This window comes from Gymnogyps californianus, chromosome Z, assembly GCF_018139145.2.
Source record: "Gymnogyps californianus isolate 813 chromosome Z, ASM1813914v2, whole genome shotgun sequence".
Taxonomy (NCBI): domain Eukaryota; kingdom Metazoa; phylum Chordata; class Aves; order Accipitriformes; family Cathartidae; genus Gymnogyps; species Gymnogyps californianus.
Window position 1 is genome coordinate 20,050,021 of NC_059500.1, and position 144,179 is coordinate 20,194,199.

The 144,179-nt window shown below is 38.0% G+C and overlaps 1 protein-coding gene across 6 annotated transcripts; it reads left to right on the forward strand.

Moving 5' to 3' along the window:
- The first annotated feature begins 25,749 nt into the window (after positions 1–25,749).
- On the forward strand, positions 25,750–91,607 carry CSNK1G3 (casein kinase 1 gamma 3). Of its 6 annotated transcripts, none has more exons than XM_050912768.1 (13): positions 25,750–25,921; positions 29,776–29,816; positions 36,553–36,622; positions 52,620–52,768; positions 54,080–54,314; positions 66,747–66,832; positions 66,964–67,048; positions 72,005–72,153; positions 73,206–73,301; positions 73,991–74,086; positions 82,983–83,089; positions 83,454–83,477; positions 89,243–89,366. In XM_050912768.1, exons 1-13 carry the CDS (start codon positions 25,750–25,752, stop codon positions 89,295–89,297), a joined length of 1,365 nt encoding a protein of 454 aa, XP_050768725.1. In that variant the 3' UTR covers positions 89,298–89,366. The 6 variants fall into 6 exon arrangements, with proteins under 6 accessions (XP_050768725.1, XP_050768726.1, XP_050768727.1 ...); XM_050912769.1 differs by lacking the exon at positions 89,243–89,366 and adding an exon at positions 87,861–87,918; XM_050912770.1 differs by lacking the exon at positions 83,454–83,477.
- Positions 91,608–144,179: the final 52,572 nt, after the last annotated feature.

Genomic DNA, 144,179 nt, shown 5'->3' on the forward strand with positions numbered 1-144,179 from the left:
TTGGTTGAAGCAGGTCTATGATTAAATGCTTAAAACAAACAAAATCCTCTCTGTACATGAAGCAGCCTTAGATCAACAATCAGATCACTTATCACTATCTCCAACTTGAGAATTCTAGCATTTTGCCAAAGTGCCTGTGTTTCTGTACCTCATCACGTGGTTCTCATGCATGTGGCTTTTTCAGTCCTTTCACTTGACATGACTCATAATGTTTTCATTATACAATTTAACGGGCTAATTCCCAAGCTGTACTGAAATAGATTTTCATGCAGTTGAGGCAGGGCACCAGTGAAGATCCCATGTTCTCTTTGTGCTTTTTTTGTGCAACTCTGATTTCCACCAGCTTTTAAAAGCTCATTGTTGTCCATTAATATGGAAGGTATCAGCCTGAGCACAGCACTTTTTCACATCTCTCCCTCATGTAAGAGTACTCCCCCCAGGTTATAGGGAGCTCTTCTGAAGAAAAATTGAGAACAGCAAACTGCTGAGAAGTCAGCTAAACCAACAACTTCAGGATTATGGAGAAAAAGTAGTGTAACATTTGTACGTGGGTCAGATGACAGAAATAGCTGAAGCCTGGTTTTGCTTTTTTATTTAAAGTAATGACATTCTGTCAACTGCTTAATGTTGTATGATGTACGAGGATAATGTGTTACAGGGATTCTCAAACTGGGCATGCTTTTTGCCACCATCATTAGCAATGACAGCACTTGTCCTGGTTTTGGCTAGGACAGAGTTAATTTTCTTCCTAGTAGCTGGTATAGTGCTGTGTTTTGGATTTAGTAGGAAAATAATGTTGATAACACACTGATGTTTTTAGTTGTTGCTAAGTAGTGTTTATACTAAGTCAAGGATTTTTCAGCTTCTCATGGCCAGCCAGCAAGAAGGCTGGAGGGGCACAAGAAGTTGGGAGGGGACACAGCCAGGGCAGCTGACCCAAACTGGCCAAAGAGCTACTCCATACCATGTGACACCATGCCCAGTATATAAACTGGGGGAGTTGGCTTGGAGGGGTGTGGATTGTGGCTTGGGAACTAACTGGGCATCGGTTGGTGAGTGGTGAGCAATTGCATTGTACATCACTTGTTTTGTATAGTCTAATTCTTTTAGTATTATTGTTTTCATATTATTATTATTCTATCATCATTATCATTATTTTTCATTCCTTTCTGTCCTATTAAACTGTCTTTATCTCAACCCATGAGGGTTTTTTTTTCTGATTCTCTCCCCCATCCCACTGGGTGGGGGGGAGTGAGTGGCTGTGTGGTGCTTAGTTGCCAGCTGGGGTTAAACCATAACAGCACTACATCAGTAATCGCATGAGTTCCTGCTTCTTTGCTGGACCCCAGTCATGCACAGCAGAAGGCAAGCCCCACCTTTCTCTCACATGGTGTTATCAAGTCTAGGTTCCTTGCTGTGCTCTCTACATTCAGAAGAGGACTATAAAAGGCTCCGTGTGGTCCTGAAATTTTGGAACCTACAAGTGTACCTCAACCCCAATCTGCAATGCATACTACTAAGTGCAGCCAGGTAAGGCGCTCTCCTTCACAAACAATGCGTGCTGCCAAACTGCATGAACTTTAGAACAAATGAAAGTACCCAGTATTGTTTGTTTTCTCTGTTTGTAGGCACAGATCTACAGCAGCCAGGAACAGATTCCCTCCACTGCCTCTCCACAGGGCTAAAAGTTGGCTAAGTGCTGGCTCATGACTGTAGTTTACTATGTTGCACTGATTTTTGTATCACACACTGGGAACTCTTGTCTAGAACAAAAAACCTTAAGATAAAGGTTAGTCAAACAGAACTTGGATGATCCATAAGAAAGAACTAATTTGCTGCAGCAGCTTATATTACTGCCTGTTTAGCTCTGGTTTTAGGTGTTGAGATCTTCTTAGGTACATGGATTAAGTTACAGGATCCTGAATGGCATAAATTTGAAAGGACTGTGGTCGAGATACCACAGTGAGAGCAATCATTCTAAATGAGCTTGACTGGCTCAAGTCATGTGACAGTGGAAAAAAGACCAATATTTAGAACAGAATATGAGTTTAAAACATTGGATGGAAGGAGGAATCATACCATTATTTCTTCCACATGTGTGAAAAAAACTAAGATTTTAACAAACTGGAAGAGCTGTTAAGTTGTTAAGGGAAATCTGAACTGTAATACTTAAAACCCAGAAGTTATGCTTGTGGGTTTTAGTGCAAGTTCTTAATGTACTAGTATCTAGTAATTAAATATTTTAACATAGCACAGAGGAGTAAGTTCATCAGAAAAACACTGCATAAATGAAATTGTGTAGGCTTCTGGAAACAGCTGTTGAAATCTCAGTGCAAAATGATGAATATTAAAATGAAAGCTGAAATTTTACAGGGAATGAAGTATCTTGTCAACTTTATGATAAAGTACTTTTTAAAAATAAAAAGCTTTGGAAAGTTAAGAAGCATGGTATCTGGCAAGCTCTGTTATTTTGCTGTGTGTGCAGGAATTTTCAAAGGATTCCATGAAGGCAATAATACTCAGTCTAGGATTAAACACTGGAAGTACTTTTTCCTTCATTTGGAACAGCATTCATGCATGTATGTTGCAAAGTACATCATATTATAAAGTTGAAGCCACAGCATTCCTTTCCTATTTTATATGCTTGACATACGGCATGGTATGTCTGTGTTGTTCCGAATGATCAAGAGTAGAAACACATTTTACATGTAGCAATTACCCACTTTCTTCACCACTGCAGCCTAACTGACTGTAATTCTAACCACCCCAAACAGATGCACTTTCTGTTTAAAATTCTGAGATGTGGAAGACATCTTTCCCTTTTGCCTTATGTTCTTCACCTAAATGCTAGAATTACAGGTTATTAAGTAGTCATCTGTTGAGTTGAACTAAAAGCCAATGAATTGCACTTTTTTAAAAGTCAGAAATCATAACTGGAAAAATACCCTACAGCTTTTACATAAAAAAATAAGTCATGATTTGTTAGGTTACGACAGCCTGTTTAGAAAAACTTGGGAAAGACAGTATTAGTGAGAATGTGTCCATTTCTGATTCAAGTTGATAGAAAATTTGAGGACAGATTCTACAAAACAAATCTGGAATCGCAGTAATGCAAGACTTGTTTTTGTCTCTGCTTAGTTGCTTGTAAGAGTGGAATGCTTAACTGTCTGACAGGATCCTGCAATGCTAATTGGAACTAAGTATATGCTCACTCCTCTTTGATGAAACCACCTTTTACAAAGGGGAAATTGTTAATGCAAAACAGCACAAACCTCTCTGCATTGTCCCAAGACTGCATCCCGTAAGATGCTAGAGAAGACTAGGTGAATTGCTGAAGTTAGATGTTCTGAATGTGAATCTGCACTCCATGTGGTAAGCGAGGAGTTGCACATTTCTGCGAATGAATGACAATGACGTTACTGAGGTCTGGCTTATATACCAGCACACTGCAAAACACTTAGCATAAATATAGGACAATTATCAATGGGCTGAAGTTGCAAGATCACAGTTAAACATCAGCAAAATCTTTCTTAATGGGAGTGTGTTGGGTTTGTGTAGCAAGGGAGGGGCTACAGGGGTGGCTCCTGTGAGAAGCTGCTAGAAGCTTCCCTGGCTCCAACCCGGACCCAACTCTGGCCAAGGCCGAGCCCATCAGCAATGGTGGTAGCGCCTCTGGGATAACGTATTTAAGAAGGGGAAAAAAATCCTGAGGCAGTGTGAGGGTAAGATGGAGGACAAAGAAGAGGGATAAGAAGAGCTACAGTAAAAAAAGAGGAAGAAGATGGGAGAAGAAGAGCTACAGTGAGGAGTGGGATGTGAAAGAACCAACCATGCAGACACTGAGGTCAGTGAAGAAGGAGAGGGAGGACATGCGGGGGAGCAGAGATTCCCCTGCAGCCCGTGGTGAGAGGGCAGGCTGTCCCCCTGCAGCCCATGGAGGTTAACGGTGGAGCAGAGATTCCCCTGCAGCCCCTGGAGGACCCCACGCCGGAGCAGGTGGCTGGGCCCAGAAAACTCCGTGACTCTGTGGGAGAGCCCACGCTGGGGCAGTTCGTGGAGGACTGCAGTGCGTGGAAAGGACTTGTGTTGGAGAAGTTCGTGGAGGACTGTCTCCCGTGAGAGGGACCCCACGCTGGAGCAGGGGAAGAGTGTGAGGAGTCCTCCCCCTGAGGAGGAAGGAGCAGCAGAAACAACGTGTGATGAACTGACCACTACCACCATTCCCGCCCCCTGCGCCGCTGCAGAGGAGGAGGGAGAGGAATCAGGAGCAAAGCTGAGCCCGGGAAGAAGGGAGGGGTGGGGGGAAGGTGTGTCTCTAAGATATGGTTCTACTTCTCATCATCCTACTCTGATTTGGTTGTTAACAAATTAAATTGGTTTGTTTTTCCCCAAAATTGAGTCTGTTTTCCCTGTGACCATAATCGGTGAGTGATCCCTCCCTGTCCTTGTCTCGACCCACGAGCTTTTTGTTGTTTTTTCTCCTCCCCATCCTACGGGGGGGGGCGGAGTGAGCGAGCAGCTGCGTGGTGCTTTGTGGCCGGCTGGGCTTAAACCACGACAGGGAGTAACAGCACATACTGCCTATGGAGGTTTTTTGGCAGAAGTAATTAAATGTCTACTGAGACTAGGAAATGTACAGTTGGGGAAAAAAAGACTGAGCGAATGACTTCTTAAAGTCTCTTGCACCCATATTGTTTTTAATTCTTTGTTCTGCAAGGATTTCTAGAAGGTTCTGGAAAGATGCAGACTCTCCCTAAAAAATGATTTGGGCAAGCAATACTCAAGATCTGTCAGAAGCTCCAATTGTTATCCTTTGCATCCTCTCTCCTCCATATTTATGACAACTGCCAAAGAAGCTGTTAATAAACTTTTAAAGCTATTTTTAAGTTTTCAAATGGAAAAAAAAAATTCCTTAAAACCTTAGGCCCTCAGTGGCCTAAATGCTACTCCCTTGAACAGAGAACAAGAAAAGGCTCTAGAGAGCTTTTCTTTTGCACAAGTGTTGGCACAAAGTCTATTATATAGCATTTATAAGTCTATTTTTTAACACTTACATGGTAGTTCTCACAGCCATCAAGCAAGAGCATTCCTGCACAGATACACAGGGAATGCATGAGGCCTGAGTGAAGCGAGCAGTGTGTAAGCTCACCCACCTGTTACTACAGTGCCAAACAAGTGCTGTTATCCCTATCAAATGCAGGGACTACAAGACAGGCAATACCATTTTTGAGAAACCACCAAATGTGAGCAGTCCAACGTCGAAGGATATTGGCATTTTCGGGACTCGTGCCCAGCAGAGGATCCAGGAGAGCTGCATTTCCAGCCGCACCGCGGCTGTTGTCCGCAACTGACTCAGCCGCGCCTGGGCACAGGGCAATCTCTGGAAGCCAGCCTTTCCCACTTTAAGCAGCTACCTTTGCCCTCCTGAGGAGAGCGGGAAAGCCCATCAGCTCACCGAGGCTTAAGGCGAAGGAGGCGAGCAGCTGAGGCGGAGGGGCTTACCGCGCGCCAGGCACAGCCCGCCGCCGCCTCCTTTGAACTGGATCTCTAAGTTTTGAGGGAAAGAAGCGCGGCTGGCGCGGCCGGGGATCGGCACTCAGGCGCCTGCCGGTGCCCCAGGCGCACGCAAGCGCCGTCCGCCAGCCAGAGCCCTTCGGGCGCTGCCGCCCGCCCCGCCCGGCGCGGGGTGACCGTTACCCGCCCCTCAGCGCTGAAGAGGCACCGAGCGGGAACGGGACCCACCTTCCGTGTCGCGGCTCAGCCCCGCCCCCTCGCGCTGCCACGCCCAGCCCCTCCCTCATTGGCTACCTCCTCTGCCCACCAGCGAGCCCCGCCCCCTCCCGAGGCTCGGCGTTCGCTTCGCGTCTTCTGAGTGGCCGGCGGGCTCTGTCAATCTCTCGCGGGAAGGGCGAGAGGCGGCGATCGCCCTTGGGCGAACGTTCCGCCTCTCCCCTCTCCGAGAGGCCCCGCCCTCCCGCGCGCGCCCCCTCCGCATGCGGGCGGAGGCGCGGCCCGCCCGCCCGGGGCTCCTGCCGCGGTGGGAAGGGGCGGGCGCTCCCTGCCGCCGCCGCTTCCCTTCTGACTCGGAACACCTCTCCGGCTGCGCCCTCCCCGGCTGGCCCCGTCTCGGAGCTACCGCCGGCAGGGCAGGGCAGGGTCACGGAGCAGTGCCCAGAGGTGAAGGGCGAGCCGCCGACTCTGCCGGCCGGACACCGAGCGCCGAGCCTCTTCTCCGTCGCGGGCGCAGCCGGCTCCCCTCAGCCGCGCCGCAGCGGTTCCTGCTGCTCCGCGGAGCCGGTAGGTAAGTGTCCCTGGCCGCCTTCCGGAGGGGCGTCGATCGTCGCGGCCGCAGCACTCCCTTCGGCCGAGGCTTTTAACCGGCTCCCTCCCCCTTCCTCCGGTAGCCCCAGGGGAGGGGGGCAGAGCCCCCTATGCGTGGGCGCGCACGGCGGCGATTGCAGGTGGCGGTTGGAGGGGCTCGCGCCGCCGGCCAGCGGGCGGGGTTGCCTGGGGTGGGAGGAGAGACGCCGTCTGTCCTGGAGCCGTTGCGGGCCCGCGCTGCGCTCCTTCCTCCAGGCGGGGGGCGGCGGGGGGCTGCGCGCCCCTCCGCGGGGTGAGCCGGGCGGGACTTCACGCCTCGTAGCGCGGCCGTGGCCGTGCTGGCAGCGCGGAGCGAGGGGACACGGCCCGCGGCTGGCGGTGGAAGGGCCCCTCGCTTTCCTGCCGCTTCCCTCCTGGCTGGCAAAAGCTGTGAGAGCTCTGACTGCCCTCTCCTGAAGAAGTGTTGCTCGCGGCTTGTTTGGTTTCCTGACTAATCGCCGATTTCGGTGCTGCTGGCGGTGGTTAGTCCGACCGAGCATTGAGCTGTTTTTGTAGGAACCAGTGAGTAAGTTCGTTTTCCTGTTCTGTAGAAGCAGGTTGCTGGAGTGCATTTGTACTGGCTTGGTTAACAGATTTTTTTTTTTCTTTAAAGTTACTTACAAACACACTCTGAATATAGTGGGTTTAAGTTTGTTTCATTAAAACCTCTTAAGAGTGATGTTTCAGGTGACTTGCTGTGAAACTTCTACAGAGCCTGTTTTCAGGCTTCCCTGTTGACTTTGCTGGCAAACCCTTAACGGGTGTTAAAGTGACATGCTATGTGTAAAAGGAATATAATCGAAAATTTTTTTCTTAATGCATTTTGCATGTAAGATCTTTTGTAAGTATATACGTAGTTATATACTGTGTGAAATTATCCTTTACTTTGCATGTTCTTAAGCATGATCATGAGGCACACCGTGAAGTGTGTTAAGTGTTGCTACTTGGGTTATGACTACTTGTAGGGATAAACAACTTACCAACACTGTAGACTCACACCTTTTCTGAACATTAATAGATGTCTAGCAGATGCATTTTATCCTGAGCTGCGTTGGGATGTTAAAATCCAAGATGGGAGTAATGAAATTTTCCTTTTAGAGGGAAAAGATGAGACAGAGGTTTCTTTGTTAACTGTATTTTAGGAGATGTCTTCTACTGACCTCAGGATCCTTTTGTCAGTTTCTTTTGAATGGATAAGTTTCAACAAGTGAAACAGTATTTGCAATGGAAATAAGTGGTATTTTATTGTGCTGGCCTGAAATAGAAAAATTACCTGGCAGATAGCAGACTAGTTCATCAGCTGAGAATGACTTTCAGCTAGTGAAATGAATCTTTTTGTCTTGCTACTGTCCTGTTGAATTAAATAGGTATATTTGCTTGTAAAATGTAAATGAATTTCAGAATCTAGAATACCATTTCTGATACAGTGATACACCGCATTTTCTGTAGGGTTTTTTTTTTTTTCAGCGTGATCAGGATAAAGATATTTGGGTTTAGTTAGGAGATTCAACCTGCTCATTTGGAAGACATGCAGGCCCTGTCCTAATAACGTTTCTGAAGTTCTTCCCTTAAAAAAAAAAAAGTCACTGAACCTGCAAAAGAGTTTTTCCTCATTCCGTTTACTTATGTGCAATTAACAAGACTGAGTTTACTTCCTGTGGTAATTTTTCACTTTTTAACAGTCTCATAACTAGATTAAATACATTTTTAAAGCTGATGCAGTGTACCAAAACATAGTGTCCCAACTGCATCCGCGAAGTGTGTTCTATGAAAATAGGATTGCTTATGCTTCAGTAGTGACTGTGCTAGGTTGTTCTGTGATTAGAAGTATCAAACTTACATGTAGTTGTAACATCTTTACTTTTGTCTTAAAATTGTGTTTGAATAAAATATTAGGAAGTCTCCTGGTGTTTAAGATGAATTTAGTTTAGGTATGACTTTGAGACAACAATAGATGAAATTTGAGGAATAGGAAAGTGGCAGTGGTTACTTTTCTCCAGTATCTTGTCAGTACAAAAACCAGCTTTCTAAAGCACAGGGTACTGATCAGCTGTATTAAGTATCTCTATCTAATGTTTCTTAATAAGTCATACCAGGTAAGCAGTTTTTTTCAGTCTGTTGTAAACAAAACATATAGCTACTTCTTGTTCCTTAGGTTTTTCTTTTTACTTTTAACTGATTGTTTTGGAACGGCATACACAAAAGTAACACAATTAAAGGCACACACAAACCACAGGAAGAACAAAGTTGTAAAGGAGTTTGGGGTGCTGCTTCTTCACAGTTTAAGCTCACTGATTCAGCTGGAAACTAATTGCAAGAGTTTTCAGTCAATCCTACGTACCCTACCTGCAGTTGTAGGAGCAGAAGAGCTGACACAGTGCTTAGGGGAAGAGTGGGACAATGCTTTTCAGCAGCGGACTGTGGTTAGATGATCTTAAACTCATCATGATACCTGGGGGTTATTTAGCAATGAAGATGGGATGGTATATTCCCAAGGAGCAACTAATGTACCTGGAAGAGTTAATGTTATAACATGTTGTTTGCTTTGCTTCAGGGCCTTTAACATTCTTTCAAAAGTGTTTTGAGACTTCTACATAATTGTTTTCCCTGATTTATTAAAAGGTAAAAAAGTAACTTTTATCTAATTGTCGTATACTTTCTGGCAATCCTTAATTTGAAATTTTCTTTTTTTTTTTTTTTTTGCTATGCAGGCATTTTAATGCTTCCTCATGCTGCTGCAGAACCAATGCAGTGAATCAAGCCTGCTGCTGCTGAGCTTGTTTTTCTGAGCGTAGTTCTGACTAGCCTCATAGACGTTGTCACTGGGGTTCTGGGGGTTTGTGGGCCACAGCTGAAGTAGTTCAGTGAAGAAAAATGTGTGTGTTTAAGCTAAACAGTTGCATAAATAAAAGCAGACTAGTAAGAAAGTAGTTAAAAGCTAGACTAATGATCACAGATAAAGAGAGTGGCTGGAACACCTGTCCCTCCCTGTGACCTTAGGTAAGCCACTTATAATTTAATATCTCCTCTTTGGCGTAGGGAGAATGTAGAAGAGGAGACATTACACACCACTCTATGCTGTAGAATTGGTTTGGATTTTGGTTACTTAGCTTTCTGAAAGCAGTACTTTCAAAGGAAGTTCTGAAACTCTTAGTAAGTAGTAAAGTACTCAGCTATGTTAAAAAAAAATATAGATGAATTTATTTTGATCAGATTTAGTTCACCTGTTACATTTGGTTCTAGTGTTCAATAGATGATATGTTCATTACCTTAAATGAATGAGTAGGAGGATTCTTTCTAAGAAAAGGTGCGGAGAATATTTGTAAGTATTAAATATGCAACACTTTCAGTATTACAAATGTGTTTACCAGTGCATTCTCCTAGGATGTTTAGTGAACTGCACTGTCCTTCATCTATTGCATAGAGTATTTTTGTTTGAACACATTTCACTGTACTTACCTCTCATCCACTCTTCTCTCTCGTTTATACCTTTATCTGGTGTTTTTGAGTATATCTACATGTAAAAGCTCAGCATACATTTTAGGAAAGCTTTTTAATACAAGATAGATAATATCCACTTTTGGCTGTTCAAAGAGGGGTACTTTATACAAAATAGGTGTACCCTGTAGGTATGGAAAGATGACACATTCTTTTGCTATTTGTGTGTCTAGTATCCTATTGCTGCCTTAGGCACTGGAGTTAGGAATGGAGGAGACATTGATCAGTCAGAACTATCTTTGCAAAAACATTTACTCGGGTAACTGTAGGTCGCAGAAGTCTATGACAGACACACAGGTAAGATTTGCATACGTCAGGTAGGTTTATTACTTAATCTGACTTGTGTAGAACGTCACTAATGTAGTTACAACAGTGTTTTCCTATGCTTTATGATCTTCCCTGTAAGCTTACTAGCCTGTTTAACTTTTAACATACCAAGACTTTTTTAATAACTGTTATACTTAACTAAAATCTGTTAGTAATTTAATGTCATTTTCCTAGAAAGGATTTTTTTCCAGATTACATGGATGTAATTGCCTGTGTGGGAATTTATACTCTTCATCAACCACATGTTTAAATTACGTTATTTCTGATTAAGACAGGATGTGGACTATAACAATGGAGGATAATGTCCTCTTCAGTAGTACAAAAATACAGAGACGTTTTATGACAAGCAGGGCCTACATTCCAGTTTAAAGTCAGTGGTTTGTCACACTTTCTTGTAGTCTCTGTGTTTATTCATTGAGTAATTCTTGAGGTGCCATGCTCTTTATTCAGTAAACCATGTACAATAACAGAAAGTAGATGGAACAGTTTCAAACAGAAGCATAGTTAATGGTGGTGTTGGGGTGGCAGTTAGCCTATGGAGGTCATTGAGAACAAGTGTGCTGTCTTTTAAGACGTGCACTAAACCTACTGTGAAGCAGCAATCATTGAAATTACATCGCAGGCTGTTGGGAAGGTTGTCCTCTCTACTACCAGGTATTTCTTCCCCTGCCCCGTTCCTGGCTCTGCAGTTTGTACCTCTGCTCTTGCTCTGCATCTGTCTCTTGTATGCTCCACTGAGTTGATTCAGCTTCTGTTCAGTAGCAAGTTACTGTGGAGTATGTGACCTTTCTACTAGGTTAGTGAGTCTAATGGCTTTATAGAAGTGTTTGAGCGCTGAGGCTGGTCTAAAGTAAGCAACAGGAGCAGCAGGTACCCGTGGCCAGATGCAGCAGGAAAAAAGAGCCATCATGCTGACCCATTATATTGTCTAATTGCATTTTTCAGAACAAAATTTTGGACTTAGATTGTATTGTAGCCTTAAAACTGTTCTTTTTGATACAGTTTGCCTTTAGGCTTGAGGTGCTAATTACCTAGTAAATGTTCATCTGTTATGTTCAGAAGGCTGCATGGGCTGTATTTTTGTACAAAAATACTGTTGTGCTTGAGAAGTACAGGCTTCTTGGCAGATTACCTTTGTGATGCTGGAACTTGTGATTTAGTCCAGGGTAGGACACACCTTTGCAGCCTAGAAGAAAGTACTGTTTAAAATTGTATTGTTATGTATAGAAAAATCTCTTGAGTACCTTTCTGTATTTAAGGCACTAAACATTTTCCATTTTAGGTTTTTATATTTGGATTTAAATGAAGCAGCTTTCATTTCTGTATGTAAAGACATGAAAGACTTTTCATGTTTCAACAGCTCTTTAACGTAATGATATAAAGCAATCTTATAAAGGTATTCAGTGTTGCTTTAGAGGAGTTCCACTAGCTTAAAATGAAGTACATAATTAATTACAGGTATTACTGATATTGTTGATGTCAGTTTAAATGTAGATAATGTCCATATAAATACAGATATCTTAAATTCTGCAGTCATCTTGGGAAGATGAAATAATATTGTAGAGATTGCAGTCAGGGACATGATTGCTTTAATGGTCATGGGAGACATGTTTCACTCTAACCTCGACCACTAGTATTTTCTTACTTGTGCCTTGCAAACACTGGCTTCTGAAAACAAAGAAGTTCAGTATAAAACGTTCTTCCTTTCTCTTTCTGTGGAAGATTGCCTCAAACAATTGCTACTCATTCATTTCTTACAGTATTCCAGGAGCAGGTTGCTCAATGTATCAGGTTATGAAAGTGTTTACTTCTGTTTAACATATGCTGCTACTAGGCTGAGGCATCTCTAAATCTGGAGAGATAACAAACGATGAAACTTGAATTTATGGGTAACAGTAAACAGGCAGAGAAGAATTTTGCCAACAGGAAGACAGAATGGCTGTATTTACTCTTAAGCTTTTGCCAGACTGAGAGATAAATGTCTTTGCCTTCCAGAAATGCTCTTTTAATGTTTGTTGTTAATTTTCTGACTTTGAGCTCTAAGTAAAATCTGTTGATTGTACTTGGAATTTTCTTCTGGGGGGGAAAAAAAAAGTTGTTTTTTAAGGAAATAAGGTATTTTTGATCTGCCGTTCTCTCATCTGCTGCCTATACAAATGTGGAACTTGTTGGGCAGTTTTAACCAAGCTTAAATTTTTAAGCCTCTGAAGATATGTTCCTATAAGCTTCATAAAAAACAATTTAGAGTAGATATTTGTTAACTATCCACAGTGAAGGAAGGACATTATCTGTTCCGTGTGGTAGTAGCTTGAGAGCTGTTCAGCTTGCAACTTGTAGTACTGGGCAAGCAACAGTACATCTCTCTCCTTCGCTGAGTGAGAAGTAAAGGTAAGAGTTTTATTGTGGCGAGAAACTAGGGGTTTTGCAAAAAAAGAGAACTCGGAATGTAACAGAGGGAGGCCTAGGAATACTGTGGAAAGATGGAAGATATCCAGCAAGCTGAAGTTACTGAAATGAGGCTGTGTGGGCGTTGAACACTAATCTGTAGAGAGTTAAGCTTGGCTAACGTTGCTTTTGAGGAAAAATTTACTTGGTCTGAATCTATCTTAGTCTCCCTAAGTAGTAAATTGAGTTTACTACACAGTGCCTACATCAAGATACTGACATTTTCTCATTTTAGTGCATGATAATTTTGTTTTAAATTAAAATTGGTGTAGTTAATTGCCATCAGACCTTGGCAAAACTGATGTCAGTAGCATACAGGTTATTTTGTTCTCAAAACTTTTCATTGATACCAGATGATTTCATATTCAGTATTTTTTGGTTTTGTATAAAACTTTGGGAGACTTGTTTTTTCCACTGAGTTTCATAGGAAGTCATTGGTGTAAGTATGTTTTATATTAGATGACTAATGATGAATTTAAGGTCTTAACTGTGGCTAATTTTTTTTCTTCAAATTCATGTCACTGCATCTTATGTGTTTAATACGACGGTGGCAAGCATAATTCTAATTGGTGTGGTGTCTGATGCTTTTTTATCTATAACATTTTATTCCATATTAAACTTATAAAGCAAGAAGAAAACTTTATAGAAGTCTTTTTGAGAATATAATGCTGTAGTTTTGTTTTAATAAAGCCATTTTAGGTAGACATTGCAGTGAAAGATATGAACGTGAGGGGAGAGTTGCAAGTATATCTGATAGTAAAGTACTTGGAATTCATTGCTATAGAAGATACCCATCTAATTTAGGGAGACTGTTAAAACAGCAGAATCATTTGATTGCCATGTAGTTTGTGATTGTCAGAAAACCTTGACAGATTCATAGCTGCAAAACTTATTCTGGAGACATTTTCCTGTACTGCGGGTTATCCCTTTCCTTATGTGCAGAGTTGGCAGGAACGTCTGTGGTTAACATCTGTTGTAAGGTTGTGTGTTTTCAGTGGCAAAAACAATGTCAAATTAAGTCTGAAGTCTTTCATACTAGTTTCTGCTTCAAACAGAAATAGGAGTCGTTTGGATTAAACCACTTGGCTGATTTGGAAACTAAACATAGGGAAAGACCTACCAATATGGGGGGAGAAAAAAACCCCAAAACATAAATAAAGAAAAACTCTTACCCAACTAACCAACTTGCTGATATGTTCTGGTACTGTTAAGTTAAAGTGTGTACTAGAGTTTTGATAGGGTGATTTATCAGTTTCTTCAGTGTTACTTAGTCAAGTTTTGCTGAGGTCTAAGGCTTTTGGAAACACCATTTATAACTGCCAGTCCAACAGACCTGACAGTTTGGAAGAAATTCTACAAAAATTAGGTCCTGACCACGTTCAAGTCTGAGCCACGTGAATGGAACAAAACTTTTCTGGAACCTGCTCTGTCATGTTGATGGGATATTGCTGTGCTGCTGGGCACTGGAATTAAACACAAAGTGACTTTCCAGCTTGTGATTTCTGTGTTTTCTTTGCTCCTACCCAGGAAAAGGAGGAAACACACAACTTCAACAGTGAGTGGGTGACTAGGGCTGTGACTTGGGCTTTGTCTGAGCTGGGAGACAAAGGAGTATTTCCCACCTCTCAGATCATGGTGCATGTATCCATACTGGACATGTATGGAAGAGTACTCTTTGAGCTGCAGTTCACTATAGTTGTAGTTTGACTAAAGTAGGAAAGCTATAGGGGGGGAAAACCCCAAGTGATTCAGGAACAGTTGAGAGGGCAAATGAATTTTGATAAGGTCAAAATGAGGAAAGGCAGAGGTACTAAAACATATTCTCAGTAGTTCTGTGGTGTCAAAGTCTGTGAAACTTAAGTACGTGCCTCTGGAGGTCTTGTCTCATAAAAAGGAGTAACGTTCAATACTACTGGTCATAGGTGACTGTCTTATGGGATCAAATCATGATCTATCAGGCATGGGCATGTGATGTCTTATTTTCTAGGCTTGTTTTTCAGGAGTGTAGCACAATAGTTAATGTCTGATGTGACTGCAGTTGCAAGTTGAAAAATTCCAGAGTTAAAATCATTTAACTTGAATTTGGCTCCCCTCTAAGTTCTTACAGTAGAATATGACCGTGTAATTAAAGATAAGGGCGAGGAGGAATTGATCTCAGTGAATTAAATAGACTTTTCATTTTGAAAACTGTTCTTCACAGTCACTGTGGAATGCTAGAGCACACTATGTACTTTATCCTATCCAAATTCTAACCTGAAAATAGAATTAGTGTCTTTTGGACTCTTGGAAAATTTTTTTTTTCCACATAGCACTGGAGTGCTTCACCGTGGTGCATAATTTTGTCTTCAGACATAGTTATGGTGTTAGATAAAATGTAATGGTATCTGTGCTTTGTTTTCAAACTTTTAGATGTGTTCAACTTTATAGTTTCTTTAGTGCAGCTTTAAGCTAATCTGTACCTTTCACTTGTCTGCTATAACAGTTGAGTCCTGATGGTACAATGCTTGATGTAGAAAATTGAAGCATCCATTATGTGGCATTAGCTAGCTCAGCATTAGCTTTCTGTCAGCTGTGGACAATATAGCCCATTTAAGCGTGTGTGTGGGCTGGTGTTGGAAAAGTGAAAAAACAAATTACTGGAATGCTGCTTAACCATCAGTTACTTCCTTTCTCTGCTCTTTAGTAAATAAGCTTTAGTACTGTCATTATTAGATTTTTTTAATTATTCCATGTGTTATACCATGCCTTTCTGAAAATTGACTTTCAACTGTTACTCTAAAATGATGATTATGTGATCCTGCAAGGAGGAGGCATGCACAAAAATTTTAACCAAGTAAATGTATTCACTTGCATGGAATCCTAAAGTGAAGTTGGTGGGATTTTGTGGTGAAAGCCTATAATGAAGTGTGATTTGTGGATTAGGGCCAAACTTTTCTTCTAGGTCAGTGAGAAAATATAAATGTTTATGCACTGAATAGAAAATAGCAGTCTTCAGTTGGTGTTCATTTTAAGTTTACAGAGATGAAGAGATTGCTCGGGCATCTTAATTGTTATGTAGTTAGTCCAGTCTGTCATTTAGGGAAAAATTGTATTGAGTTAGGGTGACCCTGAATACCGTACATGTCTTCTGATGTGACAGTATTTTGACCAGAACTGGCAATTGGGTGGTGGAGAAGGCTGTGTTATTGTTGGTTAGGTAGTAGTCTTTCACGTGACAAAATTAAATGTACAGATCAGATACTAAAGTTTGGATATTGATAGCCCTCAGATTTCTTCATGCGACTTTACCTTGGTACAAGAAAAATTACAGTTGCTTAACTAGCATGGACTTTTTAAACAAGCTTCAATAAAGATAAGGCATATTTTCTGTTAGTTTTTGTACGAGGAAGATTTAATTAAGTGTGTTAATAAAGCTGTTTTTCTGTTAGATTTTGCATATTAAAGAAAGATTATATGTGGCCATATGCGGTTTGCTGATGAACTTTCCCTAGGGAAATAGCTATATACATGCAAATTTAAAAGCTCATTCTAGAATTTTGAACTAATTACGTTCGTTGAAAATAATGTGTGGCAATTGATACTGCAAGAGGGAAATGTAGTCTTTGATTTTTTTTTTTTTAATATATGCAACTGGACAGGAAAACCTGACTTTTTCAAAGGCTTGGCTGTGTAAATTTTTATTCATGAGAAAGCCACTTGGACTTACCTTGACATTTTCAATTAGGCTGCTTATTTGAGTGAATCTCACTCGTATGTGTTTGCAGACTGAGACTGCATATGTGGACTTGCATTCAATTACATAAAACTTAATGTTGTATGGAGAAAATCTTACAAATCTGTAAAAGTAAACAGATTTTTAAAAAATTAATCATTTTCAGGAATGCTGATAATCTTATTTGCATGCCCAAATTCATAAATTCTGTTCTTGTTTTGCTTTGCAAAACTGTTCTGTTAATGTAGAATGGGTTGATATTGCAGAAGGTAGAAGCAGAAAAAGACTGGATGCTGCCTGAACAGTACAGTTGTCTGAGGTAGTCATAGAAAGTGAACAGAAGAATCTCTGGAAAACATAGACTTTTACGTAAAAAAGGCAGAAGTGGTAATGTTGAAGGTACTTGAGATAAAAACACTGCATTGTTGGAAGTGCTGGTGATGCAAACAAAATTTAAGTGAACTTGTGATCTCTTAGTTGTCTTGGGGTGCTGAAGAGCACAAATCAAACTAAAAATGTTTTGAGGCCATGTATACTGAGTAACAAATTGCACAGCTGAGCTCCTGCATGATCTGTTGTAAGGAGATTTCATTTGTCTTTGAAATTAGGGTATTATGTTTGCTTTCTTAAATAAACACTTGTATATTCTGAAGTGCGAAGAGTTTGATCTGCATGTGATCAAGAAGTAGTAGTTGCTTTGCTCGTTTTTCTTTTTTGCTGCTGAAACTCTAGGAAGGATTTCCCACTCATTAATGTATTGCATACTTCATGGAATAGATGTAGTAAATATGGGATCTGGTCTTCAGTATTTTGAAAGGCAAGCTGGCTGGGAAAGAATGTGAACAGTGTTTTTTTGATGGCCCGAATGTGGATGCTGCCAAAGATCTGATTCAGGTGCATCTTCACTTCTTGTGTGTTCTGCATGTTTCTCATCTTATTCATGTAGAGACACCAGTCCTCTTATGCGAAACTGAAAAAGTTCATTCTTGTTTCTTGGATTAGTTCGCATCTGCAAAGTATTGGGTTTTTGGGGGAAGAATGGTATTGCTTCAGAGGATTTGGATGTTCCTTTTACAGTGGTTCCAAGGTAGTTGTTTACCTGACTGAAATCAGAATAAGTACCTAAGAAATGGGAGAATAAAACATTCTTAGATGAATCAACTAACATCTGAAAGTATGATGAATCTTGAGGTGCACTAGAAGTGGTAGAAAGGAAAGAGCAGATAATACCAGGCTGTATTTTGTTTTTTATGTTAAAAGTTTTAAAAAACTAGAAAATTAGGCTGCATTAGACTTGCAAAAGTTAGACTGAAATTCCTCGTGTATATCAAGTGGATTACATTGTTGTATGAGTTACTGATGAGTAAGTTTTCATTATGTTGAGGTTACGTTTAGAGAACACCTTCTAAGAAATGTAAAATAATACAGCAATGAGCAATTTCGACACTGGTTATTGATAGCTGGAGAGAGAAATTGTCAGGAGAAATTTGTTTGGAAATGTTTTTTTGGTTTTCAAAGCTCATGTCATGAGTATGTAGCATCTGTGGAAGTTCTACGTACTGAATTTCAGCATTCATTTTGTTTTTAGTTTTGACACATGCTAATGACTTTGCCTTTTTTCCTGCTTCTGAAATCTGGAAAAATGATGAAATAATATTCTTAAGTCAAAATAAGATTGGTTACATTTGAGTTATGCAATGAACTTTTTAACATCTATTTTGGAGTTTGTATATGAAAGTATTTTTCTTTTCAGGCTCAAATTAGCAATAAAAGGAAACAACCATCAAAGTGGTGTGATACCAATATTACAAGCATCTATTTGTACGAAAAATAAAGCTATGGACAAATTTATTTGTAATATAAATTGTTGGAATAGCAACTCTAATTTTTTGGGTCACATGAAGATCATGTGAAGGTTTGAATTTCTCTCATTGGATTAAATTGAAAATAATTAAATATTTAATCGTTAAAGAGCGGATTTATTTTTTCATTTTAAGTAAACAATGAATCTTACTAAATCGTATATAAATTTAGAGATATTTTCCAATTCAGATTCTATCACAAGAGTTTTTTGAGGTTAGAAACTGCTGTTCTAAACTTTCAAGGGCTCTTGATCTGTGAATCTTTTTGCTGTGGACTTGAAATTTAACAGGTGTCCTCTGTTGCATGGAGACAAGTATATAAAAATGAATTAAAATGATGCAGTCATCTTAGAGCTAGGCTGGAAAGAAAAGCTCAGTCTTTTCATGAGGCATACAAACAATACCAGAAATAGTTGATTAGATATTTGAGTTGTGTATTGATTGCCTCACAACAAAGCTCTCATTCTGAGCTTGATTTCAGATTTGTAGTATGAATTGCAGTTTTTCTACTGTTAAACACTTCTAAAAGAGTTTTGCTGAATAAAATTCCATGTTACTCTATCTGTGGTGGAGATGTATTTGTAACATTCAAATTAATATTGGAAATTGAAAGTGACTATTCTCTGTCTGGAATAGGGGCTACTTAGTAGGTGAATTATTCCCTAGAAACTATGTGTAATGTTAGAGCAACATCCATGATGGGATTAGAAGTATGTGAACAAAGAAGCTTGAGGGGTGAGAAAAACTGAAGATGTATGAAAATGGTAGGAGCCTGGGTGAATTTTTGAATACCTTGTGCTTAAACCAGAGATGTTTCTTTACCGTCTTTCCTTTTGTTTCATGGAATCTTTTCTCTTCCTCCCTAGCTCTTGTGCTACCCTATGCTTTTTCTAAAACTGGAGGAAAATGTTAGTATACTGATATTAGCCGTGATACAGGATCTTGTAATGACATTCTGAAAGGTAATGCATATGATACCCAAGAGAGCAGTTACGATTGCATGTTTCATTTTACTTTGTTGCTTCTGGACAGTGAAATGTTTTATTTAGCAGCTTTAATGTTCTCTTAATAGGTTTATTTAAGAGTAAATCTGGAACATGAAAAATGAATGAAGTAGCTAGTAAGTCTTTATTTTAAAGGTGACTTGCACATTTGAATGTGAACATTGTTATGACATAGACCTTGGAATATGTAAACTTGCATGTAATTACAGTGGTGCTGCTGCTGCAGGCTCAGCCATTTGAGAGATGTATAAGTAAAGAAGGTGCTTAAATGAGTTAGTCTTTTATCCTGCCTTATATAGAGTCCTAGAAAGTGTATTGCTGCAGAGTAGGGTTCTTGTTATGTGACATAATGTCTTTGGTAGTGTTAATTGGGACATTTTCAACTGAGATTAGAGACATGTGTAGATATATATCTCTGTAATCTAGGGATGTCTAAAATGTTTTCTAGGTGTCTCTTCTTTCTGCGTGCCAATCTCTGTATTAGAATTTGAATTTTAGCAGCCTGCCACTTTCTGGCAATAATATGACTTTGACCCTAAAGCAAACTTTGAATACGATTTTTTTTTGTGAGTGTGGCTGTGCAAGAAATTAGAAATACTTGTGTGATAATAAAACTCAGTAGTGCTTTAAAATTGCCAGCCCAACTGGGGCTTTGGGATGTTTTTCACCAGTAGATGTGAAAGAAGTTGTGTTTGAGTGGGTGTGTGTGATCTTTGGTAGTGGTGCAACCTAAAGAACTGGGAGTTGTTTCCAGGGCACTTGAAAAAGGAGAACTTTAATACGAATATGATTAGAAGATTTGATCAAATTTTTGTGGCCTTGTGTAATTATCCTTTTTTCTTTTAGCTGGTGTTGCACTGCTCTACTAGGCTTTGAATACTGAATCAAGGAGGAAAAGGTTAAGAGGATTAAAGGAAAATTTCTCCAATGTAGGTTTAGGTAAAGATTGTTGCGCTTCACAGATTTTTCTGTAGCAGCATATGTTTGCTTTAATATATAATGTGTTCTTTTGGGTGATGTGTGAACTTGGAACAATAGCAGTGAAGCTGTTGAATATACTGAGTGTATAACGGAACAGAAGACAGAATAGAGCCTGAATATGTTTTTCTAACTCACCCATTTATTCACCATATATATAATATTACAGTATTTTTCTTCAGTGCCTTTAAACAGTTGTCTTCAGATTTTCTTTAAGTTTGTTTAGGCAAATACTCTAAGTATAAATTGTTCAGAGATCATAATCTATTTGTTAAAGGAAAAGATACTGAAGTTTTCCCACAGTGAATTCATTTGGAAGTGAGATATTTGCTTAATTTTAATTTCTATATGTCCAGTTCTGTACATATATATATTGGGTTTGCGTGGCAAGGTTTTGGTAGCGGCGGGGCTACGGGGTGGCTTCTGTGAGAAGCTGCTAGAAGCTTCCCCTGTGTCCAATGGAGCCAATGCCAGCCAGCTCCAAGATGGACCCACCACTGGCCAAGGCGAGCCCATCAGCGATGGTGGTAGAGCCTCTGGGACAACGTATTTAAGAAGGGGAAAAAAACCTGTGCAATGGCAACTGCATCTTGGAGAGAGGAATGAGAATATGTGAGAGAAACAATTCTGCAGACACCAAGATCAGTGAAGAAGGAGGCGGAGGAGGTGCTCCAGGCGCCGGAGCAGAGATTCCCCTGCAGCCCATGATGAAGACAATGGTGAGGCAGGCTGTCCCCCTGCAGCCCATGGAGGTCCACGGTGGAGCAGATATCCACCTGCAGCCCATGGAGGACCTCACACCGGAGCAGGTAGATGCCCGAAGGAGGTTGTGACCCTGTGGGAAGCCCGCACTGGAGCAGGCTCCTGGCAGGACCTGTGGCCCCATGGAGAGAGGAGCCCAGGCTGGAGCAGGTTTGCTGGCAGGACTTGTGACCCCGTGGGGGACCCACGCTGGAGCAGTCTGTTCCTGAAGGACTGCACCCCATGGAAGGGCCCCACGCTGGAGCAGTTCGTGAAGGACTGTCTCCTGTGGGAGGGCCCCCATGCTGGAGCAGGGGAACAGCATGAGGAGGAAGGAGCAGCAGAGAGGAGCTGTTACAGACTGACCACAACCCCCATTCCCTGTCCCCCTGCACCACTTGGGGGAGGGGAGGAGGTAGAGGAGTAGGAAGTGAAGGAGTGAAGTTGAGCCTGGGAAGAAGGGGGATGGGGGAAAAGTGTTTTTGTTTGTTTTTGTGTTTGTCTTTGTTTCTCACCATCTTACCCTACTTTAATGGGTGATAAATTAATTTTATCTTGCCCCAGTCAAGTCTGTTTTGCCAGTGACTGTAACTGGTGAGTGATTGCCTTGTCTTGATCTTGACCCATGAGCTTTTTCAACTTATTTTCTTCCCACTGTCCTTTTGAGGAGGGGGAGTGAGAGAGCGGCTGGGTGGGCACATCACAAAAGATTTAAAAAAAAAAGGGCAAAAAGATTTCTCATAATGTCCTGGTTTCAGCTGGGATAGAGTTAATTTTCTTCTTAGTAGCTGGTACAGTGCTGTGTTTTGGATTTAGTCTGAGAATAATGTTGATAACACACTGATGTTTTAGTTGTTGCTAGGTAGTGCTTATGGTAAAGATTTTTCAGTTTCCCATGCTCTGCCAGCAAGCAGATGTACAAGAAGCTGGGAGGGAGCATAGCCAGGACAGCTGACTCGAACTAGCCAAAGGGGTATTCCATACCATGGAATGTCATGCCCAGTATATAAACAGGGGGGAGTTGGCCGGGAGGGGCGGATCGCTGCTCAGGCATCGGTCAGCAGGTGGTCAGCAATTGCGTTGTGCATCACTGTTTTTTTCTCTTTTTTCCCCTCTTCTTTTTTTTTTGTTATATTCCTTTTCATTACTACTATTATCATTATATTTCATTATTATTCTTAGTATTATATTTTACTTTAGTTATTAAACTGTTCTTATCTCAACCCACAAGTCTTACCTTCTTTCTTGATTCTCCTCCCCATTCCGGGGAGGGGCGGGAAGAGGGAGGGAGCAGCTGCGTGGTGCTTAGCTGCTGGCTGGAGTTAAACCATGACACATAAATTAGCTCAGTTTTTGAAACTAATTAAAACTTAACTGCTGTAACTTCAGTTTCAGAGTGAAGACTGGAATTAAAAAAATACTGGCAATAGTTTCTTTGACAGGATTCTGTTCCAAATTGGCTGTTTCAATTAATACATTAACTTATAAATTGCTTAAAAGAGCATATGATTTGATATTTGTTTGTGTGCAGTGTTATATAATAACACATTTTTCAGTGTCTGAGCCTGTGTATGTATTGAGTAATAAGGAAAAAGTTCTCTTGATGAAGACTGTAGTATTAGTATAAACTGACTCAAGAAAGTCATTATTAGTGCCTAATAAACTGGTATCTAAAGTATTAGACTGTTAAATTGTGGAAAAAGGTATTTGGGTGTGCAGATAGGATATTTTTAAAATGATTCTAAACATATTGCAAGTCTTAATCTCCGGTAACTTAATACTATTAAGGGGTGGGCTTGGTTATGATTTGGACTTTCCAAATTAAAGGTCTTCCTGTGATTATAGATGGGTTAAAAAAAGTATTGTGCAAATTAATTTCTTACTGGCAAAGCTTCAGGGTCTTGTTAACTACTAGGCTTCATCTGGAAAAGCATGCACACGGAGCAGGTAATATGCTTTGCATAAATACTAAATAATCTGCCCTTGAGCTCCCAGCTTGGCTTCTCTGGTACTGTTTTATTGCTACATGAACTGAAACTGTGAGATTGGAAGCTTTCCAGTGATGATGGACTTTCTTTGGCTTACAACTGCTTTCTTAGAGATCACCATTGCCGTAGTGCTGCTGCTAAATTTCTGGTGCCCTCTGTCCTCATGTTGCCTGCTTGTTATTCCGTGTTCCTGATGCATCACGACTTACTTCTCAGCACCCTCAGAACCCAGCCTGTTATAGCTAAGTTTTCTGCTCAGTTAGCAAGGCTACGTGCTGTGCTCAGGCGACAGTTAAATACAAAGACAAAATGGGGAAATCTGAAATAAATGACAAAACTAGAACTGTTTTATCCTTCTAAAATGAAGTTGTGATTCATTAGAAGAATACAATTTTAAACTCATTTGACATGTGATTAGATAATGTATATGTGTCAACAAGTAAGCTATGGAAAACTTGTAAGCTAAGAATCCTATTAACTCTGAAATCAGATTTGGATTTCTTCAGGTTTGCCTGCATACCCAGTCCGTTCTGTAGTCCTGGTGCTCTGTTGTGGAGCCCATTGGTGTCATTGGTATGAACTATTAGTGCCTTTCACTGTTCCAAGATATGTTTTTCAGCACTTGGTAGTATGAAGATTTTGGTATGTGGAAAATAGTGCCAGGAAGTTTGGCCTTCCACTGCTACTGAGATTACCAAAGCATTGTGTTAGTAACTGTCTGTGCTTTTTTACTCTGGTGATGGCAGTAATATGCTGTGCTTAGGTGCATTGCTTCTATTTGTCATGAAGCCTGTGTGTTAGCACTAAAAAAAAATCTAGGATTGTTTGCCTTGTTATTTCTGACTGGAGAACCAGTAAGATACGGAACAGAAGTCTTTTTTCTGTGGTACTTAAAATATTTATGCATTCTGCTATGTCAGATGTACTGACCTACTTTCTAGGTACTAAATGGTGCCATTGAAGTCCTACCTCAACACACTCCATTTCTAGTTTTCTTATTTCTTCCCTAGCTTTTGTTGCACAGCGGGTGAGGAAAAATTACCTATTGCTTCCTGTTGAGTCTATTCCTCTGAGATCTGTGGTTTGGAAAGTGACCTTAGGGTATCTAGTAGTGGTGCTTGAACCTGCAAGATTATGTTGTAGCCAAATGTGCTTGTATTTTTGTCTTAAATGCCTTTGTTTATACCATACCACACCACTGCATTCATGAGTCACTGCTGAAGTCCTTTTGCCTTGCATTAAGCAAGTCAATTGGACTGGAACCTGCATTTGCGTGTTTTGATTGTTCTCAGAACAAGTCTTTCATTCCCCCTTTCATAGTAAAGTGATCGTGTTTCTTCACCAAACAAATTTCCATGTGCTTCATTGTTCAGGTGATAGGTTAGTCAGCTGTTGATAGTGATTTTTGAATATCGTCTAGTTATGACCATGCTATGAATATCCATGGTTCAGCAGATGCAGTTATTCGGGTGGCTGTTCATATTCTTTGGTATGTATTCTCTACTGGCTTTTTGATTTTTGAAATGTTGTAATAAGCTATGATGTGAGTAATAATTTTACTTTGTGAGAAACAAGTTTAAGAAATGAAAGTGTCTTCAGTTCTAAGTGTTTAAAATAAGCTCCTGATGACTATCTTTAAAATGGCCTGTAGTACACAAAATACACTATATGTTCAGAGGATGTTTTCTTTTACTGCACTGTGTTCCCAACATTGAAGCAAATGTAGCAAAAAAAATTTTGAACAGATATTTAACTCACACTGAAATTTTGCCTATGTAGTAGCCAACTATCTTCTGAATTTTGGGGTTTTAAACCACTGTTGTCAAGTAGAAAAAAATATCCACTATTCTTATGGGCAAGATAAAAATGAAAGCTTTCTTGGGATTTGTTATTGCAGTAGTAGCTAACATCATGTTTTTGCTGAAATCCATGTTGGAATTAGTGTCTAGACAATGATGCTAAGTGGTGGAGAAGGGGAGTGGGGAAGCAAATTTATGACATAATTGAATGAGGCAGGGGAGAATAAGTAAATATATTTTATTTTCAGACTCTAGGAGTTACTGAAAGAACTGAAGTGTCCTTGCCATGAGTTTATAAATTGTGCATCTCAGAAATTCTAATTCAGAAAAAGTAATGAAATCATTCTAAGTTTGAATATCTTGCTATAACTTCAATAACTGTGCAGCTTAAGCATTTCCTTAGATCAACAGATACTACTTGGAGAAAAAAACCCAGAAATAAAATTTTCTTTTGCAGAGCTGGCATAAGATGCAATGAGTGTCTAAATATCGATTTTAAGTGTGTTTACCTACTCAGGAAGTAGTTTTGTAGGGTTTGGTTTTTTGTGTTTTTTTTTTTTTTTTAAATATCTGTTGCATTAAGCCTTGAGATTTTTTTTAGCTTACTGCAGTCACACCAATATCTCTTGCCATTACGTGCTAGAATCAGAGGCTTTAACCTTACAGTAGTTCTTCTCACAGAGGATCTGTAAAGCAAATATAATTAGTTATAGCTTAATCATATGACTGGTTGAAGGGAGAGGTAATTTTGTTCAAGAATCTTACTGTATTGAATAACTTTGTTTTTCTTTAACAGAATTCCTGTAAATACTAGTAAATATTGCTGGTGTTGTGCATTCTGGAGATATATTTTTACTACAGATACTACCAAGGCTTTGTGAATGGGATGAACACGCTGCTGTTGACTGCTTACTGACAGTAACCTGCTGGGCACTTCACTGGTGATGTTTTCATTCTCACATTGTCCAATTGGAGTTTGTTTATACTGTTTTTTAAAAAGAGGAAGACATCAAAGTGGAGTACCATAAACTTGACATGGATAATAAAAAGAAGGACAAGCCAGATGAAAGAATGGCACGGCCTAGTGGGAGGTCAGGCCATAATCCACGTGGAACTGGTTCCTCAAATTCTGGAGTGTTAATGGTTGGCCCTAACTTCAGAGTTGGCAAAAAAATCGGATGCGGTAATTTTGGAGAACTACGGTTAGGTAAGATCCTTGTTTCTTTATTTCAGTTTACATTATTCAAGGCCATTGTATGCGGTCTAGGCATGAAAATATCTACATAAACACACCATACAGCTCTTCAAACTACTTTCAGGCTTCAAGTAGGTTAAATTTGCCTTGCCCATCTTTTGTGGCTTGATCCTAGCCAGCGCAGGCTCTGTCACATATTAAGAATCTCTGTGGCAGGAGACTTTCTGGGACTAAAAACATTTTGTAACAGTGTGCAGTGCTATCCTAAATTCAGTCAGTTGTCTCTTCCAAGATGCTGGAAATTACTTCATGATTATTGTATTTTTGCTAGCTTTCCTTGCTTCCTGAAGCAGTTTATTCAGGCGTATTTGGGGCTAAGTGTATGTGAAACACATCCTCCTCCTGTAGGTTCAGCTTATAGTACTGTGGTCTTGGAGATCTCTTGGAGACGGTGTAGCAGGCACTACAATGTTTTTAATAGCAACAAGCTCTTGGATTCCTTGTTTTCCTTTCATCAGCAGCAGTGTAGGGAGGCTAAACAGTGAGCTGCTGTTAGACAGGGACAGTGAGAATCCATCTGTAGTGAGGATCTGGGAGATGGGTAATTCAGTCAGTTCGCTGCTGAACAGATGGATGAAAATCAAGTGGTGAAGAAGGGACAGACTGAGAAGGACCTGTGGAATTTTGAAGAATTTGGGCAGCAAAGCTGGAAATTTTACCATTTATTAAACTAGACAGTAAAAGATGGATGTTGCTTTTGGAAGAGTATGTGTTTAGTTTTGGGGACTTAAATTTCCATGATGACAGCATGATTAACCAGGGTTTTCAAGATCTGGGAATTCTGTATGTGTTAACAAATGAAACTTGACACTAGATGGCAAGAATTTATTCCAGTATTCCTGGAAGGTTTGAGTTAATGCACTGCTTCAAGGTTTAAAGAGAGATGAGATCAAAAGTGGGGTATTTGAGAGTAGGCTGGGCTATGTAGGTGTTGTATTTCTGTTGATCTTCTGCCTCTGGTAGAACTGCTACTTGTTGTCCCTCAGACAATGTTTTTAATACAGTGCTTGCATAAAATATAACATGTTTATATATGCATGTTTATAACGTGCGTAAAATATAACATGTTATTAATATAGTGCTTTCTGGGGGGCCTTATATCTAGTCTGAGTCAGAATGTAAACAAGCTTAGCATATTAATACTGTAGAGGGATGAAAGATAACATTGCTGGAGTGCTGTCTGAGGATACTGAATTTAACACAGTCTCAGTAAGAGGTACTCTTGTTATTCCTATTAATAGTTAAACAAGATTGATTTATTTTGACCTTTAAAGTGTTATATATGTGCCTCTGCAGCTCACAAGTCAAGCTGAAACTGTCTTCAGCTTTTCCTAAACTTTTCTAAACTGGCTTTAAATGATAGCTTTTCTTTTTAAACCTCTCCATGAACTAAATCAAACCAGTCTAATTAATGTCACATTTACTACTGAAGGCAACTGTAAACTAATAAAGCTAATTTTTTTTCCTGTCTGTTATCTTGGAGTGGTCACAATGTACAGAGCTGATTATCTATTTCAGATCAATATCAGATTAACTCATTTGCTTGCAGCAGATAGAGTGAAATAATCTATTTCATTCTAAATACAATATTAAAGTAGTTAAGACTTAAAGTCTGATAGTACTGAAATAAAATAGGACAAACAAGTAAAAGAAATAGGAGAAAGATGATAGTGTAGTGTACTGTCCTGCAACAGCCACCAGGACAAGTGCAAGCTTTCTCTTTAACGTCTGCTTTTTTTGCATGTGTAGTAGAACTTTCAGATCCTCATTTACTGTTATTTGTGGGGTAAGATGTTTTAACCGTAAGTTACTGAAAGCAGGAATTAAGATTGGTATTACAGATTCTTATATAAATTTGTTATTTTCACATTTACATTACTACAGTAGCAAGTAACTTAAAGTGGGCATCCTTCCTACAAAGACATACACAAGCACTTAATTTGTTTTATGTACTTAGGCAAACTGGAATGTATTTTGAGCATGTGTCTTAGGGTCGAATCTTAAAAACTTAAAGGAGGAATAAAGTTGCTAAAGAGCGGTGAAGTTGCATTTCAGGAGATAAAAATTCAGTTACAAATCAGTAGCCGTTGTAGTTCTTCCAGCTCAGAAGAAAGGAATGGCCAGACTTCTGTAGCGGCTTGTGGATCAAATGGTAAATTGGCTGTATGTAGCAAATGTCGTGTGTGATGTGCAACCATTAACTTGCAAAGGACTAAATTGTTTTGAATATTGAGCTGTTAATCTTAAGGCTCTTCTGAGCTATAGTTAAGATAAACTGATGGGGTAGTAAAAGAAAGCTTGTTGCTGCTACATGTGATGCATTGCGTGATACCTGTTCTGTGTTTGGAGATAGATCAGCAGTCCTGTCAAATCTGCTGTCTTCCATATTTTAAAGAGACAATTGTCTTGAGTCACGACATGGAAAGTTACAATCTCCCTTCTGATGTTTCTTCAGAATAAGCCTGTCGTTACTGTATTTGGCTACTGAAACCCAATATCCCATCACTTAACTGTAACTGGATTTGTTAGCTACTCCAGTAGGTGATTATCTATCTAATAGACTGAATGAGCAGGGCCCCTGCAAGAGTTCCTTTTAATGTCTTCTAGATTGTAATAATATGCAAAGACACAGAAGCAACTTCAAACAAAGTACACTTTTTGTCAAAAATGTAAGTCAAATGATCATAAGATAAGAAATAACTATTTAAGATGCCTGGATTTCCACTCTAGTCCCTGGGTGGGTCTTGGAATTACCCATTCTTTTGGTGGTCAGATCAGGGCATGCTGCCCATACTGATTCTGTGTTTATTATTGTACAGCCTTTAGGTAACTTGCTTTGTGTAAAGTTGATCCCTTAACAGACACGTGATTTTAATACATCTTTTTTCAGCTTTGCAAGAGTACTCTATTTTTAAAAATAAGGATTAGAGCTGAGATCATAGTCTTTGACTATAAATGTAACTGTCTTCGCAGGGAACCTTTTTGTCGTGGTCCATGCCTTTTCCCTGTTTAATTTCTTTAACAAAACTGAGCTAAACATGGGAAATTCAGACCTGAGTAATACTGCAGGAAAAAAAAGTAGGATTGTCATTAAAAATAATACACACTAAACTCATTTGAAGACTGTAGAGAAACGAACAGTGTCGGAAGTGACAACTTATTTTTTCCTTTATCTGCTATTTTTTAATTTTGCACCTATAAAGCTTGTTTAATATTTTAGTCATTGCATACAATTTGAAGTCATGCTTGTTGACATATGCTTATCCAGTGACAGAATCACTTTTAAAGCAGCAGATGCATTTTCCAAATGGTGTAACCATTTTACGCAGTAATATTCTTGCCCTGTTTGTCCTAACTTTAAGCATAGTAAATTACAGAATTGATGAAAAAAATAGTCCTAGTTAATTCTAACTTTAATTAGTATCTGGTGTTCCAAAACCATATGATAATTTTAAAATAAATTTTAAGCAGTTTTCAGCAATCAATATGAAAATGTAGAATATCACATTCCACTTACAGTAATTTATGAATTTTCAAGCTTCTCTAGTGTATTAAAAATTTTGCAAACTTGGTGAAATAGCTGAAACTGTCTCTGAGTGAAACTGCCACTTCTTACACTATTCAAGAACGAAGTTATTTTTAAAGTATGTTATCAGACTAACAAAGTCACATTTTTTTAAGTCACTACCAGAACACCTAGCACCTTAGATCAAAAATGTTTCAAAGACTTTCTTGAGGTTTAAATGGCATTTTACTTGAACAGGAAAGCCAATGTCTCACATTCTTGTTTTTGTTCTTTTTTCAAGGAAAAAATTTATACACAAATGAATATGTGGCAATTAAGCTGGTAAGTTAACTTTTTTTAAGGATTCGGGATGAGAAACTAATCAGAATTTTCCTTTCATGTATAATGGTTTGATTTCCTTAATTGAAATCCTTAGTAGTCTTGTGTGTTTTCAACTGACTAGATGAAAGCAGTTAGTGATAGATGTAATTATATACTTAGGCCATATTGAATAAAGCCAGTGTTAATTGTTGTCACTGTTCTCAAGGCTAAATCTATGTTTGTAAAGTCGATGATTGACTGCTGCTTCAAGGGTATGTTCAGCAGTTGTCTTAGTAGATTCCTTTTTTGTGCAACAAGTAGAGGAACACCAAATTTAATGTGAATCTGAGGTAAGGTGACTGCAGAGAAGCTCCAGAAATTCTGCAGATTGCCTGTATTTTAACACCCTTATTCCCACCACAAAATGTTTTTCATCTGTAATCATTGGTATTTGCATATCTGTTTTGGTAGACATGTTTTATTTGCAATGATGTGTAAAATGTTTCCTTCACTTACAAACATGGTAAATTTGGATATTTTGTTAATATGTCATTGTTCTGCTTTTTCTGAATCTTTCACCAGAACTCAGTTTACTTCATCTTTTACTTCTGGATACTTCTAACTTCTTGGTAAATGACTGTTTTTTGTAACCAAAGTATTTCAAGATGAAATTCAGTTGTTTACTTTTTGTCATTGAAGGAATTTTAGGACTCTCATTAATTTCTTGTTGCTGCAGTAGGACAGAATGTTTTTCATAGCATAGTAAGGTGAATTTCTGATTCCATAAAGTGAAAGGTAAACTATGGAAACAGAAATATGTGACTTTAGAAGGGGAATCTAAAAAGCATTACAAATGTATATAATAAACTCCTGAAAAATATTTGTATCACTATCCTTGCTTAGTAAAATACTTCAGGAGTAGTTACAGATTTAAAAACATCCAAGTTATGGTTTGAAAGAGCAACATTGGATGCAGTTTTGAGGGTTACCGGGTGTGCGTTAAACCAGATTTAAATCCATTTTATTTTAAAATGTCTTGAACTTATTCTGTATGTCTGGTAAAACTTGAAAATGGTCTGAGAATTCCTCTAGTTAAAGAATGTTCACTATAAATCACATTCAGAAATAGTTTGCAAGATAGTGATTTTTTTTTTTAAGCACTAATTACTTGATGATGTAAAGCAAGAGAACTTTTTAATCTGATCAGTGGGTTGTGGTAAAACCATTTTTATTATATGTGTAAACTATTAATACACTCAGCTACTGTTTCAACCCATTTCAACTTTCAAAGTGGCAACTTTTACTTTATTTGTTTCCAAATTACTCAATCTTACAGCTGTTCACTTACAGCTGTGCTAAAACTTTGAAGTATCATTATTGAATAACTTTTACTGCACTGGTTCTTTAGTGACTTCAAGTAAGTCTGTAATTTACTACTAGTGCTTAAAGAACTCTGAATATGTAGTTAACTTTTCGAGTTGTCCTCTTACATTAGTGGTATGAAAAGCTATTGTCTTTGCAATAAACAACATATGGAAGGAATCATAGTGAAAATCAACACTGGAGCTGGCATCATCATTGTAAAGTAAAAATACATTTATTAGCAGGTAGAACTAGTGGGTTCTTTTAATATGGTTCTCATTTTTTTAATATCTTTCAGCTCTTGAATTTGTTTCCAAATTGGAAGGGATTTGAGTCACAAGGTTCAGTCTGTTAAAAGCAGCTGCATCAAATTATAGGAGTTAGTTGAATTTTGCTTTTTTACTGTTTTTCTTCTCCTATTGGAGACACTGCCAGGACTTTATTCTAACAGTTAGGTAGGTTGTGCTTGCTTGTGGTATACCATCCTTTCCCTTTTAAAATGTAAGCCTAACAGTTTTTCCCTGTCTCTGGTACTTATTCCCTTTGTGCTTTGAAAGCAGTCATTAGGCCTATGCTCACTCTTTGTTTTGTTATCCTAAAAGAGGCACTCTTAATTTCCTCTCTGTTTTGCACCTGTTGTAGTTCAAGTTTAGCCCTCCTGAAGGGGTTACTTGAATTATGTATGTATTCTAGTTTGAGCAGTTGCCCTTGGCAGGTATGGTTTTGGTAATATCTCTGCTGCAGTATCCTAAAATTGTATTTGTATTCCTCGTGGTAGCATTCCATTGTTGACGTACTGTTTTCTTGCGAGCAGCAAGACAACTCCTATGCCAGATGTTTTGTGTAGAAACGGTAACCATATACTCTAGTGCAGGAGGATTGTGTGGGTTTCTCTCGAGAGCATGAGTTATAATGGCTGCATTTATACAGCAGCTTGCAGGAGTGCTTCTGATGTTAAAAGTAAATGGATTTTATAAACTACTGTTTTGACTTCAACTTCTCATCGTGTTAAATTAATGTTTCTATCCTGGACAAAATTATACAAGTATGTTCCTGTTTATGATGCTTATGGCAACTTCAGGACTTACTTGTGTAAGGAAATAGTTTAAACACCTCATTTTTCTGTGTGAGGCCTGAGGGTCATACAATGTATACATTTTAATGTATAAAGTTTGTATGTAAATGCATATTTATTCTGGTAAAATGGCTACAGTTCCAGGATCTTACTCTTAATCTGATTTCTTTCATTATGGCCTGTTCTGGTTGGGCAGATGCTCAAGTTTGAAAGATTAGAACAGACTTTAAGAACTGGAACGAGACTCTTAAGAACTGGCTTTATCAGTTGTGCACTGTCTAGTGGGGTTTGTATGTTTCTGCTGGTCTATTAGTATACAAATTGGTATCTTGTGATGAGGTAGTTCTTCAGCAGTAACCATTTGGCATACATGAACTGTACCTTTCCTGCTCACCTCTTCATTTATTGTTAGGTTTACTTCTTTTATTACATGATCGTCTACTTCACTTAAACCTGCTATTCCCTATTCAGCTCTTCCCTCTCCTTCATTCTTCCTCCCTTTCCCTGTGACAAATTTCTCCATTTCCCAAACTTATCTCCTCTGCAGGATGCTTAACCACTAACCAAGTACCAATGAAACGAATTTCTGCTTGAACTGCTTCTGGAAATAAGTCAATTTTTCTTTCTGTCTTTGTGTGAAAGATCGCAGGTTATGAGGTAGTCACTGCTGCTTTTAATCTGTAATCTTTAATTCATTGATTCATTAATCATTCAACTGTTAAGATTTTAATCCTTAAAATTCTAAGTGCAGTGTGTGTGGAAAGAAGATTGCAGTAGGTTCGAAGGCTGGAATGATTTTTTTCCTGCTTTTTTGTTTTTCAAGAACTATTGCAATCTAGAATGATACCATTTCAGAACCTCTCTAGAAGGCTGTAGTAAATCCAAATCAAGTGCAACTCTTTAATAGACTGATCTTTTCCTGTAACAAGAGCGCTATCTCTTGAAGAATTTTTTCCTGAAAATAGCTTTTGTTTGCTGTTGCTTAAGAAAATATGAAGCAGAGACAGAAAATATACTGAGTAGGTGTTCTCACTGGATTAGTGAAAACATGAAAAGTAGGTAATAGCTGAATGTTTATATTGTGCTTTGGGTTAATGTCAGAGTTCTTGAAAATTTCTAACATTATGGTTAGAGTAAGTAAACTGTCTGTTTTCTCAAAGCTCTTTGGGAGTGAAGTGGCATATCTGGAAAAATGTATAGTAGTTTGTTCCATGTATTTGGCACAAAAATAATTGCAAAAAAAAAATTTAAACTTGAAACAGAATTCACATTTCATGTGTTTTTATTCTTTTGTTTGAATGTGTAAGTGTTCCACAAAAGAAAAAAGGGGGGGAAAAAACTTGGTTCAAAAGAACCTCTCTGAGCTAAAGAGCTGTTGTTTCTGCTGCTCAGGTAACCGGTGCTTAGTAAACTGCACATTAATTCTTTGATGGGAGCAAGACCCGGAGTCCCTCATTAAGAGAGTGAAATGCTCTTTTGCAGGGAAAAGAAGCTATCTAGGTTTTAATATAGAATCTTTGAAATAATTAGACTTGAATGTAAAAGCAGTGTGGTGAAGGTTGTTTACAGAACATTGCAGAAATCCTGGAACAGTTCTTTCAGGATGCTTTAGTGAAGACTGGAGCTTTTTCAAGTAAACAGAATACACTAATTTCTTTTGGTAAGAGAAGTTGGCTTCAAAGCCCTCTGGGATTAACATGATTAAACAATTATGTGTTACCAAGCTTATTTTTAGATGCTGAAATGTACTGAAATACTAATGAAAATAGAAAGAACTATGACTTGCCATTTCTTTTTTATTCTTGAATATGCTTTTTAGACTTATTCATAAAAATGTAGTTACAGTGGTGTATTCTTCACTCCTTTGTTATGGTGGAAGATTACATTTAACATACCTTTGCCTTGATTTATCCTTATCTATATATCTTTTTCTCATTTATCAGTAGTTCACTGTGTACTGCAAAGTGGGATGTGTAGGAACAATCCAAATTTCATGTAAAGAGCTTATTGTGCTTGCTCTCTCACAAGTTTTGTTGGAGAAAAGATTGTATTTCCTTTGTATGTTTGGACTTACTGAACAGTCAGGAAGATATCTAGACCTCCTTACAAAAATAAGGCAATTCCAGAAGACTGCAGCTAATAGATGGACTACAATTACATATTAACGCATTTTTTTCACCATTACCAGAAGGGAGTAAAAGTATTTAATTGTCTCTCTGCTAGACAGGATTTAACTTCAGTCTTTGGCTGGGGTGCAGTTGTGAAGTAGACTTGTTTGACTCTTTGAGAACATTTGCCTTCTGGAGGCTTATCTGAACTGTTTCCTGCTGATGACCGGAACAAGCAGTGTTCATTTGAAAATGTGTAGATGTGTATGTCAAAAATTGGAAGCTGTTTCTTTTCCCTGGGACAATTTTTGGGGGGTCTATTGATGTGAATTTAATACATACAAGCTATTTTTCATCCTTATTATGGGGGCATCTTATAACTTTGAGTGCTGATTAAATTGTTAATGTACTATCAATTAAGGTGAAACTGTATAATTGAACAAAATCAAACTGCCCATAAGCCAGTGTCTTGTCTTAGTATATTCAGCAGACATGCAGAGTTTTATGGACTAAAATATTCTCCTCTTAGCAGGCAGAATTACAAGCTTTAATGAGAGACTACATAGAGAGTGGTATGTTTTCTAACTAACAGGCTTGTATAGTACTACTGCAGGCAAACCAGTAGCTGAATTTGTGTGGTTTTGTAAAAGGTTAAAATGTTTCAGTAACATGCTTCATAGTGGATTTACTGAGTACTGAAGGTTGATAGTTACACTGATTTGCTTAGGCCTGTGTTTACAGTAAAGTGTTTTGTTAAGGGATATCTGTTTTTAATACTTGACAATAAAATTCATGTGTTCTCCTCAAACTGTAAGTAGGACCTTTTGGTGGCCCAGTAAGTCTTGCTTAGTAATTCAGTTTGTGAAGGATGAATGCCTTTTTGTTTTAGAAAGTTCTTGCTCACTTCTTTGCAAAGAATTCCAGTGTTCAGCTAGGATGAATGCTCTGGAGCATAAAAACCATATATTAAATTCTACTTGTTTTTTGTAGAAACTGTTACATTGGCCCCTCTTTACTTTTGGGCCTCAACCTTTGGCATTCTGGCAAAATCAAATGCATAAATGTACCCTGACAGGGACTTCAGCTGTAACAGTAGCAGCAATTTGAAATATCTGAGTGTTGGAGGGAGATGGGTTGAGGAAGAGGGCTAAGTTTCTCTTGATTGCATACTGGCTCATGGTTGCTATGACCTGCATGTGCCACTGGGAAACAACACAGGTTAATAAACTGCTGGCTTCTGGAGAAGATGGTGTGAGGAAAGAGATGAACACTTTTCCTGAAAACTGACATCCAGCAGTATCAGTTATTGCTGATAAGTGTATTAACCATCTTAGTGATTATGTGCTCCAGTTCTAGTCGGAGCAGTCTGTGTAGGCGTAATGCACAGTTAATGTCTGAATTATCACTGATGCATTGGACGATGTTACATATCACAAGAAACCAGGCGTATCTTCTAAAAGATGCTACAGAAATTACTTCAAGAATCTTATGATAAAGTACCTTTACTTTGCAAAGGGAAGTACTCAAGAAGTTAGGGCTTTCATTTAGGCTGCTTGTGTGTTCCTGTGCTTAATCTCATGTCACTTTATAAGACCTTGCCACATTAGTATGTAGAATACAGAACTAAGATTTCATTCGTTTATGTAAATTATGTTGGGAAAAGAAAGATACAAACTTACTCTGATGCTTTTTTTGCTGTTTCAGATTTATAGTTTAAAATGGTGCTACTTAATTTCTGCTAAGCTGTTACTATTTGGTGGAAGGATTTGGTATTTTTTTGTCAAGATCCTAAGATAAAAGTTTTTTTTCTGGTAAAGATACATCTATCATGTATAGTAGGTGTGTGGAGAGTCTTTTAGATCTGTTAAGCTGCATATCAATGCCACCTTTTGAGAGCTGCAAGACACATCACCCACATGCTTTGGAGAGACAGATTATTTTTTAGCTATTCCATTGTGGGTCTGTGATTGGGTTTGCATGTTGGACCCCAGTCTTGTGAAGCAATACAAGTTGTAAATGTCCCCATATGCTCTAGTCTCACCTGACTGAGGTTTTGGTTTCTTAATTACCAGTCATTTTGGAAGAAACATTCAAACTTTCCACATGGCTTGGAAGCAGTAGGGTTAGTTTGGCTGGTAGTAGGTTAGTGTACTAGTTTTTAGGCTTTGGCAGAGAGGCTTTGTTTTAAATGTTGTTTTTGTTTTTAAATCAGGAGCCAATGAAGTCGAGAGCACCACAGCTGCATTTGGAATACAGATTCTACAAGCAGCTAGGATCTGGAGGTAAAAAGCAGTGTCATGCATTTTACTGTGATGTAATCCAGGATCAATTTTTGACAGAAGTTTTCTAATTTAGGGGTGTAAATCAATTTAATGAAGTGTCCGTAGTTACTTAAAGCAGAACCTGCCCCATGAGTCAGTGGATTAATGTATACGTTTTTCTAGTATTGTAACACTTTTTTGTTCTACTCTTTAAAGTGTGTCTATGAAATCCTAAGACTATTTAATAAGTCTTAAATATCACAGAATTTGTGTGCATATGGGTATATCTTAAACTAAGCAGTCTTAGACTATTCCCAGTGTGTTCTCTTTGAATAAACACTATAAATGACCAACCGAACTGCTAATCTACTAATCACATATTTTTATTTAAAGTTGCTATGATAGTTAAATAGCTTCAGTCTCAGTTTTGTTTTACTTCACTTCCGTTGATACAGTATATATTACTGCTTACTAGTTTTAAGTCTCTTAAATACTTTTTAAAGAAGTTTAAATGCAGTTTAAAATTTGAATTTCTCCTTTCGCTCCCCTTGGTGCTTTTACACCCAGAAGTACTCTTATGATGGTCCCTTCAATGATCCAGTTATCACCTTTTGCTTTTATAGGTGAGCAATACCTAAAACTTCTCACATAGTTTTGTGCCTTTCACAAAACTGTATATAGTCAGTTAGCAAGACGTGAAGCTTCTTAAACTAGGAAAGTGAGTACAAATCTTCCCTAAATAAGTTATACCCTAGGAAGAAATCTTAGGATATCTTTTCCTTGAAAATGTTCCTTTAATTCCTAGAATAGTTTTTCATAGGTCGTATAGTTAGTTACTTTTTCAATTTTTTACTGATGTAGAAGTTTATTGTATAAAATGGAATGTTAATAGTGGTTTTCTACATGCACACTCAGTTTTTTCTGTCAAAGGCAGCTTAGATTTTGTAATGGTGATTTTAAAGTTATGCTTAAACTACAATAAAATACTATTTAAGCTGAAAAGTCATCTCTAAAAGTTGGGGAATACAAAATGAACATGCCTACACCACTTTCACTTTGTTGCCTTGAATGTGTGTGTTACGATGAATTTTAATACTTTTGAAATAGTACTTTCACTTTCAAAAATGTTCATTGATACACAGAGTGGATAGTGTTTCTCTAGTTAGGTAGCTTTCAAAATTTTGTGCTTTTCTTTAAGGACCTTCTCTACAGAAACATACTTTCCAATACTTTCAATTCTTTTTTTTTTTTTTTTTGATGCTGTAGTATGAATGCTCTGCAACCAGGAATCTTTAGAGATAACTCTTTGCAAGACATGACATTGTCTGTTCCTGTTCATAGATAGAAAATTAAGTTGTGGAATGTCCAGTCAAAATGTTGAGTCTTACGTGCTTGCTAATTGGAGAAAGTCATCAGGGTATAATGTCTGGTGTTTTGTAAGTAGTTGTAAATCATCAGCATACACTAGGCTAGCACTGTGAAATAGCTGATAAGTGGAAAGCAGAGATCTTAATTGCTTAACTAATGAGAGGCAACCCACAAGTTAGGGACAGTACCCAGCTGTGAAAACCAAAGTGTAACTATCTAAAATAGCAAAGGAGCTGTGTAGTGGAGGTAAGAATAAAGCTGTAATTACTAGTTCAGACTGCAGAAAATAGGCAGTGCTTCTCTGCGGTAGGATCACTTATGGGAATATTTCTTGGGAAAAATGTCTTAGCAAACGTAACTTTGTTTACCTTTTTCTTTACTGAATAAGATTGGGAGACTGTGTTTAATGTGAAGGTAGGCAATTCAAAGTTAGTCTGCTTTACTTTGGATATCATTCGGTCTTTATAACCCTGTTTGATTGCAACAACTTTATTGCTTTCTCTGTTGCCTTACTGAAGTACTGTAAAGGAGAATCATCTTTCTGATTCTTTGCATGAAGTTCAGGAGACCTTTGGGATGAAAACAAGAAGATAAAGCTGATGAGTTACTAACCATCTTCAATATTTATGAAGAACCTTGTTACAGACCTCCTCTCTGCTTTTATTCCAAAGTGAAAGCCTCCCCCAGCAGGCACAGAACCCCGTAAATTCCTTCATGAGTCTTGTCTGACTTCCTCAGGCACCCCACTTGAGACTCATTTTAATGGGTTTTTGTGGGAAAGACTCATCATGAAGAAAGTAATATTCATGCTCCTATCTTCTTAAAGAGAAGTTAAAAAAAATTGCTGATTCCTTGTCTTTCTGCAGCACTCTCCCTTTCCCCATCTTTGCAGGAATTGGGCCCTCAAGCCCAGGAAGTTATGCAGCCTAAGATTCTTTTAGGAAAAAAGTTGCAGAATTATATAATTTCTGTCTTCATGTAATCTGAGGCAATTGGTTTTACTTCACTGATTTTTCATGACATACATGTTTATTGTCAAGTGTAGATTTAAGAAATTTCGTCACATGAACCGTTGGAAAACGTAGTGGTGGGAAGTTGATGGACCAAGTGATAAATTCAGAAAGCAGCTAATCCTTCCTACATAGAACAGGAGATACTAAAAATTGTATACAAGATCTGTCCATGTAGATAGTGTTGCTTTATGGGCAGTGGTTGTACTTTTGTCAGAAAGAGTAAATTGACAGAAGCGTATCTTCACTGTGCAAGTGGCAGAAGAGTCCATCATAGGAAGTATAAAAATAGCTGTTATTGCTGGAAGAAATTTGAAGTATAGTAATTACGAGCAGATAGGAGAATTCTCTGATAAGTAATTACTCACTGTACTAGCAGTTCCAGTTGTCTGGAGCCTTCTGGCTTCTAAAAATCCACATTTGCAGGCTTTCTTAATCATGAAGCAGTCTTTTCTGTAGTTCTTTTTGTTTATTCACACAAAACTTCTTGTAACTTGGCAGATAGCTTTATATGTGAGTGTAGACTGCTTATTTTGCATTTAATAGCCTTTCCACTTGTTCTCCTCATGTATATATGCATACATGTGTATTAACAGCAAATTACTACTAAAAAAATGGTTTCAGAAGCAACTGGTGAGAAGGGAATAGTACTCCCTTTCCCAGTTTTGTAAGCAGAGCCATTATTTCCTATGCACAAAACTTCATTTTTCACAAATAAGAACTATTAATTCCACAGGTTATGCTACAGACTCATGCTTAGTGTGAAATAACCTGAAGCTTAAGGGATAAAATACCTGTAGTCCCTGTGAAATCCCAGTTTATTTGGGGGTGGCATGGGGAGGAGGGAGAGGCATTAACATGTGAATAAATAGTTCTGGAAGAAAATTAGGTTATTTTCCTGAAATATCTTCCTGAAAGCAAGTAGAGACAGTGTTATTCGGTGACAGATTATCTTATGTTCTAACCGTTTTTAACAGAGCATCGTAGTGCTTCCTCTGATCTTGTGAGAGCCCTTGATGGAAGGAGTAGCATTTCAAAATTGTATGTTTTCTTGGTATTCCTTTATCTCCAGCCAGTATTTGTCTACTACAAGTCTACTTACTTATAATATCCCTTTTTCTTTCTTTTCTAATGACCTTGTGACTTAGATTTTTTTAAATTATATATTAATTTCTGTAATTAATAAATAATTAATTAATAGTCTTGCTCTACTGTGTCTTGAATGCCACGAAGATGGAAGACATGCTTGAGTGAAAAAAATTTGGGGGATCTTTCATAGTTCTACTCCCTGAAAGAACAAGAGAAAAATAGACATGAAATATGATAGATGTGCAGTTTTTATATATAGGACTTTTGAACTGAGAGTATTCATTCTCTGTATTGAATAAAAAGTCCTTTTGACTTGCATGAAAAAGCATTAACATTTCAAAACTGTATTCCTTTGGAGAGAATTTGCTTATGAAGGCGTCTTATAATCTGTAACTTTACTCTGAGATATGCTTTTTACTGAACATGCCTGTGAATGTGCAGTAGCATGTAGGTTTTTGTCAGGAAAAAAATGTGGAGAATCTTTCTTAAACAGGAAACATTTTATGTACTTTTGGGCTTTTTTTGAAACATTTTTAATTATTCAGGGGAATGGATCTAAAACTTATTAAAAATAGTTCTTAATGGTTTAAAGATGTGGCTTATTTTAGTCACATCATTATTTAGCTTTCGTTTAGGTTTTGTATACCAATAGAGATTTTTATGAAAATTGCTGTCTCTTTTCTGCCATAATTTTGTCATTCAGTGACTGTGAGCATGCTGTCCTGAAGTTTGAGATCATTTAGTCAGTATGCAGAAATTTCTAGTTAACTGAATGAGCAACCTACAGATGGAATTTAAAATATCTTTAATTCTAATAAAATTTTAGTTAAAAGTTTATTTTCTTAATATCCAAGTATGAATGATAAGAACAACTCATACATTATCATAAGTGTAGTACTGCAAATAAAACTGTAGTTAAATTGTTACCTGAAATGACACTAGGACTTTTGGAATGAATAGAAAACAGTTTTGTATTTTTTATTTATTTTTGTATTCATCTTTTATGCTATCAGTCTTTCTCCTCATGGTAAGAAGATGAGCTGTAGATGTCTTTCATGTGCTATGCCCATAATTTAACTGCACCTAAATTCAGTGTGCTTTCCTACTACTAGGGACTGAGAGGGGGAAAAAAAAAATCAGTAACTGCTGGCTCAATTTGAGTCTTGAGCGGTAAAGCTGAGGATTTTTTTAATGTGGGATTTTTTCAATTTAAACACCTTATTGGTGAAAACTTTTAAAATGTTTTATTTCTTTGACAGGTAGGTATTTACAGTATGGCTCAATTCCCTTTTGCAATGAGGAGTCTGTGTACATATTAAAGAAGTTTTGTATTATGTGTTGAAGAGCATAAAAACTATTCAACTTTCATTGTCTGATTTTTCTAACATCTCTTAATAAATCTGTGGGTCACTAATCATAATGACTGGGAGTCTTTACAAGTGAATGAGGACTTTTTTGTACTTACCCATCTGACAAGTGGAACAAAAGAATGGCAGGTGGCTCCTGCTGCTTAACCTGCCTTAGTAGAGCTTGTGTCTGCAATGCTGTTGTTCTACTAAGAACAGACTTACTATAGTACCTGTCTATAGCAACAAGGGGTATCCATTGTTAGATTTTAGTTTTTCATTTGTGGTCATTTTTGAAAGAGACAAAGATCTGTTCAGCTGTGGATTATCCTGCTTCTGAAACTGATGTATTAATGTTTCAGAGAAGGCAGATGCTCAGTATTGTTAATAATATTTTATTTTTCTTAACTTTTGTACTTTTAGCTGAAGTCTAGGTAACATTTCCACTCCTAAAACTGGCAGTCAAACACTTTTCTTACAGGGTGGCCAGTGCATGTATATTTGTGTACTATGGAAAAAGGTGTTGTATTTTAAAAGGTTATGGCCAGTGTGAAATAAATGCTAAGTATTGCATTCTGTACCTGAGAATCTTTTTCATGGTTTGGTACTAACAGTCATGTGGTAAATGTGCTCTGCATTGCTATCTAAAAATGTATTTTTCAGTTTTGAGGTCATGAGAGTGTGCCTTAGACATAACAGAATCATACTACTTGGACAGTGGTGATGAAAAAGTTACCGTTGCGTTAGTGGTTGAAGAAGATCGCAGTGCTGACATAATGTGATTTTGGAAGATACAGGAAGATTACTTGATCACTTGTGCACGTATTGGCTAGTAAATGCTGTTAGTGTAAGAACAAGTCTGTAAGTAACCTTGAAGCTGCAGCCAGGGAAGTACTAAGCATTTGTGCATCGTGGTCAGCTGCTGTTGTAGAGGAATGGAGTCTGCTCATCATTTTGGTAATCAAGCTCAGTAGAATATTTATTTTAGCATTTCGAGCATGTCAGGATTCTCCAGATTGATGACAGTGTTTGGTTTGGGAATGTAGCAAAGTCAGTTTGAAATACTGAGAATTTCTGATTTTTTTTTTTTTTGGTGCAGAGTGCCTTAAGGCTTGAGATTGAACACTTCTTTGTTATAAGGTACATTATACACAGTTTAATGTTGACTGGTAGGGTAGATGTTGCTGTTTATAGTCTTTTTTCTTGTTTTCTATGTTAAAAAGGTGTTTGGGCTGAAGGCCAAGAATGAAGTTCAGTACTTCAGTGTTCAGTGCTTTTTGCTATAGGTAAAGACAAAAATATTTATGATAAAATGTGTTTCTTCATCTAATTTCAGTTTAGACCAGCTTGAGCATATGTGTGTGTGATTTGAATGTTCAGTGACACTTTTTCAATTTTTTTATACAACTCTATTCAGGATATAGAATGCATGAGGCAGATACTGGCACTGGAAGGGAGGCTATCTTTTGTATTTAAGATAGTGATAAGTGATTTTTTTTTTTTATTATTCTTTCACTATGAACCACTAAAAATACTACTTTTCTATGGGAGAAGACAATGGGATTTCAGATTGCTATTGAGACGACCTCTGGCTCATCCCCTGGGCCCTAGCCACCTTGCCTTCTACTTCAGCCTGTGGAAGAAAATGCGGCACAGCATGGTTTCATCACAGTGTATCAGCATCTGTGCTCTGCTATAACTCCTCCTAAGACAAAATTATCATTGCTTTATTATGATCTCTTAATTCCTTTCTCAATTGGTAGATTGTAACTTATTGACTAGATTGATATTCTACCACATCATGAGGAAGTATGTCAATAACAAGTCTGCTGGATTGTAGTGCTAGAAGTAATTGTAGCTAGATTAATGTGACAAGTGATCATTTTTGTTTATGGATCTTATAGAAACAATGTAAAATAACCTATCCCATTCTGTATTTTTCAAAACATTTTGGGATTGGCATCCTGCACTTGCTGTTGTTATAGGATAAAAATTATGGAAGTTACCAGAGCTCAAAGTGAGTTTGAAAAGGAGATTTTTAACAGAGTACTCTGATGTGATATATGTGCACACATTAATTACTTGAATATTCCCAGTACTTAATTAAAGGAGTAATAATTTACTGGGGCTTCAGATTTTAGAACATAATTTCATTTCTAAAACAAGTGCATTATGTTTCTAACAATCAGTAACAATGAAGGTTGAAGACAAAATGCCTAGCTGTTAACTACAGAGTTAGCAAGTAACTCAGTTCAGGGTAGTCTTAGTTTTACATATGTAAATAATGCTTTATGAGTTCTTACGTGTGTATCTTTGAGTTGTCTCACTTCATAACCTGCCCATATATCTTGCTAACAGTCATTCAGTGTAAATGCAAAGTGAGTTTTTTTTAGTAACTTCACATGAATGTTGTTTTGAGCTATACTCTTAGGTGGGTAGCTGAGAGTTTGCTCTTAAACTGAAAATTGGTTGGTTTGTTTTTTTTTTTTTTGTTTTGTTAGTAACGCTGTCCTACTTTACTTTTGTTCTACTTTGACTGGGGTTATTATGTAGGAGAATAAACAATAAGCCGTTAGTTGAAGTGGTTTTTAATCTCATAATAAAAATACAGGACAGGTGAACTTAGAAAACCATGCTCTATGCTTAATTTAAAAATTTATTGTTAAAAACACTTAAACTGAATCAAATAATTAATCTCTTGACTGAAGAGGTATCTGTTCATATGCACTGTTAATCTGTGTACTGATGACTGCTATGGTTTTGTTGAGTTGTTTGGGGAAAAAGCTGACTCAGTTTTGAGTTCCGTTGCTGCCAATGTACTTTAACAGGAAGGCCGAGCTGCTCATTTACTAATGTGAATATGCTAATATTTACATTTAAGTGAATGAATGATGATGGTAATTACAAATCTATTTTTATAAGTATAGCCCAACAAAAACTGTAAGAAATGTTGCTGGCAGTTTTTCTTGTTTTATGCCAGTCCTTTCTAGCATTTGGCTTAAGGAAATGTACAGAATTTTCTCAATTTACATTTAAAGTAATTTTTTTCCCTAGAATAAGTGCAAGAGATCTGGTAAGAATGGCAGCTGCATAAATTTGAATGTGACTTATAGGTGCACATGTTAATGTTTCTGAGAAACAATAATTACTGACCATAAGAAGCCTGGTGGTATACAAAAATTTGTCTTGATTTTGGAATGTGACATCACACAGATTTCAGAGATTAATCAGTGTTTTTTGTATAAGAGAGCTGTAATTGTGAAGGAGGCTTGATGGTACGGTTCACAGAATGTTGTGAATGTTAGATAAATGGGTATTTGATTTAATAAGGCTTACAATAAAAATGCATGTCTAATTCTGTTTTAGTAATATAAATAACTAGTTACATTAGATCTGTTTTAATGGAAAACTCTTACTGTTGTATTACTATTTCTTACATTTGCAAACATATTCTTATATTTGTAAATAAGAAATGTAGTCTAAGTATTGCGGTGCTTACCTCCAACATGGCATTTTAGCAGTGCTGAAGTCATATTGCTTATATAGTGTCTCATTCCATGTTCAGAGTTTTACAGTGCATGGATGATCATGGTTTCAGTAGCCATAAAGTGCTACATTTCTGGGGATTGTATGGCCTTCTGTGTATGCTGCTTTGGTTTTGTGTATGCATGGTTTTGTGTATGCTGCTTTGATTCAAGTCAAAACCCATATATGGCACTATCCTATTTTTTGTAATTGCTTGCTTTCAGAGGATTTGGGCCAGATTCTGTAGTCCTAGTAGGGAATACTTGTGGCTTTGGCAGGCTGTTGAATTGCATCCTTGACAGAGTACCAGTACAAATGTTCCATGTGCTGTTACTGCAAATCTTCGGTCTGCTCAGTTTAGGGTATTTTGCTTGTCTCCAATGAATTGCCACATACGAAAATTAAAACTACAAATAAAAGGCAGTGGGGTATGGGGAGCTGAACACAGAATAGCTTGTTCTGCAAGTGCAGTCTCTTGTATTTTACTGGCATTTATGGATCTGATTTAACAGACAATCTAAGCAATAAGAGACAATGTAGATCACATCAGTAGGTGTGTTTCTTGACTGGCTTAGAGGAAACTCTAAAAGGAAACTAGTATTACAAGAAACTGAAAAGCTGCTTACTTGCTTAATAGCTTTACAAATTTAGGTTGTATTTTATAGGGAGATTTTGCCAAGATACGGCTTAAAATTAAGTCAGTGGTAGATTGGGAACACAAGGTTAAGTGCAAGTGGTATTGCCATTGACCTGTGTGTTACATAATTCTTTGACAGTCAGTCTCTGCTGCTTGTTTATCAAGTTAAATTTTTTTTTCTGAATGAAGACACACACATGCAATAATTGAGGCTACTATATAGTATCAGTGTTAAAGCAAGTAGCTGGAATTTTTGCTTTAAGATACAGATCCGTGTTCATGCTAGTCATTATGTATATTGCATTAGATAATTGCAGTGAACCAGCATGTAGCCTCAGGCTTAAATCAGGTTTGCTGCTGAAGTTCTTGAAAAAGCAGGCAAGGTGGATAACGGTGATGAACTAGAAGTAGCTTCTACTTGATTTTCTTTGTCTTAAAGATGTTTGACAGATACAGTTGTAATCTACTAATAATGTTTTCTTTATTCTAATGTTTTTATCTTGTCGTCATTATAGAGGAAGTCAGACATGTCAGCTTTAAAAACTTTCTGGACATCCTGTACCTAAACATGGTGGACTAAAGCATTTGAGTGATAAACCAGTCTTGACAGATGACAGAGGTGGTTCTATTCAATAACTCATTACTCAGTGCTAAGAAACTGGGAAGAGGAGAAAAGAAAACAACACTTGTTTTCTACTCTCTGACTATAAAGCAAAGTATAAGTCTGACTTAGTAAAATACTGGAGGGATTGCAATGTATACAGTTATGGAAAACAATGACTAACTGGAGGATATATGCCCCTTCTGATATTTTTATGATTTTGATGATATTTTGATAGTATTTTTTATTTTGATGATTTTTCGATGATGCACAATTTTTATCACAACATGGTAATTTATACAGAGTACTTAATGCAGTTTTCTTGATCTGATAAACACAAGGTGGTAGTCTTCTGTAGTTAGCTTTTTCAAGAATTTCTTCTTGAAAATAAGCTTGTACAAGGAGTGGGAGAAGTGTCAGCTCTGCTGTTTTCTTGTTTGCTTGTGCTAGCATTAGTAGCATTATCTTCAATGTGTAGTTTCTTTTTAAGCCGCTTGTCTGTTTTGTTGAGGGGTAGTTTAGTGAAAACGAGACAATATAATCCATAAATCCACTTAACTGGGCACATGTAAACTGCAGTAAGCCAGAAGTGAGCGAACAAACGAGTACACTACTGTCATCATCTCCGTATTCCCACTCTTCTGCCAGGATCTCTCCTGTGTGTAGTGTTTGTGACACAACCATCTGACCAAGTGAGGACTCCAGTGTCAAGCCATACATTTAATATTAGCAAAGCTTAGTTTCTCATTTTTAGATAAAAAATAAGTTCTCATATTTTTTCCAGCACCCCAGTGGATAGTCTTATGCACTTTTTGAGTGTGTGCACTCTATTTTGAAGACTGCTGGTGTACAGCAGCAATGTTTTAGGTGGCTAATGAAAATTAACTTTTCTAGAAAAAGAAACTGGAATCCAAGCAGTATTCAAGTAGTGAATTTCCAAGTCAAGACTTTCTTGGTTTTTCCATGAGTAAAATGGGATTGAAAGTCATATTGTTTTAAAATGGATTTACAATTCTATGACAGGGCAGTCACATAAAGCATTGTAGATGGCTTTAGTAAATCGAGTCCATTCAAATGAAAGTGTTTTACATGTGAGCAAGTATAAATATCTAGGGATAAGCAAATGTGACTTGTATCTGAAAATAAGGATACTGTATTCAGAGTTGTAAACCTAGAAAGGAATTAGATATTTCAGTGTTAAAGTAATTTAGTGGGAATGTGTGTTACTTTTTTTTGGGCACAGGTAAGTTTCTTCATTGGCGGAAGAACAGGAAGTTACTTGTAACTTTATAGTGACATTGGTGTGACAAGCGTTGAATTCTGCACGTAATTTGGGGGGAGGTGTACTTCTTTTTAAAAAGGATTTTTGAGAATGGGACAAAAGATCCATCAAGCTAATAGAAAGGGTTGAATAGTAATCAAAGTGATTATTGAGCAAGATACCCAAGAACGCTGACTCCTTTAATTTCACGGAAAGAAGACTGGAATGTGTCTTACAAGTTCCCAGTATTTCCTTCTTATATTCTTACACCAAAGGGCTTCAGTGGTTGAAGCCAGACTAATTAAAAATGGAAATGAAATACATGCTCTTAATTGGTAATAAGTATTGGAATACCCTGTCAACAAAAGGGTGGATTCTTCATTTCCTAGAAATGAAAGTTTCTTTGTTTTTCTAACAACTGATTTTTCTTAAAGATTTCTATAAAATAGCTTACATTTATATCTCTGTTGTGGGGGAAAAAACTCAGATACTGTTTATTAGTAACATGTTACTTCCTGACTTTTCTTCTGGAGATCTAGAGATGTGAAGAAATAATGCAAATAACAGAATGATGTTAGGTTATTGTTTTTAAGCAAAAGCAGTAAGACTATTTTGATGGAGAAAACAAAACCCCAAACTTTCAGTACTTTGAACTGTTAATACGAAATGATTTTATAAACACGGGTAATCTTAGATGTAATACTCCATATCTGCCTCACAGAAGTTAGTAACAACATGTTAAACACAATTTTGGGGTATTCTGGAGTTTTCTTCTAATCAGAAGATCAAATGTAGCTAGAATAAGTACTATTCTTGCCATGTTAAATAAAACGAAATTGATCACAGCTGAAACACTAACTCCCTGCCTTGGATGTATACTTAACAGGAGTTGCTGTGGTGCTTTCATGATATGATGTGGTAGAATAAAATGTTAAAGGGTGTTTTTAACATCTCCTATAAACACACTTCTGAAATTGGCAACTCTGCCTACAAATCTGACAATGTCACAGGTTCCTTTCTACAACTGTTTCCTCTTTTACTAGCATGTAGTCATGCAAATGAGTTTTATAAATCTAGACGAAGCCCAAGTGTCTTCTGGTTTCTGTATTTTTGAAGTGTGTTTAGTATTTTAAAATGTTAGAGAGACACAGAGCAGATGCAGTGGTAATAGAGGAGACTAACTTCTCTTGAGAATATTTTGGAGTTCATGTCTTTAAATGTGCAAATAAAAGAACAGAGATTCTCAGAATATGTCTCAGGCTGTTACAAGTGGTGCTCGCTCTTCCGAATTCCCAGTGCTTTTCTTTATATGCTCAGGTGGTTTCTTTTTTGTTTTTTGGGTTTTTTTTGGCTTATGTTTCTGTACATCTGTTGGATAACTTAATTTGCTGCTGCAGATACACATGGAAATGTGGATGTAATTCCACCATACCAGAAAGTGGAGGCAGAAGACTTGAATTCTAGCATTATGATATTCTCTTATGTGTACAAATACCTTTTCTGATCCATTATCTGTTAATTCGGGATGATCTTTTTAAAATTAAAAACACGATCTTGTACCATTTTCTGATGTAGTGTGCAACGTGGTCTATGCTCCTTCATTAGTAGCAATAAGCTACTTTTGTGAAGTCTTTCTAAAAAGGGGATGATTATGCATGTTAAGTATATTAGTAAAGGTATGGGTATGATTATATATATTTAAAAAATAAATGGAAGCTCTAGTCTTCAGAAAATTGGACAGTTAAACTGGATTTTTACAGGCTATATCTTTGTTATTCTCACTTACAGGAAAAGAGATTAGTGAAATGCTCTTAAAAATGCTGCATTCATTTGCTTTTAGTTTTGCTAAAACTGTCATGGTTTAACCCCAGCCAGCAACTAAGCACCATGCAGCTGCTTCCCCCTCCTCCCTCCCAGTGGGATGCGGAGGAGGGAAAAGAAAGAGGTAAAACTCGTGGGTTGAGATAAGAACAGTTTATAACTAAAGTAAAATAAAATACACTACTAACTAAGAATAATAATAATAATATAATGATAATAGTTGTAATGAAAAGGAATATAACAGCAACAACAAAAAAAAAACACCCAAGAAAAGACAAGTGATGCACAATGCAGTTGCTCACCACCTGCTGACCGATGCCCAAGCAGTGATCCACCCCTTCCGGCCAGCTGTCCCCTGTTTATATACTGATGTTCTATGGTATGGAATATCCCTTTGGCTATTTGGGTCAGCTGCCCCGGCTCTGCTCCCTCCCAGCTTCTTGCACACCTGCTTGCTGGCAGAGCATGGGAAACTGAAAAGTCCTTGGATTAAGATAAGTGCTACTTAGCAACAGCTAAAACATCAGTGTTATCAACAGTATTCTCACACTAAATCCAAAAGACAGCACTGTACCAGCTACTAAGAAGAAAACTAACTCTATCCCAGCCGAAACCAGGACAAACAGTAAGTTTTGGGTTTTTTTTTTTTTTAACCAAAGCTGTAGTGGACACAGTTACAAATCTGTTCCTTGAGTGTAAGTAGCACTGTAGTAACTTGAGACTTGATGTACCTCAAAAACCAGCCAGAGTTAGGGATGTTTTCATTTTTAAACTTACATTTGATCTACAGAGAAGGAAGGCGAAATCCAGTGTTTTATTAGGGTATTCTGAAAATAGATTTTGTAGGTCTGTATAGTACAGTTTTGTAACAATGGACACCATAGAAAAAGCTCACATGAAAGGAAAAATACATTTTCAGAGTATTGAATAGTTAGAGTAAACGAGACACAGAGGATACATACTGAAGAGCAAAAAAAAATCCAGAACGACTAGCTTCCTTAAGTGAACAAAATTTATTCTGCTGAATGAGGAAGAGGTCCTGTGCATATGAGGAAGTGCAAGATGAATAGAGGCAATAATATCAAGTTATTTTTAATTATATAGTCACACAATGCGTATGTACAAAAAGGTGAAAGTAAAATTGGATCATAAGGCTTTAATTATTGATATTTTCAAACTTCTGGATTGCCTGGCTTAAGGCAGGTGTTAATATAAAGCTATAAAGTCCAGAAGTGCAGAATATTTTTGTATTAATTTTTGGAATATATGTGCTGTTCATCATATTGATAAAGTATATGAGTATATATAAAGATCTATGAACATGAAGATAGGACATGGCATTGTTGCTAGCATAATTGTAAATGCAGTGCTTGAGAATATTAAAGAACATTTCCAGTCTTTTGATGCCTGCATTCGTTTTGTCAAATATTCTTTCAGGAAGCACTTTCTCATGAAGTGGGTGATCTTATGTGCACTGCTAACTTAAACTGAAAGTTGGTTATGTCTCTGCTAAAGGTTTAGATACCTTTAACTCATTTGTTAAACATAGTTAACTGATTCTCCTGCTGTGCCAAGACAAGCCTTGTTATATGGACATGCTTATTATTCTTCTGTTCAGGGAAAAGAACAACAGTAATTTTTTCAGGTAACATGTAGTTTTGCTGGTCTAAGCTGTGCGCATCAGGCGACCTTTGTTCAACGATTCCAGTAACAGACTACATAGTAAGGGAGTCTTCTCAGTGCAACGCATGTGACTTTTAGCCCTAGTTTTCAAGACATTTATGGCCTCGGTATCACCAGCTGTCTAAGGAAACATGTACTGTAAGTGCGTGTTCCTTCCAGGGTTTCTGGAATGCTGCCATAGAAAGCTCAACAAAAATAAATTTTTCAACACAGTAGTACAGTCTTCGTTTGTTACAGTTTTTATGAACAGCAAATAAACATGTTCTTCAAGTGTTTTGTGTTGGAGAATATAAAACTTATTTTACATCAGGAAAAATGTTAGACTGAGAAATAAGGTATCAGAGTGACAGTTCACATTTTAGACTTCATGCAAGATTTGAAAACAAATGTAGCTTTAACACTAAATTTGCCTTTTCCCCTCCTAGGTAGATGTATTTTATGCCTGTTTACAAAGTATTTAAGAGATTGTTCCCTGAACATCCACTGGGATATTTTTTTTCCCCCCATATATTGTGTTTGGAAATGATGTATGTTTTGTTCTGAACTTAATTTTTATTTTAATAATTTTCTAAGTAAAACAAAAAAAATACACAACTAAAACTTAAAAATTCTTGTATGAAATTTTAAATGGGAAATTGTGTTTTATTCAAAGTTCTCTTTCTTATAAATCATTATAATGATTTGACAGTAAGAACAGAATTTAATGGATTCTTTCTGGACATCAAGTTTTGAAAGAATTTAGGAAGTTAAAAGTGGTGTCTGATGTGATACTTCAGAAATCAGGGTGAATCTTTATCATAGGTTCCCCTTGAGGCTTCTAAAAATTCCCATTGTCATCTGTTCTTACGATTACATTAAAAAAAAAAAAATCACTGTTCTTCATATGGTTTGAATTAATAAATCTCAGTCTACCATACATTTTACTAGAAATCTAGGTTTAAAAAACCCCAAACTTCCACTGTGTGGTGGTTAGATTTTTTAATGGACTAACTCACATTGAAGCAAAGTGTTTTCTTTTATGTGTTATCTAAACAGAAACCAAAAATAATGGAGGAAGAGAAGACAGGAGAAGCCTTCCAGTGCAAATTTAAGTAGAAAATGCTTGTATTTGGAAAAAAATTAATACTATCAAGTGATGACTATAACAATTTGTCATCTATGGTATTTTTATTCTGATGCATCTAAAACTTGACTTAATGTCTCATTAAACTTGAGGATTCATTAATCTCTTTCAGATTTTTAAATGATTTCTATAGATAAGGTGGTTTTATTCCTGAATGTAGGTTTGTCATAGCCTTAATTTAAAAAGTTTAATTAAAATGCCAATTTTTTAGAAAAGGAGCATATTTAAATGTCTCTTCATACCTTTTTAAAATCCTGTTTCAATTTACTGTTATGAAACCTAACAGATAGGTTGTGATTTTTATTTTTTACAAAACGCTTTAAATCTTTCACAAGTCAAACGTGATATTCATACAATATTTAATGAAACTGGTATTACCTTCATTACTCCTGTTGTATCTTTTACCTGTAGTTTTTACGAGGTTTTATTGTTGCTTTTATGTGAAAAATATATTTTTAACTTCAGATCAACTTGAAATCAGGTAGGAATTTTATTGGTAATGTTCATTAATCTTATTTAACCCCTTATAATTACTGTTTATCTTCATTTTACAGATGGAATACCTCAGGTTTACTATTTTGGCCCATGTGGCAAGTATAATGCTATGGTGCTAGAACTACTTGGACCTAGTCTGGAAGATTTATTTGACTTGTGTGGTAGGACATTTTCTCTTAAAACCGTTCTTATGATAGCCATACAGTTGGTAAGTGGAATAGATGTTAATTTGAGTGTTCATTTCAATAACTAAGTCTTCAATGGATTAAATGCTTATTTCACTTAAGAGATTTGCACTTCTGATGTTTTAAATTGGTGTTGGTGGCTTCTAAAGAGCCTGTGATACAGTTTTAGCAGGACGACTGTCTTATGTCACTTCCATTTACTTTGTTCTAGTTTTTCAAGAATCCTTGCATGAATGCAGTTTCATTGTGTCTTCTGAGTTCTCATAATCACAACCTGAAATCAGGAGTTTTAGTTTGACATGCTCAGTTAAAAAGAAAAACTTTATGAAATAAAAATAATTTTAATCCACAAAAGCAATTGGATGATGGGACTCCTGAATAGCATAAATATTTTTCCTGGACGTTCTCGGAAAGACAGACAGCAAACAAACAAACAAATCCCCCAAACTCTTCCAGAAATACTAAAATAGCACAAAATTATTCAATGAAGAATTTTTCCCTTTTTGACCATTTCCTGATTTGGTTCCCACCTAAGGGTAGGTGAAAGTGGAAAGAGAGAGAGAAGTAAGACTTTGCATGTTTACCTTGCTACAATGTGTTTTAAATAAGTCCTTATGAAATATTAATGATACTGATCCTCCACTTTCCTAAACAGGTAGTGGTATTTTTACCCATATATAGGGTATAAATAGCTGTTTAAAACATGACTGTAATTGTATAACAGGGCTACAACTATAGACATATAGACATATTCAGCTTATTTACAGCCAAAATGACCAAGTTCATTGTTTAAAATGCTCAAATCATCACAGATCCAAAGATCATCTTTATTTAATACTTGCTGTTCGTTTCTGAATATATAAATTTTGATAGAAAGTGATCCAGCTGGAACGGAGGTTATATGCATGGTGGTGAACTTTCAGTGCTTCTCTCGTTTATACCTTTAATATGTAATAGATCTACATGAAATTTTGCTACTCACTGCTTGATGACATAATTTCTGGTTATAGTTTTAATGTGCACAAAACATACTTGGTGCCAGCTGTTCTTAAAGAAGATAACTTCTGTTATATACTGATTAATGTCTAATGTCTGGTGTGGAAGTTTCGAATACACCATGTGGTGTATCTGCTTAGGTGATGTGTACAATTTGCATTGACTTTAACTGGGAGATACCTTGTTAAGAGCAATAGCCCTTTGGTTTTAAGGCGATAGGAGGGGTGATTTCCTCAAAATATATAGTCGGTGTAAGATATTTATCTTCTACCGCAATTTAATGTGGCAGCCTGAAGCTTAAACTAAACTTTCTGTCATTTTTTTTTCTTTTATTACAGATTTCTCGTATGGAATATGTCCATTCAAAGAACTTGATATACAGAGATGTAAAACCTGAGAACTTCTTAATAGGACGACCCGGAAACAAAACTCAGCAAATTATTCATATTATAGATTTTGGTTTGGCAAAGGAGTATATAGATCCAGAAACAAAGAAGCACATACCATACCGAGAACACAAGAGCCTTACGGGAACAGCTAGGTACATGAGTATAAATACACATTTAGGAAAAGGTAAGTGTGCTTTTTAAGTGCAGAAACAAGAATTCAACAGCTGTCATTCCTCTGAAATCATCTTGTTTTCAAGTTTGTAATTTTTCTCAGTCTGTAGTCATTAAGAACTGCAAGTTTAGTGTACTGTGCAAAATTATAGTTTGTCCTTATGGAAATACTATTTATGGGAATAAGGTTCCTCCGGGTCTCTAATCATCGTGGTCATGTCTCAGCAAATAATTGTTACTTTTGTTAGATATCCATAAAAGAAAGATGACGTGTGTCTTTTTGTATCATAACATCTTCTCATTAGAAGTATACCATGGCGGAGTGGGGTGGACAGGAAATGGATATGCTTGTTAAAGATATCGAAGTCAATAGATTGCAACAACATAGGTTTTCAGTGCTACCTTGGCAGTTTGTTGATCCCTTTGAATTGCACCATGTAGTGGAGTAAAAGTAGCTTATATTTGATGCTGATTTCTTGACTTATTTTTTTTTAACGCTTATACTATTAATGAGGCTTTGTCAGAGTACTTAAAGGTTATGCCAGTGTTGTAAATATGATGAGCTAAAGAAATGGCAGTATATAGAGTGGTAAGTTGTTATTATTGAATGAATAAATTCAGCTGGAAAAAGGTGTGTGAGCACTCAGTGGTCTTTGTTTATTACAGTTATATAGAGGTTTTCTAGTGAAAACAGGTTTGACATTTGAATTTGTGTAAACCAGTTGCTTATCATTGCATGGTAGTTGCTAATCAGGTTGCTTTTTGATTTAGTCATAAAAAATGTTGCACAATACTTACAGTTCAAAGGTACTTCATGTTAATATGGCAAATGAGAAATGGTTCACATTTTCCACATAGTAATAAGATGCTTTATCAGTAAAATCAGACCATAGTAGCTTGTGGTTAGCAGCCATAGCTGATGTTAACATGTAGAATCATAGAATCATTTAGGTTGGAAAGGACCTTTAAGATCATTGAGTCCAACCGTTAACCTAGCACTGCCAAGTCCATCGATAAACCATGTCCCTAAATGCCACATCTACATGTCTTTTGAATACCTCCAGGGATGGTGACTCAACCACTTCCCTGGGCAGCCTGTTCTAGTGCTTGAGAACCCTTTCAGTGAAGAAAGTTTTCCTAATATCCAATCTAAACCTCCCCTGGTGCAACTTGAGGCCGTTTCCTCTTGTCATGTTGCTTGTTACCTGGGAGAAGAGACCGACACCCACCTCGCTACAGCCTCCTTTCAGGTAGCTGTAGAGAGCGATAAGGTCTCCCCTCAGCCTCCTTTTCTCCAGGCTAAACAAGCCCAGTTCCCTCAGCCGCTGTGCTCTAGACCCTTCACCAGCTTCATTGCCCTTCTTTGGACACGCTCCAGCACCTTGAATGTAGTTCAGTTTAATGTATTGTTTCATAATAAAGTCATAATAGATTTCCTTTAAAGGATAATAATTAGTCGTGTGTTCAGCCTTTATGCCTTCTTTTTAAAAAGGAATTGAATTACCTTGTCTATAGGCAAAAATGTTTTTATTTAATCAGTGTGAGGCTCTTCTGCCTATTTCTGCTTTTCTTTTGGTGCCTGCCTTAGTCTCAAAATAAATTGGGATGAAAGACCTTTCTTAACTTTCTTGACTACTAAACTGACTTCAGATATGCCTTTTCTATGAAAATGTAGAGAAAGAATGTATACAATTACTGTTTAGTGCATTCCATGGCAAATGCAGATCTGTGTTTACAAAATGTTATTCAACAGCACTTCAGGACAGCAAACTTGGGGAAATTTGCAGCATCTCCATGCAAGTTAAAGAATGTGGAGCTTTTTCAAATTAAACAAAACCTGCAAGTCTTCAAAATAGATAGGAGGAAGACTTAAGCAGGTGCATTTTAACTGATGATGAAAAGGTGTTTTTCTATGTTGACATTTCAAAAGGGTATTGATTTCACATGGCCAAACATTACTTCAAAATTAGTTTTGAATTGTATTTCGCCTGACTTGCATCTCTGCATCCTCTGGCTTCTTTTTCTTCACAAGCAAAGCTGAAGGATTTAACTTGATGTGCAAACCAATTCTGTCATTCATTCCAGATTTTGGCATGAGTTGATCTTGCTTTCTCCACGCAGGTTCCTAGAACAACCTCAAATTTCTCCATTAAGTAGGGAAGAAAAGCAGGTGTAACTATGGCTATGTTATGTATCCATATGTAGGATTAACAGTGCGTATAAGATGCCCAGGTTATTAGAAGCATATGGTCAGAAATCACTGAATTGGACAATTGCTGAAAGGCGATCCCAGTCATTTGATAAGAGTTATGTTTGGGTACTGTATGCCTAAATTTAAATAACTTTTTACATATTTACACACCACATAATTTTTTTAGGGAAATGGAAAAAGTGCTGTTTGATATGTAACTGTCTTGCCTTTGTATCTGATACTTGGTTTTGGAGGCAGCCTTTTGAGTTGCTTTTAAAATCTCATTGGCAGTTCCACATCCTGGAAACATCTTCACAGGGTGGCTACCCTTCTTTATATGCATGCTTTTAGGGGGAAGTTCTGAAAATAAGACCAAATAATAGTTGCTTCCCTTTTTAAAGGTGAGAGATTGGGCTCTTGTGCCCGTCTTTTCAATTTTTTGGAATTGCTTCTGTAGAAAGTATAGAATTAATTGAAGTAATAGATATTTGAAATAGTTTCTGCTAAGTCTATGAAGCACTGGTGTAATTCTTTGTACTTGCACATCAGGAATGCACAAATTTCAACAGTATTGTTTATCAAAGAAAAACATTTAATATCTAGAATATAACCAAGTTTTGTGAAAAGCAGTTGAGACTCTTGGCTCTGTGAGCATCCTGGAATACAGGTTGTTTGACTAAGCTTAGTAAGTGGGTTTATATGTAACGGAGCAGCTGTGAAACAGTTACTCAGTTTGCTTTTCTTTAAGACTAAAGCTTTCGTATATAAAGAAGTTAATCAACATACAAAGCTTAACTGTCATGTTGTAGGTGAACAGATGAAATGAAACAGGTGAGAAATGTCTTCCTTTTGCTGGCAAGTTGTGTCTTGGTAGTTTGAGGGAATTTTTTTTGTTACCATTCTTACAGACTTCCTTTTCTGATGATATAAATGAATTCTGGAAGCATCCTTCCTTCAAATAAGCAATTTGTGAACAAAGTTGACATGGACAAAAGAGCTGAGTAGAAGGGCCTAAGTTTTGAACTTTGACTTAAGTACTTAAATAGCCCTCGTTTCCATATTTAGATTCCAAGACATTCTGTCCTTCTCCAAAACTTTTTCAATACCTGAAGTATGTCAATGTCTTCATATACTTTTTTACTCAGCTCTCCACTGATGAGCAAGATTTTTTTATAAAGATTATTTTTGCTTAAAAATAGTATGAATAGTGATTCCTTTGAAAGATATACTAATGTGCACTTTTGCATAGTGTCTGCAAAGCAATCTACAGAGTTAAAAATGCAAATTACCATATTTGTAGTTTGTATCTTTAAAGATTTTTTATTAGTATTAATTTTAAGTAGTTTATTGTCTCTAAGTAGAATATAGTGATAAAAAGTTTTTAATATTGATGAAAGTAAATTTCACATGAAATTGTGTAGCAGTTTACTGTAGGTTCCAGATTAAAACATATAGCTTGCAGTGTAATAGCAGATTAAAAGTTGGGTCACTGAAGGTGGTGCTTACTTGTAGAAGGAAAGAATGATGATTGGTAGTAGTTGTCATGGAAAGGAAGACCAAATGGATAATGAAGAAAATTATGAACAACTGCAGGTTGCAGCATTAGGTATTAAAGCTAGCAAAACTTTCAATTTATTGAAATCTAAACTGCACTAAACACCTGTCATGTTTCAGGGATTGATTCAGAAAGTGTTCAGTTATGCCTACCACAGGGCTGCAATTTCACGGTGTAAGGGGAAGGCCAAAGTCGGTGTCAGCCATCTGATACTCATCTTCCACAGTCAGTGATCAGTAGCCTCCAAAGGTCGATTTTATTAGATATTGGCTACTTCAGAGCTGACAGCTGTTTTTGCTTTCAGCTGTCTACCTGCATGTCTTCATGTGGAGGGGGGAATCTCTCCTTATTTCAACTGATACTTCAGAGCATCAGGATATTACAATCATTCTGCTTTGTGCATCTTCAGCTGCTGGTTTTAGTCTCAGAAAATGTCTCAAAATTAGAAGGTACTGGTTATGTATTTCAGTAGTGGACAGTTTAAATATCAGCATCCCCGTTTGCCATAGCATCGTGGCCGCTGTGGTTCCTTTCCCCATTACAGAAGTGTCTGGTTGACCCTTGGCAAGTAAAGAAAAGTTCCAGTAGTGGACTGCTAATTGCAGAATGGTTGAGGTTGGCAGGGACCTCTGGATGTCATCTTGTTCAACTTCCCTGCTCAAGCAGGGCCACCTAGAGCTGGTTGTCCAGGACCATGTCCAGACAGCTTTTGAATATCTCCAAGGAGGGAGACTCCACAACCTCTTTGGGCAACCCTTGCCAGTAATACGTGTTCCTGTAGTACATACAGAGCAGAAAACCTTCCCTGCTTTCTCACCACATTAAGTTGTTACTGTTTTAGTAGTTGCAGTTGGAAGTTTGTCAGACAGATAAAAGGTTTATTTATTAACGTTCTTATTTAATATTTATTAGAGGTAATGGTCATGCGCTTAAACTAATATTTTTTTCTTGTTATTGTTTTACAATTGTGTAAAAATAGAAATCCTTTTCCTTTTTAAGTTAAATTTATTTCCACAATGGTATTGAAACCATATCTGAGGACTGGCCTACTAGAACACATTTTGGCCTTTCCCCGTGTTAGAAATGAAATACAGTATGCCAGCTTTATTTGAGCGGTTCCTTTAGTGTTTGAAAATGAAAGGAGAATCCTATCTTTATAATACAGCAGTATTTACTAGAGTGGTATGATACTTTCTAGTTATGACCACAATGATGACAAATTTGTCATGACTCCAAGTCTTGTCGTCATTGATGTCAGTGGGTTTTGAAATTCTTGATAAGAAGCAGTCTTTTAATTAAAACAGTATAATAGCATATTCCAGGTAATTTAAATATAATGGAGGACCTCCCACCCCACTTACCCATCCAAAAATGCATTGTATATGAAGCTGGCCTTAATTCTGTATGCATTCACATAGTAGAAGGATGTGTAAAAAGTAATGAAGTATTGTAATCTTGTCATGTTCGCTAGATTTATTGTTCTTCACCAAGTAAAGACTGAAACTGCATTGTTGTTAAGCCATATTGGAGCCAAAGAGCTTTAAGATTAGATTAAATGATTTTTCATTTAGAGAATAATAGTATAAATACTAGTATTTCCTGATAGCATCATGAATATTTAACACTGAGAACACTTTTAAAAGCTTAATAGCAGGGTTTGAGCTTCCTAAACATAACATTTAGAACACAAATTCCTCAAGTAAAGGAAGCATTCACTTTATTTTTCAGGCATGGTATACCAAGTTGATGTCAGCTTAAGGTGATACAACCAATTTTAAAATCAAATAAGCTTTTTTTAGTCCTTCTTAAATAAGAGACAACACCCCCCCCCCCATATCATTGAAGAAAATAAATCAAAAAGTAAAACTGATCCTTACTTGAAGAACATAACTGAATTTTGAGGGGATTACATGTCTGGTATTAATACAGGAACATAGTAAATGACACGTTCCCCTTCAAGGGAGACTTTTCTGCTCCTTAGGTAAAATCTTGATCACTGGTTGGACAGGTTTATTTTTGTCTAATGGTAACTTGTTTAGTATGTATGAAAGTTCTACCAAATTTAACTTGTGTATCATGGGTAGTTCTGTACCCCTCAGCCTGATGCAAAGCCATGAGGAAGAGTGGATAGGTATATACAGGCTCCTCTGACCAAGGTAGCTGTGCCAAAGCTGATACTCTTTTCAGCAGCTTGTCTCACTTCACTGTAGTAAGTCTCCTTCTTAAAGGAGATTCTCAAATACATAGATAATTCTTAAATGTAGATGGAAAAGGTTTAGAATGCCTTTCTGCAATCTTTATAGTGATGTTGCTGAACCATGCAAAGGAGCACAACCTCATGTAATAACTCTGTTTTAGTTCAAGCTCAGAGTAGTGGTTCTTCTTGACCTGATTATTTTGCAGGCATTTCTTGGGTGACAGAGAGCTATTTGTCATGATCTCTTAGGTCTAACAAACACTGAACAAAATGAATGGGGCTCTTATTTCATAACCTCTCCTTTATATGGAGTTTGTTTTTTCTGTGTGTTCTGTGATTCCCCTCTAAAAATGTAGTATTTCTTTAATTTGTGCAGTGGGACATTCAGAACACTGAAGCTCTTCAAGCTCCGTTGTCCCTTTGGTTGCAGAGACAGTGGCATACAGGATACATTCAGCACTGAAAATACTGGTACTAAGAGAATTTTTTAGGGCAATATTTTTAGTCTGTAGGTAATTTTCCCAGCAGCTTGAATGGTCTGATAGCAAAACTAGTATTACTGCTTCTTGACTATCCAAGATGTCAGCTGACTCTTGTAAAAAAATAAGCTCACTGTGGTGGGTTGGCCCTGGCTGGATGCCAGGTGCCCACCAAAGCTGCTCTGTCACTCCCCTCCTCAGCTGGACAGGGGAGAGAAAAATATAATGAAAGGCTCATGGGTCGAGATAAGGACAGGGAGATCACTCACCAATTATTGTCACGGGCAAAACAGACTCAACTTGGGAAAAAAAAAATTAATTTATTACCAGTCAAATCAGAGCAGGATAATGAGAAATAAAACCAGATCTTAAAAACACCTTCCCCCCACCCCTCCCTTCTTCCTGGGCTTAACTTTACTCCTGATTTTCTCTACCTGCTCTCCCACAGTGGCACAGGGGGACAGGGAATGGGGGTTGCAGTCAGGTCATCACCTGTTATTTCTGCTGCTCCTTGCTCCTCAGGGGGAGGACTCCTCACACTCTTACCCTGCTGCAGTGTGGGGTCCCTCCCACGGGAGACAGTCCTCCATGAACTTCTCCAACATGAGTCCTTCCCACGGGCTGCAGTTCTTCACGAACTGCTCCAGCGTGGGTCCCTTTCATGGGGTGCAGTCCTTCAGGAACAGACTGCTCCAGCGTGGGTCCCCCATGGAGTCACAAGTCCTGCCAGCAAACCTGCTCCAGCGTGAGCTCCTCTCTCCACAGGGCCACAGGTCCTGCCAGGAGCCTGCTCCAGCGCAGGCTTCCCATGGGGCCACAGCCTCCTTCGGGCATCCACCTGCTCCGGTGTGGGGTCCTCCATGGGCTGCAGGTGGATATCTGCTCCACCGTGGACCTCCATGGGCTGCAGAGGGACAGCCTGCCTCACCATGGTCTTCAGCATGAGCTGCAGGGGAATCTCTGCTCCGGCGCCTGGATCACCTCCTCCCCCTCCTTCTTCACTGATCTTGGTGTCTGCAGGGCTGTTTCTCTCACATATTCTCACTCCTGTCTGTGGTTGCCACTGCGCAGTTTTTCCCCCCTTAAATATGTTATCCCAGAGGCTCTACCACCATCACTGACAGGCTCGGCCTTGGCCAGTGGTGGGTCCGTCTTGGAGCCGGCTGGAACTGGCTCCATTGGACACAGGGGAAGCTTCTAGCAGCTTCTCACAGAAGCAACTCCTGTAGCCCCACTGCTACCAAAACCTTGCCATGCAAACCCAGTACATGTGTTTTTAGTAAAGAGGGAGACTGTCAGGTTCACATTGTCTTATAGATTGATTTCAAGTATGCATTTATTGAACTGTAACTTGTTCTGCGTTATTGCATATGAATAAGAAAGTATGTTGTCCTTTGATCAAAAGTACATTTTAGGATCCATAGTGTTTAAAACTGTCATAACAAATGCATAGTAACTAGAAAGGCTTTAAATGTTTGCATGTGTTTAGTTGAAACTTGCACAAAATTACAAAGGCCCACTTTTCTGAAGTGTATATAGAAGATGATGTGTAGTTACTGAACGTGGTGTAGCCAATTTTTTCAATAATCTTTTGTTCCAGAAACAGACATTTGATCAAGGGTTTCTGGTAGTTTTGTGCCAAGCTGGGAGTTTTTATCCGGAATAGAAGGTCTTTTGTCTATGTGAAAAATAACGTGGCTTTATTGAGATAGCTATTTGAAGGAAATACAAATATTCTGTAGCCCTTATCAGCATGTAGCTGGTGCCCTTGCTTCTATAAGGTAATTACTCTTGGGGATAAAATTACTCCATGCTTCTTTTCCAGTCCCCTTCATTTTCAGGAAGGGAGAGAGGGATCCCAGAGAATGTAGATTCTGACTGGGAGCTTAAGGAAGACAAAAATCTGCCTCTGTAGAAGTCCAACAATTTTCTGTATTTGCTGGAAATCAAAATTTATAATTGTTTTGGGATTTCCCTAAATTCAGAAAAACTGTGTACTGAATTGTCTAAGTTATTTGGCTACGGGAAGTGTAGTCACATGAAGTTGTAATTGCTATAATATGTCTGTCTCTAATGGTCTCTGGGGAACAACCAATATCCTTGGTTGTATTGGTCTTTTCTGGGTAGTGTGTAATTATTGAACAGGCAGAGGTTAGTTATCTTACGATGAATGCCTGAGATTCTTTTGGGAATGAAACAACTCTGCTCTTTAATGCTAATTGAAAGGCCAAATGAAGTCAATTTCTTTAAACAGTACTTATCTTCAAACAAAACCAAAAGAACCCCACTCTTACCTTTATAGTAGATCTACTCTTATCAGAGCTGTCATATGTTCTAGATTTAAAATCAGTTTTCTAGGGGCCAGACTTCTTTGTAGTCTGAACCCGTAAAAAATAATTCTACATTGGATCAATTTTAATGCATTTCTTAGTATAAGAACAATAAACATTTGGACCTAAAATTGTATTAGCCTAAATCCTGGAGGTTTTCTAGAAGCTGAAAGAAAAAAATGTCTTTTGCAGTTACAGGCTGTGTTTTGTGGTGATGGTCCTCCAGGAGTCCTAGCAACTTGTCACTGAGCCAGGGTGCAGGATGAAGTCCTTTTCCAGACCTAGGACCCCCATAGGAAGTTCACTAGTCTCCTCGTACCCACTGAATTATCACTGGACTTCAGGGGCAGGATTGTAGCTGCCTTAGATAAATACCTTTTCCTGTGTAAACTAACCTTATAAATCCATAATTATGTGAAACAACGCTTCTAATACAAACTAAGCTAAAGAAATCTTTGCTCGCTTAATTAAAGATATAACTGAAAATAGGATTTTTTTCCATAAAGTCCACGTTATTCTTAACACAACAGTATGGCATACAATGTGTGCTTATGATAAAATTGGCATACAATTTCGTTTTTATGAACCAGAATCATTAACTTCAGCAGTCATGATTTTGTTTGGGGAGGGATGCTGTTTTTTCCCCTCAAATTATATTATTGCATGGAATTGTATCATTTTTAGTAAGACTATAAACTCTGGGTGATAATTTTCAAATTTATTTTTGCTAAACTTTATAGACTGTCAGTTCAGGATATGTAGATTGTCACTTTCAATCTACTTTGTGATTACAGTAATGAGTCTGTGTATCAAACCGTGTAATTATCTTGGTAGCTAATACTGTGTTTTCTGATCCAAATAGATAGTATGTTTCTACTGTTTCAGCATTCCTGTAGCAAGCAGTAAAACTTTCTTTGGAGGGGAATGCAGTGTTTATATGGATGCTTACTGAAGACTGAATGTCTGTTGTTTGACCTGTGTTATGGTTACTTTACTGTGTATGCTAAAAAAAGACAGCCTGCTGAATGAGGTTCTCGTTCTTATTAAAATCAACCTATTTGAATTGAGATGATTAGTTTATAGCTTGTGAACTAAATAGCAAGTATTAGTTTCTTACTAATTTAACTAGCTTCAGGTGACCACCTTGAGAGAGAGGACACTGTGTGCCCTAAAGCTTTATTGTGTGTTTGTCATCTGATGATCATATTACCTTTTAGACAACAGATCCTCTCAAATCTCGCTAAATTGTGATGCACTAGGATCAGTGTACATCACAGCCCTTCCTCCAGCTGATGCTTGAAATCCTTTTGTGTCCCAGCTCGTCCACTGCTAGTTTTTTTCCCAGCTTTCAGAGGTCCTTCTTCCGACAGTAGCAATATAACCTTTGGGTTTTCTGTTTCTCAGGCTTATCTTGAAGAATTCCATCCATAGGAGAGGATATTTGACTACTATTTTTTAATTACTCCAAAGTGATCAGTGAAGAAGTCAGATTCTGAATAACAATCCCCTTCCCCAAAAATTAAAACAAACAACAAAATCCTTTCCCATAGAAGGTTCTTGAGAACATTGTGAATTCAAATGGTGTATCCTAGAAGTAGTTCCCACAGAACTATCCTACAGAAATATCTCCAATGGTCCAAAGCTCATTTTAAAAAAAAAAAAAAAAAATCCTCTTAGAAATTGTTTCACGGTAAAGATTGAAAGTTTATCCTTTCATAGAAAGGACTCTCAGTGAAGGAGCAATTGCCTCAATAAGGTGTTTTGTTTTGTTTTTTTTTTTTTTAAAGGAGAAGAGGTTAATTTTTCATCAGCATAACTTGTAGAAGTTAATGCAAAAGAGAGGAATTATTGTCCCTTAGCAAAGACCAAATAGAACTTTCCGATACATTTTTGTGGGCCATACCTTAGTGTTGCCCATAGATGGGCCATCTGTTGCACACTTGTAACATTTTTGTATGCTTTGCTGCCATCTTACCACTGATCTGTCTTACATAAAACACATACTGCATTGCACAAAACATTTGTTGTGAGCAGTGCTCCTGAAGTACCCGTCTCCATGTCCACCCTGTCTCAAAGAGCACAGGATTTCTGCAGCCAACTGGAGTCAATGTTTCTTTCATGTACTGAAACCTATCAGGCACAAAACTCTACTGCTTATTCCTGCTTGCTTCTTAACCTATGTGGTTGCGTCAGGATGGCATATGGTCAGCAAATGGGATGTTGCAGGGTTGGCAGAGAAATTCAGATAAGACCAGATTGTCTGGAGGGCGCTTACTGAGAAAAGTGGCAGCAGTGGACAACAGGAGTGGAGGAGTGGACATAAACAAGAAGATTGTTGGCAAGGGCATTGGAAACATGGAAACGAGTGAAGGAGAAATGACTGTGAAAGGGCCTCATATGGCTGGCAGATGTGTGATGAAATAAGGGGCTAGATGTAGCCCATGCTCTGAATTATCGTACATTTTTTTGTATTTTCTTTTTCATTTGTTAGTATGCATGTACTCAGTGTCCAAATGAGAAGATGGGGATAGAAAACAGACTAATAAGTAAATTGTTCTTTTTATATGAAGATTAAGAATTATTTTTCAAATTCAGTGTATTTGTGGCAATATTGTGTGTTGATCAGATCAAAGCCAGGTTGGCTTTGTTAACTTTCCTGCGTTCAAAATCTAACAAACATTTTTTCATTTACTTTTCTGCTCCATTTCTCTTGCTGTCAAAGCATAGTGATTTTGTCTTTGTGGAAATACTGAGTAGAAACAGTGTTAATATTTTGGTTTGCTACCTTGTGTCAGGGAGGAATTCAAAGTTAGAGGTAAATACTACCTGTTGCTACAGAACATAATACCCTGTGTAACAGTTTTTTCGACAGCAGTATAGAATGAAGTCAGGTGAAAATGTAAAAATCTGTTTTCTACTAGTCATTTAAAAACTTTTACCATTCTTTATTACATTCAGTTTTCCTAAGAATAATGGATTTTATTTAAAAATAGTATGGAATGTACTTTGAAAACTTTGAATGCACTGCATTTTGCTTGTTACTTTCCTTTTTCTTTAACCTTCTGTGAACTTTATGAAGGACTGCCACTGCTCTACTACAGATGAAAAATTATAGCCATGCCAGGCGTTGTCTTCTGTAACTTAGCTTTTCAGTCAGTTAGACTTGAGAGCAGGCTGTATGTACATGCCTCTCCATGCTGCTTTCTGATCAAATAATAAGACTTCTGAGCCTTCTTCAGTCCACGTGTGGCTTACTCAGAAGTTCCATAAGGAGTCCCTGAGAAAGATAACATCTTTTCCATGATTTTATAGAGGAAAAATGAGTTCAATTAAAGCTTTCTTAAATTGTTTCAAATTCACAACTAATGGATCAAAAAATAATGGAATTAAAATGCAGTTATATATGTAAAGGGTCAAAATATATTTTAAAATAAGAACAATTTCTTACAGTGAGATAATTTGTTTAAAGTACTGTTGAAATGAATATACCTGCAGTCTGCATCTGCTTTTTTTGGTTTTATCTGTGTTCTTAATGGGAGTCCGTAGTACACAAGAAGCCTCTCACATGCTCAGTTTGATTTCAAGTACTTTATACCTCTCAATTACTGTTACATAATTTGGAAGCTAACCTTTTAAATGTAGTGTAAAATTATGCAGATTGAATGTTCTAATAATATTTGAATTTTGTTTCAGAGCAAAGTAGAAGAGATGATTTGGAAGCTTTAGGTCATATGTTTATGTATTTTCTCAGAGGGAGCCTTCCATGGCAAGGTTTAAAGGTAGTGGTTTTTGATATCTTCTGCTATCCTATTTTCAGATCATCAGCTTTTCTTGCCATGATCTTTTTCTTTTTGAAAGTTTGTGTGCAAGCTGTATAACTTCAGAAGCTTGTTTTGTTCTTGTATCATAGGCTGATACATTAAAAGAACGTTACCAGAAAATTGGAGACACAAAACGAGCGACCCCTATAGAAGTACTGTGTGAAAACTTCCCAGGTAATGGCTGCTGTTAACAAAAATGTTGTTGTGTGTTGATTTAGAAAACGAAACTGGCATACATAATTGTTTAATATCTGGTTTTAAAAATAAATAAAATAATGCCTCCAAATGCTTGTATTATGTACTATGGTAACAGATAGAAAAATTATGTTTTGAAGCAGCAGTAAGCTAATGCTGGTGTTCTTCAAAGGTAGATTCTTCTAAAGGAAACATTAAAAAAATTGATATGTATTCTTACGGTGATCAACTAGTCTACACTTATACCTTCACACATAAAATTTTGCAAGCGTTTTCAGCTCAAATCTGATATCATATCCCTTTTTAAAACAAGCTGCATTAAGAACAGCTTGAAATAATATTTAAAATAACTTGCAAGTAGTTTCAGGTGTCACTTCTAGTTCTGCTTAAGTGCATAGAATCGATGTGTTGGAAAATTGGAGAGAAGCAAATATGACATTTCTTAAAAGTTGGACTAATCAGCTTCGGACATGGGACACACCCATGATATGGACATGATTTTGCTAAAGTAAAAATAAACAGCTTGAAAACTAATCACAGTATCATTAATAGGCAAAATGGATTTGCTGAGAATAGCTCATGACAAACTGATTTGACTTCCTCTTATGAAAGGAAATGCTGTCCACAGCAAGCCTTGTGGACAGGAGGTAGATGTTTTATGTCATGAAGTCTTAGTACTTTTACTTATGATGCTCTTTTTGAATATCCTCACAAGTAATCTTAAAAACATAATCAAGGACTCAACTATGGGAGGAAGAGTGTAAAACCATTTGAAGTAGTTAAGTACATGGTTGCCAATTTTGAAGCATGAAGTGGTATTCCACAGATATCTATGCTGGCTCTGTTCAGTATTTTTGAGTGCCTTGTATAATTGAGAATGTTTATTAAACTTGCAAATGGTAAGTTTGAAATTAGTAGGCTTGACAGTGGGGTTAGAATGAAAGGATCCTGACACATTACAAATACAGTCTTAAAAATATAAGGTATAGTTCAATAAATCATATTCAAGGTAGTATATGATGATAGGATCAAATCCAAATGAAGAATTGTTGGGTAGGGAAAGGTTCCTTAGGTAATGACTCAAAGTCAGTCAGTCACAAAGTAAATGCAAGTGAACAGTGTCGTGCTGCTATATTTTTAAAAACAAACAAAAAAACCCCTGTACTAAACTGGATTATATAAACAGGATATAGCCTGAAAGACACATGAATTGCCATTTCCACTCTACTTGATTCTGTAAAGCCTCAGCTGAAGCGGTATGTTCAGTTTTGGGGACGGTACTTCAAGTAAACGTATCCTATTTTAAGGATATCTCATAAAGAAGTGGGAGCGCTTATATGCCATATTTGCTAAACCTATCGCCAAAGACGGAAGGAATGAAGATTGGTTTAGTCAGGATTGTGAGGGAGAGAAGTTCTTCTGTAGGTTTTGGCTGCTGCAAACATGAAATAAATCAGTTTGCTACATCCACAGCAGCTAGGACAAAGTAATGGATGTAATCCAAAAGAGTTAAGTTTAGACTTGAACTCCTGTGTTTCAAATATAGTGAAGAGCATGAAGGGATTGCCATTGCCAGGGAGACTATGGAGCTTCTTTCACTGGAGTTGTATGAAAACAAACCAGACGGACAAGGCTGTAACCAATTTGCTATGGGATAGGGTGGTGTACTAGATGGCCTTTTGAAGTTCTTTCCAACCCTGTGGCAAAAATCAGTCCATTAACAATTTTTCTTATGTTTTTCGTTTCACTTTCTTCTGTGTATTTTAAAAAAAAAAAATCAAGTGAAAGTGGCTTTTGTTACAGAGCTTAGTGCAAATGTCTGAACATATGTTTTGTGAATTGACAAAAGTTTAAATGTGGGGAAAAAAACCTGTTCTGGAATGTAAATTTTCTGCATTCAGTAATGCATACATGTCTTGCATGTTGGTATTTATGTAGTTGCTGGAATCCTTGGAATATCTAATTTAATGTGTATATGGTGCAGTTCCTGGAAATAATTATGCATAAGTAGCTCCATATATCTAGTGGACTGTTTCCACCAAATTTAATCAAGTACATGCTTGTTGACAGGACTGGATCTGAAAATAGAACAGGGAAAAGGTATTTGACCTTGGAAAACACAAAAGATAAAAGTCTTTGATAATACATACGTACATTTTCATAATAAATATATTCTTGTATGTGGAAGTTTTTGCATGTCAGATATCCTAGGATTTTCTACCTTTTCTTGTCCGTCTTGTCACTTAAGGCATAGAATAGAATGAGAACTACATCCACCATCATTTTAATTCTTTTCAGTCAGCCTGCAGACTGAGCTAGCTGATGTTCTATAAGGCAAGAGAACTCTCTAGTATCAGTGAAAGGTGCTATGGTCTTTGCCACACTGATCTTTTTCATCCCCTGTTCTGTGGAATTGTACTGTCTTTGAGTGTGCAACACTACTGCTGTTTCAAGCTTTGTATAAAATATGAGCAAGGATTTAAACTGGAGTTTCTGCTTCAAATACATGATAAGGGTGGTATTTGATTTTTTGAGTCAGCCAGTTGTAACAGATTCAGCTGTGTTAAATGGCGCATTTCCAGCCTTCATACCTCTGAAAACATGCCTTACATGCTTTGGTTTCCAGTTTACATTGGGAAAGTATGGTTAAAGAGGTCCCTAGGAAAGTGTCAACATGTCTCTTTGTCTTCTTCAAATACTGATCTGCTTGGCTAGTATTGCTGAAGAGTCTTGCGTGTCTGCTGAGCTGGACCTTAGGTGCCAAGGGATTCCTCCTATCCACTGCTCCATCTGTTCATGCCTAAAACATAGTGCTTAATACTTTTTTTTTTTCCAGAACTGAGTAATATGGGATGTCTTGGCACCATTGTCCTGTGGTGCATTCTTGACAGCACCAACGTGATGCTGCTTCACAACTTTTTGTTATCAAGCTGGTCTCAAACCTTCACTTCTCCCTGTTTCTACCCCACTGTCTCTGAAAGAGTTTAACTTAGCATAGCTCAGTCTTAGCACTGCCTCTGCACTTCTCAGCCATCCTCTGTCAGAAGATAGGCTTCTTACAGCACCTTGTTTGTACCATAAAATGTCAGCTTCTCCACACTTACTGGCATGCGGTGTGTGGGTCAGGGTGAGTGTGCAGTGATACTGTTTGTGCTGCTTCTGACATACATACCTCTTAATAGGATCAGTGAGTGCTGGTGGCATCTACTTTTAACCTTATTTGTCCTCTGACTTTCTGGTCATATAGAGGTGCCTTCTCTTGTACTTTGGGACCATGTGAACAGCCTTTTTGGCTTGAGAGTGAGGAGTTGTTGCTTTTCTCAGAATGGCTTGCCAGTGGGTGGTTTCCCACTCTTTCATGAGCTACAAAGGTTCCTAAACAAGTTAGATTTTAAGAGCTCGGTTCACCTGGAACTCATGTCCCAGGACTCAGGTCAAGTGCTTCACCTGATCCGTATCAGATTGTGAGAAGTTGTTGCAGTACTCTGTTCCAAACCACTGCAGTGTGATATTTTTTTTTTCCCCTTTTTGTTTTTCTTTAACAGGAAGGTGTAGATGGATGCAGTCTGAATGAACCAAAAATTTAGTATGGTTAGGTTGTTGCTGTCTTCATTCTTCCAGTACTTCAGTTCATTCTTATAATACCTTCTGGAGTGGAAGGACCTGTAGGACTTGGTCTTTTCTGAAAGCTTGTTAACATTTATCTGTTGTCACCATCTGCTGTTTTCTCACTGTTGTATTTCCACATGCCCCTCATTTCACTGATTCCTGAACAAGTTACTGCAAATGTAGTCACATGTCTGAGCAGTTTCTCAATGGGATTTGAAGCTTGTGCTTCAGATGTTCATGGGTCCTCCCTTTCAGCCCTTGGAGTCTTGTCTTCTATCAATAAGGATGCTTGCTCCTTACACCTATTGTCTCAGAAGCCTTTCATGGCTTAAAGTCATTATCAAGAATGGGACTTCTGTATGCTCTACTCATCTGCCAAGAGGTTTGTCCTGGAACTCCTGTCTTAACTAGAAGGTTCTGGCTGCTTGTGCGCAGTCTGTACTTCATACCCTTTAATGACTAGGAAGGCTCTTTCCTTTTATCTTTACAGGTCCAGGCCCTTTCAGAAATCTCCCTGGTTGTTTCTACTACTGGGAGAATCTTATAATTTCCATGTAACACCTGCATGAATGAAACTCCATTTGTATGCTGACATGGTACTTAAACCGCAATATTAAACTGACACTGGTCACAAGTCATTCTACAAGAGCTCAGGTAACCTTAGTACTTCTCTGCAGTGTTTCTGTTCAGGATATTTGCCACTTCTGCTCAACACCTTCACATAACGTGATGCCTGAAGCATTCAGTGCTATTGCAGCCTTCTGTAGTCATACTACAGTTATAGCTCAACAGAGCCTATACTGAGTGCTTTTTGTCAGGACAATTGGAGTTGCCCACTTTAGAACATACATGCGGATCCTCTCTTAAAGAAAGGAAGGTTACATTCCAGTAACAGGTGTTCTTTGAGACATAGTCCACCCTGTACATTCATATACCCCCTTCTTTGCCCTTCCTTAGGCTTGTCTTTGTACAATTAATTGAAAAAAATAAAATAAAATTGAAAAGTAGAGACATTTCTGCCCCCACTTTTTTGGCATACTGTGCATCAGGATTGGCAAGTTGAATAGAAGATCTCAACAGGTAATGCAAAGGGAAAATTAGTGGGGGGGTCACTTGGTAGGATATGTTTACAATATGGCAGTATATTTTGAAAAATATTATTTCTATTATGTAACTTTTCTTTCTGGTAGCTCAGATGCACGGTGAACAACTGTTCAGGTTTTATGGTGAGAGGTAGAAGTTGCTTTAAGATGTAATAATAAATACTGTTTTTTTGAGTGCCGTTAAAACAAGTATGGCAATTATGTACATTTCTTATTTATATAGAGGAAATGGCTACATATCTGTGTTATGTAAGAAGGCTAGATTTTTTTGAAAAGCCGGACTATGACTACTTAAGAAGGCTCTTCACAGACTTATTTGATCGGAAAGGCTATATGTTTGATTATGAATATGACTGGATTGGCAAACAGTTGGTGAGTACAGTTAAGCTATTAGTAACATACTGGGGTTTTTTGTGTGATGAGTTTTGAGCCAGTGTTAGTCTTGAGTTTCAGAATGCATGTGCATCTCATGGCTGCTATTAGAGTTGTGAACAGCTGCTATTACAAACCCATTTTCAGATGCATTTTCAAACATTAGCTTTTGGCTTGAGATGTTTCATATTGAGTCTCTTTCCGAACATGTACTCTTAATATCAAAGTAAATCTCTGTTCAATCCAAAATGAGGTTGTAGGAATTCAGACTGTTTTTTGAGTTGAAGGAGGAGTTTAAAACTTTGCAGGTGATTGTCATTATTTTATGTATTTTCTTGCTTTGGGGGACTTCCTTGCTCCCAGTATTTTTAAAATGTAGAGCAATCACTTCTCTGCGTCTGAGGTATACTCCAGATATTTGTCAGTTCATTATGAAGAAACTGTCTATACTTTGTATGCACTGTTGTAATGAAATATGATGTAGAATGTTTCCATCACAGTGCATCTAAAGTTACAGAAAATACTGTGTTTATATTCTTTAAAGAAAAGCTAGAAGGTGAATTTTTCAGCACCTCAAGTTTTTCCTTGCTTCTTTTTAATAAATATGGAAGGGATTGTGTGTGTAAGTTGGACAATTTCGGATTATGCTTTTTACCCTGAAGTTCCTTGTGTGACTCTCTGAAAGAATCATAGTATTTTATTGCTAAATCTTTTTTCAGTGTTTAGCATTAAAAATTACTTTAAGCCTTTCTTCAGGCTTTCATCAGAATGTCCTAACTGCTAACTGCAGAAAATATCAGCCTAAATTCTTCCAGAAAATTAATACTGATAGTACTCAGAATTGCTACTTCATGATATTGTGTAAGTCTTGGTTTGCCTTTTTTCTCTTTGGTATTAGTAAATACCTAGTGAAGCTTTTGCTTTAATTTGATAATTTTGGGTTATGGGAAACTGTCAGATTTAAAGATTAATTTGTTACAAACCAGTAACTTTTGGTAAGACTTAGAAATTTATTTTTTTTACCAGTTGCTACATATTATTTATATTTGTAGCCTACTCCAGTGGGTTCAATACATTCAGACCCTGCACTGTCTTCAAACAGAGAAGCATATCAGCACAGAGATAAAATGCAACAATCCAAAAATCAGGTAAACTGCTCATGTAAGATTATCAGTGTTACTTTGTCTTTTGTCTAATGATTTGTGCTATGTTGTTGCTTTTATTAGAACTCCAAAATAAAATTGACTCCAGGTTTTCTTTGTTTTTTTCTTTCATTTAAGTCGATCCTTCTTAATGTATTTCTATATCTGTAGACCTTAAAATGTCCTAAAAGGTTGCTTGTTTGATGCTATGATATAACGTAGCTTACATCAGTAATGAATTTTCTGTCTGCTGATGCTTCTTTAAAATTTTTTTTAGTTCTCTGTTTTTAATCACTGTCTCTTCCCCATATGCTATGTTATCTTTTGGGGTTCTGACATGTATGTATAACATTTTCACTTTTTTTTAAACCAAGGTAATGACCAAGGTGGTAAAAATGTTAGGAATTTAAATCTGTGTCCATTTACCTAAGCTAAGTTACAGGGTTGTGTTGGTGGACTTTGTTTATTAGCAGGAATTTTGAGTTTTAGCTACTTTACTTCTCTATGAAAATGTCTGAGTAGGCATACATAAGTAAGTATGCAGATAATGTTGATGTACAATCTGTATAGGAATTGAGTATGTAGTGCTTCTGTGCTTTAAAAAAAAAACAATTCATGCATTAATTATTATTTATTATTTTTTGAATTTTTATTTTTTCTTTTGCATATACTCCTAATGCATTCAAAAATGATAGTCAACAGACCATAGGGCAGCTTGGGACTCACAGCAAGCCAATCCACATCATTTGAGGGCTCATCTAGCAGCTGACAGACATGGTGGCTCGGTACAGGTATTTTCTGCTTCTTTGCATGACTTAATCAGTCATTTTGCATTATATAATACTAGTTGCCTGTAGTGCATGACATGATTTCTGTTTTCATATTAAGCCTGCTTTCCAGTAATGTTCAGAATGTTCCTATTATTCCTTTCTTCACAATTGTCAAACTGAAATTAAAACAGGTGCAGAATACTATGGATCTTTTTGTATGTGGAACTTGTGCTACATGTTTCTTAGTGAAAGCCTAAAACAATGGCACTATCGCTCTTTTTGAAGGAATATACACTTACATCAGTGCAAGCAACTGAAGTTTAGACTTTTGATGTGTTATTTAGTTGTATTAGCAACTAAACCACTGTTGACTGAATTCAGTGTTGTTCAAGTCATGTTTTTTGTTCCTTAAGCAAACTTCAAATGAAAGTCTTAAGTAGTGATTTTTGCTTGAACTTTACTACTTTTGTTCAAACAATAGTTGACTAGAAGAATGTTTCCCAGGGCAGTACTTCACACTTATCAGTGGAAAAATGAGTAGAAACCAACAGTTTTTCCTTTGTTAATAGTTTGTTTCATCTTCAAAGAGCTTTTTTTCCTGGTTTGCTCTTAATTTTACTTTTTGGTGTCTTGCTCTTTGAATATATTTAGGGGCGAGATGGCTGGGAAAATACATAAGGAAATTAAATTTAATATAGAAGGATTCAAAATGCCAGCTGCAAAGTCTGTGTGAGGTTTTGAGCTTTAGTCCAAAATGAAAATAATTCAGCTTTGTAAAGCGTTATTGGGGGGCGGGGGAGAGGAAATTGTGTGCTGCATTTTTGATTCTTACAATCTAAGTTACATATATTTCTTCTGAAGTTTTGTTTTGGAAAAAATTTGTCAATGTCTGAAGAAAGAATGAGAAGTCCAGGGCAAAAAACCCAGTGCTATAATCTCACCAGTGTGATAATTCCATATCTTCTTTAAATGCTTTGTAACTCAATTAAAATTTAACATTCTCTAAATTTTGCTGCTTTAGAAACTACTGTTATGTGTCATATAAGAAAAGCTAGTAGATGATAGTTATCACTGTGTATCAAGAACAGTTTAAAAATTGTTCTATGCTTCCCATTAATAAATATTTCAAAAACTTTACCTGTATATTTAACTTGAATTGCAATAGTTGTCTCAATAACATCAGTTTTAAGGTAGTGTCGTGGTTTAACCCCAGTCAGCAACTAAGCACCACGCAGCCGCTTCCCCCTCCCCCTCCCAGTGGGGTGAGGAGGAGGAAAGCAAAGGAAAAAAAAAAGTAAAACTCGTGGGTTGAGATAAGAACAGTTTAATAACTAAAGTAAAATAGAATACTAACAATAGTAATAATGAAATATAATAATAATAGTAATGAAAAGGAATACAACAAAAAAAGGGGGGGGGGGGGGGGGGGAATCAGTGATGCACAATGCAATTGCTCACCACCCGCTGACCGATGCTCAGTTAGTTCCCGAACCGCGATCCACGCCTCCCGGCCAGCTCCCCCCTGTTTATATACTGGGCATGATGTTCCATGGTATGGAATACCTCTTTGGCTAGTTCAGGTCAGCTGCCCCGGCTCTGCTCCCTCCCAGCTTCTTGCACACCTGCTTGCTGGCAGAGCACAGGAAGCTGAAAAGTCCTTGGCTGAAGAGAAGCGCTACTTAGCAACAACTAAAACATCAGAGTGTTATCAACATCATTCTCACACTAAATCCAAAACACAGCACTGTACCAGCTACTAAAAAGAAAGTTAACTCTGTCCCAGCCGAAACCAGGACAGGTAGTCATTTGTCTTTTGAGAACAGTATAGTAATGCGGAATCAAAATTGGATTTGAATTTGTATCTTCCAAAACTACATTTATTTTTTTATTTTTATTTTTTTTAGGTTAGAAAAATACATATTTAACTTGTTAAATTCCAGTTAGTAGAACTTTCAAATTGTATATCATATCACTCTTTTGGCAATAGTACTACTTAAGAAACCTTTTATTCTTTCTCAGGTAAAACATAACAATTGCAAGAGATTTTATTCCATTGTAATATATGTTAAATACCCTTTGGGGCAGGGAGAACATTTTCTAGGAAATACCAGTAGTATTCCTTTCTATTAATATAACATTCTTCCTTTTTTTTCTCAAAGGATATGGACATTCTGAGTTCAGATCACATAGATCAGTTGAGACTAAACAGTTGCCATGTAAAAAGAGCAGTGTGCAAAACTGCAGCCATTTGGTCTGTGTCTCTGAAGATCAAGTGTTGCACAGAAGGGTATTTTCGAGCCAGCTTAACTGGGTTGCTTTTTAATGTGGAGTGGTCATGCTTCCTCATTAAAGGCACTTATAAAACTACGTAGTATCTTCAGTTTTGTTTTGAAGTTTGAGCCCTTGACTGTTGTCAAATACCCCTTTGTTGTAGTGATACTAACTGAATCGTGCTATTAGGTTGGACAATTAGCTAGCTAGTTTAGCTGGATTCCTAATTGCCCTCAAGAAGACAAGTTCTAAAAGTGCCACAGATAATTGTTCAAAGGGAAGTTGAGTCTAAGGTATGAAATTGAAGTGTATTTATTTTTTCTGTGACATTAGTGAGCCATTGCTCGTCTTTGAGATCAGTTTTATGCTGAATTATCTGTTTTCCTGCAAGATATGAAAGTCTGGCAGATTAATTTGAAGTGACAATGGAATGTTTTTTAGGTCACTGCTATTAGTCATCTGTAATACTACTGCTGATGTTATCTCTGGGATCCTTTTATAGAAGATTATTAAAATGTATTAGCGATTCTTCACTGTGACATTAAATTCAAGTGGACTGAATGTTGGGGGGGGTGTATGTTAGCATATATTTTTATGCTCTTAGTAACGATGTTCAAGTGGGAAACATTCAGGTTCTAAATTATTTGTTCACTAATAGTATTTGTTCATTCTGGGTTTTGTATTAATTTAAGTTATCCCAGATTTTCTAGGCCTATGTTAGAGATATACTAATGTGCTTAATCATGTCTAGTTTTACTTTGTAGCATCAGTTCATGTTTAAAGTTCAAATACTACTAGCAAATTGATTTGTAAAGGGAAGACCTCTAGAAATAGTTCACATCCCTTCTTCCACTTATCTCCATTTATAATAAGATAAAAATGCTGTAGCATGGTAGTCCATCTTTCTAGTTTGTGTAGCCTTATTGATGAGAATAACTTGTACCTCCCACCAATTCATTCAGCAACTTCCTATGTCTTTATTTTTATAAGTTTGCATCAGTTCCCAAAAGTGTCAGTTGTACAACACTGAATTGTTTCCTTCTCTGCATGAACTGCAAACTGCTTATGCACTCATAAAGACTGTACTAATCTGATCATTACTTTTTTTCATTACTTGCTAGCTGGTCTCCTTCCTCTTACTCTTTCTCTTTCTGTTTTCCCATTTGGAAATTCTTTAGAAGGAGGTTAGATTAAAAGATCAGGTTAGAGTTCCTAGTGAGGTGCCATAGGTCTTGAAAGGTGCTTAGGAACTGCTTGAAAGGTTAGATATTTGATGTAAATAGTTTTGAGTTGCAAGACACCTCTCCTTCAAGAAGTCCAGATAGCAATGTGTTAGATGAAACAAATTAATTTCCGTAAGCTTTTGTGAATTAAAAAGGTAGTGTGAAATTTTTTTTATTCTTTTGTCTTAGCTGGAAGCTTTTTGAAGGTAAAATATAGCATTCTGTAGTATCACTAATGAATTGTGTGGGCATGAAGGCTGGCTTTATTTTTTGAAGAGTGGAGAACTCAGTTACTGAGATTGATAGTGAAATGAAGGATTATTTTCTATGTCTTCCAAATTTTTACAATTCCTTATTGTGATTATAAGCATGAAAATCAGCAAAACTTGTTTTATGAAAGACTTTCTGACTGATTTTTGAACATAGCAAGTAAAAGATTAGTTTACATACTAATCCAAAACAAAGCATGGGGCTAGCCTGAAGATTTACTGTTACCATTTGGGGAACTGGTATTCAAGCTTAACTTTGTCTTACTATAACTGGCCCTTATCAAGCTTCTAAAGGACCGTATATCTAAGAAACTAATCTGTTCCACAATTAATGTCTCAGTATTAGGTAGTGGGTCTAATATTTTGTTTGCCATATGGCATAGAGGGTAGCAAGAAACAGCCAATGTGACACATATGCTTCTTTATGTATGTGCTCTTCAAATTAAACTTACAAAAAACTGATTAAATTTGAAGGAACTGAATTTAAACCAGGATAAGATCTGTTATCAAAATGCTTAAAGTTGTTTTAGATTTTCAGTTTAGCGGTTAATCTCCCACTTGTGTATAGGTGAGTAGCTTAAGTTAATTTTCAACATTGCAACACTTAGAAAACATGGAAAAATGTTCACGTACTTCTTGTTAACAGACTTTTTAAGCGCAAAAACATAACTTCAATATCCACATTTTTTCACTACAATTGTATACAAATCTATTAAGAGATGAATTGTGCCTCCCATCTTTCATCAGGCTACTAAGAAGATCTAATCCAACTCCAGTCATAAGTAGATAAATGAAATTAAAAGTTTCTCTTTTTAAGCACTGTTAGTTTTGTGTATTGGCTCTTCTCTCTCCTTTCCTAAAGTTTTAGCATTTTATGTGGATCCACTGTGATGAATCTTCTATGTGTCTTATTTATGGTACATCCTGGCTACAGAATTTGGTGTACCGCACATTCAGTGCATATGCTGTTTTCCAGGTGACTTATTCTTGTTCAGTTTTGTTGTATTCCCATATCTTTCCACCTGTGTTGTGCTGATTTTTGAAGTGATGGGCATGTAATCTGAGAGAGAAAAGTCTAATGGTTGGTCTAACTTAAGCCCATATGCTCCAGGATCAGGACTGTACAAGTGTTAACACTGCTTCATTTACCCTGCAATATCAGTCTCTTACCAAATGCACTTTTTGGTCAGATTGCAAAATATTTTACTGATGTCACAGGGAATTAACTTCTGGCACTGTAGGTTATTTTAGCAAGGTACAGAACTTACGACTGTAAGATACTTCATACGGTTGTTGCCTTACTGATACTGGAACTGAAGCACTCCTGCCTTTCTCTTGTGCTCCTTTAAATGAGTCTTTGTTAGTTTTTTAAGGTAAATATTTTGCTCTGTTGCAGGTGTATTAATTCTTGGTTCTTCATCTTACTGAGACTGTTCCTAGAGCTGTTTTCAGCAGTAGTAGACTAGAGTCAACTCGGGGCATTTGTGATTCTGGAGAAGCATGACTGATGCTGTTTTTTGGACTACCAATACCCTTTGGTTCACTTATGCTTTCAGACATCACAACTCTTTCCAGAAAGATTAACTTTTTGTTCGATCTAAACTAAGTCATGCAACTGGCAGTTATACTTGATTGTACTTGGTTGTGTATTTGGTGGATGTGTCTGGTGTATGTATATGGGAAGGACTGAGATCTCTTTCTCCTTGATCTCTATCTCTTTTGATAGAGATCAACCAGAACAAGGCAGGACAGTCTTCTACTATCTGGTGCGAAGGTTTCTACAAAGTTTGTGTCAAAGTTTCTTAGAGAAAACAGTCTTGAATTAATAAAAAAACACCTTAGGACAAATGCTGTCTTGAAAAGAAAGACTTAAAGGAAACCACTGTCAAGAAATACTATTCAGTTTTGAAGTCAACTTGAAGAATATCAAGAAAAGAATCACCAAGCTTATGGTGTTATAGCTTCTCTGCTTCCTCTTTTAAAGCATATAAACATGTTGGGAAACACTGAAATAAGCTTTGTTCTTTATTACCATATGGCAGTGCATTGACCCAAGCAGGAGACTGTTAGTGCTCTTTTAAAGCTGAAGTCAGCTTAGATTAATATGACTTTAACTAACTGTGATTTAAAAAAAACCAAACCCCAAAACAAACCTGCCATAAACCAGGTTTTTTGTTTTTGAGTTGCTCAAATCTTGCAGATGTTCTTTTAACAATTGCCAGAAGAGGTTCCAAAGAGACCAAAGAGAGTTGTTGACAAAGGCTGATAGGAACCATCAATGAATCTTGAACCAGAGTAGCAGACCTTTTTTTGCTGATCTGCTTGCCTCTCCAAAATAGACTTCCTCTAGCGATGAGAGAAAGGCCGATTATAAAAACGTGCTTAGATACAGTTTTGTTTCTGTCAAAATGTTTTCACTTTCTCCTAACTTTTTTTTATCCATCAGAAAGATGGATTTTTTCAACCTATTGTTGAAAAATAATATTCATAACTAGATTATTAATGTAGGAAGGATTTTTAGATACCTACTTTCATGAGGGTAGTGAGACACTGGAACAGGTTGCCCAGAGAAGCTGTGGATGTCCCATCCCTGGAAGTGTTCAAGGCCAGGTTGGATGGGGCTTTGAGCAATGTGGTCTGGTGGAAGGTGTCCCTGCCTATGGCAGGGGGGTTGGAACTAGATTATCTTTAAGATCCCTTCCAACCCAAACCATTCTATGATTCTATGTTTTCTAGTTCAAATGAAGAATGTGTACATGCTTGAGTTTGATTACTTTTTTTTAATTTGCTGTCCAAGGAGATAGAGGTGAATCATTGGATAGATGCTCCCAGGAAAGAAGTGTGAAGGAGAATGCCATGTGAAAGCTCCATAGATGCTGGAGCTGGGCAAAGTGTTTGATATTTGAGTAGAAGTCATAAATGTTTTAATTTGCTTTTTGTAGGAAAAGAGAAGAAAATAGGAGTTCTTGCAAATACCTGTGCAAACTGTCACTTGTTCTTTACAACAGTCAGGAATGCTAAGGTGTATGGGTTTGCTTCCCATCCAGAAAGGGGTATATACCTGTCTTGTTGTTTCCCGATGTACCTTACCCTTACTTGAGTAAACTGAAGACAAAGGCTTCTGTTTCTGATCAACCGTTGTTACTAAATCTTGAGCACAGGTCTGAGGATCTCTTTAGAAAAGTTCATTTTAAGTCTAGATTGTGGAGCAGAAATCCTGAATTATTAGGACTGCAGGCAAGGTTGACTACAATCTTAATTGGGTGGCATTGCTTTATGTGGATTAGTGCAGACTGTAGTTGTGATTAGTTAAGTAGTTTGGATCCTTTGGATCCAAAACTCATTTGGTCGACAAGTTGAGCAAATTTTTTTACCCTTATCCTGTGTTATTTAGCAAGTACTTTCCATGCAAACACCCTATGTTTCCGCTCTGCTTACCACTGTTGCAACTGGATATTTCACAAGAAGCAATGAAATTATCTGCACAGTAAGATACCTGGTGAGATGGTTGGGATCACACTATTTCCCCTTACCAGTAAATACGGCCGATGAAGACAACAAATATTAAGATACTTGTAAAAAAAAAAAAAAAATCTATTAACCCAGGGTATTTAGTTTAAGATGCCTGACCCCACCATCTTATGATTTGTTAAAGTACAATTCCTACCGATTTCTGTCACTGGATGTTTAGTGCTTCTGCCATCCTCAATGGTGTGAAACTAAGCTTAAGCCACCTGGTTGAAACTCCACTGAGTTACCTGTCATCACAGAAATAAAGTCCAATCTCCCAGAATTCCTTCAGTTATATTGACCAAAATTTAAGTAATTAGATTCTTGCAATCTTAGACATCTTTCCTTTTGTTTTGTTATTGGACTGCAGGGTTTTTTTGGCAGTGGGTCCTACTTTAGTGAAACTCGAAAAAGAAGAAAACTCAGCCTGATGTGGGCATAAGGCATGGAAAATGGCTTAAGTTCAGCAAACTTCTGAAGCTCTGTACTTAGTTACAAAAGGAACCACAAAGCAAACTTCAGTAAGCAAGGCTATTGGCTCTGGTTATAAATAGATGAGACGTAACTTTGCCATTAAGAGGAGAGCTTAGAAGGCTGAGGGGAGTAGTAACATTATGATGATGACTTTCCTTCCCTCTGCTTTCTTCTACCTTAATCTCTGACCTTCAGGCAACAGCTGGTAAGAATCTTTAACTATGAACTACTATTGGTCCACTTTCCTGTAGCTGATTGTTTTACAGATGTTTTTTGCAGGCTCTTACGTTATTTGGCCAGAATGATATTTTTGTGCAATGTTGCTTGGCCAAGCATTTGCTGGTACTTTGTAGACCTCTTGATGCTTTAATGTGTCAGCACTGTCAGCTGCCCTGACCAGATATGCACTTGTCTATATCCAGTTAACCATCTCCTTGGCAGATTCTGTGGGGTGAATAAGGGAGAGGCCTCTGGAATAGCTCCATTTGTCATGCAGGAAAGCTGACAGGAACTGAGAGAGAGAATATTGGGTTCCATTTGGTTTAAAGTAAAAACAAACATTCCCAGAGAACCAGAGTTGTCCCGGTGGCTCAAGAATTTACAAAGGAATTTGAGAGTAAATTAACGGGAATGAAGATGAATCTAATTTTTTTTTGATGGCAGTAAGTACTCTTGTGTTGTAAGAGTGAAAACCAAACACCATCTACACTCCTAGGTCTAGAAAATGTCTTAGTTTTCCCCTCTTCTGATGAGTACTCTTTGAGATACAACTGAATCGGGCCACACAAGGAAACTAAGGAGCTTAAATAGACTAAAGAAGCAGAGATAGGGTAAGACTGACTGAATTGATGTCAGGAAAGGGGTTAGTGCCTTCCCTTAAAGCTCTGAAGAGGCATGAGGGAGATCAGCAAACCTGATCAACAGAATTGCTTTGTTTAGTCCAGTCACTTTGATTCTGTCATGTAGATGTCAGTTCCACTAGCAGATATGAAAGAAAAGTGGCAGGAGCGCAGGGATGCAGGAATAAAACCTGGAAAAGATACTATTATTGGAATAAAAAGAATTATGAAATTAACAAATTACTGATTTTTGAAGATGTATTGTAACTTTAGGAATTGACAAATGTATGTCTGGCACTAGCATAATTTCAGATATTTCTGGTGATTTCAGGTAGTAAGCTCAACAAATGGAGAACTGAACGCAGATGACCCAACTGCAGGCCGTTCAAATGCACCCATCACAGCTCCTGCAGAAGTAGAAGTAATGGATGAAACTAAGTATGTCCATCTTTTTATATTCTTTGGATCTTGTGTGCTCAGCTACTTCAAAATTTTTCTTGTGTAGTTATTAAAAAAATATTGCCTAAACTGAATAGCCACTGGTAAGGGGCGAAACTATAGCGCGATACTTAATTTTGGCTTTAAATAGTAGACTTTCTATAGCTTGTGCTTTTTAGGCTAAGCCCTCAATAACACATCTTTCTAGACTAGAGAAGTACATACATTTTTGATACTTCAACTAATTTTGAAGTATTTATTTTAAGATAGTGTTCTGACTACCGAAAGTAATGTATGAAAGATGTAAAATTCTTCGTCTGTGGTATTCTGATTCTGTTTTTTCTCTTGCTCTCTTTCTGTATAGCTGCCAGAAAGTGTTGAACATGTGGTGAGTTCTACAGCACAGGCAGAAGTAGCCCCAGGGGCTTTGTTTTTATTATTTGGTTTAAAACTAATTTCAGAGAACTTTAAAATAACAAGTCCATTTGGAAATCACAAAACATTTTTTAGTAGTGTGAAAAAATTAACTGTTTTTACAAACAGCCACCTTCAGGAGCTATTTTGCCTGCTTCAAATCTTGCTTGCTTTTAAGTTGTGTAGTCTGTGGTGTACTTTATTTAATCCTTTTTAGTGAGTAGTAGAATGTTTTTTCTTGCTTGCTATCCTGTTTTAGAAGGGAAAACATTCTTTTCAAATGTTAGCATTGAGCTAGTATTTTAACATCTAGAAAATAACTCACTTATATGAACAAGTAATAAATGCTAGCAAAAATTTGAACTTTGCCCGTTATCTCAGTAAACATAGTATTTACCAGAGTATTAGTCTTTGACAACCTGCTGACTAATTACTAAAACATAACTTCAGGGTACCTTAAAGTTGCAGTGTAATGAAAGGGGAGAATATTAAGGTCTGTTAACAAGGGATGGACAACTAAGGTGTATATATATTTGAGTAGTAAAGTCAGACTTGCAAAAGAGTACAGAAAAATATTCTTGATAAGCTAAAGGTAGTATAACTTTCAACATGTTTTCTTTTATAATTGTGCTTGGAATAGGATTTTACAAGGGTATGGATATAGTTTATCATAAAATAAAGGCACTCACGTATGAAGGATACATTAGTAGCAGAAAAATCCAGTAAGCATTCCTTAATAGAAATAAATTTTTTAGGGCCCATTTTCCTAACTTTTAGATAAGGGGAAATTTCTCAAAGTACAAATTTTTCTTGAAGTGATTGTTCTGCGGGTTCTGGTTTTGGTATGTAAGATTTATGTGCGTGTGTAGTTAAAAATTATGAACGGAAGTGTCTGTTGTGCCACGCTTGTGCACTAGCGTTCTGTGAACACTGAGAAGACCAGTTCTTTATCTGCCGTCTTTGCAGAGTACTGTATTATTATTTTTCTGGCAAGAATTCAGTTTTCTTACATATATTTAAAACAAACAAAAAAAAGACCCCAGAGAGCAAGGATGTTGATAGGCTGCACATAGAGAAATTCCATATCCCCTCCCTTCGGATAAGTGCAGTGATAACCTTCCTTATGCCCAGTTTATGTACACACAGGAAAAGATTAAATTTCTAAAGTTTTGAGTAGTGCTTAGCACAATTAAACCTATTCTTAGTTATCTACAGAAAGTAAGAGAATTCTCAGAAGCCAAGATGCTGCAGGTGCTTTAAAAGTGTAGAAATTTCCTCTGATAGGAATAATTGATGGACAAATACGCTATACTTGACCTTTTTGGCCTAGTCTTTGCAGGTTTTGTTACAGTCTCAATATCCTACTCTTTAGATTTATCTTCTTTTCCAATATGAAACACACAAATTAGTTTTCCAGCGGTGTCTATTTAAACTGCAGTTTCCTCATTTACTGTTTTTTGGGAGGTAGAAGTTGTTTTGTATTTTAGCAATAATTAAAGCAACACACACACACACACCCTGCCCCCGCCCACTCCCCAGCATTGCTGTCAGACATCAATGTATAGGTATACATCTTTTCTCAGTAACAATACTTTAGAAGGTTTAGGTAATTTTACATTTTTAACATGACAGTTACAGACTTAATATCAAAAGGTATTGAGGCATTTAAACATCCATTTATAGATTTTACACTGCTGAAGAGTGTAAGCAAATGCAAATGTCAGTATCTTTCATGTCTGTGATAGACATTTTTGGTTTTGAGACATTGTTTTATCAAAAGGCTCTCACTGTGCCTTTTTCATAATCATTTCTCCACCTGAAAATATGAACAAAGTTAACCTCTCATGCTGATATCTTGTTTGTAATATTTCCTCATACTCTGAGGTTACAGACTTCAATATTTTTTAGAAACGCTTCATTCTTTGTTCTAGATCTTTTCATAGTTTTAGAAGCTTAGCATGACTATATCTGTGTTTAAAAGATTTAAGAAAGGGTGCCCTATCGCGTGATTTTAACTATGAACACAAATATTGTTTAGCTGAATATTGGATCTTCTGTTACCATTTCAGTGGGATGCAGTAAATCAGAAAGGATAAGGATTTTTTTCAGTAAGCATTTTATTCTTTTGGGACATTCATCCAACACTTCTATTGTTTGACATATGTTTATATACTCACATGCAGTATGTATTCTAAATCGTATGTCTTGTCATCTTCATGCTCCTCAGGTGTTGCTGTGCAGCAAGCATGTGCAGCAGGCATGACTGAGCAGTGGGTATTGGGTTTTGCTTTTTTTGGTGAGGGTTTTTTTGGGGGGGGAGGTTGGGTTGTTTGGTTGGTTTTTTTTAGAAAAGTAGCTTTCAGCCCTATTTCAGTTGTTACATACTGGAGTTGTAAAGCAGGGAGAAAACTAACCTGATCACTGTTCTGGCCTGGCACTTGTAGATCTTATCTTCTACAGATGGTCTTCCAGTTATCACTGAGCAATTAGCCTTTCTTTCCTTAACTCTTTGCTAGCCATCAGAACAGTTGCTTCTATGAAGCATGTGTATTTCAGATAACCAAAAGGCTCTGCCATGGGAGGACAGAGAAGGGCAAACAGGAAAAGATGATACAATCTGTCCTTTTTGCATCTTGCTTTCTTTTTGCCACTTTAAACAGCTGTTCATAATCCTGCAGTAAAGTGCTGCCACATGCTATATGACAAATAAAAAAGCACAGCTATCTAAACACAAATAAGAACTGAAGTTGCTTTAGCATGTTGTGCCAAGGGGCTGCTCAAGTGGTAGAGGGTATTTAACAGGAAAAAAAGCTATGATAATGTTTTAAGTAGGAGAAGAAATGTTTGTAACCATAATACTGAGATTGCTACCTTAGATGATATCTCAAAGGTCACTTTAGATTGTACAGGAAAAGTAAGTTGTTTCTCGAGTTTCATAAATAGATATTATACTGCCTGCTATAGAAATGTTTTATACCCTACAGAGAAAGAGGTTAGCAGTCATTAAATACTTTCTTTAAAAAGAAAAGAAGTTCCTGTCCTAGAATTAGACATTTTTAAAGCATATCTGTTCTTATGCATTTTGCATGCATGTTGAATAATATGATAAATTTGTGCTTTAATACTCATTAATAATGCCCCTATCTGTAGCTTTAAATACGGCTTCAAGCAATGTAATTTATATATAAGTGATAATGACACCCTCTAGTGACAGTATTCTTATGAACATGTCTGCATTTCTATTATAAATTGTACTCTTCAAGAGATTATGCGCTACACATCTCTGATTTCAGGGTTACGTTTCTTTCATAAAATCTGTTATCAGGCAATGTAGTCTGACCTGTCTTATTCCCATGTAAATGTGCATATATTTTAAAATGACATTTATTTGGCCTTGGAAGGTTTGACAGGTCTAGCACTTCTAGGCTGATAAATATACATTTCAGTAAGTTTCCAAGCCAGTCCTGTGGCTTACAATGATCTATGGAATTTTCATTCCTTTAACACTTTTTAGATATATTATATATTAATAAGGGATTTATTTTCCCACACCAAATAAGTCTTCAGCATTTAGTGAAATTCCCTGAACTAGAATACAGTTGAATAGTTCTCACCATTAAAAAAAAAAAAAAAACAACCAAAAATTGTTAATAGAAATTATACTCTTTGTAATACTACTATGCAAACTCCAGAAGACCAGGAGATTAAAAAAGCAGTGCTTTATGTTGGTTAAAGATAGAACTCTTGAATTCCCCATTGCATGATGCTGCTCTTCTCTGGTTGACAGAAGTAGCAAGCTAAATAGGCTATAGAGAAGCAATAAAGGACAGTATGAGATTTGCAGCCAGGATGGGTTAAAAATTTTCTTTGAGGCCTCCTAATCTGAAACAGGTACAAAAGTGATTTGCCATCACAGTCCGGGGTAGGATTTCCTCATTTACAGGATCATAGGCTAATTGACGTTGAAAAGGGGGGAGCACTGTAAAATGCTTTGTTTTGATATTATGTTTGTTATATATACACATATAAAATACTTGGGAAAAGATTGGGGTGAACGAAGGATTAAACTAAATTGGACTCTGCATATAAATTCAAAGCTTAAGTGATAATGGATGTTAGTGGTTGTAGACAGATGTTAAGAAAAAGGGTTAGTAGTTATAGGGGAATTTCAGTTGCAGTTGGTGGCTACTAGCCTTCAAAAACAATCATGTCTCTTTTAGAAGTACTTTAAAGTTAGTAAATACAGTATGATATTTCTGCTAGCTGTAAAAATATTTATCTATGTAGTTTCCCCTATTGAATTTTAATTTTGGACTTCCTCTCCATCAATAACCGATGTTTTTTTTTCTACTGAAAGTTATGTAACTCTCAGAGCAGCTCTGGTCTGCCTCTGCCCACTGCTATTTTTTCAGTGACTGAGCGGCAGGGTGCCCTTGGATATTTTGAGGAGGTAACTTCTGTCTCCCCTTACTTTGGATGTTGTTCTCACCCCCTGTAGAACCTTATTCTTAGACCCTTATTATCCCTGGATTTCAAATGCGTTCCCCATTTCCCATATTCCGAACTAAATCAGCGGGATTCCTTTTGAATTTTAGTGACAAAAAGTTTGGTGAACTTAAGGACTTACCGATAGGCTATTGATGCAATATGTTTATATTTTCACTTCTATTGTACTTCATAGTTTAAGAAAGACTCTTGAGTATATAGCACTGCAAGTGAGAATTCAGTAACCAAACTGCAAGAACTCCGTGGGGCAAGCTCTGTTAAGGTAGACAGCTTGCACGTTTGCTTTTGATTGCAAGTTGTGAATGCTTTACTAAGTGGAAGCTTTATTTTTAGAAGTGGTGGTCAGGAGCTGGGAGTTGCTTAAAATAAGGCTAACATTACATGCAGATGAAAAAGTTTTCTTTGTGTATTTGTTGCTTTCCTCGTGTTTATTTTTAAAAATACTTCCTGGACTTCTGCAGTCCTCCTCTGTATTATCTATCTCTAAATCACTCCAATTCTTTTTCCTTTTGTAGTGTTTTTTTCAGTTACTTTCAGATTGTCTCTCTTTGCTAAGTGAAATTCACAGTATTTGTCAATTTTAGGTTCATTCATGGAGTATGCAATAAAGCAGAAGAAAGAATGTCAGTATACTTAAATATGCCTAAAGCTGTGATTTTTCACTGAAGTAGTAACATCACAGCATTGAATCAGAACATTAATTATATTGTTCATGAACACTTTCTTCTAAAATATTTTGGGGACTCACCTTGGGGAAGGTTTTTCCAAGTTCTGGCTGACAAAGGAAGCTCAAATTGTTTTCTTGTATTAGCAACGGTAGTGTCTTAAGCGTACAGTTCAGGTGACACAATGTTAAGCTCGAGCTTCTGTTTGGGCTATTACCAGTTAATGTGAAAGAGTACTCAGGTAATGGAACATTCCTTATTCTTACAAATACATTTTTAAGTCAGCCTTTAATGCCCATGCTTTTGATACCCTCACACAATACTCTAAACTTAATGGCTATGTTTATTATAGCTTTTTTTATTTGATACTTTTTTCAAAAAAAAGGTGAAATGTGTCAAATATCTCTACTTCAGTTTCACTAATAAAACAATCATCTGCAATAGAGCTTAATGTGTTCCTTGTGGTGCTGGCTATACCTGAACTACATACTTCAAGTGAAACAAACACAGTAAAGTTTAGTTTTGTGATTTCTTTTTGTATCATATGTAATTCCTGTCATACCTGCAGGTGCTGCTGTTTTTTCAAGCGGAGGAAAAGGAAAACCATTCAGCGCCACAAATGACTAGAACCAACCAGAACATCGGAAATTGCTTATTTGTTCAACTGCTGTCTTGTGATCTTAAAAAGGAAAAAAACAACAACAACAACAAAAAACAAACCCAAACCCTCCATAATGACCACACATTTTTCAAGGACTCCCTTAGAAACAATGTCATGCCTGTGTGCTTTGACTTGGTTCTCCTGCATCCATCTTTTGTTTCTTTAATTCATCTATTCTGAAAGCTTTAAGGTTTTGTCAAATATGAGTACTGCTTTGACCATCAAGAAATGGACCAATGAATTGGTACAAATGAACAATATCTTCAGCAAAACTAAACTTGAAAAGTATTTCTCCTGTCCTGGGAAGTACTAGCAGTGTCTTAGCTGAAGACAGATATTGTAAATCTGTTACCCGAGTTCATAGCAGCGTATCAAAAGCAGTTTTCTTCAAAGATGCAGACGAAAAATAGATGCACAACCATGTAGAAAAATAATAAAATCTCAAGATTTCTTTTCTTTTCTGACATCTGCATTGATTTTTTTTTTTTTTTCTTTTGTCCCAGTATTACTGGTGATACTGTAGTCAAATTCTATCAGCATTAAACCCTGTCTGTGATATTGTGGTACAGTCACTGTCTAGAGATACTGAGGAGGTTGATTTAACTGTTGACAGTAGTCTAAATGCTGCCGATACTAATGAACAGAAAGCATTTCCAGTAGCCTCTGGGTTTGGAAACCTGCTTTTGTTATGCCTACAATGGAATTGCAGTACAGTAGAAATGACAAGTGTCTGTACAAAGAATACTGAAGTTTGTATAATTTAAGTTGTGCTTCCAGTAATGTTAGTAAGATTAAAATACCTTCAAAAGAGATCTACAGAGGAATTATAAAAGAAGAAATAAATATGAATCTGGTTAAAGTGGAATCAGTGTTAAAACCTGTATGTTCACTAAGGTGACTGATGATTGACAACATCTTTAACTTGAAAATATGGATGTGCCATGTAATGTTAGAGATCTGTTTGTAAATTATTTTACTCTTTAATTTAGAAAACAAATGCAATGGAAGTGAGTTAGACTTCTCCCTTCTCTGCGTACTAGCCCATAGCACCCCCAATTTCCCGAGATTCTTTTTTTCCTGGAAATTTGTCTTTCAGTGTAATGTCACTACTATAGTAGCATGGCAAGTATGTGTCAGGCACTTCATTGGACTGTGGGGAAGTACCTGCAATATGAACAAACCAGCAGTTGTGTAGACAAGGCAGCCCATTTTATATTTTCTTCTTCAGAAAATATATGCTCTTTTAAATCCATAATGACAGAGGTGTGCTTTTGTCATGTTTAGCTGCCAGTTACTGAAGAAGGGGTGTGAAAGATGGAAGTGACTAGACAGATTTATTGACCAAAACTCAGATTATCTCAATTTTTTATAATTCTTCTGGAGATAATTAGCATTTTTTTTCTATCCACACATGCCTTTTGGCATACTTATTTATTTTTAGTCTGTTTTGTGGTAGCATTTAGAATGTGTGTTAAAATAAATGCACACCTTTGAATTCATTATTGCATTTACAAGGATTTTAGTTGTATTTTGTAATTTATTTTTCCTTAACAGCCAAAAGTGTATTTTTTTTGTTTGGATTATGTGCTCATATGTATGCTTTGATCTTTGTCATTATTGCTGTTCATGATCTCAAGTTTTTGTTGTAAAAAACCTGAACTTGGCCCACAAAAACAGACTATATAATAGGTCATAAGTTTCCACTCCACCAGTTTGTGTTATTGATTATCTCAAACTCGTGAAGTTACTTTATTTGAGCTGCAAAGGTAGGTTACTTGACCATTCTCTCATGAAAACACATCCTTCTTTGTAGTACTTGGCCAAATTAGTTGCTTTGTAAGACCTGTAAGTACATGTGGTATCTGTATTTCTCACACACCTGATTAGTTCTATTCTCAGAGGTTTTTGACCTCTACAGTGTTAGTATGATCTGAACTCCATACACATAACAGGCAAGGGTGTATATTATGGACTTAAAATATTTGAATATATAAAAGCTGTTTATTTGCTGAAATGACCAGTATTGAGGCACTTGTTTTTCAGCAATATTTTTTTAAGTGCTTGATTTTAATGCTGAAGAAGGTTTTCTTCTAGCAAAGCAAAGCGGTCAGTACTAATGGAGGTATGTTCAGGTTATGCCAATATGATTTGCATTTATATCCTTTTTTTCCCTGTCTAAACTAATGAAGTATACATTGGCCAAATGTCTAAAAATGAAATACATCTCTGTTTAAATGTAAGACAAAAAAATAAAGATAGTTTTTTAAAACTTGCCTTTTTTCCCCCCTTTCCTATGGTCTTGGATGAAATAATGGAAGCTGTTATTTTAAGAATTGCTGAACAGTTTTAATTTTTTTCGACGGCAGGGAATTTGAAAGCATGTTACTTGAAATGCTACCTCAACATTGCAGTTATGTTTGCTTAGTTAACAGGTGTTATTATTATATGCTTTAATACAGCTAGTGATAGCAATAGAGTGAAGAGACTTCGACGCACATGTTTGTAACTGGGAAATCTACTTGGGGTCTCCATGGATTAAAGTCTATGCTGTCTGTGCCACCTAGAATAAAAGCCATTGCAGATACTGTGACATATGCAATAAATGCGTCTTTAATTTCGGCAGGTAGGTATCTAGAAAAGGAAGACTTATAGTTAGTTCTTCAGTCACAACCTTTTGTTTGGTAGAGGTGATTGTTCCTAGCCGTAGAGCATTTGATATGATATAAAAAAGGGCATATTTACTTGAGAACAATGTTAATAGGCAAAATCAATTGCTAGGCTTCTAGTTAAGATTCCTAGCACTGCTTCATAAGCAGATGTTTTCATTTGCTTGTGCTCTTACAGATCTACAGCACTCTTGCAAATAAAACTTTTTTCAAGTTCATGTTTTCTTTTTATTCATACTGAAGTTCAAGCTGGGTCCACAGCATGAAGCTTGGTGTGAGGCAGGACAGGGTGTTTCCCACGCTCCTGGGCCAACCACTAAGCCTTATGACGTGGCACTTAGGGACACGGTTTAGTGGTGGACTTGATAGTATTAAGTTTACTGTTGGATTCGATAATCTTAAGGGTCTTTTCCAACCTAAATGATTCTATCGTTCTAGGAACAGCACAAGCAGAGCAGATGACTGCAAGGACTCATAGTCGCAGCAAGACTTTGGATGACGTCCTCTGCTCACACGAGCCCTGGGGAGGGAGCATGGCTTGCAGAAGCAGTGCCCGAGCCCTGTGCTGAAGGGGGTCTCCCTCGGTCCTAGCGGGGAAGGGCTCTGCTGGACTCCTCCAGGCTGAGAGCATAGCAACGTTGCCCTCAGCTAACGAGCTACCTGGCTGCTTGTGGCGCAGCAGGAGAAGCCCCTGGCCAGGGCCAGGCTGTGACCTGCCTCTTGGCCCTGCTGTGGTGACACCAGGAGCCTGCTGCACAGGGGCACAGGGAGGGAGCCCAGCGGCCTGTCCCAGCTGTGCCCAGTGCATGGCCACCAAGGGCAGGGACGTGGCCACCAAGGGCAGGGACAGCCCTCAGCCCCTGGGGACAGGGACTGCCTCAGGGCCAGCACCCCAAAGGCCTTCCTCCTGTCTGGGCCTCCACTGTGCCATGGGGGGCCCGCCACCACCATATCACAGTGCTGCCACCCAGCAAACGGTGTCACTGTGCCTGGGCAGGATAAAAGGGGCTTCCTCCCGTGCCCCACCGCCAGCCTGCCAGGCTGCGCCATCGGGGCAGAGCTGGCGTGGGAGAGCACGCCTTTGAGGGGCCAGTGGGATTACTTGGAGGGGCGGCGGGGGGAAGACTCGAGGCTGCCGGAAGTTCTCTGCCACAGCCCCAGCTCCTGGCAGGGCCACGTTCAAAGCTGCATCTGCTGGATGGCAATCCTGCTTCATCCTTCCTTCAGGGAATGGAGACAAGCTCCTGGGGAGACAAGAAGTGCCACAAACACCTGGAGGTGCCCATGGCTGTCAGGCCTTTTCAGCTGGATAGCAGTGGCAAAGGTTGGCTTGGGGGCCTGCCAAGACCATGGGAATGCGTTCTCGGTGCTTGAGGAGCACTGCAGAGCTCGCCGTCCTCATCCCCTGCGGAGCTAGTGGCAGTGGCACTAAGGAATGGGCTGCAAAGATGTCGCAAGGGGTATCAGAGCCAGCACCTTCCCCCAGTGCTTTGGAGCATCCACTGGTGTCCTGCCGGGCACGGGAAGGATTCTCGCCCCCAAGGTCGATCCGTCTGGGGGCTTTTTGCCACTCTCCAAAGCCCCTGAGGTGGATCCGGGTTGCAGGAGGGAAGGGGTCGGGCAGTGGTGGTGTCCCTGGTAGGTGTGACCACCCGGTGGGGCTGGGAGGCAGGTCTTGCTCACATGCTCAGAGAACAGCCGATCCCCCCCGGGGCAGATTGGCACTGGTCCCCGGGGGGTTTTCACCTTCCTCTGCAGCATTGAGCACAACCCCTTGCCAGGGCCCCCGTGGGCCATTTTGGCTAAGTGTCTTCCTGCTGTTCTTGCAGGACAAAGACACCGCGGGTGCCCTGGAACTTTCAGGAGCTGCCACTTCTCAGCTGTCCCTGAAAGCAATGAAAGTGCAGTTTTCTCCTTGCTCTGTGTTCGTGTAATCTGTGTGCTGGTCTTGGCCCAGGAGCCTTGACCTGCAGCTGTGCTGTCAGCAGTGGTGTGTACGCTCATGCCCCGGGGCCTGGCAGCGCCCTGGCAGAGCCGGGAGGGTTGGTTGGTTGCCCAAGCCTCGCCTGGGTCAAGGCGTCTCAGCAGCTGGAGTGCAAGGCATGTTCAGCCTTGTCCTGGCCCCTCAAGCTCGGCCTCAGGGATGCACTAAGAGCTGCCTCCAGCACCTGGTGCCCCACACGCCTGCATTTCTTCCCATCCAGGTCTGCTTAGGCACTTGGATGGTGCACCAGGGGGGTGGGTAAAGCCCTGCTGCACATCACGTACTTGTCCCCCTTTCTCCTCCACACTCCTGTTCTGCCCTGAGACGCTCCCCTCCTGTGCCACTCACAGCTTGCAGGGGAGTAGAGAGGGAAACAAGAAGGAGGCCTCCCCACGACTTTTCCATCCTGGAGAACTCCAGGTGGTGTTTGTTCAATGGGGACAAGGGGCAGCCCCCGCGAACACGAGCCTGGCCCCATCTTTGCAGCTTGGTGCAAGGTGGCAGTCGGCAAAGGGGCTGGCCTGCCTTCTCAGGCCGGCTTTTGTTCCCAAGGACCAAGGTCTCAGCTGGGTCCACAGCACGAAGCTTCAATGTGGTGGCACGTGCTGTGGTCTGTTGCTTGAAGCGTTGCACTGAAGTGTAGCAGCCCTCCACGTGCCAGAGGCACTGGCTGTCCTCTCCTGCAGAAGCCTAGGCCGAGGCCATTGCTTGGGAAGGTGATTCTGCAGAGGTGCAAGGCAGGACAGGGCTACTAGTGATAAGCTCTGGGACAGCAAGATGAGGTTTGAGTGCCGGTGTGCTAGCGAGGGCTTTCACTCTGCTCCACGATGTACCGAATACAGTGGAGCACATTTCAAGTGTTTGTACACTAATGCCTGCAGTATGAGGAATAAACAAGAGGAACTGGAAGCTTTGGCTCAGTCCCAGAGCTACGACAAGGTTGGCCTAAGCGAGACTTGGTGGGAAGAGTCCTGTGAGTGGAGTGCTGTGATGGACGGTTATAGGCTCTTCAGGAGAGACAGGCAGGGCAGGCGAGGCAGAGGGGTAGCGCTGTGTGTAAAGGAGGGGTTGGACTGTACAGTGCTTGCAGCTGGGGGTGACGTGGTTGAGAGCCTCTAAGTAAGGATTAGGGGAAAAGCTAATAAAGCAGATATTGTTGTGGGAGTCTACTACAGATCACCCCGCCAGGATGATGGCACCAATGTCTTAGTCTGTAAGGAATCACCCCCCCACACCTCTAAATCAGTTGCCCTTGTCCTTATGGGCAACTTCAACTTCCCAGATGTTAACTGGGACTGTCATACAGCAGATCTGAAGAGGTCTAGGAAATTCTTAGAATCACAGAATGTTCTGGGTTGGAAGGGACCTTTAAAGATCATCTAGTCCAACCCCCCTGACACAGGCAGGGACATCTTTCACTAGGTCAGGCGGCTCAAAGCCCCATCCAACCTGACTTTGAACGCTTCCAGGGATGGGACATCCACAACTTCTCTGGACAACCTGTTCCAGGGTCTCACCACCCCCAGGTAAAAAAATGTCTTCCTTACATCCAGTCGAAATCCACCCTCTTTCAGTTTGAAACTGTTGTCCCTTGTTCTGTCAGTACAGGCCTTGGTAAAAAGTCTCTCTCCATCTTTCTTCTAAGCCCCCTTTAAGTCTTGAAAGGCCACAGTAAGGTCTCCGCAGAGCCTTCTCTTCTCCAGGCTGAACAACCTCAGCTCTCTCAGCCTTTCTTCACAGGAGAGATGTTCCAGCCCTCTGATCACTTTTGTGGCCCTCCTCTGGGGGGTGGGGGGAAGGTGAGCTTTTAAGATATGGTTCTATTTCTCATCATTCTACTCTGATTTGGTTGTTAAATTAAATTGGTTTATTTTTCCCCAAATTGAGTCTGTTTTGCCTGTGACCATAAGTGGTGAGTGATCCCTCCCTGTCATTGTCTCAACTCATGAACTTTTTTGCTGTATTTTCTCCTCCCCATCCTACTGGGGGGGCGGAGTGGGCGAGCAGCTGCTTGGTGCTTTGTTGCTGCCTGGGCTTAAACCACAACGTTCAGCAATAGTAATTCATTTGTCTCCTGGCTTTGGCTAAAGCTCCTCCTGTGTGGAACAGGGGAAGCATCAGCTCTGCTGTGTTCTTGTTCGCTTGCATTAGCAGGATTATCTACCATCTGCGGTTTCTTTGCAGAAAGCTCTCTAAGGTCTGTGTCCGTTTTGTGAGGAGTAGTTTAGTTAAGAGACCATAGAATCTGTAAATCCACTTAAGCGGGTGCACGTGAACTGCACTATGTGGCAATACACTGAAAGTAAGCAAATGAGGGAGGGCACCCCTGTGAACCCCTCTGTGCTGTGGACACCCTCTCTTCCTCCAGGAGACCTCAGTACCATGTGTGACACGGGATGCTCTGATGTATGAAGTGAGTGGGAATACTGGTGTTAATTTGTATGTTAAATGTTAGTAAAGCTTAATTTCTTTCTTGATCTTTTTGGATATAAACTAAATATAAATAGATGTTCTACTAGTTCCTTCCCACACCCCCAGGGGTAATTATTGCTGGCTCATGGGGTTCAACCACCCTGCACTGGAGCCCACAGGCTGAGAAAATGGAAGTGAGGCACAATCTGTGTGTCCTCTGCAGGAGACCACATTACAAGGCCAGAAGTCTTCAACGCCTGGCTCAGTACAAATGATGTCCCCAGTGCTGTTTGACTCAATAGCCTGGGAAAGAAGGGCTGTGTCTGTGGGCTGAGAAAACGTGGCTGGTCAAGCCGAGAGGACACAGCTAGTGCCAAGTTTGTACCAGCTACTGCAACAGTAACTAGTAAAAGATCTGTATAAAAATAATAGCTACTACTGAGAACTGGTACAGGTAATTGTCTGATGTATTGGCTTTACTGAAGTTCTTCATGCCAACATGACTGGCTAGAAGGAATGTTGGGGAACAAGGCTTTGGCCATGGTCTGGGAGAATGTCTTCTCTGGTCCATCTTTCCTGCAAGCTTGGAAATCCTTTTCATCCTTTATAGATGCTAAGCATCACAAGGTGCTCTTTTGTCCCGTCCTGGATGGACAGGAGAATTTGAGTCTGCCACCTCAATGAGCTCATCTGGAGCAGAAGCGGGTGATAATCCTGCTCTCCTCACCAGCGGGCTTAGGCTGCAGCCCTGCCGGTCAGTCAAAGTAACTGGTGGCTGTGCAAGCCTACCCAGAAGTTTGAGGTCTCCAGGGTATTAGACTTAGAAGGTTGACATCTTTCAAAAGAATGATCTTTTTATAAGTAAGTGGGCCATTTTTTTCTGAGAACTATGAAGAGATGGTGTCCTGCTGACAGAAAATGGTCTCCACCTGCTGCAACTGCAAGGCTGAGGCTGAAACCCAAATAGAAGCACTACAGCCTAACTATGCTGACATCTCTACCCAGACAGACGTCCCAAGGACTGAAATAGCTGTCCAAACCTTAGGTTAGGTGGAGGTCCAGCATCTGGAAGTCCCTCTAGCACCTAAAGGCATCAGTGGATGTCATAGTTGGGAGTATGCTCAGCTAGAACTTTTCAAACAAGAAGCTGAGTTACCAGAAGAGCTCAGCAGGCAGCACAGCATCTGGGACCATGAGCAGGACATCTATACATTAGAACCAATGCCACCAGGCAAGCATGTGAAGCATTAGCAATTGGAGATTCCTTACTGAGAGGCAGCGAAGCACCCATTTGCTGTCCAGACAGCTTCTCTAGAGAAGCTGGCTGCCTACCAGGAGCTCATCTTTGTGATGTCACTGAGAGGCTGCTGACCCTGGTGAACCCTACAGATTACCCTCTGCTCCTACTGTTCCACGTAGGCTCCGATGATACTGTGATGAGGCAACTTAGAATCATCAGAAGAGACTATCCATCCATTGGAGCAATGTTAAAAGGATCAGGAGCAGAGGAGGTCTTCTTTATCCTCCCAGTTAGAGGAAGGGGTTTAGGAAGGAGGAGATGAATTGAACAGGTGAATGCCTGGCTGTGTGGCTGGTGCTGTACTCAAAGTTTTGACTTCTATAATCTCTTGATTCCCATGTATAAGAAATCAGGTGAGGAAGACAGGAGACCAGCACGGCTCAGGAAGGACCTCTTGGTCAAACTGAAGTGTAAGAAGGAAATGCACAGGCAGTGGAACCAGACGTGTATCCTGGGAAGAATATAGGGACCCTGCCTGGATATGTAGGCATGGGATCAGGAAAGCTAACGCACAGTTGGAGCTGAATTTGGCAAGGGATGCAAAGAAGAAAAAGAAGGACTTTTACAAGTCCATTGGCCAGAAAAGGAAGATTAAAGAAAATGTACAGAGAGAGCAGCCCTGCAAAGAAGAACTTGAGGATACTGGTGGATGACAAATTGGACATGAACTGGCAACGTGCTCATGCAGCCCGGAAAGCCGATCGTATCCTGGGCTGCATAAAAAGAAGGGTGGCCAGCAGTTCAAGAGAGGTGATTCTCCCCCTCTGCTCTCGTGAGACCCTACCTGGCATACTGCATCCAGCTCTGGGGCCCCCAGCACAAGAAAGGCAGGGACCTGTTGGAGTGGATTCAGAGGAGGGCTATGAAAATGGTCAGAGGGCTGGAACATCTCTCCCATGAAGAAAGGCTGAGAGAGCTGAGGTTGTTCAGCCTGGAGAAGAGAAGGCTCTGGGGAGACCTTATTGTGGCCTTGCATTATATAAAGTGGGCTTATAAGAGAGAGAGAGACTTCTTATCAGAGCCTATAGGGACAGGACAAGGGACAACAGTTTCAAACTGAAAGAGGGTAGGTTTAGATTGGATGTAAGGAAGACATTTCGTATGATGAGGGTGGTGAGACCCTGGAACAGGTTGCCCAGAGAAGTTGTGGATGTCCCATCCCTGGAAGCATTCAAAGTCAGGTTGGATGGGGCTTTAAGCAACCTCATCTAGTGAAAGACGTCCCTGCCCTTGGCAGAGGCGTTGGACTAGATGATCTTTAAAGGTCCCTTCCAACCCAAACCATTCTATGGTTCTATGAAAGTTAGGGCTTAAACTTCTATTTCACAGCTGACAGTAGTTCAGAGTCTGTGTTGCTGGGATTCTTCCTTTCCAGTTTGCAATAGCAGCTAGCTAGGTCTTCCAGAAAAAGAAATGGAAAATTCCAGTCTGAATCCTGGGGCTTTTTGTATTTAAGATAAACTAATTTTAGATATCATGTTTTAAGTACCTTGTAGTTATTCTTTTAGGAACTATGTATCTCTTTTCTATTTATTTGCTTGATGCTTTTATCTTTTGTGTCTTTTGTTGCTTTAGTTAACCTTTTGAGAATATATTCTATAACTTTTGAAAAAAATGCAATAGCTGTTGAGAAAGATTATTTTAACATCAAAATGACAGGTGAGATTTCAGATTTTGTAAAAGCCATATTGTTTTACAAAGCAATTACCAACTGCTTTTTAGAAAAACAGCTGTCAGTTTTGAGGGAACTGTCAATATGCCAGATAGTTCCTCTTAGCAGATGTATTAACACAGGGTGAAATTCACTGTACAGATGGGCAATGCAAAGTTTTTTCTTTAGTGTCATGAAGGCTGGATTCATAGTGTGTCTCATTTTGAGTACAAGACACTCAATCTGTGCAGGTTTCTTGTCAGTGCTTGCAAATCTGATGTGTTATGGGGACAATACAGAGTAAATGATCTCAGTTAGTTTGTTTCATGGATAGTTGTAAGAACTAACAAGCTAGAACTTCCAAAAAGATAAATGCAATGATTGATACCAAGTCTTGCTATAAATGTCTAGTTTGCTCAGAGGACCATTGTATATACAACAGTTTTAAAAAATATGGTTTAAATCAAATATTTCTGAGTAGTAGTAATACATTTTACTTGATAGCTATGGATAATTAAATCAAATTCAATGGAGACCAACAGTAGGCTTATCTAACTTGACTTAAAACAATTCCAAGAAAAGATAATACCAAAAATGCAAATTCAGCATTGATATTTGGACATTTTTTACTATTTTTTGACATAACTTAAGAAATCTGCTATTAAACTGTGTGGTTATTTTCCTTCAGTGTCACTTTGAATTGTTTATGCCTGTATTAAAGAAAAATAGATCTTTTTAGAGAAAAAATTCCTGTGTGCAGTAATTTCTGCTTTCTTTTGCTGTTACTCTGATTTGCCTCATTGATCAGCTTGGTCAGTCCCAAAGTTAGCAATTGCTTAGATGAAATTAATTTGATCAGCATGGAAGTGACCCATTTCATCTTTGAGCTGTTAGAGAGCAGTAGTGAATAAATTATTAAATAATAAGTATGATGGACCTTTTTAGACTTGTTTGTCCTGTTATTAGAGAAACTTGGATTAATGGTTTTATTCCAAAAATTGCTAGAGTGCTAGACTCTTTCTTGTAACAGAGGTATGAACTCCTCACTTTTTATGAAAAATAATATTTACAAAATCCAATAAACAAATTCAGACTACATGGATTAGTCTGAAGACTGTTCCCCAGTCAAGATGGCATTCTGGAGAAGAGTTGAGTCTCCATGAGGAAGCCATCTTCTTGAATTGGTACTTACCACATGTGCTCTGTATTGCATTGCACATCCTACATGCACTGCACAAAACTACAGCTGAAAGTACAGTCTTAACTTTAGCCTGGTAAGAATGTTTAATGATGCATTAAGATCATTTTAGTAAATCTGATAGTTTAAAATGTTTATTCATCATAAACACACAAAATTTATATCTGAAAGTTTTAGCTAATTAAGAAGTGCATCTTGTCTGCATAGCAGATGAATTGGTAGCCATAGTGTGTGTCAGTTCTCAGATCTGAATTATATTTCATAATTCCAGTACCTTAGAAAGCCATGACTTTATAATATGGACTATAATACAAGGTGGCAATTCATTCCTCTCCTACATTGCTGTCATACTTCAGAGATGAATGCATCAAACACTTTTTCATTTGTGATCGAAGCCAGATTTTAAAATTCATATGTGTCTATACACATATCACAGTTATTGGTGCTTCAAAGGCAAAAACCCTGCACTAAGCTTGAGTGTGATTGTTGTATAAAACTTGTTAAGCATACTATGTGTAAAGGAATATGAGGGGAAAAATTAAGAGGCAGTAGGTTAAAAGCCTACTAGACTTTGAGATATTTAAAAGAAGAAAAAATCCAATCCTTATATATGTAGTTTTCAAAAACAACGTGATAGTTTCCAGTGTTTGTTTGAATGATCCAGAAAATTAAGCCAATTCAACACCGTATTTTTAGGATTAGTATTAAAGGCCAATCATTTTAGAGTGATTTCTATTCATAGGTAATTTTGTCTTCTGGTGAAGATAATTTTATTCAGACTTTCGGCTGCAAAGATTTTCTTTGTGGTATTCCTATCATAAATAAACTTGGATGAGTTATTGGCACATTAAACAAGTACAATACATGCAACTGTAATAGTTGATGTGGAAGTTGTTCTGAGTCATACCCAACTGCTGTATTTTAATACAGAAAGCATATTAGAGGTACTTCACAATGATACTTGATTTCATGTTGGACTTGCTATCTAGCAGATCATCAATGCAAATGATAACAGATAGAACTCAGTGGTCTGCATTCTTCCAGAGTTAAATCATTTTGGAGGGGCATATTCTAGAGAAGAGTTATTACTAATGCCTGTGTTGAATTTGGTTGATGAGGCAGAATTTAACCTTGCCAAGAAGCATGTCAATAACAGCCAAACTGTTTTGTCATGTGGCTGTTTGTGTACTCCTGTCTAGTAGCACACCGTAACCATTCTATAATACTGCTTCTCAATATTGAAGTCTACAAATAATGTATAGAGCAGTGAATATCCATGTCTTGGATGTATGACATTCAATATTAGCGTTAGCTTCCACAGTTAGTATGCTAGCAGGTTTTTAGATGCAAATTTTGAGGGACTTAGTAATAGCGCTGATGGCTCAAAACTTGATTATGGGCTGCAAGTACTACGCATTCGGTAGTTCGAGCTATATACCCTACATTTTGACCTATCATAATTGTAGATTCCATATGAGTGCAATAATGGGCAATGGTGTTCTGCAACTAGTTGCAATTTGTGTATCTCCTGTCAAAATAATAGCAATGACCCTGCCCCCATCTCCATATAATGTCCTTTTTTGGTCAGTGTACTACAGTGTATTAAATTGACATTGCTGGATTTCATTGGCTACAGCTGACATGCTTTGGTTGGGTTGCTGTTAGTGTTGAGGTTGTTTCTATCAAGTTCCATGTTTTCACAAATACAATATTTGCCTCAGCTGATCTCTATCCTTGTACAAGTGTAACACCTTGACAGTAAGCATTTGTATAACCACCCTCACCAGACGCTCACATGTTTCCCTCTCTTTCCCAGGCTAACTGCACAGAAGGTAGATTTCCAGTCTCTTGACAGAGTTAATTCCCTGTGGGAAGGGAGGAGTATGGAGGTAAGGATTGTTATGAGACAGGAGCCGGGCTGTCTAGGATCACTGCCATGGAGCTATTCAGGGAGAGAAAGAGCCCTGGACCAAAACATTTTGTACCACTTGCACAGACACAAAACTAACATTGCTGCTGAATTAGTTTTTCCAAGGCATTGTGGTTTTTTCTTTTTTTTTTCTTTCTTTTTTTTTTTTTTTGACACAGAATTCCTGCTACGGGTGCTAAAATATTTCAGGTGTGCTGCAATGCTGCCACATAGAGTGGACATTTGAAAGTTCTTATTATATGTGCTTTGTAACTGAAATCATTAGTTATTTCCAAATAAAATATGCTTTATCAGGAATTGTAACCAGGAGTGCAATAAGTGCTTCAGAAAATGCTCCGTTTTATAGCTACAATGTGTTGCTTAAAAAAACCCCAAACAACACACACAAAAAAGCCCCCAACCCAACTACTGATCTTGTGTTCAATATGTTAAACTGCTGTAAATGTTGACACCCTATGAATGTTCAATAGGTGTCTCATGTAACTACTGTACAAAAAAGACTGTAAATCTGTTTTTTAAGAACTGTCTTATAAATATTTGTATGTTTTACAACTTGTTGAAATTATGTTGTTTTAAATTGTACAATAGAGCATTTTCTGTGAGCAGGGAAGCATACTTACAGAGCACAAATAATGATATCTGCATATTTCTGAATACATTTATCTGCTTAAAGAAAAAGCAACTGATGTTTTTAACTAGAAAAATGCTCTCAAAATTTCAGTAGCTGTCTTTTCATGATAGCAATATCTATTGTTCTGAGCCTTCCAATAACTTTGGAAGTCTAATGTACAAATGTGTAATGCAGAAATTAGCACAGTAGCTATAGTTACTGTGTACTGATGGCCAGCTAGGAACTGAGGCGCTAGTGTGCAGATAAAATTGAATTACAAATCGACCACATCTTTCATCATGGAACTAGACTTGTGCAGTTATTCTTATTGATCTGGTTTAATAAGAACATGAAGCTTAACAGCTTGTAGATCTCTTTGGGATCCTTTCTTTGAGTGCATACTCCAGAAAGGTAAAATTATTTTGCCAATGGGATAAGAATGCATGAATAAAACTCAGGCACAGACAGGACTGAGCCTGGTTGTTTTGGTTTGGTTTTCTTTTCAGCTGTATTGCTCAGTGAGTTTTGCATCTGTGTATTTGGTATTTTAATCCTGTAGGCGGGGCAGTGCTAATGATAAACTATATGCCTGGCTTAAAAAAGAGAAAAGGGAGTTGGGGAAAAAAGCAATTTTGGCAAACACTCTATTATAGGTGATTAATAACAAGGAATTTAAAATGTGTGCCACAATTGAAAAACATGAAAAATTACATTTCCTTTTATGTGAAGCTGGTATGACCTTCATTGTCTGAAATAGCAGGAAATATTATTTCTACAGTAACTATGCTACACTTTTAGCCTGATGGTTGTTAAGCAGAAAGCTTAGCATGAATAAATATAGATAAAAATTGTCAGGTCACATTTCAGTGAGAGTTCATGTTAAGCAGTAATATAAATGTAAGAGCTTACAATGAAATGAAATTCATGATGTAAAGATCAAGCCTGCCTATAAGAGCCTTTTAAGGAAAAGCTGTTGGACTGAAAAGATTCCAATTTTGTTTTAATAGATGGTAAAATAGTACAACAAAACTAGAACATTTCTGCTGGATAAAATGTGATATAAACTAGGGCCCAATTCAGCAGAAAAACTGCATCTGCTTCCATGTGGATGATCTTACCATGCAACAAAAACTATCTTCCTTTTTAAACATGAATACTGCTCTTACATCAAAACAAAATAAAACAAAACAAAATCACAGATAAATAGCCAGCTGTTATAATTTTTAACTTTAAAATATTCACGCACTGAACTTTATGGTTGCTGAAATGTTTTAGTGATTTAAATTTGAACATTCGCTATTAGCATAAGTAAAATGTTAGTTTATGGTCATCAATGATGCTGTGCTTGTTTGTACCTTACCTTCAGCAAGCATGATAGTGTAAGAGCAGTGTAGTGGTGAGCCATCATAACCTATGAAGGAAGGTGCAGAGCTAAAGGCACAAAACCAGTTTGCGTGGAAACTCAGCGGATCACTTCTAGTTAGTGCTTCATGTGAAGATATAAGGTTGTCTCACTCCACAGCTGTGAAGCTTTTAGTGAAATGTATTTAAACTAAGATGGCTTGTCAGAAACCACGAGCAGTCTCAGCATAGACAGGTGATTACAAGGACATTTCTGACGAATTTTTGTGCCTTTTTTTCAAATGTAGTTTTTCCAAATATGTTTAATTCAAATTAAGAGTGAAAACAGATAAGGTTTTGAAAGTCACACTACAAGAACAGCCATGTTGCAGCAGACTGAATGTATATTTAGCAGAATAGTCTGTCACGATCAGTGATCACTATCAGATACCTAAGAAAGAATACGAGAAAATGAAAGCTTATAGTAATACTTCCCCTGGTAGTCACCTCTTTCAGCATTCCACAGTTCAGGAACTTTCTCAGTCACAAGCAGTATTTATCAGTTTAATAACCTCAGTGAATTTTATTTTTTCTTCTATTAAGTTGCCTAATTGCTTTCTGAACTTGCAATTCTACAAGTATCCAGAGCATCTTTGACACCAACTTTCATGTTCTACACTGGGTTAACTGTGGTGTACCTCTTTTAGGCTCTAGATGCTTGGAAAATTTTGCTGTTAACCTTCCTAGATCAGTTCAGCAGAGCTTATCCAAAACCTAGTCTTTTTTTTTTAACTTCTGAAAAACTGCATTAGCCCTACTGTATGAAAGAACTGGTAATTTTGTTCAATAATTGTAGAACTTCAGAGGCTGATACGCAGAATGCAAGATCATAAGATGCTACAACTTGACCAGGATAGTTTTGTTCCCTGTAAAATATCCAGCTCTGCTTATCACAGGTTCAGTTCCTGGATTGTAACAGTGAAAGCTCTAAGGTACACTAGTGCGCTGATGCTACTAGGATTTTACAAACTTGCCTTAGACTGGCACTGAACAACTTTAGCAATGACTGGTCACAGTGCTAGAGCCTGATTTCACAGATCTCCTCTCTATTGCTGTCGCATGGCAGTGGTGAGGAAATTCAGAAACAACTGTAACTTTGGTTGAATTGGCAGGTTCTGATTGTAGTCTTAGTTGCACTGGCACATTAAGTAGCCCTAATATATAGTGCTGCATCCTTTTTCATGTTTATTTTTGTTCTAGGTTTTTTTATTGTTGTTGATAATGCATTGCAGTATTTCATGATGTCAAGGAAAATAATCTGGAATGGACAATTGCTATCCTTTTTCTATTTGGAATGCCTGTTCTGAAATCTTACATATTTTGTCTGTACTTAGTTTCTCATTTTTCACATCTGCTTACACTGTGCAAACCAGTTAGATTTGTCCTCAACTGGTCATGTTTTGGAACTTTCAATAAACAGTGAAGGTCTCAGTTTCTGAGCAACTAGTAAATGAGAAGATGTAGTCTGTTCAGTTGTCTTCTAATTATATACATCTCTGTTTAAAAGTACTTGAGGCAGAAATTAAAAATGTCTGTGTGACAACAGTTGTGATCTTGGAACACATGAAAGGAGCAATACTAGTGCTGTGGCATATGCACCACATTTGAGGAGAGTTTGGTTTTGTTTGTAATGTTCATTCCCTATTTAGCCACAGGCATCCTAACTGAACTTTTATTCTGGACTCTTTCTTTTTTTTTCAATGTGAATTCTTGGCTTAAATCTTGAGAAACCTTTTTAAACATATTTTTTTCTGACCATATGACAAGTATATCCCCTAATTCCTTTTAAACAACAGTGTAAATTTACACTGTAGTTAGAGAAAGTGCTATTAACTACCATTGTGCATATGTGTCTGCAATAGATTCTAACTTTATTTTGTTCATTTTGTCTGTCTTCGTGATGCTATTTGCCCTTAGGTTTCCACTTCTATTTCAGTACTCATTTTAGCCTGTGTATTCATTGAGACAAAGGCTTGTCTTTACTTGCAATGTGAAGTACCATTCTACAGTATTAATATTTACAGAGGAAATACTATCTTCTGACACTATACGTACAAATGGTCAGTAAAAATGGACAGAATACAAGTTTCTTGCCCACTGCTTTAACATCATAACTTACGGTTTATGAACTGTTTACTGCAACATTAGGCACATGAAAGCAAAATTCTGGAATCATAATAGCTGGCTTCAGTGAACCCAGTCTTCTATCATATCAGCAATTAGCTACTTTAAGTTTCTGGTTGTAAAACTCTAGGGAGCACCTAGTAATACTGTAACTTCATAAAGGTTGTATTGCCTGCTTGCTTATTATATATTTGCCATTCACTATGTATGATCCTTCCATGGATTAGTGCTTGTAACAGTCTGGCTGGTGATGGGTAAAAGATGCAGGTGTACACAAAATAATTGGTTTAGATCACCCTTTCTTCAAGAGGAAGATACAGTTCACTGCAAGCTGTCCCTGTAGAAATGACACATGGAGGAAAGAGTCACTGAGCTCACTTACTTAGATAATCTGACGGTTTCACAGGCAAACCAAGTAAACAAAACAGCTCTTTCCCCAAATACCTTTTCTGGTAGAAAAACAGCTGCTTTCTTTCCCATATCTCTATATTTCTTATTAGGCAAAAGCCGTAAAAATGTTTTTAAACATGCTTCAGCCCAAAAAAGTTTATTTAAGTTTATTGTCTAAGGAGAGCCTTATCACCTGTTTCACACAAATTCAGGTTTTTTGGGGAAGGTAAACTGGACTTCTATATTTTGGATATCCTGTTCTACCTAGCTCGCAGGAATATTGTGAACAGCCTTGCTAGTAAATTTTTTGGAGATGGTCACATGAGGAACATTGAGGGTCCTTGTCTTTCTCTGACACCTGGAACTTGTGGAGTATATATGACATCTTAAATTACGTGCCCAATACAACTGCAAAGCGTTTGCCTTTTTTTCTGGGTTGTGTGTGCGAGCAAGCTTATTTCAGAAAGTGACAAGAGACTCTTCATTGGACAGGAGGATGAAATGTACTTACAGATGTTTTGAGTGACTTAGAATGTATGGACGTAGACTATATCCAAGGTACACTGAAGGAATCAATAACCTTTTCTGGTCTGTCTAGACCTTGAGGCGAGGCTTGTCTGGTTTAAAACGTCATGGGGTGTTTGCTGCTTTTTGTTATGCCCCTGACTGCAGTAGATGGTAATGGGTTGAGTTTCAGGTGCCCAGCAGAGCTAAGGGTGCTTGGGCAAGAGTATCTGCATGCTGGAAGAGCTGCTCGGACGTTGGAATCCACAGGACAAACACGGAGTTGAGCAAAAGAATCTTGCATCCCTGCCATCTCTTTCTCGTGCTCTTGCGTGTGTACTCGCTGGGAAGTAAGTATGTGCGAGGAAGTCTGAGCTGGGAACTGACGAGTAGTGCAACTGCTAGTTTTGCCACTTGATGGCAGCATTGACTACGTGTTTGAGTCGAGTTTTACCGCTCTAAGGCTAGACTGGGCTCTTGTTCAGCCTCGTTAAACATCAGTCGTGTAAAAAGATTGATAGCAATGCAAATGTATTTATAACCACTAGAGATAGTCACCTTCCACCCCAATTAGCCTTTGAATTGATTTAGTAAGAAAAACATCTATTATGGAATAAAAGTCTTAGAGATTAGTGTTGCATTATTTCACTACATTTGAAATAGCTGTAGGTAAAAGGGCCTTACAGACGTCAATAAGCTTTAATACAATAAAGTGCTTTTAGGCTACATCAGAAGCAAATTACAAGTCGAAGGTTTGTTTGCTGAGTAAAATATAACTACAGGTATGTTGGGTTATGCTGGGCCTCTGTGGCATTCACAAAATCTACCTTATAAAATTTTTCTTCTCATTCTTTTATTTTTAAAAGGGATTAGTTCATGAGAAGTTGCTTACAATAAAATAATTGATTAAAAAAAATGTGCTTCTTTTTGCAAGCTAACAGAAATCAATTATGTTTTGAAGTTGCCTGATTTTTTTCTATTTTCCCTTCTTCCCAAATGCAGTTTGCTGAAAAGAGCCTGGAGTGAGAGGAATGGTAATGGTTCTTGCTGTGGAGTGCGAGTCCTAGGTACATCCTGATGACTGACTAGTACTGCTAGGAAAAGATCCAAGAAAGAAGAGAGTTCTGTACTTGACATGGAGCAAAAAAAAAAAATATTATAAAGGGCTGGTATGACTTAATGCTTCTAATTTAAAGACCTAATTTAGGTCACATTGAGTTTCCATTACAAGCAAGAAATGCTGTTTCTTTGAAAGACAAAATTTCCCTAAGATTCTATAATATTGTACTGGTTTTGCTGCTTTGCAGCTATGATGTAAATTAGCTTTCTTGCTAAGGAGTACAATGTGAACAAACAGCTTTTGAAAACACAACTGGAGTTGTAGCTGGGTGCTTCCTGATTAAGATTCTCCCCCTCCCCCCCCCGCTCCTTTTCTAGTGTAAAATCTGTGCAACTCTTTGCTTTCTATTTATGTATTCATTTGTGTTTATATAAAGGATGAAGCTTAATGAAGTCTGTGCAGTCACAGCAGGATAAACCGCTGTGAGATCAGATGTGGCCCTGTGCTGTGTGTGAGAGCAAGACCTTTGAGCTGTGAGTGTTCTTATTCTCTTCATTGTTCCTCAATCCATCTTTATTTAGTATGTAGCTTATATGGTTAGCACCATTTAAACATAAAAGATAATTTCAAAATATACTTCTATCGAAAAATTGTAAGGTATTGTGATTTTTATGACAATAGAAAAATATTTTATGCAATTCAGTGTGCTGGTTTTGAGGGCTGAAACCACAAAGATCACCTTCCACTCCCCACAGCAGCTATTGTGACTATTCAAAGCCTAGTCTGAAATTTACCTGAATTCGTAAAGAATACCTGTTTCCAGATGGCAAAATATTTTATTGATGTCAAATAAAAACACCCTCCTTGGTAAGAAGTTGTAACTTTACTTTAGATATTTGTATTTGTAGTTTGCTTTCCAACATCTAATCAATGAGTATGGGGACAAAGAAAAATTATAAACTAAGAAAGAAACAAATTAGCAATATTTGCCAAGTATTTCTTTGAAAGCACTACAGGGCTGAAAGGTTTGCTAAGTCTAGACTGCCCTGTAAATATTGGGAAAAAAAAGTAAAGTGAATAACTCTACTTTCAATTTCTTTTGTAAGCCCGTTTTGGATATCTACGGTGCACTGCAGCATTGATACCGGATAATACAATGATATCCCACTTAGTCATTGTGAAGCATGCTTGACAATCAATCAAAAATCAGCTGGAAGCAAAATCTCCTGAAGGTAGCCTGGATCTCATGGGATTTGCCTGTATGTGTATGTACGTAAGTGTGAGATGCACAAGCTGTAAACATAAATGGCACGCATGCGAACTACACTGGGATTTAAAACATATATTGTACATTCTGCAAAATGTTTGCTTCTGCATATCTCCAATTCTAAAGAAATAACCAGTTCGATAAAAATAGTATCCAGGGAGCTAAAATTGGCATTGATTTTTAATTTACACAGAAGTTATTACAAATATATATCAGTGTCAATTAAAGCAGTTTCATTGCTTACAACATATAGGAAATCAAATTCCATAATTACATTTGCCATGCGGATGGTAGCACTACTTCCAAGGTTCAAAGGTCACTGACAATTAGCATAAGATTTAAAATTAAATTACATTAAATATTGTTCACTTTCATTGCTTGAAAATTTGACAGGAGAATATGAATGTTAAATATAAATAATATATTCTGGCAGAAAACCTTAGTTGTCTTTTTCCCTAAAGTTTGCATTTTTAAATGTTTAATTTTGTATTCGGTTCATAGAAAATGGTTTGTGTTGTGCCTAGGTAACCAGATAGAGCTTATTTACCATATAGACAAGGCTTTATGCAATGTTTGTAGTAGCCTGGGAACACAACAGCGCAGATAAGATTAATAATAAGGCAAAGGTAATAATCTGGCACTGGTTAAACATTTCACAGGATAGCAACAAAAAAAGTCAGTTCAATCTATAATTGTAGGGTTGTATTTATATTTGTTAGATTTTGTTTATCTGATTTTTCCCTACAGAATTTTTTGGTTCAATTTCTTCTCAAATTGTATGATATTTTTAAAGATTAAAATATGTGTGTATTCTAAGTCTAGCAGATGCTTTTCCAAGGAAGAAAGTACTAAATTGTGGAAGGCCTTTCTACGAGGACATAATTTTAAAGCAGGTATTCTGATAGTAGAGAGTAGATTCAAAGAAGAGACACTATTTCAATTTTCTCTGTAGATGATACAATTTGAACGGTTATAGAATAATTTCCACAGCAATTTAATGATATGAAGGCAGGAGCATGTCAACGCGGAACCTACCCTGATTGAGTTTTGTCTTGTGCCCTGATTGGCAATCTCAGATGTGCTAAGAAGATCTGCACAGCCAGCTGAATATGGGATCTATGCCCTTTATATAGCTGTGGAAAAGAAGTGGAATAGACTTGAGCCTATTGTTGGAAGGCATTGCTAATGCTTCTTTAAATGAGGGCAAGCTGTCAGCTGTTCTCAGAGATGTGATGGCTCAGTCTCTCATCATCTGTGAAACTGTTGCTTGATGCTAATGTCCTCTTTAATTGTTGTCTAGTTTCTGAGAGACTGGAAGATGTTACAGTCTATGGTGTTTCCCATGTGTTAATGGAAGTTAGTTATGTCTAGTGAAAACAGCGATATGGCTAGAAGTTAGTTGGCTTAAAATCAGCCTGTCTAAAAAGGCAGTTTTCAGAAGATGGAAATCTACAGCAGTTCCCTTGAGTGAACATGTTTTCGGACTGTACATGAGACCACAAAAAGTATCTCCCATGTCCAAACCTTTGAGAGAGGGAGAAGTGTCACAAAACATGAAAACCATAAATCCCTTGAAAAGTTTTCCCATTCTTAACAGATGAGAATGCTTTGACAGACGTGCAATATTTTACATATGCAAGACGTTAGAACATCTTGGTTTAAACTTAAAAATGCGTAAGAATTTTCCACGTTACAGAGTGTAATCAAACAAGACTTGAACTAAGGAAATAAGGCAACATACCGTTGTCTGGGTTACTGTACTACAGATTTCTAGGGGTATGCATAAGGAGAGTATTAATGAATTCTGTAAGGAAGAGTCTACACTTTGCAAACAGGGTTAGTGTACAACGGTCTGTGTGAAGAATACCTGTGATATGAAGAGAACACAGATCAAAAAATATAATGCTTTTAGTCCAAGTTACTATATTAATAAGAAACCAAACTATTTTGCAACTTTTGGTTAAAGATCAAATGTTTATTATTTAGGCAGTAAGGTGTTCTTCTATTTCCGGTATAGTAAAGAAGAGTTATTTGTAGAAAGTGTTCAAGGGTCAGCAGTGAACTCATCATTATAGTATCCTAAATGGAAACTTTATTGTTTAACTCCTTGTGCATCAGAGTGTGTCTTGTAATTGGCTATGTGAAATCACTGTGAAGTGTTTCTGGATAAAATTTGTGGTAAAATTAACATGTGTTAATCTTAGTGAAGACATGATTTCTACTGGGAAAGTAAATGAGTTTGAAGCAAAGGTGAAGCAAACTCGCAAGAAACACCATAAAGTTGCAGACCAAAGATGTTATTATATATGAAGATCGGTCTGAGGTAACTTCAGGACTGTAGTCCAAAAATGACAAAGATTTACTTGTTAGAAAACCAAAGGCTATGTTGACTCTAGATGATTATTCTAAAATGACAAAGATAGCATTGTAAACTTGTATGTATACATATATATGATTGCTAGACAGTACATCAGTTGTCATGGCAGATAATGGGGCACAGTACGAATGACTTGAAATGAATTGCTAAAGCATATGACTTTTAACGTTGGGTCAAGTGTGTGTGCACCCTATTGCTGTGTGAAAAAACAGTTTCAAAAAGCAGTAATGCTTTCAAAGTTGTACGGTAGTCACTTTATAAAAGCAAAGATCATTGAAGATTTTCTTATTTCTTTACTGCTTGAGAGAAGATGTAGGGAAAAACAGATGTTGAGTCTCCAGCCTCAGAGGGAGAACAGCGTTACATGTGATCAAACCGTATCAGGAGAATGGACTTGAGAAGAACAATACAGAGGTGCTTTAAAGATTTATAAAACAAAGAAGATTGAATCGGAGACTGAATTTTTTTTCATGATGATTACTGTATACTTTTTTAGCAGGGAGTAGTAAAGTTATTTTGCTCTTTAAAGCTTTGGCTGACATGTAACACCCTTAGAATATTCTGGTTTAGATGGTACTAGTTAATCGGTGTCCTCTGTGCCATATCTCTTGAGAGACGTGCAATTCTTTCTTGCTGTCTTTCCCCTCTTTCCTTTAGTATCTGTTACTTTTTTCTTTTATTATGCTAAAAGACTTTTACTTATAAGGTCTGTCACTGACTTTTCTTCAATGACCAGAGACAGTAGCTAGTCTGAAACTGGGAGAACGTCTTAAAGCCACATGAACATGTAATTTTTCTCCTTCAAAAATGTTGAAACATACCTCTAAGAGCAGTGAATGTTTATCCTGTGCAGACAGTGCTAGGAAATTTGAAGAAATTTGTGATTATAGTTGGTCTTTACAGACCCAAAGATAGCATATAGCATTTTTGCAAATTCACATTTTTATAACAAAAATAGCATATACTTTCTTGGTTTTCATCAGGGGAAAGTTTTTTAGGAAAAAAGAAGAATAAAATTGTATTTAATGATAGGTTTGATTTTACTAACTGCCACTTATAAGAGTGGTTTGAATTTCTAGAAATAGTTTCACTGTTTGCACTGTAACAGCATGGAGGAATAATACTGAGGATTTAAGACCTCCCATTGTAGCCATATTTATTTTTGAGGAGAACTAGAAAAGTTAATCTGCCTCTAATGCACAATTTAAAGTAGACAAATTAAATCCCCATAATATTTATTAAATTTTATTTTAAGTAAAGAAATGTAAATGTTCTTTAGATATTTGCTGTCTTTTTTGTAGCTTTATTGTTTTACAATTGAGGCTGAAGAAAACATTTGTTTTATAAGAAACTTTCTAAACTATGAGAATTAAAGAACAGTAAAAAAAAATAGAAGCAGAAATGAGATGGCTTTTTTTTTCCTACATATTTTTTCTGATGCGGTCAGGATAGGGCTGTAATGCATTCCAAAGGTCTATTGACTCCTAGTCAACTCCTGATTTTAAACTTTTTCAGTTTATGTGACTCTTTACTGCACAAGTTCAAAAATCCTGATGAATAGCTTGCCACGTTTCAAAAATTTCTCAGAAATACCTACTGAAAAAAAGGTGAAAAACCTGAATACAACTGTTCTACATTGTGTCTTCAAATCTGGTTTAGGTTAAGAACAGTTACTATCTGATGTACTTCAGTGTCATTAATGCTTTGAAGCTGGTTTACAGTTGACAGGGATTCACATGACATAAGCCATTATCAGGACTGTCACATTTGTTGGCATTCTCAGAAGACACAAGTTTTAAGATCAATATAGTGATTAAACAAGGTTAAAATGAATGACAAGGATTTAGAGGATAAGTTAGATGTCAAACTGAACGGGAGGATGATGCCCCTCAACCTTAGATATTTTGAGAATAGTATCACCTATAAGCAGGAGACTTTGCAAGCAAATTCCCGTATCAGAACAATTTCTGATTATTTTTATGTCTTATGGATAAGAAAAGGACTTCTGGAGTAACAAGAATTCCACTACTAACTCATCCAATAGTGGAAATTCTATGGATTTAGGTCAAACAAAGATAGCTGATCCCCAGTTGTGCATGTTCTGCAAGGCTTCTGGCCCTTGTGTTTTGATTTTTCGTACGCTTTTAGGTCATGTATAATCTGAAATGTATCAGGCCTTGTTATAAAATAGATATCAGGAGATGCATCTGTTCACCTCTATAGACATAAGAGACGACCTTGGGAGTTACAGCTTCTTTCTATTGCTCAAGGTCACAGATAAACATCATGGAATATGAATAGAGCACAATATGGCAATTGTATGATGTTGCCTGATTAGGTAGCCATGCAGATAAACATTAAGCAGTACCTTTCCCAATTATTATCTGCTATTACGAGCATTGCCATCCTCATTTTATAGATAGGAAACCAAAGCTGTGAGAGATTAAATCTCTCTGTGATTCTCTGATGTAGGCAACACTTGGAGTATACGCTGCTTGAATCTAAAGCTTCAGCCAGCAATTCTGCCTCCACTTAGGTTACAGGATAATTTGTGGTTTAGTGGCACTCTTATCACACATTAACAGGTAAAATGGCATGTTGTAAATACACTGTAAAAATGCTTCTTTGGAAGAAACAGTGTGATTTTTATTTATTATTTATTTACAAAAGTCTTATGAAAGCCATGCTACTTTGGATTCCTGATTAATTTATTAGTTAATTAATGGGAGTGTCACTCTTATTATTCCTGACTGCTTACAAGCTGGTTAGCCATTGCCATCTTTATACTTTGAATAAGGTATAGTTAGCAATGAGTTAATGGTTTTTTTAGTTTTGTTTTGTTTTTAACTGGCTGTTCCAATTTGTGGAAATGTAGAATTTGTTTCCATGGTAACTTTTAGACTTCAAGGCTTGTGGGAAAAAGACTGGTAAGTGTATGATTTAGATCATAGTTGCTGAGTTTTGTCGTGTTTAAAATGTGGTTAAGTTGCAGCAATTTAGAGTAGTAAGATTTGGAAAGTCTGACTGAAATATTTTGCTAACGTCTTTGTTATTCTGAGGTACAAATAATTCCAATGAAAATTTGACTCAGACCAAGTACTTTCTTTTTATGAAGTGAGCTTATTATGCAATAGTTGCATTTGTGGACTGAAATGGTATTTGCATGCTGCTGTTTCAGCAGAAACACTTTATTTTGGGAAAACTGAACTTTTTATGGGTAAATATTGAACTTGAAGGCCTAATTAAATTCCTTCTATTTGTTGTTGTTACTTTTATATATAAGGTGTTTATTTCTTCATTACTAATTCAATTACCAAAATTACCAGAAAAATCCAAATATACCATTTCACCTCAAGGTGAAAGCAGTCAAAAGGAAGCTCTTGAAATCTGAAAATAGTTCCGCAGCTTTGACCTACGGTGTTATGATTTCAACATTATCAAATCCAAATGTGAACATGTTTTTGGTTCAGTTTCAAACCATGGTCTGTATCTAATGTAAGTATGGTTACTATCTTCTTAAACTTGATTTTCTTTTCTTGTAGGCATTGTTAATACAAAAAACACTTGTGGTCTTCAAGGTTGTGTGTGTACAGCTGGTCTTCAAGGCAGGCTTCAGTTCATCCTAGGAAACATCTTACATCTCTAATGTTTTCATGTAAAAAAAAAAAATTATGAGCAACTTTGAGAGCTGACAGGGGTCTAGGGCCCAAAAAGTTAAGGAACCCATGGTATGTGTTGAGTATTGGTTATTTTTCATGTCCTTCAATGTAAGAGAGTATCTCTGACCATGCAACTACATTTGACCCAAACACAGCACCTGAACTGTCATAGCAAAAGAAATGTTTGTTTTTCTTTAGCTTACTTTTCTTTGGTTAGGCTAATTTTTAACAGTATTCTTTCGCTTTCATAATAAAATCTTGCATTTAAATGCATCTGTTCATGGTATGGAAAACATTTATTGTTCATAAAACTGAAGGCCTTATGAAGAGTAAGAAAACATAACACAGTAAGATCTTGGAAGGTAAATCATTCTGATGAGGAGGATTTGGCACTGCCTGAAGTTGATGAGTCAATATCATTCAATTTTACTTCTCAATTTATTTGGATCCTCTCCACAGAATATCTTTGCTTTCCCGCTTTGTTTTGTGGACGTGAATATGCATTTGAATCTACAGAATGGATATCAAATCAGTCCACTTGCTACTGAAATACACAAGATTAGGACAACTACTTAGATGAGTTAAGTATGCCTAATTGTTTGTTATGGTGTGTTGACCTTGGCTGGATGCCAGGTGCCCACCAAGTCACTTTATCACTCCCGCTTCTCAGCTGGACAAGGGAGAGAAAATTTAACAAAAGGCTTGTGGGTCGAGATAAGGACAAGGAGAGATGACTCACCAATTACCATCACGGGCAAAACAAACTCACCTTGGGAAATGAATTTAATTTATTGCCAATCAAAATCAGAGTAGGATAACAAGAAATAAAACCAAATCTTAAAAACACCTTCCCCCAACCCCTCCCTTCTTCCTGGACTCAACTTCACTCCCAATTTCTCTACCTCCTCCCCCTGAGCAGAGCAGGGGGACGGGGAATGGGGGTTGTGGTCCATTCATCACACATTGTCTCTGCTGCTCCTTCTTTCTCACAGGGAGGACTCCTCACACTCTTCCCCTGCTCCAGCGTGGGGTCCCTCCCACGGGAGACAGTCCTCCATGAACTTCTCCAACATGAGTCCTTCCCACGGGCTGCAGTTCTTCACGAACTGCTCCAGCATGGGTCCTTTCCACGTGTCCTTTCCACGGGGTGCAGTCCTTCAGGAACAGACTGCTCAGTGTGGGTCCCCCACGGGGTCACAAGTCCTGCCAGCAAACCTGCTCCAGCCTGGGCTCCTCTCTCCACAGGGTCACAGGTCCTGCCAGGAGCCTGCTCCAGCGCGGGCTTCCCACGGGGTCACAGCGTCCTTCGGGCATCCACCTGCTCCGGCGTGGGGTCCTTCACGGGCTGCAGGTGGATATCTGCTGCACCATGGACCTCCATGGGCTGCAGGGGGACAGCCTGCCTCACCATGGTCTTCAGCATGAGCTGCAGGGGAATCTCTGCTCCAGCGCCTGGAGCAGCTCCTCCCCCTCCTTCTTCCCTGACCTTGGTGTCTGCGGAGTTGTTTCTCTCACATATTCTCACTCCTCTCTCCCAGTGGCAGTTGCACAGCAGTTTTTCCCCCCTTCTTAAATATGTTATCCCAGAGGTGCTACCCCCGTCCCTGACAGGCTCAGCTTTGGCCAGTGGTGGGTCCGTCTTGGAGCCGGCTGGCATTGACTTAATCGGACACAGGGAAAGCTTCTAGCTGCTTCTCACAGAAGCCACCCTTGTAGCCCCCTCGCTACCAAAACCTTGCCACACAAACCCAATACATAAGTGCTTGAAAAATGTGATGCTTTTTTTCTCAGCTTTGCCAGTTTAGAGAGAGATAAAATTGAGATACATTTGTCATATCTTTCTTTTGATCATTTTTTGTCGGTGTTGTCCTGCTTCCTTTCCCGCTTAAATACATGATCTATGGCTGTTAACAATTCTTCAGATAGTGCTACTCTTGAGACTTTCTTCTCCAAAACATGTTCTTTGAATATATCGAATATGTCAAGAACACCTGAACACATTGTACTATGCGCATATTTTGAAACCTAAAACCATGAACTGAACACTATTATGCAAAGTAGTGGATTTTTTTTCTGTTTTTAGTGCACATAATGCAGTTGGACCATATTCCTTGTGTATCTGTATGCAGTCATGGTGGTGCTGCTGCTCATAAATAAATTTTTGAAATAGAATGTCTGATTTTGAATTAAAAGTCAGGACAAACTAAATTAATAACTTCACCCCTTCAAGTAATGGTAGCAAAAGTTGTATCTTAAGAGTAGGTGCCAGCCTAGGTACTTTGAGCACTCTAACAAACTGGGAAGCCAAGAACAGATGAGCAAAAAAGCTAATACCCATACTTCTCCATCATTTCATTATGTACGTGAGTGACTGTTACAAGACCTAGAAGGTAGAAGGAAGCCATCTATTTGCCAGTTCCCTTCATCCCCTCCAAAAATTGGTTGGTTTCAAGCAAATTTGAAAGAAAGTTAGATTTCTCAAAGATAATTGCATTCTTTCAAGATTCATGAAAAACAATGGAAGGAGAGCAGTGGCAGGAACAGCAGGCAGAGCTCAAACATTAGCCATTCATTTGGCACCAGCCTCAGCAAGCACATGCTCCTCACTACTGGAGATAAAACGTAGGGACCGGAAGGAAGATCAGGGCTGTTGGTAAAGAAAGATGAGAGAAAACTGTAGGAAACAAAGTCTCAAGAATTTTGGTCTTTACAGGGCTACCTGTTGTTTTCCAGCTGAAGGCTAACCAATGGACATTTAAAAATACTCTCCTTGCACAAAAAAAAATTGGTCACATGCAAGTAGTATATCCATCTCTTTACCACGTCCCCTCCATTTGATCCAAGATTTTGAGTTTTAAAGTTGTAGAACTACCAAGAAAAACTTTCTTAGTAGTTTATCATTTGCATCTGTATCTAAGGTATTTGCATCTATATCTTCAGTAAGGAGCCATCTCTTGTTCTGTTTGCACTTCAATCTGGTTGAAAAAGAATATGTTCTAATCTGAAGGGTCTATGCTCTATTACGTTTTAAGATCTTCTGATATCCTGCCTGATACACGCAGATGCATATCTACAAAAAAGTCTCTGCAGATAATTCTCACGTTGTTAGAGACAGAAGCTTGAATAAAGGCTGTGTGCTGGTTGGACAGAATAAACAGTAGAGTCAGTATTTAGGAATTCGCAGGCGGATACAGCCCCTGTCCAGAAAAGACACCAAACTATATACGTACACCTAACTGGCTTGGCGTACAGTCATGATTTTAACCGGGGTGTGAATGTTTAGATAATGAGAACTTCCTGAATATTTTATAGTATGGTCACAGGTATTGAAGAGAAATTAAGGAAGAGATTAGGTAGGGAAGTGAAATTTTACATGCTGTAATATGAAGTGAAATGTAGTAAATCTTTAATCGGTTGGTTTTTTTCTGTACAAATCAGAAACATCAATGATGTTCTTTCAAGTTCTGTTCAAATTCTTTAGACGTGAGAAACAATTATTATTGTAAATATGTGCTTTGCTGTCCTCTTTGCTGTTTGAGTAGCTTTTCATGGTTTGCTGCTCTTATGTATCATAAACATGGATGTTCGTCATAAAGGAAGGGGAATAAAGGTAATGCACCATAATAGCATAGATAGGAGTGTGTCAGCATCTGCAGGTCTCTGAACCAGGCCTCTGAATTTTCAGGTCTCTCCTGAGCCAGTGCTATTTCTTTTCTACCCTTCTTTTTTTTCTCTCACCTCAGTATAATATTAACTTTTAAGGCACTACTTTTCATTTTACAGTTCAAGGAGGTGGAAAAAGCAGCTAAAAGAAATGAATGGTTAACTATTGTAACAATAATGTAACTGTCAAACTCAGTTCCTTTGTGTCATTTGCTTAATCCAGAAACAAAAATACACATGCAGTTAGGAAAAGGAGGCTGTGACAGAGATGGTCATCACAGCCATGGCTAGTTATAGAGGCTTCCAATTTAGTTGCACATCAGTGAATAGTATTATTTTACGGTTATGGACAATACTGTTGCATAATGATTTTTGAGGTGGATAGTCATATATTAATTTATTGAACACGTAAGGGAAAATCACAGGCAAACATCAGTTCTGCAGGGTTTTCTTGTGCTGATGTTACATTTTTATTGATGGATTACCTTTCTGGGAAAAAGGAGGTTTCAAGATAAGTAGTGCATTCTTTCAAATTGAAAAATATGAAACGTGGTAAGAGTTCCTGGGGACCTGACTGTGAATAATCAGTAGTAGGAGCTTTGCCTGTCTGTAACACCCAGATTTGCTTCCCTGTAAGAGTCTATTGGTCCTTAGGGCCTAAAAGAAGCAAATGTTGACAGCAGTGCTTAAATCAGTGTGGTGTTTTTTACTGCAGGCATTTTTTTGCTTTGCAGAGGCATAATGGTCATGTTGTTGTATGTTTTTTTTTTTCCTTATCATACATTAGATTTTCCAGGTGAATAGGACTTCAAGCACCCAATTGACACAGCATTCCTCCAGGAAATTATGTAAGCAAGTTGGAATCTTCTTTGAACAATTGCAAAATAAACCCACTTTCTCAACAAAAAACTTGCTACCAGTAAACACCTCCATGCTATTGTTGCACAAACAGTAATGGATTATGCTGTCCAAGTTTATGTCATGTTGGTGGCAGATGGCACAAAATAAACAACCTGCTGTTTTGATTTCTGCATGCTTTGATTGTTTGTCCAAACGAGCAATACGTGTAGCTTATGTTTAGGCCCCAAAATATCTTGGACTGTGAGTGGAGGAGGCTCCACTTGTTCTGCTGAAGTGAGTGTTCCGGGTGCTTGTTTTCCTATCAGAATCCACAAAACAGCTATACCCCTGGCATAGCTGTGTTATTTGGTTCTCTGACCGCTAGACAGTATATTTTGGTATGTGCTGATAAAGCATTCAGTGTCATCTGTTACAAGGAGACTTATTTTGCTTAGTCTGCTATTTCACTCTTTTCTCCTCTTTCTTGCTTCTCCCACCAATCAGGAAAAATATTAAAATTAACTTTTATTCTTGTTCTTTCTAAAATAATAACCAAATCTATATTTTAAAATGTCCTTGTATCATCCTATTCCATTCTTTTTCTCTTTCTTCTGCTTTATTCCAAAATCAACTCACAGGGAAATTTAATTGTACTATTGTTTGACTGCAGTATAAAAAATTACTTTGCAAAATCCAATTGCAATTGGTGCTGATGTGTTTGCTTTTTGAAATATCAAACAGCTGAATGTTTGATTGCTCAGGATCAGAATGGAAGTAATTTCCTTGATTTTCTTTGATCTCCAAAGACAGCAGGAGTTTAGCTTTTCGAATGCCACTTGACTGTATGTTAAAAAAAAAAAAAAAAAAAAAAGGCAGCTTATGTGAATATCAGGGCAAATTATATCCTGAATGACCTGCACTGGTATTACAATGCTAAGCACAACTTGTTCTGTCCTCAATAAACAGAAAGATTTAATTCAAATACATGTATGAAAATTACCATTTGTAGGATTTAAGTCATGACTATTTAACTATTGTAATCGGAATTGATCGTCCAAGTCTTTGTAACTCGGTTCCATGGTAACAGTTTGGATATTAGTGTGCTACAATAAAATTGCCATTGCTATGGCTACACTGACTGATGCCTTGATCTCAAAATGAACTTCACGTGAGAACAGGGGCTTACACTTGTCTAATCACTGGCATTTTCACACCCTTTTGAAATCAGCTGGCAAAACGCTCGGGCATGAGCAGGAAAGACTGCTGCTTCCAAACACTTTAATGTTAATCTCTCTGCACTAAGGTCAGTGGAAGACTTTTTAGGAATAACTTTCTGGCAAGTTTAGAAATTTAGTAATTGTTGAATAGGGAGTAGATAGTGGGCTGGTGTTTGTGTATGTAATAAGGAGCGACTGCATGCTCAACAGGGCAAAACTTTTTTTCCTAATATGAATGAGCAAGACTTTTGAAATCCATTGACTTCAGCTGACCGTTGATCAGGCCTTCAGCATAACAGAAGACGCACTTCTACTGTTTTCCTGAGCTGCTGTGGCAGGATGCATGGGCCTTCTCAGTGAAGATCTAGCACTCTCTGCTAGAGCAGGTTCAGTTCAGTTTTACCTGACTAGGACAGTGAGAAGTCAGATAAATGTGACGAATAGAGAAAATGAGAGAATTAGAATCTATCAGGAGTTTGAGGGAAGGAAGGCCTTTAAAGTGTCACTTAGGAGGGTTTCTAGAGGAGACAGTTACTGTCTGGGATGTTGACCTATCACTTGTTCTTAACTGTCATAGGAGATCTCGTATTTCCTGTGTTAGCTATTGGTATAGGAAATTGTATACTATAACCATTGAAAATGTCACAGAATAAGAATTTAAGCAATCATTAAATATATATGATTAACAATTACAGGCTGCTTAGGTCAATTTACCTTTACGTAGATTAAGTGAAAGCAAAATGACCACAGAGTGTGAGGTACGAGGGAAGAGCTGGAGCTTTCCACAGGCAAGGATTAGAAGAAACAGCTTCAGTGTGAAGTAGACAATAAGATTCATTTTTTGGGTCTTATTTGGTTTAGAAGATGACAGGCTTGCATCTGATTACCTTCTATGGATATTGGACATCTTTTAAGACAGGAGAGAGGGATCCAGCTTTTAAGAGAGAGATAATTCAAAAAGCCTGCTTGAGCAGCCTGAGAATGAAGGGAGATGATTACTCCAAATAAAGAATTTGGGTAGCTCCTGCTTGTAAGAGCTTTGGTTGAAGGAGAAGGACTGATAGAAAGGCTCTGGTAAGTGTGTGTATATATTGCATATTTGTGACTCTGAGGATATGATGTACAATTTAGTGTGGTGTTATGCAAAGATAAGTGAGCTAATCGAAGTCCTGAAAACTGTATAGCTGCATCAATACTATTTAATCAGTACTGTTGAACCAGTTAATCCTGCTTCTCAGGATAAATACAACTATACTTCTGCAAGCTGAGCTACCGTCTCTGCCTGGCAGTATTCTCTGCCTTGTAGAGAGAGTAGGCTGGTATGTGAGTGTACTTTTGCATGGTATACACTGGCCTGAAAAATTTCATGTCCTTGACAAGGAGAAAAAGACCTTGGCATGAAACCAAAGGTTGAGAACTTAAATTGTATTTTTCTAGTTGAAACTACTGTACGACTAGCAAAGCATTGAGTGAAGTCCTCAAGGAGCTCAGAATAGAGAGAAGACAGGGACATTTGTAGACCCCCTTTTTATAGACCCCGTAGCTCTGAAGAGATGAGGAAGGAGAGGCCATAGATTTTTTTTTTACTGCTGAACTGAAGAAAAGTTCTCCCATCCCATCATGCAAAGAACTTGTTTTCTGTTAACAGATGCTCCTAAGAGGTTATACATACATTTCTGAAAATTGAGTTGTTTCCTGTTTTCTGACCATTTAATTCTAATGCAAACACCTTCCAATTTTGATTTGACTGAAATAATCTCCTTTTAATTTAAGCTCTGCAGTTTATGAGCTTGTTAACCAGATTTACTTTTCTGAAAATTTCCAATTTGATTCAAATTACAGTCACCATTTGAAGTAATGTTGATATTGCATGTGAAATGACATTTTTAGATGTCTCCAATGCATTAGAAGCTTTATCGTTAAATGACTTGTTAGCAGAATGTCTTGTTAGCTGGTGTATAGTTGCTTGTAATGCTTTTAGACTTGCTGTTGATTTATAGCTCATACCATTAATAACATGCAGAATAAAAGAATGCAAAAAATTGTAAGTTATTTCAGAAGTAGTTGGTGAAGCAATGACAAGCTGATAACAAACTGGCACTGTTTCCCAACTGAAGAAAAGTTTCTTTAAAAAGCTGTTATTTCACCATTATCTATAAAATAGAACTATTGTCTTCTAGGCATCAATATTAATCTTTCTGTGTATGAACACAGCAAAATGCTTACCAGGAGTAACAGCAGGACGAGGCATTGACTGTAAATAAAAGGAAGTATTTAAAACTTTTCAAGTGAAAAACCCCCAACACTCTTTACAACACACAGTGAGATGATGCACGGTGTTAGACTCTCTTTGACATGTTATTTTGAAGGCAACCTTAAATGACTTTCTCCGTTCAAGTGTTAAGGTGCTGTTTATTCAGAAACGCTGAAATCTTTCTTGATTACAGGCTTAGCTGTTCTACTATGTCCAAGTGCATCAACTCAGAGATGAAACTTCCTGCTTTTCCCTTTGCTGGGATGACATCATGCAAATCTCCTATGCTTAGATCACAGGAATGGGGAGAGGAAGTCTTGGAAATCTTCTCTACCTAAAAACTTATGTGATTTGGTACTCATCAACATTCTTTGCAAACAGTGAACAGAGCAACCACACAACCTTTACTGACTAAAGTATTTTGTCCAATTGAAGGAGTAGGAACACAGATTAATGCAAGGGAAGGCAGTTTTTTTGGAAGGCAATGAATGTAGGTCTCCCCTAAACAGGAGTCCTGCAATTTTCATCTTGAGAACTGAGATGAATACCTACTCTTCTGGTTAGTCTTAGCTTTGCAAGGCTGGGTTTGGGCCTAATTAATTTCTCTATCCCTTCCAAAAACTAATTAATTTTTTATGCAGATATACTTTGTTAACACAAGGCTTTTTCACCTTTTTGGTCTGGTTGGTCAAAACTGATAGAAAGTATTCAATGGAAAGCTGACCCAGACCTTTGAAAGTCAAGGAGGACTCCTTACCCTTCTATCACAAGTTATAAGCATTTAGCAGAGAGGAGGGGAGATTCTTTTTGAAGCAAGCAGAAACAACTTGTCAAGATGATTTCCAGAAGTCCTCTTGGTTTAGTGCAACAGTTTGACAACAGCAAGGTCAGATACAGTAACAGTGCCTTACCAAGTGGTTCTGCATCAACTGTGGTTGAAAATAAATGACAAATTATGGAAATTAGTAATGCAAAACCTGATGTACCCAGTGTGTAAATATATTTCTTTTCAAGATAAGACAGGATGTGAATATACAATGTAAAACTAGTGCAAGCTGAATAGAAACATCCAAAAGTTCAGTTTAGAAAGAGGAGCAGCAGGTAAGTTTAGTGAGGAATGGAAAATCAAGCATTGTTTGGTATCATATTGTACAGCAAAATGATATACATCCCAGTCACATTAGTGAATATGTAAACATTATTCAGTGCTGGAGCTTATTATAAGGATTTTTCCCTTAAATTGTTGTCCTTTACTTTCTCAGTATTTTGAACACAGGAAAGTTTGATTTAAATCTTGTCGGTAATTTTTTTCAAATAACAGCTTTTTTCCTACTGATTTACTCTAAGAACTTCTTCTAAATCACCAAAGTCTATTTGTTATTTCTGTATTTCTTTTGACCCATATTTTAGTTGTCAAAATGCAAACAGATTCACAGTCTTAGTTACATTTCAACACAGTAATTGCTAAATCATTTAGGAAGAAGAAAATAAAAAAGTCACATAAGCAGTTGTTATTATGCATGTGTATTTTTAATATCTGATTTTCAGCATAACCTTAGATTACAAAGCGGGTTGAATTTCCCTTGCTGATTTATAAGTATAATGTAAACTCTAGGCTCAGCTAATGATATTGCAATATAAAACTGTTCTGTTGCAAAGTAAAGACCTTGCTTAGCACTGCAAAGCTCTGGGTTCATTTCAATGTGATCATTCAGGCACTATGGAGGGATTATGCTTTTATTGTATTTTTTTTCATGAATACATGAATGAATAATAAGTTCAACAAACAAGAGTTCCCTACTGGCTATGTCAAAGAAATCATTTGGTAAGATGTTCTGAATTTCAGTCAATCATCCTCAACACTCCTTGTCCTGCTGAGGTCTGTGCATTAACAAAGTCAGTATTTTGGAACTACTGTAAACTGTCTTGAGTCTTGAGCAGAATGTCCAAGATCAGGAAGTTGAAAAGGAGTGTAAAAGAGGAAGGAAGCATCCTTTGTGTATTCATATATATTTTGGTTGTACCTACCTTTCCACACTTGACAAGCATTGCTTGTGTTGTATTTGCATGTCCAGAACATGTGCTTGTTTTGTGTGCCTTCACTTTCAATGACTTATTTCCCTTAAAAAGAACTAAAAAAGTAATGCTAAAGCCACAAATAAAGATCTAAATGCATACACACACATACAAAAGCCTGAGATTCAGAAAAAACAAGATGGAAGTGCACAAAGAATGAGGACTGTATGTAGAACACTACAGTTTTATTCCCTCTCTGTGGAATTTTATGGGTGTAAGTAATGGTAAAATACCAGTTCATTGAAAGTGTGATGGGAAGAATAAACACATTGATAATAAGGCCAGAACCTAACAATATTTGCATGTAGGATGACATCAGTATCAAAGTAACACATCTGATTTGTTTATAGCTTTTACAATAAGTAGTAGAAATAGATACACAGTACAGGATACCACAGTATGTTATATGCTCTATTCCTGGGGCTAGGTGTCTTAAAGATGCTTCAATTAAGAGTTGAAAAAAAAAAGGAAGTGTTTGGAAGATTTCCCAAAGGAGAGATGGGGGAGAAAAAACAAAGATGTATTCTGATGGAATCCATAGTCTAGTATGAGGCATTTAATTCTGGGCCTTGCCCCAACTTCATCCCTACTCTTTTTCTGAGAAGGGCAAGGTTTGTGACCTTCCATTCCCTGTACTCCCCCTTGCCCTTCCTATCTCAGGCTATTACTGAGGTCTTTTTCTTGGTGTTTGTTGTTATGGTATAAGAACAAAATCAACTTATGCACCATAGTTTTGCTTAAAATATATATCTGCAAATTTTTATAGCTATTCTTCAACAAAAGCATACTATGTAACTGCCAGGCTGTAACTGTGGATGTTGACAAAGATGATTAGACGTATTCCACAGAAGATGAGCTTTGTTATATTTTTGACAGAATTTTCTTAGTAGATAACTGGTCAGCACTAAACTCTCCAAGGATGTAGCTTCCATCTGATCTCATCTCATCTCCACCCCCACCCCTCCGACATCCCTCCAGGATGTACTGCTGGCAGCTTGCCCTTTAAATTTGCCAGAGACAAGTAGTTATGCCAACAAGTATAGTTATTTGACAGCTTACCGCTGTTTACAGGATCTTCCTTCCCCCCGGCTGGTAAGTATTGCTCTTATGCCTTCTATCACTGAGAAGTTGGTACATCATCACAGCACAGTTCTCAGATTGTTTTAAGGAACATTACAGAATGTTAGTTTTGCAGGATGTCTGTTTTTTCAACTGGACATTTTTATAGAGTCATAGGATCACAGAATCATAGAATCATTTAGGTTGGAAAAGACCTTTAAGATCATCAAGTCCAACCATAAACCTAACACTACCAAGTCCACCACTAAACCACGTCCCTAAGTGGCACGTCTACACGTCTTTTAAACACTTCCAGGGATGACGACTCAACCACTTCCCTGGGGAGCCTGTTCCAGTGCTTGAGAACCCTTTCGGTGAAGAAAGTTTTCCTAATATCCAATCTAAACCTCCCCTGGTGCAACTTGAGGCCGTTTCCTCTTGTCCTGTTGCTTGTTACCTGGGAGAAGAGACCAACACCCACCTCGCTACAGCCTCCTTTCAGGTAGCTGTAGAGAGCGATAAGGTCTCCCCTCAGCCTCCTTTTCTCCAGGCTAAACAAGCCCAGTTCCCTCAGCCGCTCCTCAGAAGACTTGTGCTCTAGACCCTTCACCAGCTTCGTTGTCCTTCTTTGGACACACTCCAGCACCTCAATGTCTTTCTTGTAGTGAGGGGCCCAAAACTGAACACAGTATTTGAGGTGTGGTCTCACCAGTGCCGAGTACAGGGGGACAATCACTTCCCTAGTCCTGCTGGCGGCCACACTGTTTCTGACACAAGCCAGGATGCTGTTGGCCTTCTTGGCCACCTGGGCACACTGCTGGCTCATATTCAGCTGGCTGTTGACCAACACCTCCAGGCCACTCTTCCCGAAGCCTGTAAGCATTGCATGGGGTTGTTGTGCCCCAAGTGCAGGACCTGGCACTTGGCCTTGTTGAACCTCATACAACTGGCTTTGGCCCATCGATCCAGCCTGTCCAGATCCCTCTGTAGAGCCTTCCTACCCTCGAGCAGATCAACACTCCCACCCAACTTGGTGTTGTCTGCAAACTTACTGAGGGTGCACTTGATCCCCTCATCCAGATCACTGATATGATCAAGATATTAAACAGAACTGGCCCCAATACTGAGCCTTGGGGGACACCACTTGTGACTGGCCGCCAACTGGATTTAACTTCATTCACCACAACTCTTCAGGCCCGGCCATCCAGCCAGTTTTTACCCAGCAAAGAGTACGCCCATCCAAGCCATGAGGAGCCCTTTTCTCCAGGAGAATGCTGTGGGAAATGGTGTCAAAGGCTTTACTAAAGTCCAAGTAAACAACATGCGCAGCCTCTCTCTCATCCACTAAGCAGGTCATCTTGTCATAGAAGGAGATCAGGTTAGTCAAGCAGGACCTACCTTTCATAAACCCATGCTGACTGGGCCTGATCACCTGGTTGTCCTGTACGTGCCACGTGATGGCACTCAAGATGATCTGCTCCACAACCTTCCCTGGCACCGAGATGAGACTGACAGGCTTGTAGTTCCCCGGATCCTCCTCCTGGCCTTTCTTGTAGATGAGCGTCACATTTGCTAACCTCCATTCAACTGGGACCTCCCCAGTTACCCAGGACTCCTGATAAATGATTGAAAGTGGCCTGGTGAGCACTTCCGCCAGCTCCCTCAGTACCCTTTAAGTGGGAGAGCTCAGTTAAACTGGATGGTGAAATTGTTGACTTGATTTATAGGCTATGTGACTCTTGTGCATGAATGCCAAGAGTGGAAGTTCACTTGAAAACTGTTTTGCCTTTATAAATACTAACTTAAAGTTCACTGCCTACACTTTTGTTTATATTGAAGTACTAAACTGTTCAGTGAATGGAAGGATGGCCTTAAGATCCAGTCCTAAACCTTTGGTTATTATGTGTAAATGCTGCTAGTTTTTTAAGTTGCTTTGTTTCATCTTAGGCACTTTGAAAAGCATGTGGTTTTTTGCATGAAAATGATCTGGCAGCTAAAGCATGTAAATCCAATGTTTTGGATGTATGTGTTTGAACCTGCACTGAAGTATTTGGAAAGTGCTCTCTACAGATGATACAGTCATATTGTCTGAATAATGAGTAGTGTGTCTGTCCTTCTGATATGAGTTCTTATTTTTTCTTGCTTATGTTGTAGAGTTGAGGTTTTGGTAGCTAGTTGGCTGAGAGCAATATGGAATTGCCAATGTTAAACAAACAGACTATTCATTGGTATTTGACTAATTTTGTCTTGTCAAAATTGTCAAATCCCCTTCAAAGTGATTGTCACCACCTCTTCGCTTTAGCACTCTGTTCCTTGTACAGCCACTGTTCATGTAGATGAGGTCAGATGGGGCTTTTGTCCGTCTCCAATTTAAGTCCAAAAAGACTACTGTGGCTTAATTAGTGATCTGACCAATTTTATAGGTTTGCCTCATTTCATGTTCTCATGGAGTTTGTCACTTGTCTCTTTCCCCCTTAATTTTAGAAGCCAACTTGTATCAAAATTCTTGAATAATTTTGGGAGCTGTTTGTAATCTTGTTGTTATTCTTTTTGTAATATATTGACCAAAATGGGTAAAGTATATCCAGTGCAGTCTCATTAATGGCAGAATACAACAACCATATTTACATTTTCTTCAAAGGTTGTCCTTCCTTTTGGTAATTTCTTAGTCTTGTTCACTGATAAACTTTTCTCTGTTCAAGTATAATGCAGAAAGAACATTTGTTTCCACTAAGGGACTAAGATGATTTGTGCTAGTAGGTAATAAACTTGGATTTTACAAAAATCTGCACACGTGCCTATTGGGTGCACTGTGATTAACCTCATTAGAAACAGCTTCTTCTCATTTTAACATGTCTTGTAGTACTCCATAGTACTGGAGGAAGAGATACTAGACTGATGGCTTACCTTTTTTCATTTAATTGATTTTTCTTCTCCTATGCAAACTGTCTACAAACAACCACGTCTTAACACTAGTCATTCCTTTTTAAATCTCTAGCTAGTCACATAAATCCTTGAAAAGGTGGGCCCTTCTCTCTATAAAAACTTCATTTGCCCCAGAACATTTGTTCAGAGAGTTTTCTCACATGCTTTGAGACTAGAACATATTCTTAGTGCACGGAAAGCTGATTAATACTGCTTGTGGTTTTTCTGTCTAATGATGTCTCAGTATCTTAGATAAAAGGCAACTGCATTGTGCTGTGCAAAGAAAGCTGCTGTATTAAAGAACTCACAGCCTTGTGGGTACGACACTGAACAGAGTGAGAGAATTATTGTTATATGGAGGAGGAAGGAGCTGAGAAAAAAGGTGATTAAGTGACTCACAGAAAGAAATCTGTAATAAAATTGTTTTAACTGGAGAAAATCCTTCCTGAATATGGTAATCTTAAAGGCCAGAATGTGCTTTGAACTGTTTTCCCTTAGCAAAAGTAACCAAATATTTGTTGGCTACAGGCTCCCCTTTTAACCATTTGGTATAACAGTTGCTTCTGCATAATGCTGTTGTGTATTCATACAGGTGATTCTTTTTTTTTTGCAAAGTGCCCAGGATAAACTGCATTAATTTACCAGCATGGGGAGTTAGATAGACATACCTTTGTGCATTGATCATTTTGCTACTCATCTTCAGGTTCAATGAATTACATATTTGTTTGTTTTGGTGGTTTGAGAATTCCTTCATTTCTTTTTCATGTCTGAAATGGTTCATATTAAAGCTTTCATAATACCCTTCAGTTTCTGTGTTAAATTGATGTTTAAATTGGAATGAAAGTAGGAACCTAGGCAGTTTAGATAATTCACTTCATCTGGTGGCCAGCTATGTTAACAATCACAATCATATGCCAGCACTTACACTAGATGAAAGGAGTCCCTGGGGCACTAGAACTGCATTTTAGAAGCAGAGTGAAAATACAGTTATGGTCTTTGTTTCATTGTTTTATTCTGTAAAATGGTAAATTATTTTAACTGGAATTTTAAAGTGTTAAAAGAATAATTTAAAGGTTATATTGAGGGCTATTTTGTGTGGATTAGCCTTGGAAGCTGAATGACAATTGATCAGTATTCTGGACAGGAAGTGTGCAGCACAATGTCAGCAAATTATGTCTTTTTATTCCAATGTATTGAGCAGTTGGAGGAAATGGTATATTGTTATCATATGAATAACATCAAAGCCCCACGTTGCAAGATGTATTTCAGTCTTCTGAAATAAAATGCATGGCCTCCCCTTCATGTATTTGAGTGCCTCCCCTTGTAATATAGTGCATGCTTGAACCCAAAAGCTTTTTCTTGCCTGGCATGGACAAACTGAATTTCAGGATTCAATTGCTAGTGCATGATTCATGTGCTAGAGCACATTCCATCACTTAGCAAAAACATTTGCAATAGCAAATTGGCTTTCTGCTTGAAGACGAACATGTATTTGATTAACAAAATTGTTGTAGGAAAAGTTGTTTTTTTTTTTTTTAAAGCAGTTCTCACAGAATGCATTTTTGTCATCTGTATTTCCCTGATAATAGTAGTGACTATAACTACCCTGCATGAAAAGCATGAGTTTGAACAGTTCTTTACATCTGAGATTATTCTGATTTGGCCTTCATTATTGTCTTCTGTTTGTAAAGTTACATTTCTAAAATTAAGCCAGATTAAAAAATCAAAAGTAAATCCCACAGATTTACTGAACTACTGTCCTTCTTAATGAGTATGCTTTTCTTTCTTTTCTTCTCCCCTAACAAAGACAAGCAAGCACTCTTTACTTTTTTTTTTAGAGCTGGGATACTGTGCACAAAAAGAAATTCTTGTAACTTGAAAATCTCAGCTAGACTGAGTCTGTGGGATGAGAGCTTGTTTGACACTCTATTGCAGACAAAGTAATTCCAAATGCTTAAACTATTTAGTCCATTACTTTAAAGACTATAGGTAAGAAAGTTTGTTTACACTAACCATCAACTACTTATTGGTGGATATGTTTGGCTCATGAAGATTTTACTCATTTTCCATAGTAAATGTTTACTGGTGGACTAGAAAAGCACTTGTAATTGAAGGTCAGTATAAGTTAAATTAAAAACATTTAACACTAGTATGAAACTAGTGGAAGTTGGAGGCTCAGCACCTGTCAGGAAATTTCCAGTATTCTGAACCTATCCTAATTCACACCAAGGGTGAGTCTAGCTCAGATAGCGTTGCGTGTCAAATCTGTGCTGGTTTCTCTGCTTTTTTACATCAGTTATTATAAATTTCCTTTTATTTTAATTATCATTGTTAAAATAGCAAAGTGATATATTTCAGAATGCCTTTTGCATTCAAATTTACTGTTAAAAAATTCAAAAGCCACTGTTCCTGAAAAACTATACTATTACTATTGCAGTATTTCCAGCACTAGAGTGTCTGTACTATGTTCTGCCTTGCTGCCCTTGCTCAGCAACACTATGATCCATCAAAGCACTTAAGCACATGTTTCACTTTGGGCCCATGAATAATACTATTGAAGTCAAGGAGACTACAAATACTTAAGTGCTTTGCTGGACAGGGGACAAAGGGTGTCCTTCACTTCAAATGACAATACAGACGGAGGAAGAGGGGACTGATTTGTCTCATGGTTACTAAAAATGGTGTTGCTTACTCTGTCACCTTATTACCAGTATGAAAGACCATTCAGATACTTAGGACATACTTCTTAAAAGAAAATTTTGAAAGAAAGTATAGTTTTTCTAGAGTAGTTACTGCATGATACACATCTTAAGCTCACAACTACACACTTATAAAACTAAACAAACAACTGATGCTGTCTTACACTAAATGTACAGTTCTTGTTTCATGCAAGGCAAAAAAGAGGGTGAAAGAAAAAAAATTAAATTAATTCCAGAAAGTCCATCAATTTACTGTGCACGCATGGCCTTGCTTTAAAATAAAATTTAAAAAATCACTGTTGTCTTTCCAAGTATTTCTCTATCACCTAACTGATAAAAAGATTCACAACAATCCGTTTTTATTTTTTAAAAGGACACTTGGGAAAAATAGTTCCCTGAAATGAATCTATAACTTTAAAGGGTGAATCAGGATTTGGGATTATTGTTGGTCTTGCTGCAGTTAAACATGTGCTGAAGATTTAAAGACATCTCAGGTGGTCTAAAACTCTTACCACCCAGCCTGATTTTGGTTTTAGTATACTATAAATAAATGTCAGAAACCACACATTGTTATTAAGCAGTGCTGTGGTAACTCTCAGAACCTGCAATAAGTCAGTGAAAATTGTGTGTTAAAATGAACTAAAATAAGACTGGTAGACTTATGCTTTTAAACGAATAACTCCCCATCACAGTAGCCCAGTTCTACCCCTATTCATCATTTGATTATGAAAGGTGTGATTAAAGATTATGCTAACTGACTGTCAAATGTATATAAATGCGATAAATGAGAACTCACAAGATAAAGTACTCTTTAGAGGTAGAAACATTATATAATATCATATGCATTGATTTTCAGATCATCAGATCTGTGGCAAAGTGCCGCTACAAAAAATGCACAGGTATTTTCAACAGGATCTTGAAAAATGTTAGAGACATTTTTGGCTTTACAAGGGCCAAAAGCTGTTAAACAGTAACTTTTCCTAACAAATCCCAGTCCCGGAAACACCTGTGCTAAAGAGCTTTGTGCTGATCTGCTGTGAAAATTGGCAGAACACTCCGACATTTGCTGAATAAAACTGGGATGAAAATCTTTCCCATGAATTCTTAAGACAACCTCTTTGAGGTACTCTGCAACTCTTCTACCCTCATAATATATGCTGAATATAGTTGAAATAAGCAAAATACTGCAGCTGAGTTACTGGTAAAGTGAATGAAGTGCGATGAAAAGGGAGCTAAGGACTTTGCTTGTCTGCAGAGAAAATACAAATAACTGTAGATTCATTATGCATGTTTAGTATTTGTCAGACATAACTGAAGGAAGAGTTGATTAGAAAAGATATTGAGGGTTGCCAAGAGGACCTATGCTTTGTTGATGGAATGATGCTTATTGGTACTAAAACCACACAGAAAAAAGTTGATAAAAATATTTTTCTTTGAGTATGGAGACTACTTTCTGTTTGTGATTTGTCTAAACCCTAAAGTGCCAAGTTGGCAGGAGGGGGTAGGAGGAGCAGATAACAAAGATAAGGATGAGTTCATACCCCCTAAGTGTGGGTAACCACACTCTAGTCTCTTCCTTTGTCAGTCTTCACTTGTTCACTCAGAGGGAAAATAAAGAAGATTTCTTCTTAAGTTCTGTTGAGAATGTGAAAAACCTGAAGGAGACTGCAACTGTGTTAAGCTTGTTGGTGCAGGGTACCCAACAACCACCTCAAGGATTCTGGATTTGTTGCCGTCACTCATAAGATCTTTGAACTATCCCTTCTTTTGTTTCCTGTTATTTGAACCAGCAGGAGACCGAAAAGGACAAGACTATAACTTACTGATGTGTTCAGAGGGCTACAATCTTGTGAATTCTGTTTCCCACTGACATGAAGAATAGGATGGAAGGGAAGAACAGAGTACTAGTACAATATATCATGATGATATCAAACCTCTGTGCTCTGGATGTTTTGTTTGATCACATTTTGAAGGATCTGTAATTTTAACATTATTGTGACCCTTTCTCTAGGTCAGTGGAAGAGGACTTCTGTCCTTGCTCCTGCCCTCCTTATCCTTCATTATTATCTAAAGGGAATGTATTTTTTCAGGACTGATGGTAACGAAAGCAAAGCCCTAAAAGAGAAAGATGTAGTAAGAAGTTGGGCAGAAAATAAATCAGAAAAAAAGTCCACAATGAAACCTAAAACTGCTCAAAGGTTGCCTCCTTGCCATTATGTTACAGACAAAGGTCAGATTACTTGTGATAAAAGGTCTGAGTAGGCTTGCAACCTTTCCAATTACGTGGGCCTAGGCAAAATAAAAAAACATGAACTTGTTTATAGTGTTACAATAATTTAATCTGAAATTATTCTTCACAGTAAGGTATATCAAATTTGGCATTTGTTAATAGAGCCTCCTTTAGAACCCAAGTATGGACTTGTCATTCTTTTAACTTGTAATAAAAGAAAAAAAGACTATATTCACTTGAATGACCCCTACAATGGGTCATGAAGAAAAACAACACTGAAGCACTATCTCACTTCTTAACTCTTGTCCATTTACTTTTGTCTCACATCTGTTGTAATCATAGGTCTCAGCCTTGCACAGAAGGTGTAAACATTTCTCTATATAATCTTCAGGTGCAGTATACGGTAGCTGGAGAACAAGGCAATTTAACCCAAATCGGGAATGTTTCTTTATGGCCACCAAGTCAATGTGTCAGACAAGGAAGGAGATCAAGTCTATGGGAAGAAGGGTCAGCCCAATATTGTAAGATGATAATTATTCTGAAGACGTTTTTTTGGTTTTACTGTATGTACTGATGAATAAAAAATAGTAATCGGGGAACCTTAGATTTATTGTAACTCTTCTAGTGCTGAACTTTCCTTATGCCAAAGCATAACTTGGTGGTGACCATATCAAGCAAAATGAAGGCTATAATCAGAGTTTTGTGATAGACTTAAGCTCCATGTTCTTTGTATAGCAGTTCATTAAATAGTGTTTAGTTGAGTAAGTTCTCCTACTTCCTGTGATTCTTACCTCTCTGCTTGCGTAAATATTGCTCAGTGAGAAATATTAGATATGTGACAGAAATCTGAATTTTAACTTGCAGACTGTAACTGCAAAGCATGACTTGATTATAGTATTAAAGTGAATTTAGTTGTTGCATCTGTACATACTGTCTACATTTTACTTGTGGTACTGCTGTGTAAACTACCCGTTGTCTAGTAGTATATAAAGCGAATCAGTAATGGGACAAAAGGGAGTAAAGAATGTGTTGTGATTTTCAGTGTAAGTCCTGTGTACTAGGAATCTGGCCTTTGCTGGTGCATATACTTTGCAATTCTCACATGACCTTGTCTAGGTTTCTTTAAATTATACCAATGTACAGGTAAGTTGATTTAAAAAAAAAAAAAAAAAAAAAATTTAAAAACACTCATATTTATTTTGAGGGTAATTGGACTGGGATTGTAATCTAGCCTCTTTTTCTCTCTGAACTTTTGAGTTAATATTTATTTACTACATGCACCAGTATGGACCTGATGGTATTCTCTCTTGTAGCACCAGAAACATAGCGGGGGTGTGCACCGAGAACTGCTTTGGTTCTTTAAGAGAAAGTGGAAATAATTATCCACAGATATCAGGTATTTTAGTGCTAACTACAGCCTAAGCAGTAATGGTCTTTTTTTTCTACCAGTTTTCTTTAATGGAGTTTGCTATTGAGAGCTAATAGTGGCTTTTTTGTTTGCTTTTTTTTGGTTTTGCCTGGAGTAAATTACAGTCTCACTAAATCATTAAGGCTGCATCCCATAGCCATAAGATTATTGATTTTGTGTGTGTGTGTGTGTTAACAAGCAGAAAATGCTAATCAATTACATAAAGTGGTTTGATGGCTTATTGGTTGCTTTTCCAATAGTGAAATGACTTTCAGGAAGATGATTTTGACCACTGGGTAATATGGCAGGTAAATTTTGACATATCTGCTGCTTTTAATTCTGCTCAAGGAAGTCTGAGGGAAGTGGCTCAGTTCCTAACTCTTGGAAGAGATCAGAAACGGTGTTGCTAGAATAACAGTAAGAGACCTATGTACCAGGTAACTCACTACAGTGTATGATGAAGTAGCTTAGCAACGGATTTTATGACATGCAATACTCTATGAAAAGCATACCAGTAAAACAGAGCCCTACCCTGTGAGGTGAGGTATATATTTCACTACTGGTAACGTACATAATGCAGGAGCTCAAATATTACAATGTGGAAATTAATATGTACTGGTGATCTTCAGACAATGGTGGTACTGTGTCTACTGAAGTCTGGAGTTTCTGCTGGGAGCTTCTATAAAGCTTATTGGCCTTTCAGGCAGCATGTTCCATAAATCAGTGAGGTTTAAATAGTGCTGCCCTCTCGAACACCTGCTTATCTGCCTTGAGAAAATTCTGAAGCGGTTTAAACATCACTTTACAACATTGTAAGTAATGCCTGCTCTAGAAGCACTTGGAAGAGCCATTAAAGTTAAGGGTCTATCAGCATTTCATTATAAAACTTGATTTCAAGGGTTTTATAACTCAGCCATTTAAAAATGCATTTGACTGAAACCTGGTATGTGACTCATTGTGTTTTTTTAATATTGGACAAATTATTTCAGGTGGTCTTTTTATTCGTAGGAGGAGGATCAGGGAAAGATTATAGGTATAAATATTTTTTCTTACATAAGAAATTTTTTCTTACAGGCAAGGAGCCTTGACTGCAGATATTTTATTTCCATGCAAAATGTCTTTCTGATCATATACTTTGAAAGATCTTATTGTGTCATATGAACTAATAGCTTGCAGTTATCATACTCTGTATGTGCATCCTTAATGAGCATGCAACTTTTCTATTTTTTTCAAAGAGCATTTTAACAGAGCTTTTTTATTGCTTGTAGTTTTAACAAATGGTATTAGGTGCTGCGTGTAATGGAAGACAACATTGAACTCATAAGTTAGGGTTTATAATGATTTTATTTATTACCACCACAGTTTTTTGTTAAATCTATCAAGCGGTGTCTTTAACAGCTGCCAAGTACATCAGTGCTACACTTTGTTGAGCTGTCACATTTGATTCTTGATAGGAGAATGAAGAGTGGGATTTGAAACATACTCACAGGTTGGCTTTTGTGAGGACCCCAGATCTGAAGTATCTTTGCAAAGAAATTAATCAAAAGAGTTTTATGAAAACAAACAAAAACAAATCAAGTTTTCCTAACTGCTCTTTTATAGAATTATAAAGTTCCAGAATGCATACCTTATGGGAAAGGTATGCAAAATGGAATAGAAAAAGAAACAGCTTTGTTCTGAGGTGCTGATAAGCATTCTGAACTTCATAGATAAAACAGCACTTGAAACTCACCTGCAAACTCACTGACTGTAATTGTAGGTCCAAGACGGTAGGCATAATGTGCTTTCAGCAGAAAGTGCTGCTATGTAAGAAGGCTATTGCACTGTATGCCATTTTCAGTGTCAAAATTATCTTGAACTATAGCTCTGTTTGAAGGGCAGCACTACAAAACCACATGGTATGGGGATACCTCAGCTGAAGTGCTAAGAAATTTTTGTTTATTTTTTTATAAAGTATTTAGTTGTACCATTACTTTCTAACTTTGTATTCTTCAATATGATACGTTGACATTTAAATAACCCTGATCATGCAGGAATGGGAAACTATCTTTTATTCAGTTTGGTGAAAGCTGATTTAGAAGTTGTTTAGTGTTTTCTCTCTTTCCACTTATTCTTTCAACTTAAAATCTGGATAATTGCAATTCAAAGTAGATGTTTGCTCTTTGCGTATGAAGGTGGATTACATAAAGGCTACTACAAGTATTTTGCATTCCCTTAATAGAGAACAAAGGAATGTGAAGGGGAAATGATGACTTAAGGTGGTCTGAATTTGTGTTTGAACTGTAATTCTGTCAATATTTTGTTGCCTTGTTTTGGGTTCCCTTGAACATATCCATATCTTACAAAATCACAGGTCAGGGAGAGACTTCAGAACGTGTCAGGTCTGGTATGACTAATTGTAGGAAGTTTTTGGTGAACAAGAACTTAGGCAGTCTGCAGAACAGCTAGGAGCCCATTCTGGATGGGGGAAGATGTTTCATTTTCTCCTTTGGGCGGCATCAGAAGATAAAGTTCCAGCACAAATTGACATAGGTCTGTGGGTGGATGCATGTGTACATGTTTATATGCATTTCTAGGTAGTATAGAGCTAAATTATGCATAATGGAAATATGCCTTGTTTGTTTAATGGAAGTTTTTGTGTATCTTAGCTCCTCTTCTTGCTAAGCTTCTTTTACAGACGCCTCTGACCATTTAGCCAGACATAATTTTGCAGCCATAGCATTTTTCACTGAGTGGACAGGTGGAAAACAGAAGCCACTCCTCACTTGTTAGAGATTGCTTGTGTTTTCCTGTATTGTTCCTATATGTTTGGCAGTCCAACAGAAATCAACTCTTGTTTTCTCATCTATCTGTTGTATCTAACTGTTGTACTGTTGTATTATACATTCATTACAGAATTTAGCAAGGCTGTGGAATAAAGGCCCCAGTTCTCTACTTACCTCCCATACTCCAGAGGCCTGTCAGTTTACAGAGACAAGCATTCAGTGTTTGTATTTCACATGGCCTGTGGCGTTTCTTCACTGCGCAGTCCAGCTGAGCTTGAACACAAAATGCATCGTTGCTCCTTGGTTAGGGAGATGCACTAAATGACCTCCAGAAAGCTGTCGAGTCCTTTAATGCTGTGAACACATTGTTTGCCTGTGAAGGGTGTACAGAAAGTGAGTCAGTGGGACCCAGATCAAAGTAAAGGACGTTGACAACACGGTGGTAGTTCCCTAGTGATCTGGCCTACTACAAGGACTTTCACATACCCCAGGAACAGAGCTGTATACCTCAGTTGCCAAGTTAGTGAAACAGAAGTTTCATTTATTTTTAAAAAAATCTGTTACTGTGATTCATATTTTAAACCAGACCATGACAGCAAATGTATGAATGACCTCGAACAAATTATATGATCAACATCTAAGTGACGTTAGGTTAATTTCCAGGGTTAGACTGAAGCTAATACTGTTGTTGGGTACAAGACTGACAACAAATTTGGCGGAGAGGGACCTTAGGGATTCACTGGTTTATGACCAAAGCAGCTGTAGTTTTGGAGTACTTTTTCTGGTCTGGGGCTCCTGTTGCATTAATCAACTTTGCTACCATTTTCTGAGTAATGTATGTAGGGAAAGTGTCTATGCAAAAGTAGTGAAAACATGTAACGAGCAACTAGTGATTTATCCTAGCAAAGATTTAACTGTTTGCTCCTTAAAGCTGGGATTACAGGCTTAGCAAAAGCATGAATGCATAGCTAAATATATATCAATTGTACAGTGTTTATAACTGTGATACTGCTGCTAGCATTACAGCAGTGTCCCAGACAGACTTATAATTTCCCCATTATACTAAATGGAAAGAAAAGTCTTTAGTGCTGACAGTGATTGCCTTCATGCACACTTGCTTCATAGCTCTTCCTCCTTTAAGGGGAGGATGGAAAAGAAGAAAAAAATACTAATTCAGCAATTTGTTGTTGGTTTTCTGAATGTTATAGTTGTTGTTCTTATTCTTACCAAGTAAGCTTTTCTTCCCAGTATTCAGAAAAGGTGACTTATAACACATTTGATGCCTACCCCTCTAAACTCCTAATCGTCTTCAGTTACTGATTTTCTGTTCAGTCACCAGGAACTGAAATACATTTGGCTGAGATAGTCCACTTTCTACCATGGGCCTGGAAGTGAATCCATGCTCATCTGCCATGGGCTCCAAACTGGAATGTTTGCTGCCACTGTGGCTCCCTCAATGCAAGATCACAGTGCAATCTGGCTGTATTTTTTTCCTGAAAAAGGTAAAGGGGAGTGGAAAGCTAATTCATCTCTGTGGACTGGTAGCCTGGAATGCCATGGTTTCTGATCAGCAAATGTATAGAGGTGAAATACAGATTTAGGTATCTGTAGTTATCATTCTTTGTCTTTGTACTATAGAAAGCAAGATGACCAGAAATAATAATGATAAATGCTCTGTCATTGTCTTGGCAGTGACTTTTTTTCTGCAACACCGGAAGGGAAGGGACACAGCACTAGTCACCAATTATGCTGACGCATGGGTAAAAAGTACCTATGGCCAATAACATACTCTGAGCTACTCTGCTTTCCTTGCAGCCTTAATTCATATTTTTAATTTCCTGTGCTGTGGTCAATGCTGGAAAACCCTTAGGGCAACAAGACAATGGCGCGGGCCGTTGCCTTAAGGGATGATGGCTCTTTCAGCTAGCCAGTAAGCTGTGGACCCCAGCTCTATCAGTGTTGCATATCCCTTTGCTGTGGTGCTCCAGTGAAGTCCGCCAAACGGTTTTGGACTGACTGATCTGTATAATCTGTCCAGACGCTCTTGGTATGAAGATTCACTTTTGAAAGCTATTCCTATGAACCAGTGCTTAGTCCTCAGCCCTGCTTACTCCCTCTGCATATGTCAAATTCCATTGCCACGGAAGCCACAGTCACTGTGGCATTCATTGCAGTTCCTGTTTTCTAGTTCCTTATAGTTTTGCTGCCAGCTGTTTTTTTCTGATTCTTAAGTTTAAGGTGAGTATTTATACTTAGAAACAGAGCAAGCCGATTATTATGTAACTCAAATCACTGAACAGCCATTGCTGACATCCAAAATGAATCCACTTTTTCATAATTCTTTTGCCTGAGATTGGAGTGTAAAAATTGCCTTTAATATCCATTTTAGTGAAGCATCTGACTACTCTGGATAAGTTCATGCTCTTTTGTCATAAAGGATCATCTGAATTCAGTTCAGACATTTGTTTGTCAGCTAACAGTTATGCTCCATTTTCAGGAACATTAAGAACAGTCACAAATGGAAGTCTGAGGAGGCTATAGAAAGATGAGGGAATGGGGTCTATTTATACTTTCCCTGCCCAGCATAAAACTGGAAATGCTGCAAGTCAGCACTTTAAACAAAGCACCCTCTTTGGAATGGTGATGTGTTCAGCAGCAGCTCAGGAAAGGTGCAAGTGAAAATGTACCAGATGTTAGTAGTTGCTGAATACTGAATTCTGAATTTACTTCATTGTATGCATATGTATTCGCAGGTCATTCTATCATTTTATAAATAATGGAGGAAATGACTTATGTTTCCCTACATAACACGCTAAGAACATGGAATAGTCATTACATCATCTGACTTTCTGAGTGCAAAGTACTTTATAAAAACAAATGTGCCTGTGGGAGACTCCCACTTTCCATAGGCCCTTTTAAAGGGTTTTCCAGTTGCTTTTACAGAAACATCATTATTTTTATTTTTTTAAGAGAACTAGATTTTATTTAAAAAAAAAAAAAAGACAAGACAAGCATAGGGAGTGGAGGTAGGAAAAGAAAACTTAGTTCTCACTGTTAAAGATATGACATGCACATGATTATGTGAGGTGGATACGATGCTACTGATTTATCATGCATGCCTTGCTGGGAAGATGGTACAGATCCATGAATGTGATATGTAGGTGAGATGTATGGACTAAAGTCACATCTTTCATCTCTGTACTTTACTCTCTTATTCAATGAATGCTTCTAATTGTGGACCCAGAGAACATATCCCTGTTGCTGGTCCTTGCCAACCTGAAGTACCCCAAAAATGGCCCAGAGGAGCCCTGGCAAGGGGCCATTGTCCATGTGGGAGAGGAAAGAGAAAAAACCCTGGGGACCTGACGTTCCACACGCCTGCATTTCTTCCCATACAGGTCAGCTTAGACACCTGCATGGTGCAGCAGGCGGGTGGGCAAAGCCCTGCTCCGCATCACGTACTTGCCCCCCTTTCTCCTCCACACTCCTGCTCTGCCCTGAGACGCTCCCCTCCTGTGCCAGATCAGCAGATCTGAAGAGGTCTAGGAAATTCTTAGAATCACAGAATGTTCTGGGTTGGAAGGGACCTTTAAAGATCATCTAGTCCAACCCTCCTGACACGGGCAGGGACATCTTTCACTAGGACAGGCGGCTCAAAGCCCCATCCAATCTGACTTGGAACGCTTCCAGGGATGGGACATCCACAACTTCTCTGGGCAACCTGTTCCGGGGTCTCACCACCCCCAGGTAAAAAAAATGTCTTCCTTACATCCAGTCGAAATCCACCCTCTTTCAGTTTGAAACTGTTGTCCCTTGTTCTGTCAGTACAGGCCTTGGTAAAAAGTCTCTCTCCATCTTTCTTCTAAGCCCCCTTTAAGTCTTGAAAGGCCACAGTAAGGTCTCCGCAGAGCCTTCTCTTCTCCAGGCTGAACAACCTCAGCTCTCTCAGCCTTTCTTCACAGGAGAGATGTTCCAGCCCTCTGATCACTTTTGTGGCCCTCCTCTGGACCCGCTCTAACACGTCCAAATGTTTCTTGTACTGGGGACCCCAGAGCTGGATGCAGTATGCTTAGGAGAGCAGAGTAGAGGGGGAGAATCACCTCTCTCGACCTGCTGGCAACGCTTCTTTTTATGCAGCCCAGGATACAATTGGCTTTCCGGGCTGCATGCGCACGTTGCCGGCTTATGTGCAATTTTTCTTCCGCCTGTATCCCCAAGTCCTTCTCCTTCTCTGCTCTCAATCCCTTCATCTCCCAGTCTGTACTGATACTGGGGGTTGCCCTGACCCAGGTGCAGGTTGCTGAACTTGTCCTTGTTGAACTTCATGGGGTTTGCATGGGCCCACTCCAAAAGCCTGTCAAGGTCATGAAGCACACTGAAGATTACTTTTTGATACAGGTGCTAAGGGAGCTGAGAAGGAGAGGTGCCCTCCTCGATCTGTTGTTTGTAACTAGAGATGGTCTCGTGAGTGAAGTGATGATTGGTGGCTGTCTTGTCCACAGTGATCATGAAATTGTTGAGTTTAGAATCTTTGGCAAGATGAGAAAAACTGTCAGCAGAGATGCTACCCTGGATTTTGGAAGAACAGGCTTTAGACTGCTCAAGAAAGTAGTTAGTAAGGTCCCCTGGGAATCTGCTTTCAAAGGTATTTGAGTCCATAAAAGCTGGTCACTTTTTAAGAGCCACCTTTTAAAAGAGCACAGGAGAAGACAATTCCAATGTCCAATTTGGAAGTCAAGCAAGTGGGGCAGAAGCCTGGGTTGGCTGAACAGGGATCTCCTTCTGGATACTTTGGCGGAAAAAGAAAGTGTATGGACTTTGAAAGCAGGATCAGGCTACGTAGGAGGACTACAGAGGTGCTGTTCACCACTGTAGGGGGAAAATTTGTACAGCCAAACCTCAAATGGAGTTGAAGCAGGCCAGTACTGTGGTGGATAACAAAAAAGGCTTTTTAAAGTACATTAACAGCAAAAGGAGGACTGAAGAAAGCATTGGTCCATTACTTGATGAAGTTGGTTGTTTACCTCACAAATAGGGATGAAGATAAATTTCATGCCACTTTTGCTTCTGTCTTTAACACCAATGATGGGGCCTGGGACCCCTGGAGCCCTGGGTTGGAGGACCACAACTAGAGGAGTGATAGATTCTCAGTTGTCTTTGAATTTGTACAGGTTT

Coding starts and splice junctions, on each gene's coding strand:
- CSNK1G3 (XM_050912767.1), top strand. CDS start 25,750: ATGGATAATAAAAAGAAGGACAAGCCAGATGAAAGAATGGCACGGCCT. Junction 25,922..29,775: donor TTTTGGAGAACTACGGTTAG/GTAAGATCCTTG, acceptor TCTTTTTTCAAG/GAAAAAATTTATACACAAAT. Junction 66,833..66,963: donor TTCCATGGCAAGGTTTAAAG/GTAGTGGTTTTT, acceptor CTTGTATCATAG/GCTGATACATTAAAAGAACG.